This window comes from Gymnoscopelus microlampas, assembly GCF_963454915.1.
Source record: "Gymnoscopelus microlampas genome assembly, chromosome: 7".
NCBI classification, from domain to species: Eukaryota; Metazoa; Chordata; class Actinopteri; order Myctophiformes; family Myctophidae; genus Gymnoscopelus; species Gymnoscopelus microlampas.
In genome coordinates, this window is record NC_139944.1 from 46,808,921 (window position 1) to 46,910,981 (window position 102,061).

The 102,061-nt window shown below is 40.6% G+C and overlaps 8 protein-coding genes across 13 annotated transcripts; 4 read left to right on the forward strand and 4 right to left on the reverse strand.

Moving 5' to 3' along the window:
• Positions 1–9,347: 9,347 nt before the first annotated feature.
• On the reverse strand, positions 9,348–12,068 carry LOC311048901 (cyclin-dependent kinase inhibitor 1-like). 2 transcript variants are annotated; one of them, XM_084062247.1, is made up of 3 exons: positions 11,799–12,068; positions 10,434–10,881; positions 9,348–10,321 (listed from the first exon to the last, which is right to left on the reverse strand). In XM_084062247.1, the coding sequence occupies exons 2-3, from the start codon at positions 10,870–10,872 to the stop codon at positions 10,113–10,115; spliced, it is 648 nt and encodes a 215-aa protein (XP_083918373.1). In that variant the 5' UTR covers positions 10,873–10,881; positions 11,799–12,068; the 3' UTR covers positions 9,348–10,112. The 2 variants fall into 2 exon arrangements, with proteins under 2 accessions (XP_083918373.1, XP_083918374.1); XM_084062248.1 differs by lacking the exon at positions 11,799–12,068 and having other exon boundaries at positions 10,434–10,937.
• Positions 12,069–20,501: 8,433 nt separating this feature from the next.
• Positions 20,502–26,597, reverse strand: srsf3b (serine and arginine rich splicing factor 3b). The gene is made up of 7 exons (XM_084063167.1): positions 26,497–26,597; positions 26,053–26,142; positions 25,599–25,809; positions 24,989–25,132; positions 22,769–22,807; positions 22,127–22,213; positions 20,502–21,200 (listed from the first exon to the last, which is right to left on the reverse strand). Exons 2-7 carry the CDS (start codon positions 26,066–26,068, stop codon positions 21,173–21,175), a joined length of 525 nt encoding a protein of 174 aa, XP_083919293.1. The 5' UTR covers positions 26,069–26,142; positions 26,497–26,597; the 3' UTR covers positions 20,502–21,172.
• Positions 26,598–27,509: 912 nt separating this feature from the next.
• Positions 27,510–35,206, forward strand: LOC311049131 (nuclear transcription factor Y subunit alpha-like). Of its 3 annotated transcripts, none has more exons than XM_084062600.1 (8): positions 27,510–27,665; positions 28,735–28,811; positions 29,937–30,080; positions 30,391–30,525; positions 30,858–30,972; positions 31,072–31,205; positions 31,713–31,886; positions 33,789–35,206. In XM_084062600.1, the coding sequence occupies exons 2-8, from the start codon at positions 28,755–28,757 to the stop codon at positions 33,963–33,965; spliced, it is 936 nt and encodes a 311-aa protein (XP_083918726.1). In that variant the 5' UTR covers positions 27,510–27,665; positions 28,735–28,754; the 3' UTR covers positions 33,966–35,206. The 3 variants fall into 3 exon arrangements, with proteins under 3 accessions (XP_083918726.1, XP_083918727.1, XP_083918728.1); XM_084062601.1 differs by having other exon boundaries at positions 27,514–27,665; positions 28,743–28,811; XM_084062602.1 differs by lacking the exon at positions 27,510–27,665 and adding an exon at positions 27,707–28,103.
• Positions 35,207–35,826: 620 nt separating this feature from the next.
• LOC311049524 (S-adenosylhomocysteine hydrolase-like protein 1) lies at positions 35,827–56,981 on the forward strand. The gene is made up of 17 exons (XM_084063137.1): positions 35,827–36,254; positions 43,003–43,114; positions 44,049–44,192; positions 44,884–44,984; positions 45,633–45,735; positions 47,949–48,043; positions 48,262–48,368; positions 48,459–48,575; positions 49,144–49,207; positions 50,076–50,164; positions 50,585–50,655; positions 50,984–51,078; positions 51,393–51,491; positions 51,667–51,735; positions 52,307–52,385; positions 52,881–53,001; positions 54,361–56,981. The coding sequence occupies exons 1-17, from the start codon at positions 36,096–36,098 to the stop codon at positions 54,365–54,367; spliced, it is 1,632 nt and encodes a 543-aa protein (XP_083919263.1). The 5' UTR covers positions 35,827–36,095; the 3' UTR covers positions 54,368–56,981.
• A 2,182-nt stretch (positions 56,982–59,163) lies between these two features.
• LOC311049517 (tubulin alpha chain-like) lies at positions 59,164–61,168 on the reverse strand (the record flags this gene model as incomplete). Its single annotated transcript, XM_084063124.1, has 3 exons — positions 59,164–60,272; positions 60,355–60,503; positions 60,943–61,168. The coding sequence occupies 3 exons, from the start codon at positions 61,166–61,168 to the stop codon at positions 59,295–59,297; spliced, it is 1,353 nt and encodes a 450-aa protein (XP_083919250.1). The 3' UTR covers positions 59,164–59,294.
• Positions 61,169–63,219: 2,051 nt separating this feature from the next.
• Positions 63,220–75,777, forward strand: strip1 (striatin interacting protein 1). Its single transcript, XM_084062865.1, has 20 exons — positions 63,220–63,356; positions 64,275–64,344; positions 64,776–64,850; positions 64,985–65,119; positions 65,513–65,633; positions 66,068–66,243; positions 66,955–67,082; positions 67,732–67,914; positions 68,055–68,275; positions 68,684–68,749; positions 68,858–68,921; positions 69,037–69,108; positions 69,357–69,431; positions 69,850–69,947; positions 70,587–70,713; positions 71,174–71,274; positions 71,380–71,446; positions 71,897–72,001; positions 72,362–72,566; positions 73,270–75,777. Exons 1-20 carry the CDS (start codon positions 63,237–63,239, stop codon positions 73,515–73,517), a joined length of 2,457 nt encoding a protein of 818 aa, XP_083918991.1. The 5' UTR covers positions 63,220–63,236; the 3' UTR covers positions 73,518–75,777.
• Positions 75,778–76,244: 467 nt separating this feature from the next.
• LOC311048775 (tripartite motif-containing protein 16-like) lies at positions 76,245–79,454 on the forward strand. Of its 3 annotated transcripts, none has more exons than XM_084062063.1 (6): positions 76,245–76,356; positions 76,451–76,546; positions 77,185–77,418; positions 77,802–77,946; positions 78,151–78,195; positions 78,427–79,454. In XM_084062063.1, the coding sequence occupies exons 1-6, from the start codon at positions 76,264–76,266 to the stop codon at positions 78,993–78,995; spliced, it is 1,182 nt and encodes a 393-aa protein (XP_083918189.1). In that variant the 5' UTR covers positions 76,245–76,263; the 3' UTR covers positions 78,996–79,454. The 3 variants fall into 3 exon arrangements, with proteins under 3 accessions (XP_083918189.1, XP_083918190.1, XP_083918191.1); XM_084062064.1 differs by having other exon boundaries at positions 78,460–79,454; XM_084062065.1 differs by having other exon boundaries at positions 77,185–77,352.
• A 4,910-nt stretch (positions 79,455–84,364) lies between these two features.
• LOC311048592 (sodium-dependent neutral amino acid transporter SLC6A17-like) lies at positions 84,365–96,981 on the reverse strand (the record flags this gene model as incomplete). The annotated part of the gene is made up of 11 exons (XM_084061855.1): positions 84,365–84,757; positions 84,882–85,044; positions 86,609–86,768; positions 87,007–87,199; positions 87,712–87,904; positions 88,681–88,922; positions 89,056–89,166; positions 89,759–89,940; positions 92,153–92,279; positions 94,350–94,507; positions 96,699–96,981. The coding sequence occupies 11 exons, from the start codon at positions 96,979–96,981 to the stop codon at positions 84,365–84,367; spliced, it is 2,205 nt and encodes a 734-aa protein (XP_083917981.1).
• Positions 96,982–102,061: the final 5,080 nt, after the last annotated feature.

Genomic DNA, 102,061 nt, shown 5'->3' on the forward strand with positions numbered 1-102,061 from the left:
TGATACAGATGTCCCTTGGGTCATCCTAAAACATCCTAGAAGGGGTGCCCAAAAAAATCTTAAACAGGAAGTGAGTTATGGACAAAATCCAAAATGGCCACCTAAACTGTTGACCGTTGACTCAAAAGACACCAAAAGAATCTCCAAAAAGCATAAACTTTGGCACACATGTCCGTTAGGTCATCCTAAGACATCCTAGAAGGGGTGCCCAAAAAAATATGAAACAGGAAGTGAGTTATTGACCAAATTAAAAATGTCCGCCTAGTATTGTCGATTGACTCAAAAGACAACTAAAGAATCTCCAAAAAGCATAAAATTTGGCACACATGTCCCTTGGGTCATCCTAAGACATCCTAGAAGGGGTGCCCAAAAAAGTCTTCAACAGGAAGTGAGTTATTGACAAAATTGAAAATGGCCGCCTACAGTGTTGGAGATTGGCTCAAAAAGCCTATAGAATCTCCAAAAAGCATACAATTTGGCATATATGTCCTTTGGGTCATCCTAACACATCCTAGAAGGGGTGCTCAAAATAATCTGAAACAGGAAGTGAGTTATTGACTAAATTGAAAATGGCCGCCTACAGTGTGAAAGATGATGCAAGATACCTAAAGAATCTCATAAAAGCATGAAATGTGGTACAAATGTCCCTTGGGTGATCTGAACGCATCCTACAAGGGGTGCCCAAAGAGGTTTTAAACAGGAAGTGACCGCCTAAAGCAGTTGACACAAAAGAAAACATAAAGGGACGTCATAAAAGTGTACCATTTGGTACGTACATTGAGTGCTTCTTAATATATCCTAGAAGGGGTTATTTATTTGTTTGTTTGCTTGTTTATTAAACTTTTTAGGAAGGGACCATGTTGAAGAAATTCTAAATGGCTGTTTAAACAGTTGACCACGGCAGTCTGCATATTATGCAGACTCAATACGACAGGTTATGCAGTGCATAACCTGTCGTATTTTGTAGTCTACCTTCTGTTTTCATTTCTACATCATCTTATTTATTTTAATTTCTGCATTATTTGTTTTATTTTACTCTTTGAATCTTCTTTATTTATCTAACTCTCTGCATATTCTTATTTATTTTACTTTGCATCTTATCTTACTCTGCATATTCTTATTTTACTGTCTGCATCTTATTTATTTTGCACTCTACATCTTCTTGCTGGTTTTACACTCTATCTTCTCATGTATTTTCTTCTTGATCATTACTTTTTTTTTGTGATTAGTGTTTAGTAACTACAGTACATGCATTCATGTGTGCCATTTCGCAATTACCAGCACATTGGCATAATGCTCTGCAAGGTAACCCAGCATCCCGGCATCTACACTTTCTCGAACAGAAGGGCTCAGCTTTGCAGCCACACTTGAGTTCTCTACAAACTTTGGCAGCCTCTGGCAAGAGTGTCCATAAAGGTGTCCACGAACCAGCGACTTTAATCCATCCATATTTGTCAGGAGATGGTAGAGATTGCATAGCTTTCAGGCTTCTAGACCAAATGCCAGATTGGCAAACTGCTCGATTTGAATGTTGTAGCAGTGCAGCCCGTGGGGGAGGAGTGTTTTCCATTGAGAGACTATTAAAACTATCTTTGGTCACCCCTTAAGATGCATTCAGATCACCCAAGGGACATTTGTACCAAATGTCATGCTTTTATGAGATTATTATTTATGAGTGTCTTTTGCATCATCTGTCAACACTGTACACGGCCATTTTCAATTTAGTCAATAACTCACTTCCTGTTTCAGATCATTTCAGGCACCCCTTCTAGGATGTCTTAGGATGACCCAAGGGACATGTATGCCAAATTGTATGCTTTTATGAGATTCTTTAGTTGTCTGTTGAGTCAATCGACAACACTGTAGGCGGTCATTTTCAATTTTGTCAATAACTCACTTCCTGTTTAAGATTTTTTTGGGCACCCCTTCTGGGATGTCTTGGGATGACCCAAGGGACATGTATGCCAAATTGTATGCTTTTATGAGATTCTTTAGTTGTCTTTTGAGTCAATCGATAACACTGTAGGCGGTCATTTTAAAATGTGTCAATAACTCACTTCCTGTTTAAGATTTTTTTGGGCACCCCTTCTAGGATGTCTTAGGATGACCAAAGGGACATGTGTGCCAAATTGTATGCTTTTATGAGATTCTTTAGTTGTCTTTTGAGTCAATCGACAACACTAGGCGGCCATTTTCAATTTAGTCAATAACTCACTTCCTGTTTCAGATTCCTTTGGGCACCCCTTCTAGGATGTCTTAGGATGACCCAAGGGACATATATGCCAAATGTTATGCTTTTTGGAGATTCTTTTGGTGTCTTTTGAGTCAACGGTCAACAGTTTAGGTGGCCATTTTGAATTTTGTCCATAACTCACTTCCTGTTTAAGATTTTTTTGGGCACCCCTTCTAGGATGTTTTAGGATGACCCAAGGGACATCTGTATCAAATTTGGTGCTTTTATCCGCCGCGTAACGATTTGGCCATTTTTTGTGGTTAGCAGCCCCTACTAAATCCAATGAGCTGTTATTGTATTCCTGGCGGTGCGTTCGAAAATACAGCACTGAGCGCACTGGCCAATACTATTTAGGCGAGTGTGCTCCGGTGCGTAATTTCCGAACGTACAATCAGTGACCTCGGAGGGCCTGCGATCTGTACAACTCAAAACACATGCGGGCTATAGACGAAAGGGGAGAACTGATACGAGGATATACCTAGTTCTGTACAACCTCAAACGTAATAAAATCAAAGGATTGGTAAGCAAACTTGATATGACCCGAGTTATGCCAAAATGGCACGCTACAATATGATATGATGGCAGATACCAAGATCATCATGAAAATAGCCTATCTGCAAGCTCACAATGCGTCGCATCGTGACCTTGTGGATCTGCTATTTTCAAAATATGTTTTATACATTTTATTGGAAACTTGAAATGGGACAGATCTGCATAATGAGTACTTTCTACTTTTGGTACTTTAAGTACATTTTGATACCAATACTTTTGTACTTTTACTAAAGTACATTTTGAATTCCGGACTTTTACTTGCAACAGATTATTTCTACATTGCAGTATTGCTATTGCTACTTTTATTTAAGTAAAACATGTGAGTAGTTTCCTCCACCACTGCTGGCTGTCATGGAAAAATACATGTGCAAGTCAAATAAAGCTCAATAAGAAGTAGCCTGCTGCTTCATTCTGGTATTCAAGTTTCTATGAAGACAAAGAGGCAGACATGTGATTGTTTATACAGTATTGTGGAATGTGGGGGTGGACCCACCCATGCATGTTCAGGTCCCTGTTAAGAGTCCTAAATACATACAGGGAAAACCAACTGATGATACCACGTAAATGTTTTCAAATTTCACGTGCCCATTCACTGGTACATGTCCGGACATAATCTCTACTACATCCTGAACAGGTTGTTTTACTCATTACACATATGGCCACTAGGAGACAGTGTCAAACTATTTGTCGTTTCCATGTTTCTAATACACTCACTGGCTGTCATGGAAAAATAAATGTCATCCTAAATGAGTTTAATTCTAAAGCGGATTACACACCAACTTTTAAAACGTGTCACATTTTAGTGTGGTTTATTCTGTTCTGATAATCAACAGCTGTTATAACTTCTGTCAGGCAAATAATGGAATAATAATGAAAAGTAGTTGTTTTTTAATTCAATATTACTGTACCTATTTGTTACTGCTGGCATGAGGTCATTGTTTTATTTTTGTGTATTTGTTGTTTAGTGACTGACTTATGTCTCTTGGGGGCACTCTATGTGTGTTTTATGTGTTGGAGGTTTCCAATTAGGTGTCACTTGTTACAGCTGTGTTTTCTGTAATCAAGATTTGTTTGTGACACCTGTTGTGCTGGAGAAGAGAGTAGCATTCTCATTCCACTGTGGGAGAGCAGGAGGAGAGAAGGAGAGTTTAACAGAAAGAAAGACATTAAAGTAAAATAGAAGAAAGTAAAGTGAAATAAAAGAATAAAGAAGAGAAAAGCAAGGGTTTTGCAGAAAGACTGAAGTATCCAAGTCGACCCCACCCCCATTCGTGTGCATGCAGGCAAAGTGGTCAGTAATTGTTGTTAGTCTTAATGTGAAAGTCATGTATATTATTGTGAATGTCAGAATGCTCAAGTTGATGTTTTGTTTTTTGTCTTTTCTGTATGTATTGTCAGTTCTGCGTTGTTTTGAAGTGAATAAACACCAGTACAAGGAACCTGAGTCTTACATGCGTCGGATGGGAGTTACAGTTTGTCTCTGAAATATCTTAAAGTAGAAGAAAAAACAAAGATGTGATCTGGATAAGTTCCTCTCAAAACTATTTCCACCTGACACCTCTATCTGCTAAAATCACCTGACATGGCTGTAGGCCTACACACAGCAGGATAGGGTAGGCAGGACTAAAGGACAAACTCCCTTGAGGAATGAATAGTCATAATACAGAAATCTTGTCTGCAGGCTAGCATACACCTAGCCATGGTTCACATGACGCTGGAACGACAGTCATGTTTCAGGGCTAGCATACACCCATGCATGACTAAGGTGTTTTACAGTTAATTTATTCAGAGCTTATTAGACGATGCAAAGTTTGTGGGAAATTAAATAAATGTTGTCGTTGATAAGCACGTTTTTGCATTCATTTGTAAAATAATACTATTATTGTATAGTTTAACATAGTGAATATTCCCAGTTCTAGACTTTAAAAAGTATAGGGACTATATCTAAAGTAGTTCTAGCCATGGTTCACTGTCATGGAATGACAGTCATGTTCCAGGGCTAAAGTAGTTCATGATTTGGTGACTTGGTGTAGCAAAAATGTGATTAGCATTAATATATATTTTTGTTTTGAGGCATTGCGAGAAAACAAAGGCAATTTGAAATAACATATCAGTTGTCAATGTATTTTTTATTTATTTTTTACTTGAGGTCTTGTCAGAGTCTACGTCATAGAACGGGGGAGGGAAAAGAGGAGACATTCAAACATATGGCTGGAGACACCATGGTTCGACTGAGTGAGTGCCCTCCCATTTATTGCTGCACTCCATGAGTCTGGAACTCGTGTCCATCCATCCAGCCCAAGGCAAAATGGGTTGCCACTCGGTCTATCATAACCTTTACCTAAATGGTCACGCCTCCTTGACACACAAAAACTAGATAAACTGGCTATATGGGTCATAACCACAGAGGTTACAGATTTGGTGTAACATTTGATGAGTGTAAATGTTGTTGTTGTTTTCAGGCATCGTGAGAAAAAAATAACTTTGAGTAACTTTTATGAGTTTTATCCAGTAGTGTAAAAAGTAAATGTTTTACTTAAGTAAAAGTATCAATATTGCAATGTAGAAGTACTCTGTTACAAGTGAAAGTCCGGAATTCAAAATTGACTTGAGTAAATGTACAAAAGTATTGGTAACAAAATGTACTTAAAGTACCAAAAGTAAAAGTACTAACATGTTTGAAAATAGCAGACCTACAAGCTCACAGCGTGTCGCATTGTGAGCTTGTAGATCTGCTATTTTCAAATAGCCTAGGTATAAAATAGGGCTAAAGTGGTTAATCTATGTTTTATAATGTAAAAATGGATATCTGCAAAGTGACTAGTAACTAAAGTTTTCAAATAATTGTAGTGGAGTAAAAGTACAATATTTGCCTCTGAGATGTAGAGTAGAGAGTAGAAGTAAAAGTACAGACAATTGGAAATACTCCAGTAAAGTAAAACTACCTCAAAATTGTACTTATAAGAACAATACTTGAGTAAATGTACTTAGTTACTTTACACCACTGGTTTTATCATAGCTCTCTGCTTTTATCAGTTTTGAATGAGGTCCTGTCAGAGTCTACGTCATAGAAGGGGCCAGGCAAAGCAGGCAACATTCAAGCATAATGTCAGGAGGAGACACCATGGTTCACTGTGTCAAGACCCTCCCATTTACCACAAAACTCCATGTGAGTTTGGAACTCGTGTGAGGCCTCCAGCATAATGGTAAACGGTTTGTCAGCCTGTCACTGGCCTACTAATTATTATAGACACCAGTGGTTCTCAAACTTTTTCATGTCAAGGACCCCCAAATTGACACTTATTAGCCCGCGGACCCCCATTTGAAAAGATATGCCAGGGACCCCCATAAGAGACGATTTGTACGGCTCTAGCAGTGATTCTCAACCATTTTAATTACAAGGACCCCCAGTTTGACATGCATTAGGCTACGGACCCCCATTTAATGGTATTTATATCTCTGGGACCCCAATTTATTGTAAAATCAATGTTAATCTAACTCTGAGTGTACAAATGGAATCAAATGGACCCGTTAGGGTCCATTTGGTTCCATTTGTACACTCTCGGAGTTACAGATCCATAAGGGTCCATTTGGTTCCTATTCATCATTTAGCTGGGGACCCCCTGGAACCCCCTCAAGTACCCCTGGGGGTCCCCGGACCCCACTTTGAGAAACACTGGGCTACACCTCACCTCCTTGACTGGCACAAAAAACAGACAAAAGTTCATCAAGCATTCTCATAAGTTTCCGGTGATAAACCTAAGCTGCTACATAGGTAACATTCATATCAAACTATTAGAGGCTGTCAGGTATTTAATCATTTAATGTCTGTCAGAGTCAGACAATGCTGATCTTCGCACAGTTTGCGGAAATGTTCTGGTCAAACATGTTTATTTTAACAAGTTTATAAATGTGTAATATAACAATTATAATATTTTAGTTTAGGGCAAATGTTAATTGTGAAACAGTGAATATTCCCTACTTTAAACTCCCTATATGAAATAGCAAGGGACTGATACAGATTTGGTGTAACATTTGATGGGTGTAAATGTTATTTTTGTTTTCAGGCATAGCGAGATTTTTTTTAAACTTTTGAGTAACTTTTATCATACCTCTATGCTTTTATCCTATGGCTTTTATCATGTTTGAATGAAGTCCTGTCAGAGTCTATGTCATAGAAACATCTAGCGGGAGACAACACAGGTTCACTGGGTCAAGACCATCCCATTTACTACAACACTTCACGTGAGTGTGGAACTCGTGTGAGGCCTCCAGCCTAAAAGTAGGCTAAACGGGCTGCCTTGGCTGTCACTGGTACACTGAACATGAACATGGAGGTGGGGCCACCCCACACCCCACATTCCACAATACTGTGTAAACAATCACATATCTGCCTCGTTGTCTTCTTAGAAACTTGAATACTAGAATGAAGCAGCTACAGAGCATTGTGGCAGTCTGCTATAGGGAACAAGTGGAGGCACTTCTGTCATTTATCTTCACACAAAGCAACTGCATGTATTTCAGTGCTCAGTACTCCAGGGGCGTAGCACCACACTCTGGGCCCTGGGGACAAAGATTCACTGTGGGCCCCCCTATGATTTTTCTTCTTTAAAAAAAGACAAAAAATATATATATATCTTTTTTTTTCAGGCCCCCCTTACCTGGGGCCCTAGTAAGCCCCCCCCCCCTTGTGACGCCCCACACATATTATTATACACCTCACCTCCTTGACTGGCACAAAAACACACAAAAACTGGACAAAAGTTCATCAAGCATTCTCATAAGTTTACGGTTATAAACGAATGAGAAACCGCAAAAACACAAGCAAGCCCCATAAACTGGACCTATGGGTCGTAACCACACTGTATGTAGGCTACGAAGCAAACACAACTCTCATGTCAAACTAGAGGCTACAAGTTATTTAATCATTTAATGTCTGGCAGATTCAGAGTCAGACAACAATGCTGATCTTCGCACAGTATGCGGAAATCTAAAATTGTGAAACAGTGAATATTCCCTATTTTAGACTTCCTATATGAAATAGCAAGGGTCTATATAGGTTACAGATTTGTTGTAACATTTGATGTGTAGGCTAAATGTTATTTTTGTTTTCAGGCATCACGAGAAAATATATTAACATTGAGTAACTTTTATCATAGCTCTATGCTTTTATCTCGTTTGAATGAAGTCAGAGTCTACATCATAGAAGGGGGCAGGCAAAATTCAAGACACCGTCCACGGTTCACTGGGTCAAGACCCTCCGTCTTACTACAACACTCCATGTGAGTTTGGAACTCGTGTGAGGCATCCAGCCTAATGGTAAATGGGCTGTCAGCCGGTCACTGGTCTGATATATAGCTCCACTTATTATTATACACCTCACCTCCTTGACTGGTAAAACATAAACCTGACCTCTACTTTTAAGCCTGATAAACACAGTAGCCTATGAGTCAAAACCACACTGAATGCTTGGGAAGACGTCAGTCATATCAAACTGGAGACAATATTGTAGTTATTTGTGTTACGATAATCTAATGCCACTTGCCCACAACCTTTTAACTCAAACACCTGGCTAGCCTATGTGTTGTTTAACAGTAGGCAAGGGTATCAATGTAGCCCATACAGAGTCAGAGGCTACAATAAGGGAATTAAAAACACTTCAGTGAGTGACTCACTTCTCAAAAAAAAAACGTTTTAGTAGCTAAATAAAAAGCCAAACAAAGTCAAAATATGCAACCAAATCAATCAAACACAAGTTTGCTACTTTGTTTGCATTTCTTCAAGTCTTCTCACAAGAATACTAGTGTTGGACTTTTATGTACTTATTTTATGTTTTGTTTTTTGCTTTATTTAGATAGGATAGTAGGACAGGATAGAGAAGGAGATGTCCACAGGTCTCTACTGGAATTAAATAATGGATGTTATTGCTTAAATAGTTATCATGGCATGCCCCTAGACGAGCAATCATTTAAATTGACTAAATAGCACAACACCTTTGCATATATAAATTAAGCAAATCAGAGAAAGCGGATCAGAGACTGAATGACAACAGCAATTTGACAACAACTAAATAACCAGGCATATTTCACAATAAATGAGAACATATTTTTTTATTTGTATATTTTGCCATAAAACACTATCTAGGACCCATGTGCACAGCACAAGCATCTATAAACAGAAGTGAATTCATTATAGTGGTAGTGCAGCTAATAGTTTTACTATTAGCTATACTAGTTTTTCTTATTGTATTTAGGGCTGTGAGCATTTCAAAGCTATCAGAAAGATTTAGCATTATAGCGATCTTCATAGACACCCATTGACATTGCCCATAGCAGCAGGATTTGCCATCATTGACATTACTATCAGGGACAAATATCCTATTTAGTTTTGAGGCAGATACGAGGAGACTGTGTGTGCTCAATTGCACCACTCCAATAGAACAATAATAAAGTATTCAGCTTACAGCTCAAACAAAACATTATATGTTTCATACGGTTGTTCTTTAAGGAATGTTCAAGCTCCTTGGTTAATGGTTACATTGGGTGGCCAGAACGCATATAAAACAAGTTGAATATTGCTTTGAAGAATTCCCAAGACCTTGTGCTGTACTCAAATCTCTCTCATGCTATAGACACATCAAAGTCTTGACAGAGCATTGTGGCAGTCTGCTATAGGGAACAAGTGGAGGCACTTCTGTCATTTATCTTCACACAAAGCAACTGCATGTATTTCAGTACTCTATACAGTTTCAGAGTATGTGTTCATATATGGCACACAATTCAGTTTAAGATATAAAAGGACACACTTTGGACATAAACGTCTTGTAAAAAAAAGGAAGCAATACAATTATTCCTTACCCTCATGATAAACATAATGCAAAAAACATAACAAACAAAAACATTATTAAATCTCACAACATGAGTCGAATGGACTTGCACCCTCTTTACCATTTTCAGCCGTTATGTACTTACTGTACGTATGTACTAACAATTCAATGGTTTGGTACAGTAGATGTGCAAGTCCAATGGAGCTCAATTAGAAGTGGCTGCTTCATTCTAGTATTCAAGTTTCTATGAAGACAACGAGGCAGATATGTGATTGTTTACACAGTATTGTGGAATGTGGGGTGTGGGGAGGCCCCACCCCCATGTTCAGTTAGGGTCCCTGTTGGTCCTGAATACATACAGGGAAAACTCACTGATACCACTTACATGTTTTCATTATTTCATAGTGAATACAGTACAATGATTATCCTTACATAAACAATGAAGTGTAGAGTGTAGATGAGGTTACTCCTGTTTTCCCATTCATTATGTTCAAGATCTCCTTATGAGCGAATATATACAGTAGGCACTAGGCAGTCTTTGCATAATCTGGTTGTTTCCCCCGAGTGAAGTCGTTTGTTGTGGTTCACTTGGACTCTAGGCGTTTTACTGCGCGGCATCCGATTCTCATCCACTCTTCTCTTGGCCTGATTCTCATTCACTCTTCTCTTGGCCTGATTCTCATCCACACTTCTCTTGGCCGGATAGAAATCTGTTGAGACAAAGAACATTGAAGGGCTGTAGTTAGCACTAGAATGCAAACATACAATCTTCAACTCAAAGCAAATCTACCTGCAATTTCCGTCACTATTTTAAACACTAACCTGTAATATTGGTCTGCTTCCTCTTGAGCTTGCCATTCTCGTCTTTTTCTTTCTCTGGCGATTTCTCCAGGTTCTTATGGTTGAAAACACATCTTTGAGGCGCACGTAGGATACTCTCCTTCTGAGGAGAAGAATTCACTGCTACTTCTACAACCCTCTGTCCTTTGAGATGTCCCTGGCCGACAGTAGAAGATCGGTAGAGGAGTGGCACTTTAGTGGCGGAAATTTCCTCCCACTGGAAGTCACCCCCATCAAGGGGCTTCTCTGAGAAAAAGTCAAAGCCCCAGCGTCTTGAGGCATCCTCTAGGTCTTTGCGCAGGGCAGCCTGGTAATCCAGTTGGAGTTGCTCTCGATCCACGGGGCCAAAGGGACCAAACAGGGTCCTTTTGATAGGGCCGTTGTTCCCCAGTGACCTTAGGATTTGCTTGTGAGAAGCCATCGTTTTACTCTACATGAGACAAAAGGAGATTCAAGAACACGGGTTAGTTGGCAAAGTCAGACAGATGTTCCTACACTAACAGAGTATATTAAAGATGGACTTAACATTTCAAAAATAAATATCACCAGACACCAGAATTTGTAAAGTAATGGTATAGTCATATCATTTTGAAATGAAAAAAGTTAAGTTACGTTTTAAATAATACAAAACAAAGTCAAATTTTTCCAAATATCTAACTTTTCAGGCTAGATATCTCACACTGACTTGAGGTCTAAGCAGAATCTGGGTCATAGAACAGGGAGGGATTAGGCCTCAAATTCAAGCATATGGCGGGAGACACCAAGGTTAGACTGAGTGTGTGCCCCTCCCATTTATTACTGCACTCAACATCCAGCCTAACAAAAAATGGGTCATGCCTCCTTGACAAACAAAAACTAGACAAAATTTCATCAAGCATTCTCATAAGTTTTAGTTTATAAACGAATGAAAAACCACAAAAACAAGCAAGCCCTATAAACTGGACCTGGTCATAACCACACTGTAGGCTAACTAAACATAACTCTTCAAAACATCAGTGATATCAAACTAGAGGCTACTATAATGATGTAATTTCTGTCGGAGTTGGAAAATGTACAGTACAGTTTGCGGAAATGTTCGAGTGAAAAATCTTTATAAATGTTTAATATAATAATTAGGCCTATAATATTTTAGTTTTGGGCAAATGTTTAATTGTGAAACAGTGAATATTTCCTATTTTAGACTTCCTATGTGAAATAGCAAGAGACTATATAGGTTACAGATTTGGTGTAACATTTGATGAGTGTAAATGTTATTTTACAGACATAGGCTGCAATAAGGCAATTCAAAACAGTGGAGAAATGCCTTTAAAATCGTTAGTTCATATTATAGTTTTTTGTTTTACTTACACAGCAGTCCAGTCAAAGTCAAGTCCTTCTGTGAATGAATTAAAAACACACCAGGGGGTGACAGTCTGTAGATCACTTCTCCAAAAACGTTCTGTAGTAGGCTAGCTAAATAAAAAGCCAAACAAAGTAAAAAGTGAAAATATGTAACTTAATCCAATTCCAAATCAATCAAACTCAGGTTTTCTAGGCAACTTTGCTTGATAATTTCTCCAAGTCTTCTAACAAGAGTAGGCTGCTAGAGTGGGACTTTTATGAAATTTGGTGGGTGGGCGTGGAAGATCGTCTCCCCTCCCGTCCTGTGCAAAGGCAGAGACTTTGTTGATGTAATGACCCACTAACCTACTTATAGCCGGTTGGCCCAGTAAATACATGAACCCTGCTCACGTAACAGTACCCCTATAGAGAGGAAATTCCAGTCCTGGGCCCTCTATGGTCCAACCCTGCATGGTATGTGAAGTCTGACTATCAGCGCTTGTTAGAGCATTGGTTATAAAAGTGGGGTCCAGGGACCCCCAGGGGTCCTTGAGGGAGTTCCAGGGGGTCCCCAGCTAAATGAGGGATAGTTAGGAACTAAATGGACCTTTGTGGGTCTGTAACTCTGAGAGGGTACACATGGAACCAAATGGAACCTAATCTCGGAACCCTAATCACCCCCTCTCAGAGTTAAATTAACATTGATTATACAATATAAATTGGGGTCCCAGAGATAGAAATGTCATTAAATGGAGATCCGTAGCCTAATGCATGTCAAGCTGGGGGTCCTTGAAATTAAAATGGTTGAGAATCACTGCTATAGAGCTGTAAAAATCTTCTCTTATGGGGGTCCCTGGCATATCTTTTCAAATGGGGGTCTGCGGGCTAATAAGTGTCAATTTGGGGGTCCTTGACATGAAAAGGTTTGAGAACCACTGCGTTAGAGTCAGTTGAGTTGAATGTGTGTGTGTGTGTGTGTACACATTTAGGCTACATATAAAAATCTTTTATTTGTTTTGTTTTGTTTTGTTTAAAATGTGTAATAAAACAATTGTAATATTTTAGAAAATGTTTAATTAAGAACAGTGAATATTCCCTATTTTAAACAGTTAGAGTTAGACTTCCTATATGAAACAGCAAGAGAAAATATAGGTCACAGATTTGGTGTAACATTTGATTAAAAAAATATATATAACTTTTAGTAACTTTTATCATAGCTCTCTGCTTTTATCACATTTGAATCATGGCTCTGGTTTGAATTAAGTCCCGTCAGAGTCTACGTCATAGAAGGGGGCAGGCAAAGCAGGCGGAATTCAAGCATATGGCGGGAGCATAGGGCGGGAGACACCACAGTTCACTGAGTCTCTCTCATTATACAATGCTCCATGTGTTGTGTAATACTCCAACATTCCAATTACACATTATACAACACTCCATGTGTTGTATAACACAGTTTGGAACTCTGTGAATGGTAAACGGTTTGTCAGCCTGTGACTGTGTCACTAGTCTGCCATATAGCTAGCTACACACATACATACACACACACACACACATATATATATACACACACACACACACACACACACACACACACACACACACACACACACACACACACACATTCTGTATACATCTGTATTTTTAAATGAACATGTGTGTGTGTGTGTGTGTGTGTGTGTGTGTGTGTGTGTGATAACTTAGGAAAACCAGGTTTGTACGCTTTCAAAAAGGATTACCGTAAAAAGAAGTAACACAGTCAGTTTCAAATAATAATCAGGTTTACTGGATTATTTGCACAGGAGAGACAAGGTATATTGTCTAAATATTCTCTACTCGTAATACAAAATGTTCCTCATTATAACAGACAGTTTATCTCTTATTAAGCCCACCCCACAATATGATATCAACATGAACAGGGGCAAAGGCTCATTTTGGTGGCAAGGTTGCCTGTTCTAAGGCATCATAGATAAACTGTAGCCACAACTTTCATGGGTAAGAAAGAGTAGGCCAGGGAGCAAGGACATCTTATCTTAGCAGTTACAGAACGGTCCCTTCTGAGCAAATACATCATACTTTATGCAATTATCCAAAGTGATACAATACAATAATCATACAATAATTATAATCTAATAAACTATCGATTATAAATTATCCATCTGTGTGTGTGTGTGTGTGTGTGTGTGTGTGTGTGTGTGTGTGTGTGTGTGTGTGTGTGTGTGTGTGTGTGTGTGTGTGTGTGTGTGTGTGTGTGTGTGTGTGTTGACACTTAGGACAATGTTAGTGACAATGTACAATCAGGTTGTACTGTACCTAAAACGTAGGCATATCATGGGGCACAAAGCTTGTTTTTCTGTCCTTGTCAGTGGGGAGAAGCTGGGGGCTGCACAGTGCACATTCCTCAATAGGCAGAGGCTGGTGAGCGGGGAGGGTGCTGCTTCCCAAGCCCTGCCAGGATATTGCGTTTCCTCTTTAAGTGATTCCTCTGATTAGATGCTGGTTTGATTGCTGTAAGCCAAGGGCTCCCAAGCTTTTCAGGCCGCAACCCCCCAAGATAATCATGAACTGGGGACCCCCCGCCCCAACCCTGACAAGCACTTGAAAATTGAATTGTAGGCATTACATTTAGTTTCATTCGGTTCCAGATAAATATTGTGAAAACAGCCAAACTACAAGCTCACAACGCCTCGCACTGCATGCGAGGCGTTGTGAGCTCATAGATCGGCTATTTTCACAATGTTTGCCTCTTTCATACCGAAGTATATGTAATATTTGACAATTTGGCCAATTTGGTATTAAAAAAGTCTTAAAAGTCATTAAATTGTAACTTTAGAAACATGCAGATACCCTGTGTACAATTGTACTGTACTGGTTTGTTGCGTGAGAAAACATTGTTGCACACTAAGCTAATCAACTGGGGACCCCCAACCCCGCAAAATAATTTGGGGAGCCCCTGGCAACCACTCCCGTATTCTAGTGGCTCAGGTGGCAGTGGCTCAGTAGGTAGGGTGGCCGCCTTGAAATCGGAAGGTTCTCCTCCTTCCGAAAGTGTCCTTGAGCAACACACTTAAACCCCTAATTTCTCCCCATGAGCAGGTTAGTGCCTTGCACGGTTTCCCCCACAGTGAATGTGTGTGAATGAGAGAATGTATTGCACACTGTAAAGTGCTTTGGAGAATATAGAAACGCACCGTTACCATTTTCATATACGTATGCAGCAGACATACCCAGGATGTTGTGGAACACCACCACAGGCCTACAGGCAGGGGTGCAATGCTCAGTGGACGCGGTTGCACGCCGTGCAACCACTTATTTGGCCAGGGGGACGTGCAGGCACACGCATAGATTTAAAACTACTTTAAATTCACACTTCATCAAAGTTTACAAAGGCTCCCGACTCACGCGGTACATTAACATAGGAATTAGCCTATATGCATATCAATTGTCCATTGTGTGACCTGTACTGTAGGTGTTAAGCGACGTGCGCGTCACGTCATTAAAATAGAGAGTGCAACCACTTCTCAAATGAGCATAGCATCACTGCCTACAGGCTGTCATTCGCTTGCAGGTGTATATGTAAGCTACCAGTAAACTGCAAAGAATAAACAATAAATAAGGGATTGGAACTACCAAGCAGTATTTCGTCTGTCATACACAAACATGCAATGTTTTAAGGTACATTACCGTATCAAACCAGTCAATTGCCCCTTCATCAGTCAAAGGTGATGTGGCTTCCTGTCCTCTACTTACAGAAACCTAGGCACTGGTCAATAGAGATGTGGGAAAAGTGATATGTTTAGATGAGTCATCCTTCACCATATTCTCCACAAGTGGGCTAGTGCTAGGACTGGGCAAATAACATGAAATACATTTTTTATTTCTTATCTATCAACGAATTGAAACACAAAAAAATATATATCTTTTTTAATAAACGACAAAATTATGAACTTCTTAATTCTGTAATAAACTTTGTTGTACAATGGTGGCGTACAAAAACAGCGAAAATAGACAATCTACTTTGTAGATCTGTTATTATCAAATTGTTTTATAATCGTTCATTAATCGTAATCGAGGCAAAAGTTTGAAATAATCATGATATTAATTTGAAGTCATATCGTGGTGGCCAAACACAATTCTTCTTCCTGGTATTATAAACTCATAAATTGCCAATGTCTCTCTTTCTTTTGGTAAATAAAATATTATTTTGTTTTATCTGTAAGGTAGAATATGTTAATAATACAATATACCTTTGGGGTGGTTGTATTTGGTCTCCCTGCTCTTCTTTGAATCATTTAGATCCAGTGTCTAGGTTGGACATGACCTTTGACACGATCCCGTTTCTGGTTTTGACACGATTTCAAATTTCTCCCCAGAGCAAGCAGGCATGCTCTATTAGCTCAGTGGTACATGTTTCAGCACTAGCGCAATAGACCCCGGTTCAAATCTGTGGTACAAAAGGAAAGTCACATAGTGCAGCTTTAAGGCACATGCACATTGCACACTACAGTCTTATTCATTCTTATATATAACCCCTTGTTAGGAACTGTGAACATTTAAATAATGTGCAATTTATAATGCAAAATGTGTATATGACCGGTGATGTTCTATTTCTCAATGACTGGAGGATCGTCAAATGTTCTAGTTCTCTGCAAGATTATGCTCTGAGAACATTATGTAATATGTAGGTTACCTAATACATTTTCTACTGGGAGCTACAGTGTGTGAACTTCCCTTCCTTCCCGCCAATGTTGTTGTTCAGCACTTGAAGGTTTTTTTAAGTCCTTGCATAACGTTGGGTGTACATACATACTTTCCGAGATGCCAACGAGTCCATCTCTTATGAACCCTTTTGCCAGGATACCATGAGTTATGTGATTGTGTTGTCATAGGAATTTGAGTAACCTCGAGGAGGGTCTTCTCAAAGCGTGCAGAGATTTGGGACCAGTCATTTGGACTTTCTTGCCGGTTCACATGGACTGTGTGTGTGAAAACTCACAAGCGTGTCACAACTCACAAGTTGCAAATACTAAAAAAAAACTAAAAAATGAATGATACAGGAAATACATCGTGTAGATAAATATTGTGAAAATAGCCAAACTACAAGCTCAAAACGCCTCGCACTGCATTAGAGGCATTGTGAACTTGTAGATCGGCTATTTTCAAAACGTTTGCCTCTTTCATACGTAATATTTGAGAATTTGGCCAATTTGGTATTAAAAAGGTCTAAATGTGCAGATACCCTGTATACACTTATACTGTATGTTGGTTTGTTGCACATTAAGTTTATCAACTGGGGACCCCCAAAAATTAATTGGGGATCCCCCTGGAGGTCCTGACCCGCAGTTTGGGAACCACTGCCGTAGATTACAGTGGCTCAGTAGGTATAGCTCAGTGGCCACCTTGAAATCGGAAGGTTCTCCTCCTGACTGCGTGTAAGTGTCCTTGAGCAACACACATAACCCCTAATTGCTCCCCATGAGCAGGTTAGTAGTGCCCTGCACGGTTTCCCCCACTGTGAGAGTGAATGTGTGTGGATGAGAGAATGTATTGTACACTGTGCAAGTGCTTTGGAGAATATAGAAATGCAACGTTACCATTTTCGTATGTGTTATGTAATGCAGCCGAGCAGACATACCCAGTATGTTGTGGAACAGCACCACAGGCCTACAGGCTGTCATTCGCTTGCAAGTGTATATGTAAGCAGTGGTGGAAAAAGTACTACATTTTTTTACTTAAGTAAAAGTATCAATACTGCAATGTAGAAATACTCTTTTACAAGTAAAAGTCCGGAACTAAAAATGTACTTGAGAAAACGTATAAAAGTATTGGCATCAAAATGTTCTTTAAGTACCAAAAGTAAAAGTACTCATTGTGCACAATGTCCCATTTGCAGTTTTCAAGTGTATAACAATCTTTTGAAAATAGCAGATCTACAAGCTCACAATCCGTCGCATCCCGACGCATTGTGAGCTTGTAGATCGGCTATTTTCAAATGGGCGAAATGTATATAGGGCTGAAGTGGTTAATGATATTTTGTAGTAACACAAAAAAAGAATATATTTTTTAATAACCGACAAAATTATGAACTTCTTAATTCTGTATTAAACTTTCTTGTACAATGGTGGCATACAAAAACAGCAAAAATAGACAATCTACTTTGTAGATCTGCTATTATCAAATTGTTTTATAATCGTTCATTAATCGAGGCAAAAGTTTGAAATAATCATATTTATTTGAAGTCATATCGTGGTGGCCAAACACCATTCTTCTTCCTCGTATTATAAACTCATAAATTGGCAATGTCTCTCTTCCTTTTAGTAAATAATATGTTATTTTGTCTGTAAGGTAGAATATGTTAATAATAGAATATAACTTTGGGGTGGTTGTATTTGGTCTCCCTGCCCGTCTATGAGACATTTAGATCCAGTGTCTAGGTTGGACATGACCTTTGACACGATCCCGTTTCTGGTTTGACACGATTTTTGACCTGGAGGTCAAAATTCAATTTCTCCCCAGAGCAAGCAGGCATGCTCTATTAGCTCAGTGGTACATTTTTCAGCACTAGCGCAAGAGACCCCGGTTCAAAACTGTGGTAGAAAAGGAAAGTTACATAGTGCAGCTTTAAGGCACATGCACATTGCACACTACAGTCTTATTCATAATGTGTCTTATATATAACCCCTTGTTAGGAACTATGAACATTTGAATAATGTGCAATTTATAATGCAAAATATGTATATGACCGGTGATGTTCTATTTCTCAATGACTGGAGGATCGTCAAATGTTCTAGTTATCTGCAAGATTATGCTCTGTGAACATTATGTAACATGTAGGTTACCTAATACATTTTCTACTGGGAGCTACAAGTGTGCGAACTTCCCTTCCTTCCCGCCAATGTTGTTGTTCAGCACTTGAAACGTTTTTTTTGTTGGGGTGTGCGTGCTTCCCTCTGGACTCTATGTATAGGCACTGATGGGCTTTATTTTTAAGATAACCTTGACCTTCCACACACCACTGGTGAAGATAATGAAAAAGGCCACCACTGGAAAAGGAGAATGTTAGGCTACATTCATCATAACTCTAGAACAACAATTGGGTTCATAGAGAATCAGACTGAAATGAATAAATTAAATAAAAAACAAAAACAACCAAGGCTACTGCAGCAACAGTGTTACTGCCTGCAACACAAACTTATAAGGCATTTGTTTAACAGTTAGCCTGCACAAATAAATGCTCATTACACTGGAACTACTTATAGGGAGGTACAGGGACTGGATTTCGTGGGCGGGAATGCTATATTGGTCAGGACAAATGAAGTCCTTACATAACGTTGGGTGTAAATACAGTTTCCCAGATTCCAGTGAACCCCTTCCGCCAGGATACCATGAGTTACGTGATTGTGTTGTCATAGGAAGGAGGGTCTTCTCAAAGCGCGCAAAGATTTGGAGTCATTTGGACTTTCTTGCCGGTTCACATGTACTGTGTGTGTGAAAACAAAAGCTGCAAGTACAAAAAAAGCTACAAAATGAATGATACAGGAAATGCATTGCGTAGATAAATATTGTGAAAATAGCCAAACTACTCGCACTGCATTAGAGGCGTTGTGAGCTTGTAGATTGGTTATTTTCACGTTTGCTTCTTTCATACTAATATTTGACAATTTTACACAAACTTAAAAGGCATTTGTTTAACAGTTCGCCTACACAGACAAATGCTCATTACACTGCAACTACTTATAGGGAGGTACAGGGACTGGATTTCGTGGGCGGGACATAATGCTATATAGGTCAGGAGTCAGGACAAAGTCCTTACATAACTTTTGGTGTACATACATAGTTTCCGAGACTACATCGAGCTCGTCTCTTGGGACCCCTGTTGCCAGGATACCATGAGTCACTTGATTGTGTTGTCATAGGGATTTGAGTAAACTCGAGGAGGGTCCTTTCAAAGCGCGCGGAGATTCGAGACCAGTCATTTGGACTTTCTGGCCAGTTCATGTGGACTGTGTGGGTGAAAACTAACACGCTGCAAATACAAAAAAAAGGCTACAAAATGAATGATACAGGAAACGCATCGTGTTGAGACAATTGTTAACGTTGATGTGATATTCATACCAATACAACACAATTGCTGACGGCAACTAGGGTGTTCATTGTTACTCCAGATTTGACAGGGACTACACTTGACTTATGTTATGTATGACAGAAGAGGGGGTCGTGGGACTTTTGACTCATTGAGCCATAGTCTAGTGGCAGTCCTATATGGTTGACTACCTTGCACTGAGATTTTGGTCTACTACACATTGACATTATGGGCACTCATTTCTGTGTGGTGAATTTGCAAACATGTCATGAATCCTCTAACAGCATGTGAAGACCCAACATCACAGTAGCTACATTTCGTTTAATTTGCACTTTGGATAATATGGTCAATGTTCCAGCTAAATAAGGGTATCGATGACTAGGATATTGCATTCCAATGAGTCAACCACATAAGTTGAGCATTATTTTTTGTAGACATCCTGTAGCCTACTTAACACTTATTGTATTGCTGTTAGCAGTCTTGTGGAACATGCCACATTTCACTGCTTGCAAAAATACGAGCAACCCCCCCTTTTTGACTCTTGATGCAGTCCAGTATCCCAAAGATGCCGTAACAGTGCCATCTTGTGGAGAAACCAAATCCTGGGCTGCATGATTTTTTGGGTGGGGAAAAAAAAAATTAACAAGTGCTGGAAATTCTATAACCAATATTTTAATTGAAAGACCAAATACAAATACCAAAGAAAACCAGTGGAATCCCAAAAATGGAGACACTTGTTGTCATTACATAGATTTGATTAATACAAAGTTAGAATAACTTCAATCTGGATGCCTTTATTCCAATTGAATAACCTTTACCAAGGAGTATGAAAAAAAGACAGTCATCAAACAGAATGGAGGACTCTCCTCACAATTTCTATCCTTCCTGACATGAATATCCAGCTGGTATTTATTATTGACAATGGAGAACTATTACACTATGCCAAAGTACACGGTACATTCACTGGAAAAGAAAAAAAAACATGTGAAATGGAATGCTGCATGGGACAACTATTTTTCAGCACAAAAATTGTACAGATTTGGGTCAACCATGACGCCGGCATACACCCACTTACTGTATTTACAAATTAAGAGGAATAAAGGTACATAGCATTACATAAGCAAAACAAAATACCTAAACGCAGCTAAAATAACTGATTGTTTAAAAAAAAAAAAAAAAACTAACAAAAACGCGACCAAACGGCCTCGTTCAAAAACGCGACCATAAGGCCACGTTTCCCTAACATGAAACGGCACGATGCATTACAACCGTTCATTCATCTTTTGGCTTCACCCTTCATACTTGACAGCCATGGATCCTCTTACTTTCTCTCATTAGACCTGGAGCGGCTGTGGAGAAGAAAAGAAGGGGGGGGGGGGGGGGGAGAAGGGTCAATCCAGATGTAAAAACATGATTTATTGCTATTTCCGACACAAGGCACCTTAGTGCTCATAGAGTCCTGGCGTCACTCGTTCATCCCCTGGGTCGTGGAAGCAATTTCTCTATGGAGAACATTGGGTCATCTTAGAATCGTCTCATAAGAATTGTGGTCCAAAAATAAAACAAACTGTCTCTGCGATATTGTCAGGGAGGTGGCTCTGTATCGTTTATGATAGTCACTCATATTTGATACGGTCTTGTTTCTGGCGAAAATGTAACTAATTCGGTGGAAGTAACATTTGCGTTTTCTCACCGTCAGTTGATGTTTCATATACATAAGAGTCAAACCGCCGGGATTATTTGTTTATTTTTGGAACAGTTCTTATTTGACACGATATTAAACACGTCTATGGCGATTCAGGTTCTCACTTTTATTTTCATAGCTTCAGTGTCAGCTTCACCTGAATTCAAGTACCCCCTTTACAAGATAGCATGATGCTATGAATGAATGATAAACCACTTTTAGATGTTTAACTATGGCCATGACATGTCAGACATTCAATGTTATGTACAAAATAAAAAGTGTGTTAAAACATTGACAAACTGTGAATCTGCTGAGCTGCATTTTCCACATGTAGCCCCACTCAAGAAACACTGACCTAGAGCAACTCATTATATAAACTCCAACTACATGTGCTTTGTGCAATAAATAATTTACTAGGAGAGGCAAGCCAGATAAAATTTAAATCTGAGGGGAAAAAAAGATACATTTGTATTACATTGAATGTCTACACCTTATAGCATGCATCATTTTTTACATTTTGTGTTTACATGCCACAAAACATTATTGAAAAACAAACACATCTTTAATTGAAGAGAAAAAAGTTGTCAATACCTCCTTGATCGAGAGAAAGATCTTGAAGGTTTGTGATTCCTGTCCCGGGAGAGGGATCTCTCCCTCCTCCTGTCTCTGGAGAGCGACCTGCAAGACAACCAACAGGGGGACGTGTTAGACCGGTAATTGCGGTTGTTTTCAAATGACTAAGACCAGAAAATATACAAAGAGAAAACATCTCTGGCATGCACACGCCACATCAAACAGCACTAGCGTTGCATGGTGTGCAGGTGAAACCACAAATATAAATCATAAAGACGTGGAATGCACGGCCCCAATCTGTAAAACACTACCACTTGAATTGAAAATCTCTATATACGGACCACACAGTACCTTTGAACAGCCTATATTGTGATTTATTGCAGACCAGATGTACCAATCAACGTTACAAAGGATTATTCTGAAGCGCCCATTTTATGCAGACCCTTTGATACCGTGTTCCATTCAAATGATGCAATTTTGTTGAGAAATCATTATGCATGCTAGCACAGACAAAACACGCAATTGTAATGTAGCTACGTAATCCCCTTATGCAAGATGGAGCTTTTCAATCCGTTTTCAATCACAAAGATAATGCTGGTTATAAAATACATTTAGTGCTCTTAGCACCCTGTCTGTGAGTTATTTGGACCTCTAACATACCTGCTTCGACTGCGGCTGAAGCTCCTCCTGCGTGGGGATCTGAGAGGGGGAAGAAAAGAATGTTAAACACAAAGAAGGTTGCAATGTTTAACGTTTGACCCTCACAGTAGCACTCCACACTTGTCTCTGCCCCCTCCCCCCCACTAACACCATTCACACAGCTTTCTAGCTCTGCAACTCAAGAAGTAGGAATAGAAGTCTTGAGGATATTTCTCAAGAGAACACAGTCAACTATATCATTTGGTAATACAGACAATTCATAAGAAACAGATCAGGTGCATAAAGATAGTGGCTGCTTAGACGGGCATCATTTGGGCCTCCTGGCCTATCTCATTGCACTACGTGCACCCAACATTTGTTCCACTTTGACCTCACTGTCCAAATTGACTAACATGAAATAAGAGGACATAACTGGGTACTGGAGATCAAACTGCCCACAATTTTGCGATAACGCCTATAAGTTGTGAATAATTATGGGGCATCTGCAGACTGGGCTGCTGTAAAATAGAAGAGAAAACGCCTATAAAGTATGAAGTGAGGAGATGAGACCTCCGCCTCTGAATTAGTGATCTCACTAAAGTTGAGAGGGTCATCAAGTCGCACTGTGCGATGGCATGAGGGAAAAAATAAAATAAAAACCACAAACACCATCTTTATGTACCTGGTCCATTATACTTGAATGACAAGTGTAAATGGAGGATTGCAACAAAACCAATGAAAATATATCGGGATTTGACACTACATAAAACTTCAGAAAACAGGCTATCAACCGCAGAGCGCACAAGTATGGGGCTTTTGATTTTCATGTGGAGGTTGAGGAGGAGTTTTGGACTCAGTGACTTCATAAGTCTGCTCTGAGCCCCAATACACACCAACAAGATTATCTATCATCCACATCTCTGGAAATGTGATGGTTCTAGAGATATTGAATTTCGAGCCATTCCCCTTTGAAACAATCAATTACAGTTATGAGTGAGGAGAAACTCTGCCCAACTAAAATATGTATGTTTTTTTAAACCAGGTGTCTCTTCACTTTCAAAACTGTAATCAGCAGTGTACTGTATGAAGCAGGAAAAACTTACTAGTATTTTGGTTTTCAACAAGCTAGATATGACGAAAGGGAGGCAGACTGTCGGCCGGGTAGGCAGAATTGGCTGAATAGGACTGGCCAGATGCTGCAAGGTGATTAGTTGGCTGGCGGATGGGGGCTGAGGCTGAGGCTTTTTTCCTGCTTTTATTGGTTAGCTGAAGGCTGCTGCTGGTGAGGTTGTAGTGTAGACATTTTGGAACGTAAAACGCTGATTGGTCGGGTATGTGAGGTGGGCCGCTGCCGTTTGGGTTAAGGTTGAAGGAGGAGGAGGAGGAGGAGGTCGAGAACGGCATGCTCAGGAACCATAGGGCCGGTGCAACCCGACGACCGGCCATGCCTGGGTCATGTGACACGACATCAGCCAAGCTGATTGGGGCACGCTGGTCAGCGGTCACATGATGCTGAAAGAGGACTAGTTGATTGACTCAGAGGGTGGTGAGAAGAGGCATGGTGGTGACTCTGCAACGGGTTTCATTCTTATTAATATAGATGGTAAATAAAATGCAACCTCAAATTAAAAAAGGAAAAAAAAAAGAAATAAATCACAACTGGCACTTTCATTTACCCCACATTTATGCAAAAGGGTACTGATTTTCCCCCACATTTGTGCAAAAGGGTACCGATTTGACACAGGAACATCTCAGTCCTGTTTTTACATGTCAAGTTGTTTTCGGAGTTTCTAAAGCCTCAAAACTAAGAGTGCACAGGAAAAGAGTACACTTCAAAAATACACTGGCGCTTGAAGAAACAGTAAAAGTCTTGCGAGACAGATTTAAATCCGATTTAAGGATATAAATACTTAAAATATTAAATACAACGCCCATTATTTTAGCAAATGTCACTGTAATCACTAATAATGAGTGTTTTATTGCCTGGTATTTACAATGACCAGAAATGGTAATGAAGATGAAAACTGCATGCCGTAGGCATCACAACTCACAAATGTATATTACCATAGTAAAAAAAAAGAAAGCACTTGGCAGGTCTTGACTGCAAACATGTGCAATTACCACAAGATACACTGCAGGGCATAACGAGGAATGTGGAACTAAGGTAGGGCAACTAGAAAATGGAGCAGAAAGATTAGTAAATTCTATTGGGCAACTTTGTCATACAAAACCGATTGTTACCTGCGTCTTGGTGGCGGACTACGACGCCTGCTGCTGTAATCATCCCCTCGAGGACGTCTGCCCCATGATGGTGGAGGACCACGGTTGCGACTGCGCTTTTCACCATTGGACAGCTCCACTCGAACACGACATCCACACAGCGTCCTGAAAAAGAAATCACAATTGAAGACAAAATTATCAACAAAGGATGCGGTCAGCTAGAAGGAACATTTCCAGTTTTACAGGAACATCCGGATATTGGAATATTGCCATGCCACAAAAATGTGGAATGCCCTACCAAAAAATGTGGAATGCCCTACCAAAAACTGAATTAAAACCCTATTCTCCATCAAAACGGACCCAAAAAGAGTACCTCTGCCGGTGGCCGGTGGCTGCAATTCTAAACTGGCCCCTGTAAAAGTCAAAACCTAACCCCCCTCCCCTATTTTGTGTTTTCTTTTAGTTTTAAGCTGTTTTTATGATGTTCTGCATGGTAGTGTATATCTGTCTGTGATTTAACGTCACTATGAATTGAGTACAAAGGACCCCAATGGAAAAAAAACAATAGCTTTCTTAGGTTTTTTAATTCCTATAAGCTGACCTGGTATGAACTATACTGTAGCTGCCTTACCTTCCATCGAGCTCTCTCACAGCATCTGTGGCATCTCTGGGGTCTTCGAATTCTACAAAGGCAAAACCTGGTGGATTCCGGGCAACCCAAACGCTCCGGAGTGGTCCATAGTAGCCGAAGGCTCTCTCCAAGTCTGTCTTGTTGCCATTGTTCCCCAGATTCCCGACATAGACTTTGCAGTCCAGAGGGCAGTCTCGGTGCATGGCGGAGTCTAGAGATAACAAAACAAACGTACACTTAATAAAAAGGAACCAGGACTCTAAGAAAACACGACCATAATAAACATTTGAAGCCTGTTATTTCACATCCAGATCTTAACATAAGGAATCGAGCTGTTGTTGTGGGGCGGGTTGTTCAGTCACAATCCATTTCGAAGCTCCAATAAAACAAAATAAGAAGTATTGAAGGCCTATATGACATTGTAAACCAGGGTTAGAAATCGATCTGTTTGTACCTGTATTGGTTGGCATCACAAGTCAATTAAATCTATCTGTTCAGACGTCGGTAATGGCTGCAGGTCCGCCGCCCTGCTTTCGAGATCGATCTTTGGGTGAAAACAAAACAAAAAGGACAAATTACAGATTTTCTCTCCTCCCAATTTGCATAATAAAAGGAAGAGCAAATATTGCATGTTATACATTCAACCAAAACTGAGCCATTGACGACTAGCTGGTCGTCTTATTTTGAGCATTAGCTTAGCAGGTTAGCTACTTCCCAGAGCTAACCCGCTACCATAGCTAAAATGGCTGTCGCCTACTCGTGGCCTAAAACGATACATTTTCCTTAAAACCTCATGCGTGACGAACCACACAAATGTAACATTGCAAAACAACACGTTTTCATTACGATAAAACATATATATCCACGTGTATAATCACATAAGACGCCGTAAAATTACCTATTTGATGCAGTTCACACCGAATAATATGTAGACGCTGGACAAAATGTGTCCCTTTTCCCGTCCGTCGACCTGAAAAATGGCGTCACTAACAATGTAGGGTGGTTCGTTTTAAAATCAGAGGTTGGATGGTCACGTGCTTGGTGATTCTGGAAGGGCGGAGCAAAAAAATAAGGCCATGATTAAACTTTGGGGCAGAAATGTTTGTATGTTTTTAATTACTTAATTAATTGCAGTAGCGCTAATTATTTAAGATGAACCCGGCATGAACATTGGGTGGATTCTGGATTTGAAGGATTTTTTTCACGAACGACACGGACAAGGACATGCGAAACCGGGCCGCCCATAAACATAAACGAACGTACTCTCCTTAATACTGCGGAGTCGCGCGCGCCGAAAATTACCCGACCTACAAGCTCACAACATGACCGTCATGACCGTCTTGGATGATCTTCGAAATGGTGTTTGCACTTTCTCCCTTTTTTGTCCGTACATCTACAAAAACGTTCATATTTCAAATATAAAGTGCTTACGCCATGACCATGGATGTTACAATCATGTACGTTTCCTCAGAAGTACCTGTATTGTTCAATAAAAAGCCTTTTAATCCGATTGGTGGCCGTTTTCTCATAGAGTTATAATGTATCAGAGTGCAATACACCTTCCAACCGATAGGGTCACACAGTCGAAAGCATAAGGAGAAAAGACAAAGAAATGTCCACCAATCGAATTAAAATGCTTTTTATTGAACAATACGGAATATACGGGTACTTTTAAGGGCCCGTATATAATTGTAACATCCGTGGCCATGGGGTAAGCACTTTATATTTGAAATCTGAACGTTTATGTAGATGTACAGACGTGAAGGGAGAAAGTGCAAACACTATTTTGAAGATCATCCATGACTGTCATATAACATGACAGTCTAAACTGAGGAGGAGCTTGTAGATCGGTTGTTTTTTGGGGGGTCTCGCGAGACTACGCGGGTTGGACCGTCTTCCAATGGTCTCTTCGGTCTTCTTCTGTGCCATTGGATCTTCTCTCTCTGGCCGTCGGTTGGCCCAGTCCTCTGTGTGGTAGTTGGACCCGAGACCAGCGCGTGGTGATTGGACTTGTCTTGGCTTATTGGAGCCAATCAGAACCGGGGCGGCACAAACACAAACGACACGGTGAGCAGACTATTAACTACTAGTGGCCAGGGCCAAAACAAAAGCCGCACGCGGTGGCTTTAAAACTCGCCGAACAATAATGAGGATTCGTCTCCGCTAAATGTATTTTCAATCCAACCCTAAGCAAAGCCAATGCAAAGCAGGCAGCTTGTTGTTTTCCTTCCTCCTCCCAGGCCGCCAGGCACTAAGCACTGGCATGCTAGCAGCTAATGTTAGCTAGCAATTATTATCACACTTGATTGTTTAAGTTTACGCTAGAAATACATTGATATGCCCACTGCTACTTTAAACAAAACACTTGTGACATTAGTACGGCAGTAATTAACGCCACGAAAACGAGTAGGGCGTGTTTGATCAATCTCATCGCTTGTCGTAAATAAACCGCGGTAGTAAACAATGGTCCGGAGACAAAGAAGACAATACACTGCGTCTCTCCAGGTGGATCTGTTTGTTTAAGACCAAATGCTTTTCTGTGTACCATTTGACTTATTTGGTAACATATATGTCTTTGAAGCTCGTCACTTACATACCATCTTAATCATATATATATATATATATATATATATATATATATATATATATATATATATATATATATATATATATATATATATATGTTTTAACATTTTGCCAATCTATCGTCATTTGATTGAATACTTTATTAGCAGTGCCAGTTTGCAAAACAAAAAGTACAGTTCAATACAAGGCCAGGCTTTCGTCAATTTCGTATTCTGGAAGAGAAAAGCAGCATCTACTGCTGAGTTCTGATCGATGCTTGGCCTTGATACAAGACTGTATCAATATGACCGCCTTGATCCAAGGCTAGATCGATGCTCAGCTTTCTCGATATAATTCAATGCATAGACCAGTTAGAGAGAGAGAGAGAGTGTGTGTGTGTGTGTGTGTGTGTGTGTGTGTGTGTGTGTGTGTGTGTGTGTGTTAGATATGGTGCAGATTGCTGATCTGGAAGGTTTTAATGGTTAAAGGCTGCGAAATGTAGCCCTTGTCAATGCATTGCTGAAAGGCATCTTAAACCTGGAAAGTTAAACTGCCACCATTTACTTGGCAGGGCTGCAGACCACATAAACCATGGAGCAGTACAGTACTGTACAAACTGTTACAAACGCAGAGGGGCAGATCCAACAGGTAAGAGTTTATCAAGGAAGTTTTTCTCTCTCATGTTGTATTTTTTAGCCTCTTGAGTTACACTTTCTTCCTGAAATGTGTCCACGTTACCATATCGGATTCGGATACTGACTGTTTTCATGTTTCGGCTGATTCTGATTCTGTACATTTAGATGGCATGTTATGTAGACAGATGCCAGGTCATTGTTGACCTGGCATCCTATAGTGTGTGTATAGTTTCAATGTACAGATTTCATTTTTTGTGTGGATATTCTACTGTTCGACTGATGATAGGTTCTTGGTTTATCTATCCTAGATTACTATTTCTATGCATTTGATGTATTACCTTGTGTTGTCCTTGCTTACTCTAAGTTGCTCTAGATTAAGAGTGTCTGCTGTGCTAAATGCCTAAATTGTCATTGTACAGAAATAAGTGGAATGACAAAAAATGTTTTATCAGTCTAGGCTTTAGTATGAATTGAGTTTCAACCAGAGGCCACCTACTGTACCACAGGTGGTGGTAGTCTCTTACCATAATTCTTTATCTGTGATACATTATCATCTTATCTATTCCATCTTCTGTTCTTTTTTATTTTGTATTTTGTTTTTTTCTACCCCTTTTTCTCCCCAATTTAGTTATGCCAATTGATTCTTTCCTCCCCTCATACATTTCTGTGTGTTGTCAACTTGTCACTGGTGTTGTACCCTACAGAGCTTAACTAATTGACTCATAACATTGAGCTTCACATAACGTTTGTGCCGTATAGCTAATTTAAGTGTCAGCGTATGCAATAGAACAGAAAGTATGCTAAATCCATAATATGGAAGAATGACAGTAATTTTGGGATGGATAAAGGAGAAGGAAGGCATCTTTATCAAAAGAAAAGTGTGTGAGAACAAAATGTACAGTATGATGACCATGATGCATGGCGACCAAAAAGTGCTGGTCTAGTTTAATAAATATACAACAAGCTCTATATTTTGTTAACATCTCATCTATGTTCTGTAAGTTACGTGTTACACATTGTCATGTAAGCTAATGTTTCCCATCAGCAATTCAAGCTTGATGCGCTGTGATGTAACAACACAATCTCATCACGTGGCTACCTCTTAACTTTAACTTATTATTCCCTCTGTTTTTTAAAGATACAGGGTCAGCCTCTGATGGTGCAGGTGAGCGGGGGGCAACTCATCACTTCATCAGGGCAGCCCATAATAGTGCAAGCTATGGGGGGCCAAGGGCAGACCATCATGCAGTTACCCATGCAAGGAGCTCAGGGTCTCCAACAAGTAAGAGAAATCACATTTACCGTAGAACCTTCCCACTCAACCTTGCAGTGGCTAACATTTGACTGTACAGATTAAATGTGGGTGTGTGCATGGTACAGGTTAAGAATAAGAGGGATGCAGTGTGGAATAGTTAAACATGAGAACAAGAAGCCAAGGGTCGACTCTGGACTGTGGAGTACATGCTTGTATAACACAATGTTTATTAGTTAAACGTGTCTTGGGTAAAGGAAGACCATTAAACTCTAAAATGGACTTTCACATAAGAATTGTTTTGCGCGTCACTTAACTACTGCCTCCTCTGTGTTTTTAGATCCAGCTAGTGCAGCCTGGCCAGATACAGCTACAAGGAGGGCAAACACTTCAATCCATCCAGGGTCAGCAGGGCCAGATACAGCAGTTTATCATTCACCAGCCCCAGACTGCTGTGACAGCAGGACCGAACCAGGTACAATGGAAAGGCACTTTTTTGGTGTACAAAAAATAGAGATGTATTGCATAGCTAATTGGTGGCAGCTTGTGAATAAGCTATTGCTGGCTTTCCCTCATGATGATCGTCTCTTCTGAGTTCTGATTTAGAAATGCTTCTGCTTATTAGTGGAAAAGCCTCTATTTGACTCGGCATACACGGCATGTAATTGGGGTATGAATATGTAAAAGGAATGAGGAAAAAAAAGAACTGTCAGCATCCCATTCTCTCACCTCATCCCAGCCTGTTAGCCATTAGTTGGTAAACACTGCTTTGTAGTTTGACTGTTTATGGATACCGTTTCCTTTCAGGGTCAACAGCAGCAGACTCTACAACTACAGGGGAATCAATTGCACACTGCTCAGACTGCAGACGGACAAACCATAGTTTACCAGCAAGTCAACGCTGGCACTGTTCTGCCACAAGGTGAACTGCTCAGATCATCTTAATCATCTGGCATTTGAAATTCCCAGTTTCTAGTGGGCTTGTGCTGACTAAAATAATTGTATTTTTCTAATGTTGTAGGCATGATAACCCTCCCTGCCTCCAGTCTGACAGGGGGTCAAATAGTTCACGCTGACGCGAGCACGACCAATGGACAGGGTGCAATGACTGTCACACTGCCTCAAGACATGGTTAATGGTAGTGGTATGGTTATGGTAAGCGAGATCAGTCAAACATTGTTTGTGTATGCACGCACACGTTAACAGTATATACATGCAGGTAGGCCTGTCACAATTAGTACATAATCGCCTAATCGCAATTATTTGAGATAATCGCAATTATTTTGCATAATCGTATTCATGATGAAAAATGTTCATACATTTTCCAAAAATAGTAGAAATAGCAGATCTACCAGCTTACAACGCATCACTTCGTGACACGCTTGTAGATCTGCTATTTCTACTATTGTGAAAATTATTAAAAATGTCAGTAATTTCTTTGTATATTTCAGTTATTTGTCTGCCTCAGGTGTGCAATTTTTGATTACGAAGCCTAAAAGGCAAACAGAAATTACATCTTTATTTATATGTTCCAATGTTCAATGCCACAACACACAATTAAATCGATAATCTCAATTATTTGAGTGACAATTAATTAACTTAAAATCTTAATCGTGACAGCCCTACATGCATGCAGAGTGATGCATTTGTCTCTGAATAAAGATGCAGGTTCCAGGTGGAAACACCATGCAGCGAGTACCTCTGCCTGGGTCCGTATCTGAGACGATGGAGGAAGAGCCTCTGTATGTCAACGCCAAGCAGTATAATCGCATCCTCAAGAGACGACAGGCCCGGGCCAAGCTAGAGGCAGAGGGGAAAATCCCCAAAGAAAGAAGAGTGAGTGATCAAACGAACAAACGAGTGCGATGACTGTGTGATTTGTACCACATTGATTGATTGAATGAATACTGTTGTTACTGTTGTTAGCAGTACAGGTAGTGCAGACAAAGGTTATGCTAAAAGGATAACACAGAAAGCCCCTGAGGCTTGTTTCCATTGGTATACTTCCATAAGGTACATTTACAGAGAAAAGAGGGGAGGGGGCGGGGGGGGAGAGGATTCTACTATCAAGGTGTTCAACTATGTTCACTTGTATTTTAAGGATAGGAATTATTTTAGGTTAGTTTGGAGTTTGGGAACCTTAGTGTATTTTGGTAGGTCATTCCACATTTTGGTGGCAGTAGAATTCATGTTTGAGCTGAATTTTGGGGGAACGAGGTCATACGATCCCCTTCTGGTGTTATGCCCATGGGCATTACTCACTCTAGAGAAGTGTCTGTGGGCACTGAGTATCTTAACCAGACCCATTGAGAGATGTTGCACTCTGTTTTCTACCTTGAGCCAACCCAGACTAGCAAAGTGAAGCTGTGTCCTGGGGTAAATGCCTAGTAGTAGTCTTATTAGTTTGATTTGAGAGGTCAGTTTTTAATAAATGGTGCATTTATATAGTGCTTTTATCCAAAGCGCTTTACATAGCTTTACATAGATTGTGCTTTACATAGATTGTGTAAATGAGGGCTCCAGCTAGAGTCCTCCATGCACACTTGTGCATGGACATCCTGCCTTCTTCTTTGGTTGACATGTTTCAAGATGACAAATGATAAATACAGAGCAGGGCAGGGCTGGATGGATTCATGGCAAGATAAAGAATAGAAGTCCGCACACTGTGACTTTGCAAAAGCTCCCAATCAAGGCTTTATTATAGATAAACATTTCGACACATAGTCTTCTTAAATCCACTGTTGGTCCTGCACCTGCTGTCCAGTGGATGTGCCAGTCTTATTCTTCCTGGATGGATTTATACCCGATGATCTACACACAACTGTCTTTGTTGATAGCTTCTGGATGTTCAGGGTTTATACATCTTTTTTATCCATCAATTAATCTTTGGAACTAGTCAAGAAAGATTCATTAAAAAACAAACGATAAGATGCTCAACGGGCTTCGGAAAATAAGTATGAGTTTCACATTAAATTTTTTATTCTCGAACATGAATAGAGCTTGTGTTCTACACCAATCAGACAACTACTATGCATGCAAGATCAATGCACTCGTGTGCTCCTTGTCCTACAGTCGGGGAACCTCCCATTGAGAAGCTAGGGAGGAGCATTTCTCTTAAATGAAGGGAAATGTTTGCTGTTGGCAGGAAGGCAGAAACTTCAACAAATAGCTGGCATATCCGTCAGAGCATACAAAATATTTACATTCATTATTGACAGTGAGATATTCATGCCAAGAAGATACAGTGATACCAGTGAGTGATCACCTGCTGCTATCTTTTATTGTAACCTGTTGTTAATTTGATTGTGATGACATAGTCAGTACATTGTACTCTGTTATTTAGGGCTAAAACCTGATCAGCTGTAATTGCATTATTGAATGGTTTAGGAATATTTGGGCGAATATATGCCCTCTTCAGTGTCTCCAGCCATGGCCTTCATGAATCCACGACACTACCCGCTCACCCTCATGCTTATACTGGCATATCGGAGCATGTTGTGTTAAACTGAGCAGGTCCGGTGTACACTATCTGCTGGATGCGCTGCTTTTAATAGGTGTACACTGTGCAGGCACCGCCTACGCATTGCACTACAGATTAAATCACTCTACGTGGGCCCTTATGATTGGATTCACAAATTGCATGGAGTAATAGGCCAGAATGTCTAATATATGACTTTACATTGTAAGAAAAACAAATACACCAGAAATTAATAATCTTGTGCATGTGTCACCCCTCAGAAATACCTTCATGAGTCCAGGCACCGCCATGCCATGAAGAGGAAGAGAGGGGAAGGTGGACGTTTTTTAACGCCAGAAGAAGGGGGCTTGCCAGTGGGCATGCCGGTGATGGTGCCCCAAACAAAGCAAGAACTGAGTGAATTTGAACTTGTCTCGTCTCAGTGGACTCCTGCATGAATGATGTATAACTTAACCCCATCTCTTTCCTGGAGTTTTATACATACTCTCTGCTACCTCATCATAAATGTATTCAAGATCAATATTTTTGTATTCTCTTTTGTAATACTTTGAATTTAGCTTGTCTTGACAATTGCATGTGTATTTTAAAGCTGTTGTCATCCTTTGACTTGTAAAACCCAGTGATGACACAGTCCCTGTTCAAAATGTAATCCTATCTAGTATTGAATGTGGGTGATATCCAAATGTTATTTCAATATTTGTCTTCTTTTTTTTTAGGTGAGGTTTGGATGATATAAGCATGCTTGAACAAATTCCTCTTTCTTAAACTTGTTAACTTTTTTTGTTTTTGTACAAACGGACACTATTATGTATGGTAGGAAAGAAAACAATGCTGTAGGAAAGAAAACAATGCTGGAAAGGCTATGGACAAAAGTCTTATTGCAAAGCAGTAACGAAAGACATTAAAAAGGTTTACGCAGAATGTACAGTACATATTAATAAGAATCTCTTTAGTTCTGTTTTTACAAGTCACAGGTGTTGATATAGAATAAAATATGTTCCAGAGAAGATCAGATATCTCCAATTGTCCTCTCCTCTTGAGGCAATTGTAGAACTGTCGTAATGCATTAACTACAGTGATATTCTAAAACTATGACAAAAAAAGTATATCACTGAACGTTGACCACCCCACAGGTACAGAGTTCATGAGACTTGAGCTGTTATGCATCCTTGCATCAGCTGCACAGTGGTGTGTGACTGTGTGTGCATGAGTGTCCCTATTTGGATTGAACGGGACTCTTTCAGTATGAGAATTATATACTTGTATTTTTAACTATTTAATTATTTAATTAAACATTTCTAAAGGATTTGCTGACACAAAGTAACAGCTGACTGACCCTCGGGGTGGTCGAAAGTTAATGTTAGTCAAGAGAGGCGATGTGTGCTGTTAGTGTAGGTAGGAAAACGCCTATTGTTGTACAATAACCACCCAAAAATATATTTCTTTCAAGTACTTTTGGTCTCTGCTGCTAACCGCGGCTGTGTAACTTAAAAATCAGGTATTTGGGTTGTTTATCCTTTTGCATTTAAGGCAACAGATCAACATAAGTCTAGTGTCGGTGACCGGTGGAGGCAGGTTAAAACGAAAATGTAATATTCTAATTTCACTTAGTAGTACACCTGTAGTGCCTATATTCATTTCTTTGTAAATGACAGTCAAGACAATAAATGCTCAAATGCTTTCCACATGGCTTGTCTTATTTTCTACACAGAATATTGCACTTTTACTCCACTACAATTTTATGAAAACTTTAGCTACTAGTTACTTTGTAGATTTTGACTATTACAAAATATATTTCAGCTATTAGGAAATAGCAGATCTACAAGCCCACAATGCGTTTCGATGCGATTCATTGTGAGCTTGTAGATCGCCTATTTTCCAAAGACTTTCATACATTTTGAACTTGTGAAATGGGACATTCTGCACAATGAGTACTTTTACTCAGAGGTGAACTTGTGAAATGGGACATGATGAGTACTTTTAAATATATTTTGATGCCGATACTTTTGTAGTTTTACCCAAGTACATTTTGAATACGGGCTTCTACGTACTTCTACTTGTAACAGAGTATATATATATATATATATATATATATATATACATTGCAGTAAGTAAAACATGTGAGTACTTCTTCCATCACTGACTATGGTTATGACGTGAGTCGTGGACCAAAACGAGTGCTCCCTTGCGTCACTTTGGGGGGCGTGATACATTTAGACAGGGGGGCGGAGTCACGCACCGCCCACCACTCAGCCAGGTGACAGCTGAGCCTTCAACGCAGTAAACACTGAACCGCAGCACGGCAACATTGTATCGACCTTGTATCGACACACACCAACCAAAACACACACACATTGGGTTACATTGTTTCCCACTTTATCTCAGTTCCATAAAACTGAAAACCGAAACATATTATTTTCGCTGCTACCGAACAGAACGACGTGTACCAGCTTTAATAATAGCAGTGCCAAGCTTAGCGTTAGCTTCTTAACGTAGTGCTTATCAAACGAATAACCTGACAAAGATTGAGATCTGCGGATACAGACATATAAACACCAGGAGTCATCATGTCAGACCCGACGGTCACGGCGGACCCGAGGCTGGAGTCCAGCAAACAGGCCAGCAAGGAGGTGAAGGAGAGCGAGAACGTGGCGGAGAAATACTCTGCTATGACGGTGTCGTCTGCCTTCAGCGCCACCGTGCCGACCCACAAGCCTGGTAAAAAGGTAAGTGACAGACTATAGTAGTGAATGATGATGATGAAGAAGACCAGTGGTTTAAAGTCACTCAGTGCATTTAGTTCTGTACAATAAGTACACTTTTGGGGTACTTTTACTTTACTGTAGGAGTATTTTCAATACTTGTACAGTTCTACTGCACTACATCTCAGAGGCAAATATTATAGTTACTTTGTAAAACATACATTAACCACTGTCTTAAGCCCTATATACTTTGGCTATTTGAAAATAGCCGATCTACAAATTCACAACGCGTCGCTATAGCAACGCGTTGTTGCTTAGCAAAGCATTTTTATACATTTTATACATGTGAAAATATGTGATATGGGACCTTCTGCATAATGAGTAATTTTACTTTTGGTACTTGAAGTGCATTTTGATGCCAATACTTTTGTACTTTTAGTCAGGTAAATTTAGAATGCTGGACTTTTACTTGTAACAAGAGTATTTGCAGTAGCCTATTGATACTTTTAGTAAAAAAAACATGTCAGTACTTTTTTCACCCCTGATGACACTCAACGGCCATTGGGAAGGGAGACTAATGATAGATTCAACTTTTTATTATGGAGAGAGCACCTGATTTGTTATGATTGCGACCTGTCACTTGTGTAGGCGGTTGTAATAGGGAGAAGTTATCACTGACTTATTACAGATGATTAAAGGTAGAAATGCTTCAAAAGTTCTGCCTCTCAATCTAAAGCCCTGCTGAACCAAAAAAAAAAAAACAATGATATCTCACAAATGTTTAATATGACTATATTTAGGCTATTTTGTACTACTAGACTTAAGGTGACAAATGTGTCACAACATGCAAAATATTATTTTTTCTTATAATGTCCTCGGATGAAAAAGGAAACAGCCTTTCAATGAATCATTGCCATACAGGGAAGTCTCCTTTCTCAATCTCTGCAAGTTTGCCAATTTAAAGGTAGAGTAAGTGACATTTTTTGGTTAAAACAAAAAGGTCTTTGTTTAAAGCACTATATTCTGATGGTAATCATTGCTATACAGCGTTTATTCAGTAACAGGAGTCTCCCTGTCTCTCCAGCTCTTTAATAAACGGAACATTTCAGGTAGGTGACAAAATATCAGCCAGAGAGTAGGCTACCCATTTATCAGCTTCATTTATAATACAGTGTTCCAGTTTTGTCTGCTCATTTCTTTGTGTCATTCCTTCCAATTTCACTTGTTTCATCTGTATCCTGTCTGGGTTCTCTATCTATCCTGATTGGATAAAATTGGTATTCCGACCTAAATATGCATTTTCTGTTTAATAGAGAGCTGGAGAGACATGGAGAGATTCCTGTTACTGAACGAACACTCTATAGCAATAAGTACTATCAGAATATAGAGCTATTTAACACTTATACCAACACATTAATCAAAGAAAATCACTTACCCTACCTTAAGCAGCAGGGCCGAGCTCAAACGTCACACACACTGGCCGATAATTCAGTATGTAAAACCTTGGTGACAAAAAAAAAATCACTTTTTGCTCCTAATGATTAATGGGATTTATCATTAAAAGTAGACCTGAACATGTTTATTCTATTCTGCCCTAATGTGTGTTACTAATTCAGTTTTTGGCAGGTCTTTGTAAAATATGAAGTTGATCACAAGGTTATAGCATTTAGATTGTGGATTAGGATATATATGTTTTTCCTTATGCTTTATAATAAATAAAACAAAACAAAAGCAAACTAAAAACTCATACTTGATTAGATTATGAAATGTAGTATTATTGAAATCAGAGGTCGGCAGAAATGGAGTTAATGGCAGTCTAAGAAAATGCCATAGTCCTGCATAAGTTCCTCACAAAAATCCAAAGCATCTTTTAAAGCAAGTTACTTATATAATACATTTGCATTCATAAACCCTAGCAAAATGAGCTTGAATTGTAATTGTTAAAATGTGTCTCTTAGCCAACCAGGAAACGGCTGAATAGCTTGTTCCGAATGAAAGGTTTTCAAAAAGAAGACTCATTGTTAAATATTCCTCTCAAGGAAGAAGGAAGCGTTGGGCTTTACAGTATGTGTGACACTGACTGACTGTAAAGCGAGCAGCCTGTCTTTTTTGGACATTCTCAGCCAGTGGAAAAAAACCTCTCCCACAAAGGGTTGTTATGTAATGTTTGATGTTGTGTACAAGTTAAGCTGTCAGCTGCAGTGAGTACAGAAACGGCAACACAAGACTGATGGGGAGATGAATCCTGCCGTCATGGAAACCGCCAGGGAAGCGCAGCATGATGATCTCATTGCTGATTAGAAGCTGAAATCTGTCAAGTCAGTTTTGTCGAGAAGCTACGCAGTGATGGAAAATGTATTCAGGGCACGGTCACACCGCACTTTTATTTTACCTATGGGGCAGAATCTGCCAATGCTTTGTCAATGCAAATGCGTGGATTCACAAGAAAGATGCGCAAGACAAAGCATTGGCAGATTCTGCCCCATAGGTAAAATAAAAGTGCCCTCACATGTTTTTTTGCTTAAGTTAAAGTATCAATACTGCAATGTAGAAATACTCTGTTACAACTACAAGTAAAAGTCTGGAATGTACTTGAGTAAAAAGTACAAAAGTATTGGTATCAAAATGTACTTCAAGCAGGGTCCCCACGGTCATGAAATTCCTGGAAATATTTTGAAAAAAACAAAAAAAAAAAAAAATCCAGTACTGGAAAAGGTTTGAAATTGATCAAACATCATCAAAGGTCCTGGAATTTATCAAGGGTCCTGGAAAAATATTTGGCTATGCATTGTTTTTGGCTATTGATTTTGTTAAAACAAAACATTTTCATAAACATGAATAATATTACACGAAATATGTAACATAAGTAGTTTTTCGCCGAACGGGCTGTGTGACGGCAGCCTAATGTATGTCTCAAACTTTATTTTTGCTACACTGCCTATCTTTGGGCATTCTACATAGGAGTAAGAGACACATTATTGCGCCGAATGATTGTTATATAGGCCTGGAAATTGGGCTAAATTTTCTGGAAAAGTTTTGGAAAAGTTTTGGAAATTCATTGCTAAAAATGTGTGGGGACCCTGTTAAAGTACTCATTATGCAGAATGAGTTTTAAAATTTCACGTTTGAAAATCTTTTGAAAATAGCAGATCTAAAAGCTCACAATGCATCGCAATGAGCTTGTAGATCGGCTATTTTCAAATGGCCGAAATATATATAGGGTTGAAGTGGTTAATGTATGTTTTGTAATAATAATCAAAATCTACAAAGTAACTAGTAACTAAAGTTTTCAAAGAATTGTATAGTGGAGTAAAAAGCACAATATTTGCTTCTTGAGATGTAGTGGAGTAGAAGTAAAAAGTACTGAAAACTGGAAATACTCCAGTAAAGTAAAAAATACCTCAAAATTGTACTTAAGTAGGCAACAGTACTTGAGTACATGTACTTAGTTACTTTACACCACTGATTAGAAGCTGAAATCTGTCAAGTCAGTTTGGTCGGGAAGCTACGCCACATGGTATAATGGTTAGGAGATCACCCAGCCTTGACCTTGGATGATCCATTGGAGTCCTTTGACCAGGGCTAAATACAGTGCAGACTAGAGTGTACAGCGTACAGCCTGTTAGGTTAAGTCCTGTCATTCACTTGCAGTGAACCAGTCTTTTTTTTTTAGGAAGGTTCTCACTATAGGCTGTCACTGTCACGATCATGACATTTTCCTTGACGATTAATTATTTTTGGTTGCGCTCGGGCGTTGTGCTTTGAAAATAGCCGATCCACAAGCTAAATGCGACACGTTGTGAGCTTGTAGATCGTCTATTTTCAGCATGCAACCAAGTGTAAAATCAGTCATGACGACGCCATCAAGGCCTGCCAAAATGCATTTTAGTCGACTAAATCAACTGTAGATTTAGTCGACTATAATCTTATGATATTTAGTCGACTAAAACTAGACAAAAACTAAAACATTTCAGATGAAAAAAAAAAATATATGACTAAAACTAAATGGAATTTTATTCAAAAGACTATGACTAAAACGAAATAAAAATGTGCTGTTAAAATCAACACTGTTGCATACTCAACATGACTGGATTTTAGACCTAGATCCACTCAAGGATTTGATCCCCCTAATGCCGCAGAATGAAGAAACCCAAATTCCCATTCAGAGCATGAGAGGAATGAGGTCAACTCAACTGTTATTTATGAGGGGAAAGGCCGCTCTCTCTCTCTCTCTCTCTCTCTCTCTCACACGCACGCGCGTCTTAACGCTGATTTATTCAGTAGTAATGAAATCTCTCTCTGCACTGATTCTTTCCACCTAAGGGTCATTTGTGTCATGGCAGAAATACTGAGTGAATGAAAAAGAAAAAGAGGACAAAACATCCCCGCTCCAGTCTGAACTTCTGAAGTTCAGTCTCAACATCTCAAGTTGCTTGGATTTGAACCTTTTGTACATTGACTTGGAACATCAGCAAAGATGTTTCTTGTTGCACGTTGATACTGCAGTAAATAATAAGCTGACTGTGCATGAAGTTAGATACCCAAAACATCCAACTTGTCTGCACTGCACAAATTCACTTTCAGTGTGCCAGTGTTTCCCAAGCAATGGGTCGGGATCCATTTTTGGGCCACAGACCCCTTTTAATATTTATTAAATATATATATATATATATATATATATATATATATATAAATATAGTTTCTTCAAAAATATTAAAGGTAGAGTAGGTGATATGTTTTTGTTAAAATAAGTGTTAAATTGCTTTATTTTCTGATACTACTCATTGCTATAGAGTTGTTTGTTCAGTAACAGGGGTCTCCCCATCTCCCCGTCCCTCCAGCTCTTGACAGAAAAATGCATTCTATCCAGTAAGGAGAGAGACCTCACACAGGATACAGATTAAACAAGTGAAATTGGAAGTGATGACACAAAGAAATGGGCAGACAAAATTGGAACTGGAACACTATATAAAATTGAAGCTGATAAATGGGTACTTTTTCCTGATTGGCTGAAGATTGGCCACCCACCTGAAAATGTATGTGTTTATCAAAGATCTGGAGAGACGCAGAGACCCCTTCTACTGAACAAACACTCTGTTTTGTTATAGACTATAGCAATGATTACTATCACAATATAGTGCTTTAACCTTTTACCAAAAACCTTTTGTTTTAAACAAAAAATATCACTTACCCTACCCTTTTCAAGATTTTCAAAATCTTTGGATCTCACCTTCAGGTGGGCGAATCCTAAGCCATTACGAATTGAAGCCGCATGCCCATCTGCATAACAAAGTACCATTAACCCAAAATCTGTCATGGAAAAACACCCTGCACAATGTGTCACTTAAAGGCCCGTACGCACTACACGACTAAAGCTTAATGCTTAAAGCATAAAGAAGTCTTTATGCTGTTGTTTACTTAAGAAAACCCAGTGTTTGCAGGTACATGCGATGTGTGTTTACTTACTGGATTCTTTGAATGCTGGAAAGATTATTCCCTAACCATGTGCAGTGTGGGTCAGTGCAGCATGTCTTTTGCCACGACTATGCAGGTTTCTGTGGCACAAGGCTAGAGTTAATCCACTTATTGGTCCATTTGTTGGCAACCAATGATTTTGGTTGTGATAATGTGGCAGCATAGCATAGTTCAGATTTCATAATTGTTTATAACTTTTCGTTTCAATAAATCAGATATGTTTTCTCTTTATTGATAGATTTGACTGATAGAACTGATGATTTATAACCTGACATTGGCCAGACTCATAACGAGGATTCACTCTCACGTTCCTCCCGATTCCGTGGAGGAGGAACTTGTGAGTGAATCCACGTTATCAGTATGGCAATGGCAGGCTAGATGATGTATTTACTACCGATTGTAATTGATAAATTAGCAATCGTAAAACATTCAATTACATTATTACATTATTTTTGGAAGATTGGGGCTTTATCGCTTTATTTAAATAGAGTCCTTGGGCAGAGAGACAGGGGAGACATGCAAGACAAGATGGAAGTTGGATTTGAACAGGGGCTCTCACAAGTCACGACTCACAAGGAGCTACGGTCAGTGCGCTAACTGGCTGATCCACCAGCCACCGCACACTGATTTCCTTTTACGTCATGCAGTAGCTATGTCTTAAATGTCACAGTATCTACTGTATTATGTAACGTCTTGCCATCTCTTTTAGGCAAGGCAATTAAAAGATGTACTCTCAAATTTAGGCCTATGTGAAAGTTTATTCATTTGCCAAAACACTAAAATGTCTCTGTGCTCAATACAAATACAGGGTGTTCTGAAACCATAAGAAGGAATTTGAAGGCGCCTATGTAGACGTGGGGGGGGGGGGTGTGCACTCTGCCCTGCTTCCTGTATTCCACGATTAGCTCTTTGGTCTCGACAACATCGAGGGCAAAGATTGTGTCAGCCAGGTTCTCCGCCTCACTTCTCTTCTTGAGCACATGAATGCCAGCCATTACTTTTGAAAATTGTTGGTCATAGACATACAGGCAGTCTTTACATAACCTCCTTGGCAGCAGTAATAAACAATGCAATAAACTAAACCAGTATAAACACAATACAGCTCCGAGAAATGACCAACAATTTAATTGGGTCTCTATTCTGAACTCTAAGCTTAGTGGGAAACCTCCCCACTGGCCACTAAATGTGGACTGCAATAACATTTGTTTCATACTCTTTACAATTATACTTACTGTCATCCCTTAAAAGCTATCGTTTCAATCCAATAACATCTGGGTATTGCTTCCTTTTCCATCAGCAAATCCAGTTTGTGGAGGACAAGCAGGAGTTCAGTAGGTTCCCTACCAAGGCTGGACGTCGCTCCCTGTCTCGCTCCATTTCTCAGTCTTCCACAGACAGCTATGGCTCTGGTAAGAAACGCAACCAGGCATTTTTGCATCTGTTTTTTATCTTTGTTAATTTCCAGTTACATTTAGGTCATGTATTTATCTATGGGGGCGGCCATAGCTGAGTGGTTAGTGAGCCCGCCTGGGGAGCCAGAGCCCCTGGTTGTCCCAGGTACGATTCCAGGCTAGGTCAGCAATGTGTCGATGTGTGTCCTTGAGCAAGACTCCCCTAATTGCCCCCTGGGCGCCAATGGAGGGAGAAGGCTGACCACTGCTCCTAGTTGTTATAGGATGGGTAAAAAGCAGAGGACAAATTTCACCTATGTATGTGCATATATATACATATATACATATAATGTGACAAAAATAACACCCCAAAGGAGAGGGGACTATTCTATTCTATTATTACTTCATTAGTAGACATGTGAAATGCATAACTATGAGATGATCAGGGACAAGTGACTTGACGTGACTGCATTCCTAAACAAATAATTCGATGACCGGGTCATGGGTCAGTGGGTCACTCAATTGAGCTGGTCATCAAATTATTGGCTATATTTTTTCCCATGAATTCAAGGCTTCCTGGGGTGTGTAATTGATAGAAAATAAGTGATTTTTGGGGTGAACTACTAATTTTTAAGGTAGTGATTCAGCTGCATACATTTAAAAGTTTAGAATTGATTATAATATTAATTCGCCAATCCACTTCCATTGTGGGCCCGCCCCCAGCCCCCCCACCATTAATGTGATGTTAGCAGAGAATTTATGGTCAGTCAAAGTCAGAGAGTGAGACGTTTTGCTAGTTGTTGTTGTTGGTTACTTTTTGCCCACAGCAGGCTTGTCCATTAGTCACTCGATTTAATTTTGTCGCCTCACAGGTCGTCCACAAGTTATTTATTTAACCTTGTGTAATCTTACCTATTTCTGTCTATCCTTTTACCAACCCCCTCCCATACAGGGGCATCATACACAGATAGCTCTGATGATGAGACCTCACCACGAGACAAAACTCAGGTCAACTCCAAGGGCTGTATTGACTTCTGTATCAAGAACATCAAGCAGGCTGAATTTGGAAGACGTGAGATTGAAATAGCAGAACAAGGTATGGTACAATGAGGACAAAAATGTTCTTACATTTACTATTCAATGGGGAATTACAATAGTGTCTTAACACATTCACTGCCAGGGGTTTTCTAAAACAGGCTGTAGCTTCTGCCAGCATTTCTAAGCATTCTGACTAATCTTTCAAGAACCACAGAATATTTATCTCCAGTATGATCTGGCATAACTTCTAAATTGAGAGAAAAAAATAATTAATGGAAGGACCATTAACAGTTGGCCCATTTATAACAACAGAGTTTGCCAATGGATAATGTGACATACACTATAAAATACACTAGCCTATTAGCAATCATTTAGTAAGGCAAGTGTACTAGGATTCTTGCTTGATGCCTCTACAGTACATTATTAAAGAAGTAATGTATTTGTATCTTATAAATTGTATTTATTTATTGTTGTATAGAGGATATGCGTGTGACATCATCATCAAACCCGGAAGTTATGCAGGAATGCCTACTGAGTGTCAAAAAAATACTTTCTGGCCTTGACAGCCCATGCATCCAAACAGAAAAGTCATATCTGATTGCATTAAACAACATTAAACAATGTTAAACTCATTTTGCATGTTTCTTTGCCACTCGATTTGCCACTCGATGTGCCATTCACTTTAAGCATGCGCATATCCTCTATACACTCTTTGACACCCGCCCACTTTTATGTTGTCCTATTTTTAGATATGTCAGCGCTGCTTTCACTCAGGAAGAGAGCACAAGGAGAGAAACCACTGGCAGGGGCCAAAATCGTAGGCTGCACTCACATCACTGCCCAGACTGCAGTAAGTTACCTCTATGTGAAAAAGCACAGGAAAGTACAGTTCAATACAAGGTCTGTTAAGAGGATTTTAAACCAAAGAAAGAGCTATGGCTTGTTTCCTTTGGGGACCTGTGTAGTGTGTACTCAATTCATCGAAACATTTAATGACAGACAGATGTACAATACTATGCAAAAACATATGCTTTGACTTTTTACGATATTAAGGATGAAAGAAAAAATGAAGATACTCTGAAATGTTTACACAAACATACATCATACTCTACATATCATACTCTACATATAATAGAAAGGACAAATGGGGATAAGAAAATTCGATAGGTTTAATAAACGGAGAGAGAGATCATGGTATGTGTGGTTGCGCGTCGATGAAGGAAATAGAATTAGACCGTGTCCTGGGATAAGGTTTTTGTATTTATTTTTAAGATATCTTGTATAAGCATCCACAGTGTATAAAGGTTGTTGTCCCCTGGAGTGACATCAATCCTTCACAACAAATTGGTTGACCCCAAAATAATGCTGAACAGTAAAACCCAATCCAGACTTCGTTAAACAGTGGCATCGCTCACTGGAAAAGAATAGTTTTTTTTTTTGCTTGAAAAGCTGTTATATTACTGTGGTTATTTTCTTAATGCTCTTTATATGTCTTCAGGTGCTGATTGAGACTTTGGTTGCCCTGGGGGCTCAGTGCAGATGGACTGCCTGCAACATATACTCTACACAGAATGAGGTGGCTGCTGCCCTTTCTGACAATGGTAAGCAACAATGCCTGTGACCAGGGGTGCACTGGTCGCTTGACACCACAGCGTCAGGAAGACGGTGGCTGAGCAAATGTTCAAAGCAAGCTTTTTAGTTTCAGCTCCTATAATTCAAGGCATTCCTTGAGGAGATTTACAAAGACTAAAACTAAGACTAAAACTAGTCATTTCTCATTTCCTATACAAACACGTTTCCTACTATTTATATACACCCATAAACCTAAGTAAAATTAATCACACATTAAAGTTAAATAAAATGGCCGTGATGTCATAAAAATAGCGTTCCGCCAGTAAAAGAAAATTACACCCCTGTCTGTGACAGTAACAGATTGGTAAGCAACACTGTGTGTGACAGATAGTGACTTTTGCTATGGGAGCCATGAGATCATGACCTTACATTCCTCACAGTACACTGTTAGTGTCTCTGAGTTATGGAAATGGACTGGGTTTAGCTTTTTGTTTCTTTGCTTTATATAGATCAGATGATTGGTGTATTGTTTCCTTTAGGGTAGAGGTGTGATTTGTCTTGTGAGTGTCTTGTACTGTGGCAATTTAAAACCCAGGAGACATTGTGGAAATGTTTTAATAAAGTCCCAGTGGATCACCCCTGCAGAGGGGGTGATCCGCATGAAACATTTGACCTTTCTAAAGGAATAAAGCTACCAAAAGCCTATTATCTGTGGTTGCTAGGAGCTGGTTGCATGTATGCATTACCAAGTAATTCTTCCATGGCCTGACAGACACAGAGTCTCATAACATGAGGCTGACTTACTCATGGGAAAGGTTTTTATGCTGGGCAAGGACACTAGTTCATTCACTTACGTTTCCCTTGAAATTTGTTTTGTCTGTGGTTATCCATGTACTGTACGTTCATGCTGTGAATAGCAATGGATACTACTTGGCCTAAACATCAGCAGCACATGGAACTATAACCAAGCTGTAAAGGACCTGAGAGACAAGGCAAGAAGGGCATTCTATGCTATCAAAAGAAACATCAAAATAGACATCCCAATTAAAACCTGGCTTAAAATACTGGACTCTGTGATAGAACCAATTTCCCTCTATGGTTGTGAGATCTGGGGACCATTAGCAAACCATGACCTTGAAAAATGGGATAAACACCAAACCGAGACCCTACACACAGAATTCTGCAAATCCATTCTCCGTACCCAGCGAAAAACATCAAATAATGCATGCAGGGCAGAATTAGGACGATACCCACTCATAATCAAAATAAAAAAGAGAGCACTTAAGTTCTACAACCACCTAAAAGAAAGCGACCTAGATGCACTCCATAACAAGGCACTCACACACAGCGAAACTCTAGAGAGATGCCCCCTCAGCCAGCTGGCCCTGGAACTCCGGGCACAAACACAAACAGAGCCACGAGGTAGAAAACCCATTGGACTAAACCAAATTATAAAACAGCAAAAGGAAAACTACCTGACACATTGGAAAGAAGCAACACAAAAGCAGAGTAAACTAGAATGCTATCTGGCCCTAAACAGAGAATATGCAGTGGCAGAATACCTGAGCACCGTGACCGACCCAAAACAAAGAAAACATTTAACTAGGTACAGACTCGATGAGCACAGTCTTGCGATCGAGAAAGGTCGTCACAGGCAGACCTGTATCCCGAGAGAAGACAGACTATGCACCCACTGCACACAAAACGAAGTGGAAATCGAGCTACACTTCCTAACCGTCTGCCCATTGTACCAAGACATCAGAGACACATACTTCCCACAGATTACAACCACACACGGAGATTTTGAAAACATGACCAAGGACAAAAAACTCCCATATCTGCTGGGCGAAGTACAACAATGTGCAAACACAGCAGCAAGATTTGTGAGTTGCTGTGATAGGAGAAGGATATCAAACGGAACACAACCACCCTAAAGACTAATCATTGTGTATATTCCTGCACTATGCCAGTGATCTTGGTACATAGAAATTGATCTATTGAAGATTCTGACTTTCAAATGTACATATTTTTTGTTTTGATTGTATTGCTTTATTGTTGTATTGTGCTTTCTGCTTTGGCAATGTAAACGTATGTTTTCTCATGCCAATAAAGCCCTTTTGAATTGAATTGAGTAGGACTGGATGTCATACCCTTTGGCTACCATGTGAATGTCACCAGTGTTTTGAATTGGATGGGCTGGACTTTTTGTTTTTAAGATATTCTGCCTGTTATGTGTTTCTAGGTGTGGCCGTTTTCGCTTGGAAGGGTGAATCCGAGGATGACTTTTGGTGGTGCATTGATCGCTGTGTCAGCGCAGATGGCTGGGAGCCTAACATGGTACCTTCTATGCAAACTTGATCCAGTTCATCCAAGTTTGTTTGGATAACTGTATTCAATGATATCCATCAGGAAATGGAATAGAGGGAGATGCTGCTGTGGCTTATGATAAGATGGGATTTAAAACTAGTCAATCAATGTGCAACAGTATCCACTATACCTCTCTCTGTTGATTATGTAACAAAATCAATGTTATTTCCTCCTGCCGTCTATGTTAGGTCCTTGATGATGGAGGGGATTTGACCCACTGGGTGTATAAGAAATACCCAAACGTATTCAAGAAAATCAGGGGCATTGTAGAGGAGAGTGTCACTGGGGTTCACAGGTGATTTATTGTTTACTTGCACACCCTTACACAGAAAGACTAACCTACAGGAGGTGAAAAGACTTCCACCTAACTGTATCTTCTTTCTAGATTGTACCAGCTGTCTAAAGCTGGCAAATTGTGCGTGCCAGCCATGAATGTGAACGACTCTGTGACAAAGCAAAAGTTTGACAACCTGTACTGCTGCAGAGAGTCAATCCTGGATGGGTAAGTGCATGGCGTCAAGCTATATCCATTACACTTTTAGGAGAGTGTAGCCAATGGAACATGCATTATAATCACTTGTGGTGGCAATCGTAACACAGTTGTGAGATTTTCAATTGTCATAGCTGAAGCACTGAAGTTCCTAACCTCACTTCAACACCCTTAAACGAGACAAGTGCATCCGTTTTTATTACTCCTAAACTATTATCTCCCAAGCAGTAGTAGCCAATCGTACCCTGTTTTATATCAGTTACTTTGCAGATTTACAACCTTAGTAATTATCTTTATGTTCTTTAACCACTGACCCTAACCCTATATAGTTTAGCCGATCTACAAGCTCACACAACACACAACGTAATGCAACTGTGGTCTGATCTTGTAGATCTGCTATTTTTCCACAAATGCTAGCCTGTTTTTGCCGAATGTTTTATATTTTGATATGGCCAGAATAGGGACACTAAGGCTGACTGGGATCAAAACACAAGTGTTTTCTTACTAGGCTGTCCTGTTGCTAAGGATTAGCAGGATGCCTCTACTGTTGTTGTTGACTTTCTGTCTCTCATTCCTGTAGTTTGAAAAGAACCACCGATGTCATGTTTGGAGGAAAACAGGTGGTTGTATGTGGATATGGAGAGGTAAGAGTGCTTACAGTTGGACTTATACTCTGCTCGACAGACTGTGATGTCTAAAAATCTATGACTTATTCTGTGGCACTACTGTAAACATTGTGCTGTCAGCAGAAAAGAGAATGCATTCATTATACCTCGATGACAGTAGCATTACGAACTATAGCCCTAAAGATCCACATCCCTTGTTTAACTTGACTAACCTGGCCCTATTCCCAGTGATTGATGGTAGATTGGTGGTTTTGTACAGTAGACCGTAGACTCATCTACATGTTGTTACCAATTGGGCAAAACAATGATACAGTACGGCTTCATCAGTTAATTTACTGCTGAGTCTAGATGACTGATGATGACATCAACATGGCATTCAGATTTAGTGCTCTTATCCTAAAAAGATTCGCAAAGACTGTATACACATTCTCTCTCATGTTTGTTAGGCATTGTTGGCTCTAGATGAGGGCAATCTAGTCTCACGTAGCCAGACAACTATTCCACAATCTCCGAATGATATATAGAGTCTGGAACTACACCTCCCGAAATCCAAGGCAGGAAGCTATCATCTGTTTGTCATTTACGTTCACGAAAATATATAAAAAAATATCTTTACATTTTAGCTTTTAATTTCCATTTCAGCTGAGCTATATATGCCTCGATGATGCCTTTTGATTCATATTAGGATACATTTGTGCGACTGTAAAAGACTAAACGGATGTGGGGAGGAGGCTTCACATCCGCTTTATCGCTTGATCATTTTCAGAGCTTGCGTGGCTCCAGACTGTATGATGGAAGCATTTGAAAATCGTGGGAGGCAACAGTCTGGCTTGCGAGACTAATAGGTCAATCTGACCCTGTTGATCATTGTGTCCTGTCTTCGCAGGTTGGGAAAGGTTGCTCCGCTGCTCTGAAAGCTCTGGGATCCATTGTTTACGTAACAGAGATTGATCCCATCTGTGCCCTGCAAGCCTGGTGAGCTGATGTATTCAGTAGGAGAAAGGCCAGGATGAATTGATTGATTGAATACTTTATTAGATAACACAAAAAGTCCTGAGGACTTGTTTCCATTGTGGTCCTATGTATTAAATTCATCAATATAGCATAACCAATAACACCAAAATACAATATCATCAACAAATATAAAACACTTTATGTACAGAGTAAAAAAAAGAAAACAGGGGGAAAGAAACCTGTAGGCAGAGAATGCCACAACCTTTCTATGTGAGAAGTGAGTTTACCCCCCCCCCTTTGTGAATAAGACTGTAATACAGTACTGTATCTTGATATGGACAGTTATTCTTATCTCTTGCATTCCAAGAGATACGCTGTGCCAGGGGAACTCATCCAGCTAAGCAAATATGCTTGTGCTTCTCTCTTGTTCTGTTTGAGCAGTATGGACGGTTTCCGGGTGCTCAAGCTCAATGAAATCATCCGCCAAGTAGACGTGATCATCACATGCACTGGTAACTATGTGTCAATACAAGGCACATTTTGCAGTTAATTTATACTCCGTTGAACAACCGTGACCGTCGGCAAAAATAGCAGATCTACAAGCTCACGTGTTGCAATGTGAGCTTGCAGATCTGCTATTTTAACCAATTTTCACACAATGAAGTACAAATCAAGCTTTACTGTATTGTGCATTATGCAACCACTTGTCATCGCACAAACCACTTTGTGCGATGACATTCATATCGGCTTTCATCCTGTCTGCTTTGCTAAATCAATAATAAAGTATAGAAAATATCAATTTTCTAGTCATTAATCTGACTGAGGTATGTTGTGGTGTAGGTAATAAAAATGTTGTGACCAGAGACCAGCTGGATAGGATGAAGAATGGTGCCATTGTGTGCAACATGGGCCACTCTAATACTGAGATTGATGTGGTGAGCAACATTTGTGTTATCAAATGGACTGTGACATTCAGAATGCAAAAGCTATGAAGTTATAGACATGTGTATCTAAAGCATTCATTCAAGTTATCTTTCATAGTTGATTCAAGCTGAGATTGTATTTTGAATTAGCTTTGAAGCTTTGTGTACTTTTCACATTCATAATCCAGAGATTCATAATTCAGAAATGGAATGTGTGCAGGGAGCTTCATCCGAGGCAGGAACTGGGTTAGGGTCTAACAGCAAATAAAAACACCACTATACTGAAGTTTACAGTTGGCTCTTGATGACTGATATTGTTTCTCTAGGCAAGCCTTCGGACCCCTGAATTGACCTGGGAGAGAGTGCGTTCTCAGGTGGATCATGTTATCTGGCCTGATGGCAAGAGAGTCATCCTACTGGCTGAGGTGAAACTCCTGTTTGTACCCCCTCATTGTTTCAAAACTAGAGATGCAACAGATACAAATATATTTAAAAATAATTATTTAAAAAAAAGAGTTCAAACTCACTCCAACTCAACAATACAATCCTATTTGACCTCATGGCAATGTTTTAAACATATTTTTTGCTCAATGTCTTTAGGGTCGTCTACTGAACCTCAGCTGCTCCACTGTCCCCACCTTTGTCTTGTCCATCACAGCCACCACTCAGGTAACACATCACTAAGCTGTACCATGTATACTTCATCGTGTGGCTGCATTTCCAAGTAATCACTCATTTTTGGTGAGTGACGTCATGTGGTCGTACAGCAAAGTACGATTTACAGTAAGCAAGGAAAACACAAGGTAATACATCAAATGTGTAGAAATAGCAATCTAAGATCTATCTAGGTAAACCAAGAACCTAAAAAACTGTATAATATCAAAAAATCGATAATCTGTACATTGAAACTATACACACTATAGGATGCCAGGAAAAAACATACATGTATGGCGTGCCTGGTGGCACAGCCAATTAGTGAACTGGAAATATGCTCCTTGTGAGATGTGAGGACTCAAGTTCGAGTCTGACTCCTGTCATGTCTCCCATGTCTCCCCTTGGTTTCCTATCTCTCTACATTCAACTAATTACATTACGCCACCATGGTAGCTTGAGCTGAGCTGAACTCCACCCACGGTGCCATCGAATGCTTTGATAGAATATAATAACTGATTTTGAGGGTATAATGTTGCGATAAAGAGAAAAAGAATACTGATGACACTGTTGCACTGTATGTTTGCAGGCTCTTGCCCTCATTGAGTTGTACAACGCCCCAGAAGGACGCTACAAACAGGATGTTTACTTGCTGCCTAAGAAAATGGGTGAGGATCAAAGAATACTTAACAGCCCTGGTCTGAAAATGTTATCTTCAAGCTATCACTGATATTTGGCCTCAATCTCATAGCAGAATACTGTGCTGGATTTTTCTCTTTGATATCTTACAATTGCCTTTAAATTTGAACCAACTAATTCCCTCTAGTGTATATGTGTGATATTGCAAGCCAGGCTCTAAGAATCAGAGTCAGCGGCCCGGATCGCTGGTGTAGTCCGGGCACCTAGGCTACAATGTAGCCTGGGTTCGAGTCCCGATCCTGACGGCCTTTGTTGCGCGTCACTCCCCATCACTCCCCATTTCCTGTCAGCCTAATTCATGATAAAGGCATAAAAAGCCCCAAATAAAAAATCAGAATCAACTTAATTGTCACATATGTCGCACAATGGTTGTGTACAAATAACTCCCAAGTGGCAGTATGGTTTAAGCACTATTTAAATGGATAATAATATTATCCCTTCCATAATCATGTTGTGTGTTTCAGACGAGTATGTTGCCAGCTTGCATCTGGCCACCTTTGACGCCCACCTCACAGAGCTCTCTGATGAACAAGCCAAGTACTTGGGTCTGAACAAGAATGGCCCCTTTAAACCCAACTACTACAGGTACTGTACTAACCATAGATATAGAAACCTAGATACCTCATTGGCCTCTGCAGTTCATTGGAGCGACCTGTATCGCAGTACCTCGTATTGCTTCCGCCCTCCCTCGGGAGGTTTCCGCGTGCGTCACAGAAGGGCACGTTCGGACCCTACCGCAGTGGTTTTCAACCTTTTTCGTGTCAAGGACCACCAAATTGACACATATTAGCCCAGGGACACCCATTTGAAAGGATATGCCAGGGACTCAACCATTTTAATTTCTTGGGGGTCCCAATCTACACTGAAGTGTCATCATCATTTGTGTTCATGTAACTCTGGGAGTGTACAAATGGAACCAAATGGACCCGTTAGGGTCCATTTGGTTCCATTTGTACACTCAGAGTTACAGACACATAAGGGTCAATTTGGTTTCTAACTATTAATTTGGCTGGGGACCCCCTGGAACCCCCTCAAGGACCACTGGTGGTCCCCGGACCACTGGTTCAGAACCACTGGTCTATGGTACTAACGGTCTCTCCTTTGACTTGCATTGCACGGTGAAACAGGTCTCAAAGTCACATTTTTAGCAAGTACAATCTCGCCAGTATTTGGAGTTACACCATGGCAAGGTAACTTACACACGCCAAACCTCTAGCATGATTTAATTGTGCTTTAAATTAACCAAGCTGATGCCCATTGTGAGCGATGCCCGTCGGAACGCATGTCCCTCTGGGTATGCAATATCCGATGTACCCATTGTCAGCATACTTAGTGCAGTACACCTTATCATAGTACTTGGAGGCCAGTCTATGACATCAGTGCTTTGATTGATTGCATTTTTTATTAGTAAAAAATGTAACCACCACGTGGTACAGTCAGACATTAAGGCTAAAAGGAAAGGACACAAAAACGTCCTGGGGGACTTGTTTCCATTGTGGTCCTAGGTATGCTATGATGTCATATTAATCACATCAGTGATCTCCGTGGAGATCTCCATATATGGGCATTAAACGGGACACAGACAGACAGGTAGATACATAGATTTGGGGATTTTCGGTTTCGTCCTCCAGGATACACAAGGCAAGTATGAAGTCAATCGGTTGGACTGTCCTTGGAGTTATGCACAAGACACACACACACACACACACACACACACACACACACACACACACACACACACACACACACACACACACACACACACACACACACACACACACACACACACACACACACACACACACACACACACACACACACACACACACACACACACACTCTGATTCCTTGCATTTATAGAGATAATTTAAAAACGACTTAACAATACTTAAAAAAAAGAGTATATCTACTAACTCTCTTTTCCCTTTGTTATTCATTCATCAGGTATTAGTTTGCATGGGCGAACCACGTCTCAGCAAAGCACAGCTTGGGCAATATCACACCAGAAGATAAATGGAAGTTCTATATTTACTATTTTATTGACTCACAAGACACAAAGTGTTTATTTAGCTGTATTTCATTAGACACAGCAACTTTGCCTTGACACACTTCCTGGTTTCTTGGCATGGCAACCAACTGGTTATGAATGACCAGCATAAGTACAGCTCTTGCGTATATACTGTACTGTATATACAGTATTCTATACACGGATGCCTATTTGAGGTTTTATTCTTATGTGTCTGTTTTCATATACTTATACTGTATATTTTAGGGATAATATGATACATATTGAATTATGCAACAAATATATTGTGCCAAATGATTGTGGGGAAAAGGTTATTTGTGAAATCGCCACTTCACTGTCACTGCACTCACTATTTTAATTACATTCCAGCTAAGAGAGGCTACACTGGTAAGACTAAATGTTAGTTTGATTCGCAATATGATAGATAATAAGATCCTGATGTTGTTGTTGTTGTTGTTTTGGATGTGTCCATTTTTAGGCTTGTGGAGTGTCATTTAAATATTTTGAACTCTAGAAGAATATTATTTTGCCCTGAATCTAATTTGCTGTACTAATATCCAGGTCTTATATATTAATATCCCAGCTTCCTTTCACACCATGGGGTCAACATTATTAGTAATAATTTATACTAGTCTATAATATGATTTTCTGCCCAGAGCAAGTTGTTCGTGGCTGCTATGTTGTCTGTAAAGTGTACTTGAATGACAGGCAATGTCTGGGGTCAGTAATTGGAGTTGAATGGTAAGCTATTACAGTATGTCTAGGCAATTACAGATCAACCAGTTCCATACTGTTCTGATAGATGCTGAACACTGAGATTATCTTCAACATCAGATTAAACATACAAATCAAATCTTGTCAAAATGACATACTTCCCTCTTATTTATTAATAGTTTTAAACCAAATAGAAATGGACTCAACACCCGAAATATCCAAGGTCAGAAATGTATGTTATTTTCTACCAAAACATTTGATAATGCCATTGTGCTAGGCTAGATAGTTCGCTATTGAGTCAGTGCTATTTTAGGTCACATTTTTCTATTTTGTGTATTCATAACCATCCATTCTCACCTCCATTATAAAAAAACATTCATGGGAAGCACTATTAGGAAAGACTTTTAGACACACAAACTGTTTTTCTTTTTACTAAGGTACAGTAGTGTCCACATTGGTTGACTTTTATTTTGGCACATTTTATAGGGATTGAGCATGCATTTTCTCAGAAATTGCATGCATCTTGGCACATATTGACTATACTATGTTTTTGTTTGTACCTACTCTATTTATTTACCAGTTTAGAAATCGGAGAATTGGAGGGGCGTCCAAGTGGGGTAGGGGTAAACCGTGAAAAACGTTTAAATTCTGCTAAGTAATTACCAGAAACCTCTGCAGCTGTCACTTAACATTTGAGCAAGTTAAGCTATTTTCTGATCAAGCAAAAGTCAGAACCCAATACTGCAGTGAACTACAAAGATTATAGACAATTCCTTAAATCCCTTTACCTTTTTATCTATCGTATATACCTTTGCTGTTTGTTGAATACTATCTTACAGTAGGTTACTGTGACGTGAAGCGCTTTTATCTTTGCACTAACGGCTTTAGAAGTGACAGTGCCTTGTGAGTCACATATGTGTGTGTGTGTGTGTGTGTGTGTGTATACATATTATATACAGTACATGTATAATGTATACATGCTGTGTATATATACTCACGAGATGTATATACCATATGTGTGTGTGTGTGTGTGTGTGTGTGTGCATATATAGTATATATATAACTCATTCATACTGAATACTCCTTCAGAATAGAATTGCCCAATGCAGTACTTATTTTGCAATATCCTGGAATTGCTATGCAGCAGTGTCTTTTAATTTCTCTTCTGTCTACGGCTTTTTAGATGTAGAATGACACAAAGTTCACATGTCAATGTTTTACAAAAGTTAAGTATGCATTACTGTAAAAATAATTCACAAGAAACCATTATAGACATTATTTCTTTGAAACTTGTTACACCTTGGTTTTAATATCATTGGATTATTGTTGTTTTACATAATTGTAATGCATCTTGTTCACCCCTGTATTTTCTGATACATGTAGTCAAGTTATTTTATTTTTTCAGAAAAATACTGTACATGGACTGGCAAAATGCCATTGATTTCGAATTTCATTACTTTTTTTTGTAAGAATAACAAATAGTTTATTCTAGATCTAACTGTTTATTTTAATGACTTCTGAATGTGTTGGAGGAGACTATTATCTGAGGTGAAAATACAGTATACATACCACTGTGATGTGACAGGTGCACCCAGTTTTTAAATTTGATTACTTTAGTTTGCATTATGAAATTACAACAGAAAATATGTTTATGTACAATAATATAACAGTGTGGACACAATCAATGTCAATTTTATTTTATTGAACACAACTAACAAATGAAGAATCCATTTTTATGGGTGTCTGTTTTTTTTATATACAGGTAAGCTTTGTCTATTTATGTGCACAGATCCTTTTAATAAACGAAAAATGTTTTAATTTGAAACTGGCTCATGTCACATTTATTGGTGTTCATCTACCTCTGAGTAGATTGTACTCAACCTTTTCCGGCCGCGACCCCCAAAATAATCATATTGGACCTGGGGACCCCCCACCCTGACAGGCGCTTGGAATGTAGGAGTTGAGGCGTTACATTTTGTTTGACTCGGTTCCACAGATAAGTTTAAAATATGTGTATTGTGAAGCACAGGACGAAATCTATTTCAGTTCAAACACTTTGGGGTGCTTCCTTATCTAAAAAAAGACATACACAAAACAGGTACAATGAAAACAAAAGTCAAAATGTACATATGGAATTGAATTTTTATAACTGTTCACAACCAAAGCTGCCTTTCCAAATGTGTGCTCAATCCCAAACAAGAAAACAAGACCCCCCCTCCCAAGAAGATAAATATTGTCGTTACATTTATACTTTGCTTATTTATTTTACCTTGTTTACAGCAGCAAGAGTGTCCATGTTAAACTCATTGAAAACACGTCCCTGGTTCTGGTGACAGATTGTCCTAATGTGAGACAATTTTTCAATGAGTTATTCTTGCATTGACTTCAGGACTCCCTGATGCAACATTAACACATGTTAACGTAATTGAAAATTGTCTCCCTAAAGTCCTCATGCGTTAGGACAATATCAGTCACCAGAAGCAGGGTGTGCGTTGAAGTCCTGAGTTTCAAGCTTAAAGGTGTAGTGAAATGAAAAATACGTTTTTCACACTTTTAGAGCATATCCGTGGTCATCATATGGGCATACCTAACAATAGATGCCAAAAAAAATGAAAAAAAAACATTTTTGTGTATTTTTACATCTAAAGTCCCTAAAAAGCCAATCTTAATTACTTCCTGTAAACGAAAACGTGCTGCGTGATGACATAACTCGACCTTCGTGAATATAAATGAATCTTGATTACATGCACCTGTTTGATTCCCATAGCTGCACGTTCTTCAAACACAGCTGATTTTAATTACAGAGATACTCCGTTTTGAATCTCATTGAAGATGAGTGTATTACTCATTTTAAACTTCATCTGCACACTAAAATATGTATCTGAAAACATTATAGGTTAGAAATTAGCCAGGTAGTAGCAAACGCGCTTCACTGGCCGTCTCTCTCTCACTTGTAAACAAACACTAGCCGTGTTGCCCACGGCTGAAGTGATTGAGATCCAACGTCCCATAGCCTGAAGGGATGGGACCTTCTGATTGGTTTAGAGTCGTTGAACCGACGTTTCAGGCTGAACCTTCAAAATAAAATGCCCGAAAATGTCACTTCAGTGCGTCTTTAAAGACGCACTGAAGTGACATTTTCGGGCATTTTATTTTGAGTAATACACTCATCTTCAATGAGATTCATAACGGAGTATCTCTGTAATTAAAATCAGCTGTGTTTGAAGAACGTGCAGCTATGGGAATCAAACAGGTGCATGTAATCAAGATTCATTTATATTCACGAAGGTCGAGTTATGTCATCACGCAGCACGTTTTCGTTTACAGGAAGTAATTAAGATTGGCTTTTTAGGGACTTTAGATGTAAAAATACACAAAAATGTTTTTTTTTCATTTTTTTTGGCATCTATTGTTAGGTATGCCCATATGATGACCACGGATATGCTCTAAAAGTGTGAAAAACATATTTTTCATTTCACTACACCTTTAATATATAGCTTGAGGAACCGAATAGAATTAATAGAGCTACTTAAAGCTGGGGTGCACACACACACAAGTCTGAGTAAATGACCCCAGCAGCTTTTATGAAAGTGCTGTAAACCTCTGCACTGCATCTTTGTAGAGAATCTGCTGGACACCTCACATCCCCCTCCCTCTGACATACTCCAGTCCATGTTTCCTGACCAAAATAATTGATCAACATGTAATGTACTTCAAAGCTTTTAAAGGCTGTTGGTTTAAATAAGTCATTTCAATATGGCTACTCAAAATGAGTTGGGTCTGATATCAAGCTAATGACAGATGGACACATTTTTTTTAAAGCAGAGCAAAAGACTTTAACCAGGTTTCATTGATACAATATTTTAAGAGAGGAGTACCAGTGAGTAAGACTGAACTGAAGGTTTTGATGAAGCTGAACTGAAAGTTGTTGAGCTCAGCTGAGTCTCAAAAAGGGAAGACACAAGACAGTAACCTTTATAAGTCAAATGAAGCATAAACAAGACAAATTAACTGCTCATTGAATTTAATAAGTCACAAGTCATAGGAATGAAAGAAAAACAGGAGAGGACCTCACATGGCCCATTTCCCCTCCATCCCATTACTTCCAGCCAACAGCAAACCGGAAGACAAGAGCGGCCTAGTATTCCTCCTCGTCCTCATCCTCAGCCCCAGCACTGTCAGCGCCCACCTCTTCATAATCCTTCTCTAGGGCAGCCATGTCCTCCCTAGCCTCAGAGAACTCTCCCTCCTCCATCCCCTCGCCGACATACCAGTGGACGAAGGCCCTTTTGGCATACATCAGGTCGAACTTGTGGTTCAGGCGTGCCCAGGCCTCAGCGATGGCCGTGGTGTTGCTGAGCATGCATACAGCCCTCTGGACCTTGGCCAAGTCTCCTCCAGGAACCACCGTGGGAGCCTGGTAGTTGATGCCCACCTTGAAGCCTGTGGGGCACCAGTCCACAAACTGGATGCTGCGTCTGGTCTTGATCGCGGCAATGGCAGAGTTGACATCTTTGGGCACCACATCTCCACGGTACAGCAGACAGCAGGCCATGTATTTACCATGACGGGGATCACACTTCACCATCTGATTGGCCGGCTCAAAGCAGGCATTGGTGATCTGGGAGACAGACAGCTGCTCGTGATACGCCTTCTCGGCAGAGATGACTGGGGCATAGGTGGTCAGAGGGAAGTGGATACGAGGGTAAGGCACCAAGTTGGTCTGGAACTCTGTCAGGTCAACGTTCAGGGCTCCGTCAAAGCGAAGGGAGGCGGTGATCGAAGACACAATTTGACTGATGAGCCTGTTGAGGTTGATGTAGGATGGCCTCTCGACGTCCAGGTTCCTGCGGCAGATGTCAAAGATGGCCTCGTTGTCCACCATGAAGGCACAGTCTGAGTGTTCCAGGGTGGTGTGGGTGGTCAGGATGGAGTTGTAGGGCTCCACTACGGCTGTGGACACCTGGGGAGCCGGGTAGACGGCAAACTCAAGTTTGGACTTTTTCCCATAATCAACAGAGAGCCTCTCCATCAGCAGGGAAGCAAAACCAGAGCCGGTGCCACCGCCAAAGCTGTGGAAGATGAGAAACCCTTGGAGGCCAGTGCACTGGTCAGCCTGAAAAAAAAAGTTGCCTTTAATCAGTTAAAGCTGAATTTAAGCAGTTTGCTAATAAAAGTAAACTCATTAAGGCCCTCACCAGCTTGCGAATTCTCTCCATGACCAGGTCAATGACCTCCTTGCCGATGGTGTAGTGTCCGCGGGCATAGTTGTTGGCTGCATCCTCCTTTCCTGTGATCATCTGTTCAGGATGGAATAGCTGGCGGTACACTCCTGTACGGATCTCATCTGTGAATGGAAGGTTCAAAGGAAATGGTTGACAATCATTAGTACTTTGTTTTTCTTCAAAGTTTTTATTAAAGGAATACTCATCCCATGAGCCCTTGAATTGAAGATTCTTTTGTCGCATTAATGAGCTTCAATATTTGCAGTGTCCGCTGCAGTAGGAGACCAATGCAAAACTATTAAAAAAGGATATAAACTCCACAACTCTCAAGTGTAATCACTGGGAGGCCTATGAGCCAGGTTCAAAGAATGTTTTAAATATGGTTTTGCTCTTGTTAAGACTGGTCTCCCATCAAGTCAAATATTGGATTATCGGCTCAAGAATGCGACAAACTAATGAATTTAAGGCTTCATGGGGTGAGTAATTTATAGGAAAAGTAATTTTTGTTGGGTTGAAGTATTCTTTTAAAGTTGCAAGGGAGTGGTAAATGGTTTAACTGACCAATGACAGTGGGTTCCAGGTCAACAAAGACAGCTCTGGGGACATGCTTTCCTGCTCCAGTCTCACTGAAGAAGGTGCTGAAGGAGTCACCACCTCCTACGGTCTTATCGCTGGGCATCTGTCCATCAGGCTGGATGCCATGCTCCAGACAGTACAGCTCCCAGCAAGTATTACCGATCTGGACTCCGGCTTGGCCAACATGAATGGAAAGACACTCGCGCTGCATGGGAGAGAGAGAGAGAGACACTAAGAGCAGTGTTGATTTTGACAGCAAATGTTTATTTTGTTTTAGTCATAGTCTTTCGAATAAAATTCCATTTAGTTTAGTCATATGAAATATTTTAGTTGACTAAATATCATAAGATTATAGTCAACTAAATCTACAGTTGATTTAGTCGTCTAAAATGCATTTTGGCGGTGCCTTGATGGCTGATTTTACACTTGGTTGCATGCTGAAAATGGCCGATCTACAAGCTCATAACGCGTTGCAAGCTTGTAGATCTGATATTTTCAGAGCGCAGCAAACATAATATGACTTGTCTTTTAGTTCTACTGGTGCTCTTCTCCACTATCCCTCAAAAGGGGAAGAAAAGAGAGGGGAGCAGGGGGGGGGAGAGATCAATCAGGTGAGACATAGGTATGTAAGTACCTGAGGTAAGTATGGGTATGGGAGCATAGCAGTAGATCTATAGGGTACATGATATGGACATACTTAAGGTGTGATAAACAAAAGTCACTGCATTGCATTGCACATGGGATTTTTTTTAACTAATATGAATTAAACATTAATCCATGGCGTGCTCATTTGGGGCTAACCAACACCTTCACATGTGTTAGCAATGCTACAGATTAAGGTGGCGTTTCATTTAGTGTAGCAGAGCCTTCAGTGAGCCCATGCATGGTGTTGGCAATAGTTTGTAGGTAAAAATACGATGTGTTGTGAGCTTACAACAAACCACATGTCAAGTAAGTACACACACACACACAACACACAACACACACCACACACCACACACCACACACACACACACACAACAAATATTTAGCTATGATATGGCTACAATGTTGTCCCCCATTATGATTACATCTATAGCGCGTGTGTACGTGCCATTAATTTTAAGGATCTTGGTTTGGGGGTATGAAAATATGGTCATGCAAACCCCCCCTACAACAGAAGAAAGATACACAATAGTCTTGTTTGATCTATAAGCTATAGATGCATATGCATCATCAGTTTTGGACATCACATCAGTAAAGACAGTCGGAGTCAGCAGCGACTTACTCACCATTTTTGTCGGTTTTCCGTCGAGTATTAACTGCAAACCACAGCGTTGTTTCTCACTTACAAGTTCAGGTGTAACTTTGTTCTTCCTGCCTTACCAGTTTCCACAGATAGACACTCCTTGTTTTCAAACTATTTGGCCCTCATTTTATAGGACACTGATTGGCTGGGGAGCTGCACTGTAGTCATCAGCCATTGGTTGATACGGAATTGTAGACAGGGTTGGTGAAATCCTAGAAACTACTTCTCGAAATGGCTATTTTTCTTTAACTTTTGACAGAGTATGGTTACAGGCTACCAGAGAGAAGCACCCATTGAAATATTTCGATAAGTAATCCTTCTCTGAAGTAATCCAATACAAACTTCGCCACTTCTCGCGAGAGGCTACTGCACTAAACAGAGTTGCCATGTTTGCTTATTATAAGCGACTTTGGGCTTGTTTTTCTGTAAAGTTGCTTGTTCCGGGTTGCGGTTTTTTGGGCTTGTTTCTAAAGTGTATTTGCATATTTTGGCTTGTTTCCTAAATGTTGTTTAAACCAGTGGTTATGGTTCTCAAATATTTTCAAGTCAAGGACCGGCCAAATTGTATTTGTCTGCAGGCCCCCATCTGAAAATATGTTATGCTATGCATAGATATATAGTATATATATATATATATATATATATATATATATATATATATATATATATATATATATATATATATATATATATATATATATATATATATATATATATATATATATATATAGTGTATATATATATATATATATATATATATATATATATATATATATATATATACAAGATTTGTGCTGTTAAAATTACAAATAGTTGACGCGTTGTTAGCTTGTAGATCCGCTATTTTCAAATAGCCAATGTATGTTTAAAAGGGCGAATAAGGGGGCGGGCTCGCTTCTTTTGGGCTTGTTTCCATAGATAGACCTGTTTTGGTTGTTTCTCTCGCGAAACCTGGCAACACTGCCAGTAAAGCGTAAAGGCAGAAAGAAAGATGGACGTCGGTGGAAACGGCGGAGGAGGATTATCTGTCAACAATAAACAGAGAACTACCGGTATGCTGCCTAACAAGAGCAGAGGAGAGTTTGTGCGCAATCAAAGAAAAGATTCAGAGGTGAGTTTAACATGATCATGGTTTATTATCAGATCCAACCAATCAGATCAATCAAAAAGGCTTTTGGGAAAGAGTGTTGCAATACAAGTGTATAAAAACACCAAGAAAGAGTACTGTGCTAAGTCTAACTAACCTTGGCTCAGGGGTAAAATAGTGCCTTTTGTTAACGTTAACTCTTCATGGTCGCCCTTAACATGAGCTACCAATATTGTTAATAAACATTGATAATAGTACTACGTTAAAATGAACCCCTGGTTGTTATAGTGTTGTTAACTTAGCTACAGCCCCTGGAGCAGCTAATGTTAGCAAGTTATAGCTAGCTGGCCATAGACAGACAGACTCGCCCTGACGTCACTTATACATACATTTTCAGTGAATTCCCTGTTGAAGACTCAGTATTATGTTCAACTTTATCATCTACTGCAGTGGTTTTCAACCTTTTCCGCGTCAAGGACCCCCAAATTGACACATATTAGCCCACGGACCCCCATTTGAAAAGATATGCCAGGGACTCAACCATTTAGATATCTTGGGGGTCTTAATCTACACTGTATCATCATCATTAGTGTTCATTTAACTATGAGAGTGTACATGGAACCAAATCCATTTGGTTCCATTTGTACACTCAGAGTTACAGACACATATAAGGGTCAATTTGGTTCCTAACTATTAATTTGGCTGGGGACCCCCTGAAACCCCCTCAAGGACCACTGGTTGAGAACCACTGATCTATTGTATTGAAACAAGTATATGTTTTAAGTCTTTATGCATGAACTAAGCCAACGAGTGCGGCTGTTGTCAGGCCTGACCAACAAGCCATACAAAATGTTCACCTGTTGTTTTTAATGGACCCGAGAGACCTACTTAATGTAACAGCTGATGATGGCATGTAAACAACATGTATTTTTACTCACACAGGGGTTTTCTGAATGTCCAGACCTTGAGTTTGCATATTCTGATACAGACAAGTGGACAGCAGAACTGTCAGGTGAGTGCATCATCTCCTGTTTTATGTTAGTCCCTTCCTTTTGTATTCATTCTTTGACCCATTAAGACCAGAGGCTGATTCTACAAATGCCTTCTAAACCAGTAGTTCTGAAACTAGCCCATTTCATTGTCAAAGAGCCCCCAAATTGATATATATATGGCCGAGGACCCCATCTGAAAATGTTTTGTGCCAGGGACCCCCAGAAGAAGAAGATTCTGGGGGTCCCAGAATCTTCAAAATTATAAAAACAAATTCAAGCTTGTATATCTGCTATTTTTGAGAACCATCGTTCTAAACCACTGTTCTAAATCCTAAACTTATGTTACTATATATATAGCTAAAGTCTAAAATGACACAGATGCTTTCCCGGTTTTAACAAGAAGGCTGTCAGTTAATTCCAATCGAATGTCTTTTCTACATATATTTTCTAGAGCTATACAGTTATACGGAAGGACCCGAGTTTGCTCTGAACAGGAAGTGTTTTGAGGAGGACTTCAGAACCCATGGTATGCAACTAAAAACCGCATAAAACGCGTAATTAATTAAAACTATACTGTCTATTAATTCTATTATCATTATGCACATACATGATGTTAGACTCAAGGAGCTCTCGTTTATTTTCACTCTTGCTGTCTCACAGTGTCTGAGAAGAAATGGACGGAGCTGGATGCAGCGCAGCACAGAGCTCATGCCATGCGGCTGTTGGACGGTCTGGAGGTGATCGCCAGGGAGAGGAGGCTGAAGACGGCCAGGGGCATCCTCTACATGGCTCAGGGTAAAGCCGTCGCCACTCACTTAGGCTTGATTTATCGTTCAAAGGAGTAGATCACCCCAAGAATTACGTATTTTGTATCAATTACCCACCCCATGAAGCGAATGAAATGTTTTTAGTTTTTGTCGCATTCCTGAGCCAATAATTTGATGACTCTGAGTCTCCTGCTAAGTCTCCTATTGACCGATGATATGAATTATTGGCTCAGGAATGCGACAAAAATCTCCATGAATTCAAGGCTGCATGGGGTGAGTAATTGATTGAAAATAAGTCATTTTTGGGTGAACTACTCCTTTTAAGTTGTGCACCTGCGTCGCATGCCGAAAATGGCCGTGAGCTTGTAGATTTAGGCTATTTTCTCACTCACTTTACCATATTGTGACTGTTTCCGTCCAGGAACGTTTGCCGAGTGCACCTCTGAGGCTGAGGTGCAACACTGGATGAGGTACAATGTGTTCCTGCTGCTGGACGTGGGGACGTTCTCTGCTCTGGTAGAGCTGCTCAACATGGAGATAGAGTAAGTTGTTCTTGTGCGTTTAACCTATTAGACCTGAGGCTGATTCTTCAAATGTCTTCTAAATCCTAACAGTTTTCTGAAAAACCTATGTTGCTATATCTGTGGATCGCAAACGTTTTTATGTCAAGGACCCCAATATAAAAATATGTTGTTCAAGGAACCCCAGAAGCAAAGATTTGAGTTAAAAATGTTCGCTTTAAAAATGTATATATTCAAGATTTGCACAAATTTTCACGATTACAAAATCTGTGCCGCGCTATGAGCTTGTATATCTGCTATTTTTGAATAGCCAAAGCATAAAATGAGTATATATTTTCCCGGTTTTAATGGGTCAAGCGTAAAATGAAAATCATTCCCATATACAGTAATTGTTGTAGTAGTTCTAAAAACCATGAAAGACAGTGGTCTGCAGCATCACCGCTTTGTTTTTACAGTAACAGCGCTGCCTGCAGCAGTGCGGTCAGGAAGCCAGCCATCTCCCTGGCAGACAGCACAGATCTCAGGGTGCTGCTCAACATCATGTACCTGATGGTGGAAACCATTCAGCAGGATGACCCAGCAGATAGACCTGAGTGGAGGGCCACCAGAGACACCTTCAAAGCTGAGCTCGGTGTGTGTTCTGTTATAATAATTTAGTTTCAAGAAGGTCATCACATCATGTTTACGGTGCAGATGTTGCAACATTGGAAGTAGTGACATTCTTGTACTTTGACCTTCCTCAACATTGTGGATAAAATGCTGATATGATGATAATAAAATAAATACAATAAAATCATTCAGAAAGTTAGAATAAAGTATATCAGTGGTGTATACTTTGCATTAGCTAACACAACAGGCTGTGTGAACACCAGTAGTGTTCAGTTGCTGACCACGGTGCAAAGGTAAACAAATGAAGAGAGGTCGCACAGCTTGTAGCCACGTTTCGACCTTACACAGAGGTCTTCTTCCCAGACCTGTGTAATGTCGAAACCATTCTTTCCTGAAGAAGACCTCTGTGTAAGGTCGAAACGTTACGTTTCCTATTGTCACTTTGTTTTGCATTGTGGCTACGAGCTGTGCAACCTCTCTTCATTTGTATACTTAGCATTAACTACCATATAACAAGTAATTCAAATAAAACAAATAGCATCTATGCAACTAGAGGGGTGTGTGTGTGTGGTGTGTGTCACATAATTGGCTGGAGTAATAACAGTATAGTGAGCAGTGCAGTATTAGTACTGAATGCTGTGGATGCACACATGGTGTGACAATATGTGTGGAGTGCTGTATGTTTGACTGTGTCCACTCCCATTCTTATTTGACTGTTTCCACTCTCATCCAGGGTCTCCGCAGTACAACAACGAGCCCATTTCTGTCATGCTCTTTGGGATGGTCACCAAGTTCTGCAGTGGTCATGCCCCGCACTTCCCAATGAAGAAGGTCTTATTGTTGCTTTGGAAAAGTATACTGGTGAGAGATGCCATTGACAAACATCTGTTTCTGTCATCTATAGTTTAGACTCAATAGATGACAATAGACAATATAAACAATAGATGACAGAATGAGGCTACTACTGTTTTGCTCACATTGAATTAATGATTTGATTTGGTTGGTGTAGAGCAGTGGTTCTCAAAGTGGGGTCCAAGGACCCCCAGGGGTCCTTGAGGGAGTTTCAGGGCTTCCCCAGCTAAATGATGGATAGTTAGGAACCAAATGGACCCTTATGGGTCTGTAACTCTGAGAGTGTACAAATGGAACCAAATGGACCCTAACGGGTCCATTTGGTTCCATTTGTACACCCTCAGAGTTAAATTAACAATATAAATTGGGGTCACAGAGATAGAAATGCCATTAAATGGAGGTCCTGTAGCCTAATGCATGTCAAACTGGAGGTCCTTGAAATTAAAATGCTTTAAAATCACTGCTAGAGCGATAAAACTCTTCTCTTATGGGGGGCCTTGGCATATCTTTTCAAATGGGGGTCCGCAGGCTAATAAGTGTCAATTTGGGGGTCCTTGACTTGAAAAAGTTTGAGAACCACTGGTGTAGAGAGAGAGAGAGAGAGAGAGAGACCCTGGCTGACATAGCCAAAACTCTAAACCTCTCATTGCTCTTCCAGTTCACGCTCGGAGGATTCGAGCAGCTCCAGGGCATAAAGGTGCGTAAGCGCCAGGAGCTGGGTTTGCCTCCGCTGCCAGAGGACAGCATCCGGGTGGTGAGGAGCATGAGAGCCGCGTCTCCCCCCGCGTCTGCTTCAGACCTCATAGAACAGCAGCAGAAACGGGCACGGCGTGAGCATAAGGTAAGCATCACTCCTGCACCCCCCCCCCCTGGTCTCAAAACAACAGAACCGTAAGAGAACGGCAACTACCGTTTTGATTATGTGTCATCGGTATTGTTGTCAGTGGTCATCACCACCTTGTTTGTCCTCTGGAATTACAGTCCCTGATAAAACAAGACAACCTGGACGCGTTCAACGAGAAAGACCCTTATAAGGCCGATGACCCCCGTGAGGACGAGGACGACAACGACGACAACGACAACTCCATAGAGACAGAACCGTTCCCCCTGGAGAGGGATGAGGTCATGCCTCCACCCATCCCACACCCTCCGTCAGAGAGGGTGTCCTTCCCCAAGGGGCTGCCCTGGGCTCCTAAAGTCAGGTGAGAAGGTCCTGGAAGCAAAGAGAAATACACAGACTGAGGGTCTGATAGAGTTGGACCAATAACACTCAATAGAGAAATCCACTGCAAATGTAATCCTAAATTCTTTCCTTCTAATTTAAGATAATGATGTAATGTCAGCAAAACCCCCAATGTAAAAAAAATTACCAATCGTTAACATTAACATAACAGTTCTCTGAACCATAGACTGTCTGTCTATAATTGGAAAATGAATCGTTGTAAGTGTGAACTGTCTGATCTCCATCTTTATGAAAAGTACTGTACATCTCTACATGCTTGTGTTTAGAAATCTACAATAATGTTGTATCCAAGACCATATTATGTATGGAATGTGATATCTGTCATTGTAGGTCTTCATTCTTTTAACAACATCTCTGCTCTTAACAGGGAAAAGGACATTGAAAATTTCTTGGAATCAAGTAGAAGTAAATTCATTGGATACACTCTTGGAAAGTAAGTAATTCCCTCAAGTTGATTTAACAATTTAACTGGTGTTTTTATGTGTGTTATTCAGCCGTAATAAGATTTTAAAACATAGTTATTTGTGTGTGTCTCTTCCAGTGATACAGATACTGTAGTTGGCCTGCCTCGACCAATTCACGAGAGCATCAAGACGTTGAAGCAGGTATTGTTGCATGAATGCTGTCTCATACTTAACAGGACATTTTGGGAAGCATAATAAGCTATTTTTTTTTGCTATTTGGTTGTGATGTATTGATGTTTGTTTGGTTTTGTTTCAGCACAAATATGTGTCTATAGCAGAGATTCAGATTTCAAAGGAAGAAGAGTACCAAAAAACTCCACTGTCTGGGGTAAGTGGTAAAGAATTGCTGCAATGTGATATCCATCCGTCCAAGCAACAATACACAAGAGGCCATGGCATTCAAGACATGGTTTTGTGTGATGTTGATGTTGACACGGCGTGAAGCAAAGTACTTCGTAGTAGTAATTCAACAATTTGTTATAACTTAAATCCTCCATAGCTCAACAAAGATCTGAATAAAACAAACTTGGCTGGACTTTTTAATGTGGTTTTAAACTGGTTTGTTTTGTATGACAGGGTGAAGAGGATGTGGAGATGTGTGCCATTGAGCTCCTTTATCAGGGTATTCTTCCCAGTTTGCCTCAGTATATGGTTAGTATCCTGATTGCATTCAATATATCATGGCTCAGTATACAGTATGGTTAGTGTCCTGATTACTTTCCATTTATTGTCCTTACCAACATGAAATGTACAGATTGTGCATTACAACATGAATCTAGTTTGACTATTAGGTATAAGGTAAAAATGTATCATTATGTCTAATGGATCGTCATTCTGGAACAATAACAGCAACTGGAACAAAACATTTGTTTTAATTTCTTGTGAAGACTAATTCTATTATCGTGTAAATCAAAGTGTTAAAAACAGGATGATCATACTCATGGTACTTACTGGCTGTGGTTGGCATCCACAGCCAGTAACATGAGTATGACTTTGTCTAGCTCCACCACCTGTAGAGAATCTAGACATCTGTAAACTGATCTTATTGTTTTGCCTTTCTGTCTGTCAGATTGCCTTGTTGAAAATCCTCCTTGCAGCAGCTCCAACCTCCAAGGCCAAGACTGACTCCATCAACATCCTGGCAGATGTGCTTCCTGAGGAGATGCCGTGAGTAGTATAACTTTCTATAACAGTTCAGGAATTCTGGAGCGATCAGGATGTTGTGGTAAACAGAGTCGGAGGCATTTGAGTTTATTACATGAGCTCTCAGGAGAAGTAAACACACTGGTCACTATATAGGCCAATGGAGACGGGACCAACCTTATACAGTACATATTAGTTACAAACTGTTAAAATAAAAAGGTAAATGGTGCATTTATTATAAAGCGCCTTTATCCGAAATGTTTTACATTGTGCATGATATTCACCCATTCACACACAGACGGCACAGGAAACCATGCAAGGCACCAACCAACCTACACTTAACCCCTATACTACTTACATGTAGGGTCAAGTGTCTTGCTCAAGCGCACATTGACACTTAACACAGGGGGAGTCAAGGATCGAACCAGGAACTGACCGATTCCCAAGCAGCGTATCTGCCTCGAGTTCTTGACTCTGCTTGTTAGAACATATAGAAACTATTCCACAATAGTGTTAGTGCCTTAGTCTGTTAGTGTTAGAGTTAGTGCTTAAACAAGTACTTTTATGTCTTGAAATGGTTGATAATGTGTCTGTTGATAATGGGATGCTCTGACAATCCCAGTGAAACTGTGGAACTGAATGGACATTTATTTGTGACTGCAGAACCACAGTGTTGCAGAGCATGAAACTTGGTGTTGATGTCAATCGCCACAAAGAGATCATCGTAAAGGCCATCTCTGCCATCCTACTGCTGCTTCTCAAGCACTTCAAACTCAACCACATCTACCAGGTACACACACACAGCACACACTTGATCGTGGATACTGAACCACAAACCTCAAAGAAATACTCCATATCTTTGTCCATCAATGCTCTCTGTATTAATGCCAATCAAAATCACCACAGGTTGTTGTCATGTGGTAATGCACGCAGCACTGGCATCAAAACCTACAGCCAGTACCCCCTCTACCACTAGGGGTCACTAGTGGCAATGAATAGGTCCAGGACATACAAATTGTTTTCTCAGACATGTAATCAAAATGCTATACAGTGACAGTCGATCAACATAGTGACTGTCACAACTGATGCAAATGTGGATCGTTGCATGGTTTAGGTCATTTTTGTTTGGTTTTGTTCCTTTTATTTTATATGAGTAACTTTGAGTGGAATGCTTTATACCTTTGACAAAGTGCTTTACAAATATTTGTTTCTCTTGTAATTAATCTGTCCTCTCTGTATGTTTTTCATAGTTTGAGTACATGGCCCAACACCTGGTATTTGCAAACTGCATTCCCCTCATTCTGAAGTTCTTCAATCAGAATATCATGTCTTACATCACAGCCAAGAATAGGTAATGTACTTTATTAAAGTTTTCTGATTTGAGAATGCTCTTGTCGCTCATTTACTGTTCTTATGAAGCCTTCTTTTCACACGTTGCATCTTGTCTCACTTTTAGCATTTCAGTGCTTGACTTCCCTTACTGCGTGGTGCACGAGCTCCCTGAGCTCACTGCAGAGAGTCTGGTGAGTTTCCCTTTTGAACACGCAGCTCTGAAAACATTGATTTCCTTATGTGATAATTGAAGTTCACAAAAATCCGGTGTCAGAGATGATTAGGGCTGTAACTATCGATTATTTTATTAGCAATCTTTCTATAGAAAAGTGTGCTTTTTTGTATCATTTTTTTTCATATATATATATATATATATATATATATATATATATATATATAGACGAATTGATTAATCATTAACGTATGTATGTACTATTATTTACTTCATCGCAAAACTATGTTGTGCAAACATTTTGAAAATAGCAGATCTACAAGCTCTACATGTCGCATTGCGATGAGTTGTGAGCTTGTATATCGGCTATTGTCCTTTTCTTTTCATTTAATTTACTTAAATAATCAATGAAATCGCTTACTTTGATTAACTGTTGCACCCCATAAAGATGATCGTTTGTTTTGTACAGGAAGCGGGCGATAACAACCAGTTCTGCTGGAGGAATCTGTTCTCGTGTATTAACCTGCTGAGGATCCTGAACAAGCTCACCAAGTGGAAACACTCCAGAACTATGGTGAGAGGAGGATCTTACATAATGTAACATTTAACAGCATCCTCAGTGGAGAAAATCATTATTTAACCACTTGAACCCTAGCATCCCTATTCTGGAGAGAGCAGTCGCCGGAAATAGCCGATCTACAAGTATCATCAGGTATCCGAGATAGCTGATGAGGGTCTTTTAGAACGAAATGTTGTAATAAACTACTGCTGTAAGTCAAGACAGTGTGCGGGACTTCCATTTTTTTCAATGTTGCTCTGGTTGCCTCCTCCTACGCACCTGTCCCAGCTGGTGTGCAAAAGGACCTTTCTCTATAAAGCATAGCCTTGCATCTTGTCCTGCATCTCCATTGCCACTTTTTCTTCTCTACCGCAGATGCTGGTTGTGTTCAAGTCTGCTCCCATCCTGAAGAGGGCGCTGAAGGTCAAGCAGGCCATGATGCAGCTCTATGTCCTGAAGCTGCTCAAAGTCCAAACCAAATACCTGGGGCGTCAATGGAGGAAGAGCAACATGAAGACTATGTCTGCCATCTACCAGAAGGTCCGCCATCGCCTCAATGATGACTGGGCCTATGGGAACGGTAAGTTAATACTGGGTAATATGGGGGGCACAGTGGCGCAATCGGTAGCGCTGTCGCCTCTCAGCTAGAAGGTCCTGGGTTCGATTCCCGCCGGGGACGCTGTGGGCGTGTTCTCTCCTCCGTGTCACAAGTGCCCATACCCTAGGTGGGGTTGGCCAAAGGGCCTTTCTGTGTGGAACCCTCTGTGTGGAACCCTCCCTCACAAAAAACATGCAGTAATCCTGGTCTCTATACTGCCTCTCCCTGGTCAGCCGGGGCGCCTGACGGAGGGGAAAGGAACTGGTTGGAATAACGTGTTCCTTCCACGCTCTACGTCCTACTGGGGAAACTCCCCCCTGTCAGGTGATAAGAAGCAGCCTGCTCACTCCTCATGCGTTGAAGGAATCATGAGCTCAGTTCAGCTCAGGCTGGCAGAGGGAGAGTAGCGTCCAGGATTACAAGCTTAGGCAATTGGCACTGGGTGAAAAAAATTGTTACAAATATCGTGGGATAAAACATTTACTGGGTAATATATTGATATTTTATCGATGTTGTGAATTGAGACTAGATGTCTTCTGGGAGTTAGGATATCGTGATATGTCATGAGTATTGTCCCTTCCTGGTTTTAATCACTTAAGCCTTATTTTATACTTTCAAAGAAAAAGAGGGTTTGATTTGAAAATTGGCATTGGAGTCAGTATCTCTGCTGGGTCTCTGGTTTCAGATCTGGACGCACGGCCATGGGACTTCCAGGCAGAGGAGTGTGCCCTGCGCGCCAACATTGAACGCTTCAACAGTCGCCGCTACGACCAGAACCAGACAAATCCCGACTTCCTGCCCGTGGACAACTGTCTGCAGAGCGTCCTGGGCCAACGGGTCGACCTGCCGGAGGACTTCCAAATGAACTATGACCTTTGGCTGGAGCGTGAGGTTTTCTCCAAGCCCATTTCCTGGGAGGAACTGCTGCAGTGAGCGGCAACAGCAGCAACTTCCCTAATCAATCCACCAATGCAAGTAAGACTTAAGATGAACCGTGGCCAGTGTGCTATTTACCAAGTGGGTGGGAAACGGTTCAAAGCATTGTTACAACATCTGCAGTATACCAGTGGTTCTAAAACCTTTTTTAATTTCAAGGAACACCATAACTCTTGAGAGTGTACAAATGGACCCTTTCCCCCCCTTTTTTCCCTGTTCTTTATTTACTCAGGGTAGTAGCTGAGCACAAGTGCTCATTTTCCTCAACGCCCTGCACATAGAGACAGACACACACACATTAAAACCTGGGAGCTGACCAGTACAACCACAGTCTTATACTGTTGCCCACTAAGCAGCTTCACTGGAGCAGTTTGGGGTTCCGTGCCTTGCTCAAGGGCACTTCAGCCGTGTTGGAGGAGTGGTGACCATTCACTTGCCCACCCAGATTTTCCTGCCGGTCCGGGGAATCGAACCGGCAACATGGGTGCTCCGCTAACCTTTAGGCCACCGCTGCCCTTACGGGTCCATTTGGTTCCATTTGTACACTCCTCGTTATAGACCCTGTAAGGGTCAATTTGGAACCCCCCTCCCCTCCCCCCAAGGAACCCTGAGGGTCCTGGGACCCCACTTTATAAAGAACCACTGATCTATACTCAAGAAAGTTGATGTGACTGAGGGCTTTCATGCCTTAAAAAAAAACAGGTTTGGGCTGGACCTGCAGTCCTATCGTCTTACTTGGATCAATCTTTTTTTGCAGTTTGATCATGGCATAAACCAAATAGGGAATGCACCGATATGGACATTTTTGTCCGATACCAGTTTAAAATAACATTTTAGCCGATACCGATATTTGTTAATTTAATTTTTGTTGTTATTATGTCTCCATTTTGTGCCAGGGAAACAATTAAATCTTCATTATTAAAAAAATAACTTCAAAATCTTCAGCTTGGTAGGCTGCAGATATCCAACAACATACAAACATAGCCAGCGCAACATTTATGCTTCCCAACAACAACGGATGAATATCGGCTACTTCCATCGGTGAACGTCAACTTTATTTGCCCTTACCGATATTTACAGATACCGGCAAATATCGGGACGACACCGATTTGTGGCCGATATATCGGTGCATACCTAAAACCAAATGCTTTACGTTGCCTTTATGAAATCAGCATTATTTCTAGCCTATTTAATAATTAATAATCCCATTCATTATAGAAAGTAACTTTCTAAGTTTCCTGAGACTATTCCAGCATTAGTGACATCACTCAGAGATGTAATAATGTATTTTGATTTAAAATGACTTTAGTGATTAGTCTTGGTTCGTTAGCAAACTTCAGTCCAGCCTCTATTGTACTTTTTTTTTTGCCAACTCACATGCTAGGGCAGTAACATTGCTCCTCAAGCCGGACGTTACAGTATAATATATATATACTCTTGATTTTAAGGAAATTCTAATGCATTTTTAAGTATAAAGGGTAAAGACTAGACAAGGATGTGAGAGCCACGTCCTGTTTCTACTGTGGATCAGGCTCATGCTGTTGGATGCTGTTGGAGGTCATCGTTTGTGGATTTCCATTGAATAATTTGCATTGTCAGTGCCGTTTTGGAGGATTTCTTATTCGTCACATGCCTGTACCATGATGGGACCATGGAGTGTGAGAGTTACACTAATAAATATTGGGCCCAACTTAAATGGAAAATATAGTTTCATATGTCTAACTAGACAGAGAAACTCTCATGGAACGGCAGATCTTAATTTGCTCTTTGTAAGTATACTTTTGTTTGTGTACATAACTTAATTGTTTGTGTTGAACGAAAGAGGAGCATTGATACTCAATGTTTATTTTTTTGAAACATTGGGCGTTAACGTTGTTAATCCTGTGGTTCCCAAACTTAACTAGCCAAACAAGATTTTGTACTCAAGGGATCAATTTTGCCCAGCTGAAACAAAACAAACAAAACAAATCCTCAGTTAAAGAATAGTTCTACAGTTGTCTTGTGTTTTTACTATTTTGCAACATAAGTTGTTTTGTCTTATTATAAAAGCTCAGAAAATGCCTTGGAAGTGGCAAAATAAAATAAACAAATGTGAGAAGTTGAACTGTTATTTATCATGGCTTTGTTTTTCATTGTACAACTTAAATACTGTAATAAAAGGACACTTCCTGTTATTCTTGTTCTTTTTATTTGTCACTTTCACCATGACGGTATGTTTTACCATCTGCATAATTAACAAATAAACCTTTCTGTGAGCTTAAGAGTATTTGATTTACACTGGCAGTAATGGTTCTCCTGGAGGCATTCCTTTCTTTCTTTTTACTGTTGTAGAGCGGCTATTTTCAAATAGCCGAAATGTATATAGAGCTTAAGTGGGTAATGTATGTGTTTTATAATAATAATCAAAATCTAAAAAAGTAACTAGTAACTCAAGTTTCCAAATAATTGTAGTGCAGTAAAAGAATAATATTTGCCTCTGAGATGTATTGGAGACGGAGTAGAAGTAAAAGTACAGAAAACTGTTACTCCTGTAAAGTAAAAAATACCTCAAAATCGTACCTAAGTACAGTACTTGAGTACTGTAAATGTACTTAGTTACTTTCCACCACTGGTGGCAGCTGCTTAGTCCCTCCCACCCCATTTGAAAACAGTTCAGAGGGGGGTGTTCTCTGACACTCTGACACACCCTTTCCTCTGGAATGCGGAGGAACTGTTTATCAGCCTGCCATTCTCAACACTGATCATGGCAGGTCCTCGGGCGACAACAATACCGCTTGCCTTAAAGAGACCCTGTGCCTCTGTAGGTGCAGAACCATCAGCATGTAGGAGGAAACGGGTGAGTAGAACGACGGTCAGTCTAAAATCTCTCTAGTAAAACGAGCATGAAATTAATGTTTTGAACAATATTTTCATGTTACACTAATACAAAGGAGGACCTGGGTAACATTAAGATGACGTCCGAGGAGAGACTTCAGCTGCATGAAAAGGAAAGGAAGAAACTGAACAAGAATCTCGTGCAGATTCAGGTGAGGGCAAGGAGGAGGCTGTAACTGAGTCAGTTGTAAACAACTGGACTTTCATCTGCGGATGTTCAGTGGTAAATGTTTGTGGTGTCTGAAATAAGAGTTACGCTTTTATGCTTTTAAGCTAAGATATTACACTGTTGAAAATCAGTCATAGATAAAGTATGAATCGGACATTACACACAAAATACACATTGTCACAAAATATGATAATGTGACATGTATCATTCATCAAGATGTTTTAATATGTATACATATATTTGTATTGCTTGGGTGTTTCTTAGCTAGTGAATGTTACAGCATTGCAAATGGTGAATGAAACGTGAGCTTACCATAAACACAGTGATCATTGTTAATCTACTATTACTTCCTGTCTTCCATCCCACTCAACGGCTTTTGGTGAGAAACGAAACTGGCACACTTCTGTTTAGTATGAGGGGAGGCAATGGGCAATGGGGGATTTTGTCAGCTTCGGTACTTGTCTACACAAAATCTTACCTCTACTACTCTTATTTTCTTTTTTAAATGATATTCTATTAACCATTGGTCTGTATCTGCTCCTTTGTTTGACACCCCTAGACCTAGTTATTGTGATCTCTTCTGACGCCGCTCAACCAACGTGTTTTTTTGGTATGAAACAGGAGGGTGCCAGAGAGGCCGAGGAGTACTGTGAGAGCATCATTACCCAGCTCATTTCCTGCCTCCAGGGACACTATGGCACCGTGCAGGAGCTCATCGAGGCTCAAGAGGGGGCAGCAGTGGATAAGGTTCAGAGCTCCCTGCAGAAGCTGGAGGGAAAGATTGAGGAAGTAAAGAGGAAAGAAGTTGCACTTGATCAGCAGGTGCAAACTGACAATGATGTCAGCTTCCTGCAGGTACCGTTCCTACAGTACATAACACCATGCAGAAGCTTGATCTGTTTAACCGCTTAAAGGATTAGTTCACACAAAAGATTACTTATTTTCTATCAATTACACACCCAATGAAGCCTTGAATTCATGTAGATGTTTTAGTTTTTGTCACATTCCTAAGCCAATAATTTGATGACCGGCAGAGTCCAGTAGGAGACTCAATTGAGTCTCCTACTGGGTGAACTACTCCCTTTAAGCCCTATACTGTATACTTAATCGTATGACAAATACAAAATACAGTAGCTGATCTACGAGCTTGCACATAGATTAAAAAAAAAAAAGTTTTGAAACTTTGCCCAAAATGTTGGCCATTTTCTCTCTTTTAATACCTTTTCCCCCTGACCCAGGAATTGGAAGACCTGCTCCTACCTTTTGAGGGTGTAAAGAGAGCAGTCGAAGAGTTTGGCAGTCGACTGGAGGTGTTTTGTGATAAAGAAATCCTTGCGATCTCCCAAAATGTCAGAGAGGGTATTTCAAAAACGGATGCACAGTGTAGGCTACCAACATTTTTTGCTGTCTGTTTCAACACTGAATGAATGATTGTAGCCGTGAGACTACTGTAACCTACACAGTAATGCTATAGATTGATTCTGAACTGAGTGTGAGCATGAGTTTGACTTAATTCTGTTTAAAAGGGATTCATGCAAGTTTTCAGTGGTGATAAGCAATGATGTCAGTTCTTATTGTCTCATATAGGCCAGCCAACCTTCGATCCAAAAACGAGAGCAGAGTTCCTGGCATGTGAGTTTCACTTATTACCTCCACAGAATTTTAATAGTTGACTTTACAACTCTCATCTGAGCTCTGCCTAAACCTGTGTAATGCTTACTCTGATCTTGCTCTGGATAAGATCGTCTGCTAAACGCCTAAATTATAATTGTAACGCTAACTAAATCTTCACAATCAGAATCAAGCGGCCACATTTTACATTCTGAACGTTATCGTCCCTCTTCTCTCAACATCTTTTTCCAGTTGCATGTGAACTCACCTTTGACCCCAACACAGCCCACAAGGACCTCATTCTTTCAAAGAATGATAAAGAGGTAAATGTGAGCCAGAGCCAAGATAAGTGCTGGGAACAATCTGAACCCCATCCCGAGAGATTCACCCACCGGCGCCAGTTGCTCTGCACGCAGGGCCTTCACGCTGCGGCGGAGCGCTGCTACTACGAGGTGGAGGTGTGCGGAGACAAGGCTGAGATTGCACTGGCCTACAGAGGACTGGACAGAAAGTCACGCACAAAATCATCAGCCTTCGGGGGCACTAGCAAGTCTTGGAGTCTGGACCGCTCCAATGTCTATTCTGTAAGCCACAATGGGGATGGCATCCAACTGTTGACATCCCCCAGTCATCGCAGAGTAGGAGTTTATCTGAATTTTAAAGAGGGAACACTGACTTTCTATGAAGTCTCAGAAAACATGACATTTCTCTACAGGGTTGAAGCCAAGTTCACAGAACCGCTCTATCCAGGGTTCTGGCTCGGAGACAAGTGCTGTATCCGGCTTTGTGATTTAAGGCAGGAGAACGTGCCAACTGGGTGACCTGGCAGAGACTGGTACACAAGTTGTTTTGATGTGCCATCCTGACCAAGGTAAAAAAAACTAAAGAACAATACATTATGAAAATAAATAAAACCACTGTAAGAATCCTGAGGCAGCTGCTCAAAACACAATGTACATAGACAAGTGAATTTGATGTATATATTTATAGTATGCCTTCTGCTTCTTGCACATTTGACACTGCTGCTAAATATATATTAATGCCTTGAGAGTTTATTCATAACTGACATTCCACCTGTACTTTATTTTTTTTAATCTTTTGCATATACAGTACATATGTTTTTAATTATTTTGTTTTTTACTTAATTATGTCAAATATTATTACTTTTTATTTTATTATTTTGTATTGTAGCGTTAGTGTAGTCTATGCTGTCCCACCTGCATTTTGCTGCTTTATACCTGTATGAGTAAATGGCAAATACATCTCATTTGATTCTTGAAGGTCTATTGTGAATTTGTGCTATATTTTAGACTAATACCCGAGATTGAATCATGTCCTTCTGCCTCTGACCAGGCACTCCAGTACAGGGAACACAATTGGCTGTGTTGGATTCATCTTAATGTTAATACCACCACTTAAACCCTCAATACTTAGAAAACTTGTACACCAAACCTCGTTGCCGAAAATAGCAGATCTACAAGCCCACAGTTCCTCGCAACAAGCCCAACTTGTCAGATTCATTGTAATGTTCCCCACAGAATAAGGATTCTAGGGTTCAAGTGGTTAATGTAAAACACTGCACACTTTACATTGGGTAGTACAATAGAACTGGTCATTGGCCAACAGGTTGACTCTTAACAGTGAGAGACTGAGAGTAATGAATTGAAGTACTGATTTATCAGTGTTTTCATCGACAGTAAGTAATACCAGGACAGGTTGTTTACAATTTATTGATATTTTTCAGAGTGATATCTATAATTAATATACATACATTTCTTTTACAATGTCTCAGTGTCATACAATCATGAGGATTGAAGAGAAAGACTGTCATTATTGTGAAACATGTGCTCAGTAAGGCCCTGCATCCACAGTAAATCAGAAGGAATCTACAATCTAATACATACTATACGCATAGTCGCATACATACACATTATGTATACACATACACTCCAACGTTTGGACCCATTGTTATTCATATTTTTTCTCTAGGGCTGTAAAGTTTTATCTTTCAGCTATAGTTACACTTGTAGTTAATATAACATTTTCCCAGACTGTATCCAGTCAAGAGCAAACATTGAGCGTAGCATTAAGAGGACTAAGAAAGAAAGGAAGGAGGAAAGAAAAAAATACATTTGTTTTTTTTTGGAGGCAAAGCGAAAAAGTGCATTGATATTCACATTCAGTATTACTTGTCATATTATACACTATTATGACCGATAGTCTGTGGACCTCTTTCTAATTAGTGTTTCTAATTAGTGCCCTTTGTTCCTGTGACTGGAGAACTGTTAACTACACTGACATTCAAAATTGTGTTATTTCAATTTTGTGGCAACGGTGTGTGTAAGGCTGGTGGTGCCTGTTAAAGATTGACAATCCCCTTGTGCTGCCCATACTCCCCCATACAGAAATGCTTTGTTGAGCTGAGTGAGAAAGAACTTTAATTGCCTACAAAGAGCCCTGACCTCTTAACCCTATCAAATTCCTTTGGAATGAATGGGAATACCATATGAGAGCCAGGTCCTCAACAAGAAGTGTCCAACCCTAGTAATGGCTAAATGAAAGCAAATTGCTGCTGCATTGTTCCAACCTGTGAAGAGCCATCCCAGACTAATAGAGGATGTTATAGAAGCAAAGGGGGGGGGGGGGGGGGGGGGGCAGCTCCATATCAATGCCTGTGATTTGCTTCCATTTATCCACAAAACCATGAATGAGGTCAGACACTAATGTTGGGCGATTAGACGAATTCCAAAGGTGTTTGATATAGTGTTAAGGGTCAGGTCTCTGTGTAGGCAATTTAAAGTTCTTCCTCCTCATGTCCACAAACCCTTTCTGTTTGGGGGAGCATGGGAGACTGTCATTCTGAAACACACAACGGCCTTCCACAAACTTTTACCACAAAATTGGGAGAACACAATATTGTTTAGAATGTATTATACATTATACAGTAGGTGTAGCCTCGCTGGAGCGAAGTGCACTAAGTAAAAACACTATTTCGAAAGAGTCCACTGACTTTTGGTCATATACTGTATATTGTATGTCAAAGTTTGGAACTTTTTAAGACATTTATATGCTTTGTGTCCACATCTTTTTATAAGTTTGATTATTTGCTGTGCAATCAATGGAGACAATACTATTTACTTTACAGACTTTAAAGACAAAGAGCTCTCTCTACACATGGTACAATCACAAGAGGAAAAGTCTGGTTCCCACCCACTATAACATAAGACTGAAAACATAACCAAACTGGACAAGGGAGTCTAAAACAGACAGGTGAGATAGTGCACTTCACACAGTACCTCTGACGATACAGAGCTCCTTTGAAAGTAGTGAAAGAAAGAACACCAGGTCCAGTAAATCAGTTTTACCTTCATGCTATTAAAACACAAGGCTACTCTGAGGATGGGCATGGGATCTGAACATGAGAAACACTACCTTCCATCTCCCCACGGTCATTTTCACATGTCATGTAGGCTCACAAACTACAAAATAGATATAAGTCTTTAAATATACAATCCAAATATGCATCACACAAGATGAAAATATATATACTCAACTCTGAAGATAAATCTCCACTATTCATCTGTAGAATATACACCAACAGCTAATATACAGTAATATAAATATAGTCCCTTTAATCGATAACGCTATGGCTTTGAATATTTTGATTGAAAACAAAAGAAAAGATCCCGTTAACGGAATCTATCATGTAATTAATTGAATTGAGTTGTATGACTAATGAGAGCAAGACAAATGTGTACAAAAGTGGAAGATGTTTTTGTGAGAATTCTTCTTCTGTGCTTTGTCCAATTGAATCATGTGCTGTTCAAACCTCAGTTCAATTTAGTAACAAAACAGACCTGTCTGTTCTGTTGAACTAACATAGTTGCCAGCTTTGACTGCATCGCAAAAGACTTTACTTATAGTGAAGAAGAGAAAGGACAAGGAATCAGTGCAAGCAGACAGTAATACTGTGTTTTTTTTTGTGCATGCATGTGCAAAAACAACAAAAGACTAGCTTCAGATTACATTAGTTATATGTGCATAATTTCCTGATCTATCGTCAAGTATGAAATGTTCATACATGTGTGCTGATGAAAATAATATTCTTATGAATTGCTTTTAAAGCAACCAGATTGTGGACATTTAATTGTGAAATTACTTGGTCCATAACTGATTCCTCTGTGCTTAAACTATCTGTATTAGGCTATGTTCACTGTGTATTGGCTTACACTGAACATGGTTTGTGCATTTCATTTGGGCATACAAAGTAAAAATAAAGTGTCAGATTCTCAGATTCAACTGTCTTTAGTTAAGAATAATAACAATCTTGTGGCAATCAAATCTTATTTGTGCTTTTGTAGCATTGTAAAATTTTGCGAAATGAAAGTCTTGATTGTATCAAAGCCAGCTGACAAAACACTTCCAAGAACCTTTTCAACAATTAAGATCCTCACAAACAAGCAATGATTTAGTCAGTGAGGGAATCTAGATGTCTTTCTATTCCATAGAGTTAAAAGATTCAAAGAAGCAAAGAAGTCACCCACGGATGAACCTTACTGCATATGAAATGCCATTCATTATATCTAAGAAATGGGAAGTGTCCTGTTATTCAGTAATACAAATGTGCTGTTTTCAAGTATTATTTTCTACTGTACATTATTATTTGGTGGAAGTAATGAAATGATTCAGTCTCCGCAACTACAAGTGTGTGACATGGAGAGAATGTTGACTTTTAAATCTCCACTAACTTGCACCAAAAATAATAACATCACATCACTTCTACACAACAAATAAATACAATATCAACTACACACAATATACAGTAGGAGACTGACACTTGGATGAGGATGTTCACCCACACTCTGAGATATATATATACAGATATACAAATGTAATTGGAGTGTCATGTACATGTCCATCTGGCTATATTTGTACACTCTCAGAGTTACAAATTGATAAATAAACAGTGCGGATTTGACTGTGCATTGTACAGGATGTGTGCTATCACATGAATGGGTGTCTTTGCAGCAGCCGTAAGCATAGTTTTTCATACAGAGCCCCATGAGCTCTGAAAACAAAGCTAAACAAACACTTTAAAATAGAATAAAACCGCATCTATAGCTATTTCACACACGTTCACACACTGGAATCACTGTACAGGAATTATACAAAATATGAGACTCATTTTTGTTTTAAACAGACTGTATGGCTTTGACACAGGGCTGCTGGAGTGCAGCAAAGCGAACAACACTAGGCTTCAAACCTTTAAAAAACTCAAAACTAAACTCACATTCAGATTGACTTCAAGTACCACAGTACCAAAACAAAGTAGAACACAGTGGTTCCTCTACATTCTTCCTCTAGGACTAACATACAGAACAGGGTGAATAGGCACTATGCACAGCAGCCATATTGGGAATGAATTGGGCCTCGTCTTCTTACTTCCTTCACAGGTGTTACCAATGATACTAATGAAGGCTCTGTTCCATTTAGTGTGGCATAGTGGTTGTCTTATTTTCAAGGACCCCCATCACTCTGAGAGTTACGCACCCACCATAAGGGGCCATTTGGGAACCAAAATGGAGTGTTTCTAGTGAGCCAACATGCACGATATCAGCACCCTGGCCAGAATGGAACAGAGCCTTCATTAGTATCATTGGTAACACCTGTGAAGGAAGTAAGAAGAGGCCCAATTCCTTTCCAATATGGCTGCTGTGCATAGAGCCTATACAGCTGGATCTGTGCCAGTGATACTGTGTGCCCCCTGCACTGCAGGGCTTCCTTACACTGCTAAGGCAAAGAAAAGCAGACCCCGATCACATTGAAATAGTGATATTAAAGTATGTCACATACTGTACAGAGCAGCACTGGATACAGCCGTATCTCACTGTCATCTCACACCGTCTTGTAATTAATCGACTGTGGGACACAATCGGACAGAAATGCTGACTTTTCTCATAGATCCATTTGTTCTGCCAGTACGTGGCATACTCCTTATTTCAGGCGTTTTCACAGGTTGTGGTTACTTCCAGCAATGTTTGCTACAGTAAGTGGGGAATATTATATTATTGCATTGAGCTTACTCTGAGTGGTGGGGGGATTTTAGGCAGCGCTGCAGCGCCCCCTGGTGAAGACTATTTGTTGAAAAGGCAAATTAGGCAAAAGGAACAGAGTGAGAGAACTTGCGAGGTCAGGGGCCTAACTCCGGGGCGATGGGCGTGGTCGGGGTGACGGGGCTGATGGCTTCGTTCTGGTAGCCTGTTCCGTAGCAGCTGCTTGGGGAGAGGGAGTTGGGATCGATCGGCTTGGGACCCAGGTAGGGTCTGCTCACGGGCGCGGACGCGACGGGCACCCCGCCGGGCTTGGCGCCGAGGATGAACCGCGTCTCGTCCTGCTCCTCCAGGTTGGACATGTCCTTCATCATGGTCTTGCGGTAGGCCACGGACAGCTTGTTGGAGCCGTCCGACACGAGGTTGAAGTGCCGCACGATGAAGACGACGGGGAGAGGCAGCATGGCCGCCAAGATGAGGGCGTAGCACATGATCAGTGCCCAGGTAGGGTAGCTCTGGAAGCGCTCCTGAGCCTAGAGAGAGAGAGAGAGAGAGAACAAAGCAAGAGAACAAAGCAATTACCTTTAAACACTGTATAGAACAACTTACACACACACACACACACACACACACACACACACACACACACACACTGACCAGTTCTTCAACCCAGGCGTTGTACCCTGGTGGGCTGATGGCCATCTCTATGACCGTGGCAGAGATGAGGACGATGAGACACAGAGGAGAGACGTACTTCCACATGTAGAAATAGAAGGAATAGGGCCGGAAACCCAGCATGTCCTCCAGGTCCTGCATGAACCTGACACCCAAAGACAAGTGCATGCATGGGTTTAATGAAGGTCGTTCACTGTACAGTCACCTCAGCCAGCTGTATCCTCTGATTTCTGTCGCTGTGTCTCATATACATTTACGATTAACAATTCAGACGCTCCAGAGCGTCCGACATACTAGTGCGAGATTAGAGTAAGCAGAGTAAGCATGAACCCTAGTCAACAAACAACAAGGTAAATAGTCACACAAATAGAATGAAAAGAGAACAAATGTATCACCTCAGACAGGTAAACATCACTTTGCATCTGTCTAAACAACATGCCACCTAAAATATATTCTTAACATTCGTGTTTGAAGAAAAAAGTGATTTAACTAACAAAAAATAACCAATATCTGCAGAGAAAAAAAGGGATAAACCAGCTATCAAAACAACAGAAGGAATCAAGTAGGGATACAAGTGCAACCGGCTTTGTCGAGCGTCTACAGTACGAACACAATTGGCCCGTGTTCGAGGAAGGGAAGCCGGATGGGGAGGGTGATAATGGTCATTGCACATACTTCTACGGGCTGGGGGCGGCACCTGTCAGCGGGGAGTGTTGGGCGGGAGGAGTAGAATGAAGGCTCTACGTCCTCCTGGTGGGGGCTCCTCACTGGCAGGTGAGTCAGTAGGATACGACAGCAATGACAACACAGAAATGTGTGTGGGGAGGAATTAATTGGCATAACGACTAAATTGGGGCGAAAAAGGGGTAAAAAATAATTGGCTACTCAAATTTGTAGTTGTAAGTAGGGAAAATTGGGAATTAGGGTGACGGGCGTGATATCACGTCAACAGCATGCAGACACAAAGCCACACATACAAAAACACTAGTGTAAGAGCCATATGATTGCTGTTGTTATTTTACTCTTTGATGACGTCACTGCAGGGCATGGTCATGGCCAAGGTTGCCAGGGTATTTAATAAGGTCCCTGAATCCAACGGCTAGGCAAACAGTTTTTCTACTGTGTTCTTGAGCGCTGGTGGTCTGTATGCTGTGCCGTGCTCTGTTTAAGTTTTGCCTGTATATTTTGCTTTCATATTTTGTGTATGCTGAAGTGACGGACAATAGGAACAGAGAATAAATATCATTTGTTATCAACTCAACGGACACGTTTTATTGAGCACACGTCTAAACTTCATTCCTGGCCGTCGGCAACCAGTAGTGCCTAAACAAGTATAGGACTTTGACACTACATTTAAGTCGGCAACCTGCCTCGTTTCAACGGTAGTTGATTTGTTTATTGGGAAGCAAATCAAACCAGCGGGGCTCGTTTGGACATGCACACACAACGTGTGTGGTTTGTTCAGCGGTGCAGCACCGACACAAACAGATCCACCCCAGGATAGAGTACGTTAAACTTCATTCCTGGCCGTCGGCAACCAGTAGTGCCTAAGGACTTTGACACTACAACAAGAATACACACCGAAACAGACATGTAGAAAGTGGACACAAAATTCATGCGCGCATACGTACGCACGCACGCATGCACGCACGCACACACCACAGAGAGAGAGAGAGAGATTGAGTTCTCTGAGGTAGGTCTGGCCTCACCTCTTGGTGCCGTAAATCCAGGCGACAGACAGGTTTTCCAGAATGACCACAACAGTGAGGGGCAGACCGGCCGAGTAATCATCAAACATGGTGACAAAGTAGTTGCCAGAGCGCTGAACAAACAGCAGACCACAGAAGAAGGCTATGATGCAGCAGCCCACTAAAGTGGAAGAAGAAGAAGAAATGACCAGTGTTAAGAGGAAAAGTGACACTATGCAACTTTGTAACACTTTGCAAATGCTGCAAGCTTTATATTTAAAAACAAAATAAACGTTTTTCCAGTATGTATTTTGTATTCTGTACAGTACACATGGACCAATGTCACAAAAACTGATAATGTGCAGCCCATTTCAAAATGTGCTGATCAAGTAAATAGCAAAAATAGCAGCAGGGCTCACCTGTGAGGATCTCCTTCTTGATCTTGTAGGCGTCCAGGATGGGCGTGGTGATGCCCGTCATGGTGCCGATCATGCTGCCCAGACCCAAGTTGATCAGCATGAAGAAGAACATGACGGACCAGAAGGGGGAGCCTGGGAAATGGGTCATGGCCTCAGTGAATGCGATAAAAGCCAAGCCTGTGCCTTGTACAGACTGCAGTGAGAGAGGAGGGTGAATAATTGAATGTATACAGTTCATGAGTCCAGCGACAGGAGAGAAATCATCTGTGTTATATTCGTAGAATTGCTTGTTAGTACTCAGTGTCATGTCAGAGTTACTACTGGGGGGGGGCGCACAAATCTTTGTGTGTTAGGATAGTTTTCTTTTACATCAACCACTTGAAACTTAGTCAGCCCTCAGTCGGCCTTAATGTATTTTCATATTTTCAAATATGACGACACCCAGGGCCTGACCTATGCTAACACAGTTAACCACTTAAGCCCTATTTCATAATAAATTGTGTGTCATGCAGCACACAATTTATGAAATACTCACAATTTTTTCAATAATTGTCGTGATGCGACACATTGTGAACTTGTAGATCTGCTATTTTCGTAATTCTTTAATATAATGGCATGCCCAAATGACATTCCCCATGGCAAAATATGGTTGAATGTGGTTAGGTTCACAGAATGATGAGTTTGAGTACCAGTGACGAGACAGACCTTGTTGAGCTCATCCTCCAGAAGACAGGGATCCAGACCCATCTCAGAGAAGCTGCCCTCTTTCACTGTCTTGATGACACTGTACATCTCAGCATAGTCTGATGTGCTCATGTGGGAGAAGTTCACATGGGGTGGGATTAGGTCATAACTCAGAACATTTGAGTTGAGATATCCAAGAATCTTCTCTGAATTGCTGCGCAGACAAATGGAAACAATAACCAGGGCGTTAATGAAAATATTTCATGGACATAATATACATTTTTTTTTAAACTCCAAAAGCAGAAATAGCACGTTCTAGCGGTAGAACGATTATTTAAAGCGACGTTGAACTTTGGTAGAACCGTGGGTTATCTACCTGGCCATGATATAAGTCAAAATATTGACTTAAAATCTTTATCTGTTGGTTCTGTGCTCTATGTGCGAGAAATCAGAACTATAGTGATTCCATTCACTCTCACTGTATGGTTAAACAGGTCTCAAAATCACACCATTTTAGCACATACACGAACATAAAGACAAAGCTGAAAGAAAAGAAAAGGTCCAGGTGCATATTCTTTCCCGGCTATTCTGCCTAGTGGCGTTGTTGTTGCTGTCCTGCTACAGTACTGCCATCAAGAGTAAAATAAACATGAAATCAGCCATTTATCACCAAAATGGGGTAGCTTTTTGAAATATATTGGAATATGCCTTTGCCTGTCATTTATGTGCTAAAACCTGATTTTTAAATGTGATGTTTTGCCCTGCAATGATAGTATAGTGAACGGAACACAGAAGCAAAGGATACAAATAATTGACAATGTTTGGACTTTATAATATATACTTTTTATAAGATTATATAATAATATAGATTATATAATCTAATCTATATAATAACCAGGTGGTATACAATCAAAGGTTCCACCAAAGAATAATTGCTTATTGCTTTAACAGGAATGGCATGTGGAGGAGTGGGTGGGAGACTGAACTTACTCCACGACACACTTTTCGTTCATGATGTTTGCCTTAAAGCCCAGCACAGCAAACACCACCAGTGTTGCCAGGATGGAGGTGAAAAAGTTGATGAAGGATACGAGCACAGCGTCAAAGTGACAATTGTTGTCTATCTTGTTATAACTGGAGAAGGCGATGACTCCTCCGAATCCCAGGCCCAGGGCGAAGAAGACCTGGGTGGCTGCCTCCCTCCATACCTGGGGCTCCAGCATCTTCTCCAGCTGTGTGGATAAATATTGGGGGAAACCTGAACTCATAATGTGTACTACTGTACTGTGTATAGTAAACGATCATTTTCAGGCAATGATGAATCAATACTTAGGGGAGGAGAGAGAGGGGATCCCTCGGTCTTACCTTTGGAGTGAACATATGAGCAATGCCATCCACCGATCCCTTTAGCATCAAACCTCGAACCAGGAAACAGAAAAGCACCACATAGGGGAACAGAGAGCTGAAGTACATCACCTGTGATGTGAGGGAAGGGAGGAGAAATATATATTTCAGACTACATTTGCACGCCTTCACTTTCATGACACATCCAAATCAATCTGGCGACTGAATTTCCCCCCGCGGGATCAATAAAGGTCTATCTATATACGTGTATCACAATCAGTCCGCTTTGCCTTTGATCCCCCTACTATAAGAGCTGGAATCCAGCGCTACACAAATCTTGCAAGTCTTGCTCATGCTCTTTACAGTCATGCAACTACTACCAAGTGCAATGTCTACCTACTGTATGCAATATTATTGCTATATATCTATCTGTGCAGTATTAGATGAAACTGTATGCTTTGACTCATCACAGCATACACACCTCCAATATTGTTCACAATGCATAATGCTCTCACCAGTTCTCACACAATCATCCTTACTGTATATATTCCTTTCATTAATGTTTCATATCTTACTCTGATGTTTTATACTTTATTCTCTTATCTGCTATATGTAACGTTTCCTACAGTATGTTTCTGTGAGCAAAGCATCGAGTCAAATTGGCTGTGTGTCGGGGCCGATAAACAGATTCCGATTCAGGTTCTGATAACACGAACATTCTAACCTTCCCGGAAGAGGCGATGCCTCTGATGACGGCGAGGCAGACGATAATCCAGGCCACCAGCAGAGACAGGGTCATCTTCACGTTGAGGCCGCCGCTATCTGCGATGGTGCTGGTGATGTTAAGGGTCTGCCGGTACCAGAAGTAAGTGGTGGCTGAGCTTTTGGCGCACTCTGGCTCCACCACTGGTCACATGATAAGACAAGGAGGTCAGCGTGGGGACAGTGATACGAACACATGGGTACGGTGGGACCACACATGGGTGAGGAGGTGGGGGTGCAAGCATGTAGCGGGGGGGGGGGGGGGGAGAGAGAAAGACTGGATTTGAGAGTGCGATGGGAGAGATGACGCTGGGAGTCGACATCTCTATTTTCTGCTGGTTTGGCTCTCTGAGCTAAACAAGGTCAACTCTGCATTTGGTATGCAGAGCACGTACAGTCATTCACAAGACCTGACATTTCTCTGTGTACACCACACACATATTGTTGTTGTTCAACCTTGGGGAGGGTGCGGGGGGGCTGACACATGGTTGGAGAAATCTGTTTTATAGGCTAGTTCTTTAATCATTATGGACACACACACGCACGCGCGCACGCACGCACGCGCACACACACGCGCACACGCGCTTGGCAAGCTCAAGTGGGTGGCATTTATATATGACAGTGCACAGTATACTGTAGCTAAAGCAATCATAATTCTGACATAATCCCATCAGTCATTTACCGTCTACCCTTTTAGTGTTCAGTATGCAAGCTGTTTGCAGTGACTCAGGCTTATTGTTTACTAGCCCACAGACCATCGTCAATATGAGGCCGTCTCTCTCTCTTTACACTTATTGGCTTCAGAAGTTGTAGTTTCACGGTGCCAATGGCCTCATAGCCGCTGTTGTCGATTAACATATATTAATGGACAGAATCCAATAATAACTGTGGCAGTGGAGAGGGTACACCTCACTGCTGCATAAACTGAGGTGTTGTATCATGATCTTAAAGGGATAGTTCACCCCCAAAATGTATTTTTTTTCCGATCGAATTCATGGGTATTTTGTTTTTGTCGCATTCCTAAGCCAATAATTTGATGACCGGCAGCGGTTCCAGTAGGAGACACAAAGAGTCTTCTTTGTGTCTCCTACCGGTACCGGAACCGCTGCCTACCTCTGCTGGTCATGTCATGGCAGCTTGGAATTCCTGTCTGTCTCTTTAACTTCTGCTTGTTTGTCCATTAGGTTGGAGCTGCACTCTGCTTGTGGGGAGGTGTGTCCTGGCAATCACCTGGCTGTCTTCCATCCTGCAATTAGTTGGCTGGCTACTTATACCTGGCTGTGACAACAAACAGTGCTCAGTGATATTTTCCAGCTAATGCACACGCTGGTGCAGCTAGTACTAGGTCAGTTAAGGTGTTTGTTTAGCTTAAGAACCAGATTCAGTGCCTTGCGACAAAAAGATATCCATGAATTCAAGTCTCCCTTGGGTGACTAATCGATAGAAAAAATAAATAAATTTGGGGGTGAAATATCCCTTTAATGTGGGACATCAAGTGTCAAGAAACAGCCATCCACTCCTGTCCTATGTGTCAGTTTTGTAAATCATGGGACACAATTCATTGTCCTTCCGGAGAATTGTTTCAACAGATGCCCATCCTTCTGTCTGAGGATGCTGACTGCTCCCCCCTTCCATTTGCTGGCAGATCCATTGTTGCTGAGTCATACGTAGTATAATGCGCTGAGTGTTTCTTGGCTGTGCTGGGAATATTATCACCTCTAATCTGATGGAGCCTCAGAGGAGTTTAATCTGGTTTATGTCAATCTAGTTTTAAAGAAACCTTGCAAAGTAGTTAACACAATCAGCCAATCTGCTTTGCTGTGCGATTCAGCTGAGGTTAAAGCACGGTGAAATACACTTTACTGTTGGAACACGAATACCTGTCTTGAGGATTGACCGCAGTTGTTTCAATCACAGGATATTGTTAGTGGTTCCATGAAAAGAGAGCATTGGTGACTAGTGTATACTGTATGTTGTAGCCAATTTGATTGTGGTGTATTATGTGTACGTGAAGGTGCTGTGATATTACTGCTTGGGCATAGGCGGGGACTCGGAACACAGTGTATTTGGGGGTGTCACAGGTGCACAGCTGTAGGGATTGAGAACGCCACGGGAAGCCATACAGTTTTTCATTTGTGTTTTCAGTTTGTTTTAAGTGTTTTCGGTTTATTTAGCTGTTTGGTCATCTGTTAAACACCCGGCTTTTGTTTGTTCTGTCAAAATAAAATGTTTAAATGCACTTAAATGACCTGATTTACTATCAACACCACATGTTGGAAAAGGCTTCACACCATATCCCTCACTGGCAATTTTTTGTTGTTCGGTTGCCTTTATACTGTATGTGTTGTAAACTTACTAGCTAGTGACCCATTCCTTCTGATTGGACAGTCGCTCCATGGAAGAGGGTCCTGGAAGGACTGGAAAAAGTAGAAGATGCTCCAGCCGATGATCACATTATAGTAGAGGCCTACAAAGCCACACACCTGCAGAGACGTATGCACACCGTTAGAGATGGAAGTGACACAAAGGTCTATCACTTTAATGCACTCGTTGAAGGGCTCCCAGGCTGGCACTGACTTACCGGCTGGGTGGAGTTGTTTACAACTCGATTTAAAAATGGGCTTTCTAGTGGCAGAGACCCAAACCGTCAAAACAAACGACCACATGGCGGAGGACCAATCAAATGGGTAAACTGCATGTTTAGAGGCGGGATCGTTTTGCCACCACTCAGTGTTGCCAGATGTACGATAATTATTGTATTTGTACGATAACTTTACCCTCTGTACGATCAATAATTCCAAAAATGGCCGTACGATAAGTTCGTGAATTTATTAAATTCCCTGGCTGCTGATTCGGGATCCCGTTTGGCTTTTCGAAATAAGTCAGGAAATCAGCAAATCTGACCCTAGATCTGTACTTGGAGGCGTTAAGAACACCGGTCGCGTCATTCCAGTCCAGTTTCAGGCTTTTATTTGTGTTAAGGTCCAGGAAGTTGCCTGCTTCCACGCAGCATATGATGCGTTTAGTTTTCTTTCAAATACGATCATTTTAAACCTCCGGTACGATAATTCAATATTTCCCATCTGGCAACACTGCCAGTCTGCCACCACTGTAGGGTTAGGGTTACACTCCATCACTACAACACTCTCCGTCTTGCCTATCCTGTGAGAGTGGGGGGGGGGGGGATTATGGACCTTGAACAGGTGCATCCATTATTCTCCCTACTACAGGGAGGGTGGTGTCTTAATAAAAATGACAAGTAAATGATGACTACTTTGTCATACTGTAGCAAAGCAGACTATTATGACATCAGAATATTGACTGGAAATAAGTATGCAAATAAGAGACACCACGCTTTGTACAAAGTGACATGTTCCTGCCAGCCATCCAAGGTACCGTGACAGCAAAGGACACACAGGAGCTAAATATGGATGGGACAGTCACGAATAATTGAAGTGCTCTCTTTCAGAGGTTTCCACGGTAATCGCTTAAAGATGTATTTATAGCTACTTTAGCACCAGCCTTGAAGAGAGGCTAAGATCCATTCTATTAACTTTCACTGCTCCAAACACAGGAGTATCTAGGTACAGTATGATCGGATACGGAGAATACTTTTATTAGCAAGCAATTAAAAAACACAATAACCCAGGATAGATTATCACAGAAAATAGCCTCTTGTGGCTTCCTTTCTTGAATACGGTACCTCAGTTTTTAATGTTTTGACATCAGCCTACATATTATATTTCATAGTGCATATTTCATATTTCATATAGTGCAGTTATATACAGTAGCTGTCAAGTAAGGGATTTATTTATGCTGTGTGGTGCAAGAGGATCATTGAAGGTGTTTGCCTGTGCAGAAAAAAAAAGGCACTTCAAAATCACACAGTGAGTGATTATTTTCCTGCAAAGCATATTCTGCAGAAGCTTTTACCATTCACTGCAGGGCTTGTGTGACAGACTGATGTATTGTCTTCGATCTTTATCCGGGGACTCACAAATGTCCTTCCCACCCCTACACTGTTGTCAATCTGTTGTTCAATACAGAGACCATGTCTAACCCATTAAGACCTGAGGACGATTCTACGAATGTCTTCTAAATCCCAACAGTATTCTGAAAAAACATATGTTTCTATATCAGTGGTGCTCAAACTTTTTCATGTCAAGGACCCCCAACATTGCATTTATTTGGCCGCCGACCCCCATCTCAAAATATTTTGTTCCAGGGACCCCCCAGAAGCAAAGATTTGAGTTAAAAAATGTTCGCTTTAAAATAATATATATTCAAAGATTTGCACACATTTTCATGATTTTTGAATAGCTAAAGTGTAAAATAATGCTTTTTAGCTCAAATCAAAAAGTGACACAGATGCGTTCCACGTCTTAATGGGCTAAACCATGTCTCAATATACAGCAGGCAGATTTACATCATGCAATACTGTAAGCATTGTCCATAATCTTATAACAGTTTGGATGACAACTGTCACTGTGTGTTCTAGGTTATACTCACCCAGCAGTAAAATTCAAGAAAATGACATTGTTTCACTGGCTTACCATCAAACTGGACACCCCTATGCCCCCCAGACGGGGACAGACATAGTTCCACACCCCAATGCTTCCACGTCGGATCTTCTGTCCCACCGCCAGTTCCAGGAAGAAAAGTGGGACTCCAATGATGATGAGGAGGATAAAATAGGGTACCAGGTACGCTCCTGAAACACACAGGACAAAAACACATGTAGGTGTTGTTTGTAAAGAAAAAAAAATCTAATCCATTCATATTATAGACCACTGGTAAGTGGGATCCCCCAGGGGTCCTTGGAGGGGTTCCAGGGGGTCCCCAGCAAACATTCTTACCGTGGCTATTTGAAAATAGCAGATATACAAGCTCACAGGCAGCGAGTGTTTCAATTAATTTTTTTATAATTTAGCATTTCTTTAACACAAATCTTCTCTCCTGGGAGACCCTGGCACAAAACATTTTCAGACGGGGGTCCGCAGCCAAATACATATCAATTTGGGGGTCCTTGACACGAAAAAGTTTGAGAACCACTGTAGTAGTAATAGTAATTACATAATTACATTGCTACAGCTACATCAAGAAAGTAAAGGCTGAATAGAGAGAATACCGAAGGTCAACAAGCTAGTACATTGTAGTTTACGGTTGTACATCGTTTTGGGTCTCTGCCAGTGCCCTTAAATCAAATGACAAATGCTGTGACTGTTCAGCCAGATCCCATCCATTGCAGCTTACCTGAACTGGGGTCAGCTCAAAGTGTGATATTACTGATATATGGTATATTTTCTGGCATTCAGAGGTGGCGAGGGACTGACATGACACAGACATGTATGAGAGAAAGCAGTGGCGTGCACAGACATTTTGAGGGGCAGGAGCTCATGTAAATTATACTTTTTTTGTTTACTTGGTCTGCTCTTTTTTCCCTCTACACCTATACCTCTTTGCCAAAAATAGCCGATCTACAAGCCCACAACGCCTCGCAGCGCGAGGCGTTGTGGGCTTGTAGATCTGCTATTTTTGGCTAAAGTTCTCCTCAGAAAAGGGATGCTAGGTTTCGAGTGGTTATGGTAAAAAGAAAAATCATATCACATAAAGATTTGGCGGACCCCCTGTAGTAACTCTGAGGAGCCCCTAGGGGTCCCGGACCCCCTGTTGAAGATCCCTGATGTAAAAAGGGCACTTCTGGTCAAGAGGGCAAAGGGCAGGGGCTCTAGCACCACCTAGAGTCTATCTGTGCACGTCCCTGAGAGAAAGAGCGAGAAGGAAAAAGGTAGAAGGAGAAAGAGAAGGACAACAGGGAACCGTCCAAAGAGCGATAAATGCCCCACATGACAGCCCTTGTAATGTGTCTGTAATTGGCTGTCGGGAGGCAAATTACAGAGTGAATGATGGCCGCGCCCCTGCTCACATTACCTGACTTGTCGTTTAGGCGTCTGCCACCAGTAAATAATGCTGCTTACGTGCAGTGTCGTGCACTAAATCACTTCATGGTAGAGAAGATAAGCGAGGGAGGTGTTTGGGTGGGCACATTCGGGACTTCAGCAACGTTAACATTAGGTTCATATAGATTTGTTATTGACAAGGTGATTCTTGCCTACTATGAACACAGGTTACACACAGCCTACCCCTGCACTCTATAGGGACAAAAATAAAATGTCATGACTGATACGTAAATCATTCATTTTTAATTCATGAGTACTATCTCTTTCCAGTTTTAGCAGAGTATCACTTTCCCTGCCCTACTGGCAGTATAGTAATCGATAATGCAACTATAATTATAGCCAGCTCCTCTGCTCGGCAACCCAGTCGCTATGTGAAGAGACAGACCAGTGGAAATGTCATGTATTTTAGTAGCGACAAATCCCAGCAGCTTGTGTCTGTGATTAACAGTGGCGTGCACAGACATTTTGAGGGGCAGGTTCTCAAGTAAATTATACTTTTTTTTGTTTACTTGGTCTGCTCTTTTTTCCCTCTACACCTATACCTCTTTGCCAAAAATTGCCGATCTACAAGCCCACAACGCCTCGCGCTGCGAGGCGTTGTGGGCTTGTAGATCGGCTATTTTTGGCTAAAGTTCTCCTCAGAAAAGGGATGCTAGGTTTCGAGTGGTTATGGTAAAAAGAAAAATCATATCACATAAAGATTTGGCGGACCCCCTGTAGTAACTCTGAGGACCCCCTAGGGGTCCCGGACCCCCTGTTGAAGACTCCTGCTGTAAACTGAAAAAGAAAAAAAAACGTTTTTTTTTTCTTTTATTCGAAAGGGCACTTCTGGTCAAGAGGGCAAAGGGCAGGTGCTCCAGCACCACCTAGAGTCTATCTGTGCACGTCCCTGGGTTTGGGATAGTAACTAAGGAGAGGAAGGAGAGCATGGTCCAAACTCACCTCCTCCATTCTTCTGACAGAGGTAGGGGAAGCGCCACACGTTTCCGAGCCCCACGGAGAAGCCCACCTGGGCCAGAATGTACTGCAGCTTGCTGTTCCAGGCCGGGCGTCCATCGTTCTCGGGCACCTCGATCTGAGGGATTTTCTTCCCCGCGGCCCCTCCCACGTTCAGGATGCTGTTCTTGTAGTCCAGCTCCTCGTGCGCGAGCAGGTCGGCCACGGACTCTGTGACGTCGTGCTCATGGCTTTGCACGCGCTGTATCACTTTACTGGTCTTAGGCATCGGGGACGCTGGGGGGTTGGGAGCTGGGGTCGGGTGGGGGTGGGGGTGGAGAGAGAGAGAGAGAGAGAGAGAGAGAGAGAGAGAGAGAGAGAGAGAGAGAGAGAGAGAGAGAGAGAGAGAAAGCGAGTGCAAGACTGGTAGAAACAGAAAGGACTGTAGATGATGTAGACAGAAAGCGGAAGAGGGGTTGAATAGATGTTGGGAGATGTTGAGGTCAGACAACAGTTGCTGGACTCCAGGTCATACGTCCAGGCCACAGTCCTGTGTTGGACAAAAAAACATAAGAATCCAGTAAAAATTGGTATTTGTGCAAAGTGTTGCTGGTAGAATTCTAACCAAACTATAGCGCTAAAAGATAAAACCATATTACGCCTATTCTTTCCTTCCTTCACTGGCTTCCAATTCACGCCAGAGAAGAGAACAGAAATAGCCTACTTCTGTTAACCTATAAAGTCCTACGTGGGTTAGCATCACCATCAGCTTTGATTAATTGAGTACAAAGGACCCCAATGGAAACGCAACAAGCCATAGTGCTTTCTTGGGTTTAAAATCCTCTTAACAGACCTTGTATTGAACTGTACTTCCCTGTGCTTGTCTTTGCAAACTGTTAATAAAGTATTCAATCAATCAATCAATACCTAGTGCTGTAGATCTCCTCTCTCCTGATACCCCGTCTTGGCCCCTCCACTGGTCTTCATGAGCTGGCCTCCTAATAATCCCTAGAGTTAAAAGGAAATCAGAAATATTTTGCCTATCGAGCCCCTTGTCTCTGTAATAGTCTTCCTATTCAGGGAACAGGGCTACTACTGCTGATAGCTTTAAATCTAAGCTCAAAACCCACATAAGATGTTCTCCTTATCATTTAGCTCAGTGGTTCTCAAACTTTTTCATGTCAAGGACCCCCAACTTGACACTTATTAGCCCGCGGACCCCCATTTGAAAAGGTATACCAGGGACGATAAGGGATAAGAGAAGATTTCTACAGCTCTAGCAGTGATCCTCAACCATTTTAATTTCAAGGACCCCCAGTTTGACATGCATTAGGCTAATGGACCCCCATTTAATGCCATTTCTATCTCTGGGACACAATGTATAGTAAAATAAATGTTAATTTAACTCTGAGAGTGTACAAGTGGAACCAAATGGACCCGTTAAGGGTCCATTTGGTTCCATTCGTACACTCTCAGAGTTACAGACCCATAAGGGTCCATTTGGTTCCTAACTATCCATCATTTAGCTGAGGACCCCCTGGAACTCCTTCAAGGACCCCTGGGGGTCCCCGGACCCCACTTGGAGAACCAATGATTTAGCTAATATAACCCTATCTCTGTTCTCTGGAGTGTTTTAGGGTTCTTTTATTAAGGGTAGGATAGCCATTTAACTAGCACTAGCTTAAGAGTCCGACTAGTCGCTAGGGCTACAACAGTTAATCGAACAAATCGATTTAATCAATTAAAACTTGTGTACTTTTCAATATACACACAATAAACACACTATACACACTCTATAATTAAAAGTACATCCTATGTTGTTTGTACATTTGGATAGAGATCGAGTCAAACTAAAGAAACAACAGGCTCATTTAATGTACAATTGTGTTATTGTGTTTAAATTATTTATAGATTATTTTTTTTAATTAATAAAATGTAATTTTGTCCGATCTGTATGGTAGAGTATGTTAAACTTAATACAATATAACGTATACAATTGGGGTGGTTGTATTTTGTCTCCCTGCTCTTCTATTGAGACATTTAGATCGTGTCAAAGGTCATGTCTCACCTAGACACAGGATCTGACACAGATTGTGACCTGATGGTCAAGATTCAATTTATCCCCTGAGCAAGCAGGCAGGCTCTATTAGCTCAATGGTAAAAATGTCAGCACTTGCGGGAAACCGGGTTCAAATCCAGGGTAGAAGAGGACATAGTGCAGCTTAAGTTACACAGTGCAGCTTTAACCCATTGAGACCTGAAGCCGATTCTACATGTCTCCTAAATCCCAACAGTTTTCTGAAAAACGTATGTTTCTATATCAGCGGTGCTCAAACCTTTTCATGTCAAGGACCCCCAAAATTATATGTATTTGGCCGTGGACCCCCATCAAAATATTTTGTTCCAGGGACTCCCCAGAAGCAAAGATTTGAGTTAAAAATGTTCGCTTTAAAAATATATGTATTCAAAGATTTGCACACATTTTCACGATTTTTCAAAAATAGCAGATCTACAAGCTCGTAGCGCGGCACTCGGTGCCGCGCTACGAGCTTGTAGATCTGCTATTTTTGAATAGCCCAAAGTGTAAAATAATGCTTTTTTAGCTCAAATCAAAAAATGACACAGTTCCAGGTCTTAATTAACAGTGTGTGTAGAGAGACATGAAACTGGGGGCAGACAGATGTGACAGTGTGACAGCGTCTGATTCAAACTCAGGTCCTCGTGAGTCACAGGAGCACGTGGTCACTGCACTGCGTGGCTATGCCACCAGTCACCCCAAGATCATTACTTCTCGACACTGCCCTGAAATGCACAGTCATTTTAAACTGTCTATGTTTATTGGGTCTTTAAATAGCACTTGTGACAGAGTTACTGACACTATTACCTTCCCATTTTGTGCTTGGTTAGGTTTGTATTATTAAGATTCTGGCTCATTCCCTGGAGACAGGGGATCATTAGTCATGTTATAACATTTAACAAGGCAGGATTGTAAAAAAAAAAAAAAAAAAATCATATATGGTGTGTATCTATCCATCCATCCATTCATCCACCCCCCCCCCCCCTCACACACACACACACACACACACACACACACACACACACACACACACACACACACACACACACACACACACACACACACACACACACACACACACACACACACACACACACACACCGTACAGTGTATGTATATAATTCTTTGTGATACTTTTTAACAATCATCTGATTTCCTCACTGTTCTGACCTAACCCGCCTTTCCCTCGACATCCAATGTTTCTACATAAAAGCCTCATGCAAACACCTATACAGTACAGTTTAGAAAAGGGCCATACTGTACGCATTCACCCTATAGCACAGGGCCAGCTTCATCACATCTTGTACCGTAAGGTAAAAGCAGAGAAAGTCCAGTGCACAGAGGGAGCACACCCTTGGCCTCCATCACAGGTTTTTGGACTCAAAACATTCTCAATCGTGCAAATTGTTCTACTTAATTTCTCTGTTCTGCAAGCTTAACTTTAGGGAAGCTTTCCCCTGCAAATCCTTTAATCCACTGACACACTGAAACAACATCCTCCTGACTCAACCCCAACATACACAGTAAAATCATCAGTGTTAACTTTAGCCTGAGAGTATAAAATCTGACCTCATTTGGGTTAACTCTCACCAAAACACCTAAGTTTGGGGTAACACTGAGAGTGTAAAATGAAATGGGTCCATTTTATGCTCTTTAAGCTCAATTAACACTGACAAGTGAGCATGTGAGTTTCCGGATAGTCGACCACAGTCATGTGTTCTCTTGATACACACGTCACAAGCCTGGTATGGTCTCATTAATTATTAAGTGAGACTTTTCACTGTTATGTAGCACTGGCCCTTTAAGGAAAGTGCATAAAGAGGGTGGCCAGGTTTGTGGCCTCCTGTCTAGCCAGAAGCCTGGTTTGAGTGTTTGTGAGAGAGACCTGGAGGCATGAGGGGTACAGACTAATTCTCGGTAAGACAATCTGAAACAAGGTTTTTATAACTCATTGTAACAATAGTATATGTATAAGAGTTTAGATAGGCTGACAATATTAGGCCTGTTGTTAATTATACTAATATATATCTGTACTTCCAGAAGCCTCCAGGTCCTTTGAGTAGCAGTACTCTGTGGCTGTGCAGGCCTTTATCAATTGGAGCCATGAGCATACATTGACTATTTGGGTATGTTTGTTATTTTTCTGTATTTTGTCATCTTGCTATAGGAGCCTAATGAAGTGATGAATTGTTGGAGGGTTGGTCTAATGTTTTATTTGATTTTTGTAGGAGCTGAACTGTAAATCACTGTTTTTCCCACCGTGCCATATATATATATATATATATATATATATATATATATATATATATATATATATATATATATATATATATTAAAAAAACTATTTAGACTGAGTGCAATAGGGTTGACTGAGGACAGAGCTATACTGGGCCATTAGCTAGCATTGCATGACTTTGGTTTTGCTTATTTGTAGTTTGTTTTGATTTGCTTATTTGCTTATTTGCTTTTGGTTACTTATTTACTTTATTTTCTTTTGGTTTTGCATTATTTGGATTTGATTTGTTTAATTTCTGTATATTTACTTTAGAGGCCCCGAAGCCCTTACCCTTATTGCCCCCTTTGCCTCTTGAGTTCAGTCCCTTTTTGCAGAACTCTAACACTAACTGCTTTCTTCCGTTCTGTATTTTAACCTGACTAGTTTTATAACAACTGTTGAATAAACTTGACACATTTGATACATCAGCCTCTGGTTCTGTTAATTCTGAACCCGTACCTTCCTGGGGAACCTTACCTTGTTCAGTCCTATATATCTATATATATACAGTATATGGTTAATGTGTTTAAAGGATCCCTCACTCCTATATGTGTGGGTGGCGTAGTCATTGCTTTTCCTAGCCCTGCTACAGTTATAAAAAAAAAGAAAAAAAACGCAGCCACAACCGAACCATACCACTGGGATCTGTATGGTGTGTGTGTGTGCTACTAGAATAAAAAGCTCTATCAGTTACGGTCTGCTTCACATTATATTTTGCCTCATCTCTCTATATGTAATGATTCAGATGTTATGAGAAAATTAGAAAATATCAGCTTTTTCTTTGCAAGAGAAAACCCCAGAGCACTAGGTTTGAATACAGAGTTCACACATAGGGCAGAATGCAAGTAGTTCAAGCAAGGACAGAAGATCTTGACAGAATGGTGGACGATACTTGTCTAGTTTGATGCAACAGTACTGGTGCACTAGCTTCTGGGGCTATGAAAATGACGATTAATTGTCGTACAAGTAATTGCGATGACCGATTTTTGTGGCATTGAACATTGGAACGTTATAAAT

Bases quoted from the DNA above. Each gene is read 5' to 3' on its own strand.
- LOC311048901 (XM_084062247.1), bottom strand. From the start codon at position 10,872: ATGGCTTCTCACAAGCAAATCCTAAGGTCACTGGGGAACAACGGCCCT. The intron at 10,322-10,433 runs GTTAGTGTTTAA...TTGTCTCAACAG, and splicing joins GAAGCAGACCAATATTACAG to ATTTCTATCCGGCCAAGAGA.
- srsf3b (XM_084063167.1), bottom strand. The intron at 22,214-22,768 runs GTATGTTAGAGG...GTTGTCTTGCAG, and splicing joins TTCAGCCGCAGTCGAAGCAG to GTCGCTCTCCAGAGACAGGA. The intron at 21,201-22,126 runs GTATTGACAACT...TCTTCTCCACAG, and splicing joins TCTTTCTCTCGATCAAGGAG to CCGCTCCAGGTCTAATGAGA.
- LOC311049131 (XM_084062600.1), top strand. From the start codon at position 28,755: ATGGAGCAGTACAGTACTGTACAAACTGTTACAAACGCAGAGGGGCAG. The intron at 28,812-29,936 runs GTAAGAGTTTAT...TGTTTTTTAAAG, and splicing joins CAGAGGGGCAGATCCAACAG to ATACAGGGTCAGCCTCTGAT. The intron at 30,973-31,071 runs GTGAACTGCTCA...CTAATGTTGTAG, and splicing joins TGGCACTGTTCTGCCACAAG to GCATGATAACCCTCCCTGCC.
- LOC311049524 (XM_084063137.1), top strand. From the start codon at position 36,096: ATGTCAGACCCGACGGTCACGGCGGACCCGAGGCTGGAGTCCAGCAAA. The intron at 44,193-44,883 runs GTATGGTACAAT...TCCTATTTTTAG, and splicing joins GATTGAAATAGCAGAACAAG to ATATGTCAGCGCTGCTTTCA. The intron at 50,165-50,584 runs GTGAGCTGATGT...CTGTTTGAGCAG, and splicing joins ATCTGTGCCCTGCAAGCCTG to TATGGACGGTTTCCGGGTGC.
- strip1 (XM_084062865.1), top strand. From the start codon at position 63,237: ATGGACGTCGGTGGAAACGGCGGAGGAGGATTATCTGTCAACAATAAA. The intron at 72,002-72,361 runs GTGAGAGGAGGA...TCTCTACCGCAG, and splicing joins GGAAACACTCCAGAACTATG to ATGCTGGTTGTGTTCAAGTC. The intron at 72,567-73,269 runs GTAAGTTAATAC...CTCTGGTTTCAG, and splicing joins TGACTGGGCCTATGGGAACG to ATCTGGACGCACGGCCATGG.
- LOC311048775 (XM_084062063.1), top strand. From the start codon at position 76,264: ATGGCAGGTCCTCGGGCGACAACAATACCGCTTGCCTTAAAGAGACCC. The intron at 76,357-76,450 runs GTGAGTAGAACG...ACTAATACAAAG, and splicing joins CAGCATGTAGGAGGAAACGG to GAGGACCTGGGTAACATTAA. The intron at 78,196-78,426 runs GTGAGTTTCACT...ATCTTTTTCCAG, and splicing joins GAGAGCAGAGTTCCTGGCAT to TTGCATGTGAACTCACCTTT.